The sequence below is a fragment of the Bos javanicus genome, chromosome 18, assembly GCF_032452875.1.
Source record: "Bos javanicus breed banteng chromosome 18, ARS-OSU_banteng_1.0, whole genome shotgun sequence".
Lineage (NCBI taxonomy): Eukaryota > Metazoa > Chordata > Mammalia > Artiodactyla > Bovidae > Bos > Bos javanicus.
In genome coordinates, this window is record NC_083885.1 from 11,085,409 (window position 1) to 11,195,486 (window position 110,078).

The window sequence follows — 110,078 nt, forward strand, 5'->3', positions numbered from 1 at the left end:
TCCCTAGCTTTTTAAAGTTTTTTTTTTTTAATTTTTTTGCCAGTGTGTTCACACTCATTTAATTTGCTCCTTACATAAATCTTATGAGTTAAGAAATTTAATTAACCTCATTCACGGGTGACGAACCCAAAGACTCAGCTGGAGGGGCCGAAGCAGGTGGTACCCTGCATGGTCAGGTGGGGCTCACTGTTTCTGGAACCAATGACCCGAAAACTGGTCTGTCTGCACACATGCATGTAGGTGTGTGATAGGTAACACTGGATGCTTATCATTTGCCAGGCCCCAATCCTAAACGCTTTACGGGTGCGTTTTTATTTTTTTTAAAATATTCTCCGATGCCTAGTTAAAGGCGTGGCACAGTGCAGGCGCTCAGTGTGTTTGTGGAATGAATGAAAAGTGAACAAATATGAATGGGTGGATGCGACCTCCATAAACGCAACTGCTCTGAGATCTTCAGCTCGCACTTCGGAGACCCCGGCCCAAGGGTTCGGCGGACCGGGCCGACCTCAGGCCGCAGCTCCCGGCCCGGACTTCCCGAGTCCCGCCAAGCACCGCCCAGGTGGCCTCCGGGGTGGTGAGAAGCTCGGGCAGACCAGGCGCTCCGGCGTTATCACCTCCGTCCCCCGCGCTTTCCCTCCGGGCCCGGCAGCTCGGGTCTGCAGAGGGCGGGGCCGTATCCGCCTAGGGGCGCGGGCTCAGGGTCCACCCCAGGCCGGCTCCCGCCGCGCACGCCCACCTGTCGGCTGCGCATGCGCAGCGCAGGCCCGGCGCGCCCGGCCTCCCCACGCCCCGCGGCGCGCGGCCAGTGCGCAGGCGCGGCGGCCGATGCGAGTGTGTATGTGCGGGCGAGAAGATGGCGGCGGCGGGGGAAGCAGCGTGAGGAGCCGGACGAGCGCCGAGGCTCATTGAAACGGGCCGCCATGGCCCTCCGCAGCCCGCAGGTAGCCGCCAGCCGGCGCCCTCGGCGGGAAGGGATCCCAGGCCGCGGGCGGGCGGGCGCCGGGGCGGACGGGCGGGCGGGCGCACCCCGGCTCTGAGCGAGCGTGTGGGAGTGGGGGAGGGCGCCGGGACACGCTCCCCGGGACTAGGCCCCGAGCCTCCCGCTGCCTCCGCGTCTCGGCCGCCCTCAGCCCGGCCAGGCCCGTGCCCGAGCCCGCCGGGCCCCACCTCGTGGGGGCGGCAGAGAGGGGGAGCCCGGGCCGGCCTGGAGAGGGTATGGGGGGGGGGTGCGAAGGGGTTAACCTCAGGGCTGGACTGCGGGGCGAGCCGGCGGTAAGGATGGGGCCCTGGCCGTCCCGGGAGGCGGCCGAGGGGCTTCGGGAGGCCCGGGAGCGGCAGAGCCTTCCACGCCCTCCGGTTGCCTCTGCCCGCAGCGAACCACCAAGATTTGGGGGTGCACCGTTTTCCCCGTGGCACTAAAGGTTGCTTTCGCAGTTTGATTGACCCCGTTGCGGGGGTTGGGGTGGAGTGGGGTGGGGTGGGGGTGAGTGAGATTGCTGGTTTTCTGGCTTTTAGATTCAAGTGACTGAGGAGCAGCTTAAGGTTACTGTTGCAAAGGGGACTCGAAATAACTCGCCAGGACTATACTTTTATTAATACCTGCCTTTGAGTGACATGCTTTGCATGAATCCGTTTCAGCCCGTCTGACACTATACTAACGCACACTGTCAGAGCGGTCTCTCAGGCTTAGGGGCCATTTAAGATAATCCCGTAGTGGAAAGAAAGAGGAACGAGCACGCTTTTAGGGAGATAGTTTAGAGTTGAACTCAGTGCTCCCTACTCTCCCAAATACAGTTGCTCTGTTTGAAAATCAGCATGTGGTCTTATTTGTCGAGCTTGCTGTGTAGACCACTGATTTGTCGACTTCCAGTCCCTGGAAGTTGTTGCACTTTTTTGTATCAACTCCGTGTGCTGTAGTATTAACTTTGTATTAAATATAGGGAAATGGAACGGAGTAGCTATTGGAAAACTGGTGGCCGGTAAATCATAACTCTCTCTAAGCAGTTGGTTTTTGTTGCCCTTTTGGGAATGGAGTAGGTTTTAATAACTTGTAATTAACGCGTGTCGCGGAATTTAAGACGCGATAATTTAAAAAAAAAAATGAGATCTTAACAGGAAGCTGCAATTTTGTTAAATTTTTGGCGCTTCAGTTTGCTCTACAACTTTCCGCCTTTAACTTTTTGTTCACTAGTACGTCTGCTTTTGAAAGTAACTCAGTAAAGTTCTATGCACAAAAAAAGGCTTAGTGGTTGAATAAGTTTTACGTGTGTAATTCAAAGATTTCTTTTCTTAAGAAATTTAGTATTTGCCTTTTTCTCAACTTAAATATTAAGATAAATAGCTACAAAATAGGTACAAGGTTCATTGTGAACGAATGGGTCATAGTCTTAGTGATTTTGAAATGAAAGAAGCATGTTTAGGCATAATTCACTTCATTATCATAAGCACCCGTCGCAGGGCAAAATTGAAATGTTAATGAGCAGTGACAATATGTAAACGTGATTGTAATTTCGTTTGCTTTCCTTGTCCTAGTGTTTGTTTTATACAGCATTATTGCCTGCATGTTGTACATCTTTGGAAAATTAAGGTGGCAACAGTTAGCTGAACATAAATGTTAGCAACACTTTGGGCTTATTCTTTTAAAGCATGATTGAAATGCTTTTAAGTTCTAGCATAGAGAAGGTAGGAAAGGAAATGGTATGATTTCTCATACTTTTCGTAATTTTCTTTTTAGAAGAGTAGTAATGAAAACAGGTAATGAAATCATGTATGTGACAGGATTTAATGGTTGGATCCTGCATAAGTCAGGCTGAGCGTTTTAATAATTCAGTTTTATTCAGTTACCTCCTGTCCTAAGGGTACTGCCTTGGTCATTGCCATTCATACAAATACCGATGGAGCGATCACCCTGTGCTAAGCACGATGATGCATGTTACGTGTTTACTGTGGGGGTTAACAACCACAGATTAGCAGTCGGGGCTCTATTTCATTTTATTTTTTTCTTAGGTTTTTTTAAGGGTCCTATTTTAAAATTGGATTTTTAAGGTTACAGTTGATAAAAAGAAAAAAAATATTTATTTGACCCAAAATATAAAAAATATTATAATTTATATATATATATATACATACACTTCATAAAAAAAAAAAGAAAGAAAAAAAAAAATAAAACATTTATAGACTATATCCTATTTCCATAGTATTGATTGAACCCTTTTCCCTGGATTGACGTGAAACTGAAAAACTTGGAAACATTTCTAATGCGGATAGCTTTCAACACATTTTAACAAACCCAAATAATGAACTTTGACAATTGAGGTGAAAGTACATCTCTAATTAATATTTGTTGTCACGAGGGAACTGATGAAATGATTTGGGATAATTAATTTGAACTGACCAGTGCTGTCTTAAACTGGAAGAAGCGTTTGTGATCGTTGCAGCTGTTCTTAGTGAAATCTCTACAGTAACGCTTCTTACACCCTATTTGAATATCATGTGGCTGCTCCTGTCCTGGTCCTCTGCAGCGGGCTCACCTCAATCTTTTCCTTACCTAGATTAAAATAATGTGGCCCCTTATTTTACACTGTGGGATTTCTTGGATCCAACTTTGAGCATATGGTAGAGTGTTACTGAAGCATTGAATATCTTTGTAACTGACAGCTGTGTTAGTAGTTCTCCAAAGAGAAGCATTTTTATTGGCGTTTCATAGTGAGCAGCTGAAGTAAATAAAATTATTTGAAGTATAGGATATTTGGAGATACCAGTGTTCATTTGTAGAGTGACAGCAAAATCTTGAAACAGGTCCTTGCACTAGATATGCTATTTAAAGTTTGAGTTGATGATCTCCTCCGTGGTTCCTGCAGACCAGCAATGGAGGTGAGAGCCCCATCCAGGGCCTCCCCTCACGCTCTGGAGCCCATCTTGTGGGGACCAAGTGATGAAGTGATGGCAAGTAATAAGTGGACCCGCCTCACTCTAAATTCCTCTCCAGAGCAAAAGTTAGGACGTTTATTTCAGATTTTTTTGAATGTAGAACTAACATGACTTGAATAGTGGGTCACATAGGAAAACTAAAGGAAGAAAAAAAATTCCGAAGCTTAATGATTATTTAATGTCAGGCCTAGTGGCACATTTACTTTGTGCTGTGCTCAGACTATAATTTTCAAGTAATTGAGAAAAGTTGTATCATTTCAACCTGAAGTAGTTACATCAAGATTATTTGTTTGTTTGTTTGTGCTTTTACAAATGTCAGACATGCAAGTGCTTGCTGTTAAGAGGTCTGGCTTTTCAAGTGGCACATTGAAGGTGGTTGCTGAGGACACTTCTTCCTGACAATACACTAAGTATGAAAACCAGTGGGAAGCTTGCTTTTGAATTTGTAATTACGCTGTCACAGTTCTCTTTACTGCCACACAGGCAAGAATCACTGTGGCACAAAACAGATAAATCTGTTTGCAGTGGAATTTCCTGGCCTTGGGCCATGGGATTACTGTCATTTGTCACTTTAGTGCTACTTCAGCAGTGTAGATGTTCAATTCCAAAGACTTGCATGTGCTTGGACTGCAGTTTTCCTGTTTTTTGACGTGATCTCCCAATAGGTCTTTCTGTGATCTTTTCTGTCAGTGCAGGCTGGAGGAAGAACTGAGTGTAGGCAAAATAAAGATAGCCCTTGGGGTAGGTTTATAGTACTATTTGTTTCAAGGATCAGGCACTGTAGGATCTGTCGTAAGCCTCAAGGTGGAGTCTTCAGAGCGTAGACTTTGCATGAGTGGGCCACTTTCTGACTATTTGAAAGCTCCTCAGTCATGACCCCATTTTCAGCAGAGGACCCGAGAAACCAATAGCTCCATGCTGCTCCCTGTCTGGAAAGACCCTGTGCTCGGGTTGCCCTCTCCCGGGAGTAGGCTTGCTGAGGTGTAGAGGTGGAAGTGTGGTTTGGGGTGGGCAGGACACAGCCAGTCTTCCTGGACATGCCCTCTCTGGCTGCCTTGAGAGCTGAGAGATGACGAGGTGCTCGGACCACGTGCTAGCCCAGGGCTGCTCCTCTGCTCTCCCTCTTCAGGCCTCTCCCTCCTGGGCTTTGTCTGCAGCTTTTTTTGGTTGTCATTCTTCAGGTCAGTTCTCACTTTATTTTTCTGATTATCAGCTCAAGGACCATCTCACCATCTCATAAGCCTACACTCTCTGATTTAAGAGTCTCACAAGTAGTGCATTGAAAATAAAAATACCTCCTAGTAGAAAGACTGGTGCCCCACTCTTGTGCCTTTGGTATCCAAGTTTTACACCTAGCTGCCTGCCTTTCTCTCTCTGATGGTAGTACAGTTTTGTTTCCCCACTTGTACTTGTTTTATGGAGAAATGCTGCTTTTTATCTGTGTGTATTACATGCACACAGTTGGCATACCAGTGCTCTTTTCTAGCAAAGTAGTCTTTAAAGTGTCAAAAGATCAGCGTGATAGTTGCAAACTTATATTGTCATTGGAGCTACTGTGGAAAAAAAATTAAATGTAACTTGAATAATATTAGAGATTTCAAGCATGCCTTGCTGTAAGACACTGAATGTAGGGAAAAAAAAAACCTTGCATTTAAGACTGAACAAAATAGAGGGCTTCATGTTACAGACCTGTTATTGTGGACGAGCTGGCTGGGGAGGGAAGGGAGGAGTCCTATGAATAGCCCCCTCACCCCCCCATCCTCACCCCTCTCCCGAGCTGTAGTTCCATGAGAGCCATTGGATGCACTGGAAGTGGTGGGGATGGTTTTTTGGACCATTTTCTTAATTTACTTTCCTCACTGTTCAGGAAAATAGACGTTTATCATTATTGTGAGTACAAGTCAAAAGTATTCTTTGTTTTAAAATATGTTGACTAAAGCTAGATCTCTGTATAAATTGTCTGCTGCAAGCCATGGGCCTTGTGAACTACATCCAGAACCACCCAAGAACATTTAATACATGGCTGTGTGTGGAGAGTTTTGATTCGGCTTCTGGAGAAGGAAATGGCAGCCCACTCCAGAATTCTTGCCTGGAGAATCCCAGGGACGGTGGAGCCTGGTAGGCTGCCGTCTATGGGGTCGCACAGAGTCGGACACGATTGAAGTGACTTAGCAGCAGCAGCAGCTGGGCTATGAGTTAGTCTACATTGTTTAATTATTCTCACATAAAGATAGTATCCTTTTCTCTGGATATAAGTGATGCATTTTAAATTTTATTACACTCATTTAAATTTAGTTAGGGCCAACTTGTGAATTCATTTGGTATTCTGGTAACCGTCAAGAGCATTTCTAGTTTTCCTCCTCTTATGTGTCTCTCCTATTTTAGACAGTTTATAACTCCAGAGGAGTGAAGCAATGCCTCTTGAGAGACTTTCATCATTAAAGTATGTACTCTCTATTTTTTCCTGAAAATATCAGTCTTTTTACTTTTAACAGCACTTGGGAGGATATAAAAGAGAATTTGAAAATGACGTTTAATTCTTGAGTTTTTGGAGATTCCTGCCTGATGTTGTAGAAAACTTCTGTCTCTTAATATTTAAATGGTAATTCTCCTTGGATGGTTACCAAGATGTGTGTGTTTATTTGAGACCTGGAGAGTAGGCCTTTGGGGTAGATCTGGTGATTGGACAAGGAGGAGCATATTTATTATGAAATGAAACATTACAGCGATCAGCATGTGGAGTGGTTGTGTAGTTTATAAACTGCATGGTTTGTGAAGTGCTGTGGCTGGCATGATCCTTAAGCAACCCTGTAATGTATTCCTATTATCACCATTTTACAGATGGGTAAAGTGAGACTCAGGAGGTTGTGATTGAAGTCACGTGGCCGTGAAAGGCGCTATCGGGGACTTAAGAGCAGGTTTTGGACTTCTAGCCTCTGTCGTTTATACTTGGCCAGACTGATAAAGGCCTGCCGTTTCACAGTGCAATTTCCATATGATAGTTCTCAGAGAAGGTTTATGGAATGACCGAATGAATGAAATAAAGGTTTACATGTTTAAGTAATTATTTAGAGCTGGAAAAGGAAATGGCAACCCACTCCAGTATTCTTGCTTGGAAAACCCCGTGGACAGAAGAGCCTGGCAACCTACAGTCCACGGGGTCGCAAAGAGTTGGGCACAACTTAGCAACTAAACAGCAACAACCAGTCTGTTACTAATTATTAATTGCTAGATTCTGTGTAGAGTGCATTTTGGTAAATCTTGTTCATTGATTTTAAAATACAAAATAAAGACTTGAATTTCTTTTTTTTTTTAAGACTTGAGTTTCTGAAACAGACACATTTAAAGTAAAAAGTCACTGCTCCCCTCCCTGATCTTGGTCCCATTGGTCTGTCTGGTGTGCCTTTCCTATTCTGACACTGTTTTTGTTCCCTTGTCTCATAATGCAGTCTTCTAACCAGATGGTTGGGCTTCCCTTGTGGCTCAGCTGGTAAAGAATCCACCTGCACTGCGGGAGACCTGGGTTTGACCCCTAGGTTGGGAAGGTCCCCTGGAGAAGGAACAGCTGCCCACTCCAGGATTCTGGCCTGGAGAAGTCCATGGACTGGATATGGGTAGCCCATGAGGTCTCAAAGAGTCGGACCCTGAGCGACACCGAGTGACTTTCGCATGCACGCAACTGTATAGTCAGTGGGCTGGACTTTTTGGAGCACCTCTTGTTTCTAAAATTATTGAAGCTGTGTATTCAGGTAGAATAGACTTTTTCTTATTTTTATTGGCTTTTGCCAGGGGATGGAGCGGATGTTCTGGAGGTTAAAGTGGTTCTCTGTGACCCAGTATACTGAGAACTGTGGAAGTGCTGTAGAAATCTATGACTGTTAAAATGCCTGAACAAATTTTTTTTTTTAAGAAATGGTATTTTGAACACATTCAACCCCATAATTATAGCAGTCATGGTGTCCAATTTCTATATTGTAAAAAAAAAAAAGGTCTGATTCAGATTCACATTCTAATCTGTTGGTCAACTCTGCATTAGAGAAGACCCCTGAGAGGACAAACCTTTGGTTAGTTTGAGAGGTTAGTAGGTCATCAGCCTTGGTGACTAGTGGGGAATTGGGTAATGAACCTGGACTTTCTCCTGTCTTATCCAAAATCAGACTTTCCTCACTTCCCCACTTTCTTTCTTTCTTTCTTTCTTTTTCGCCACACTGCGATCTTAGTTCCCTGACCAGGGAGTAAACCTGTGCCCCCTGCAGTGACCTATGGAGTCCTAACCACTGGACCACCAGGAAATTCTCTAAAAGATGAAAATCTTTAATTCATTAGTTATTTGGAGGCAGAGTGGGAGATACATTTTGCTTAGTAACATTAAGAAAATAATTAGTGGTAAATTAAAACATGAAGTATTTTTATGTTAAAAAACTTAAAACTACATATTAATTTGATCAAAAAGCAAGTTAGACTGTGAAATATTTGAAAAAGATTGAGAAAGATTTTTTCATAAAATATCTGTCAATAAGGTGATTCATGTTTGGTCTGTCCCCTTTGTATTTATTGAAATACTGCAGTGGCAAGAAAAGAAAAACAAATCCTAAAGAACTGGCCCACTCCTCATGTCTGCTTCCTCTCCCCAGAAATCATATTCCACCACTTCTAATGCAAAGTCAGGTCTTCCAAGGGTAGTATTCTGTGTCTTTGGAATTAATTTGTAATATACCAGGCACTTTTATTCAGAACTGCATATAAAGGACTTTATATCTTTTGTGATTGCTCAAACAAAGAATTTTGGTGGCCAGGCGTTAGCAGGATAGAGCTGAAAAGAGATCTGTGCTTTGGGAGTTGACAGCGTAGTAGGAGAGGGAAACAGGCTAATTGGTGAATCCCCTTTTTAGGGTGGTAATTCCTGTAACAGAAGTGTGAACAATATAGTCAGAAACTTTCATTCATTCGTTCAGCAAGTCATTGAGTGGCTGCTGTGTACCATGCACTGAGGATGGAGTGATAAGCAGAGATGGGCATTGTCCGTCTTACCAGGGAGCTTACTGTGGAGAGAGACACCCACACTAATCAGATAGTTGCAGGAATGCAGAGGGCCATTCCACACTGAAGACCGAGTCTGGAGGAAGGGCAGGGGAGGCAGGAGACCGGCTCCCAGAAGCAGGGCCTGGGTGATACCCAGTCTGAGATGGCTCTGTGGCTGCAGGGCCTGGGGAGCCCCTGAGAACTCAGAACTGGGTGCCAAGGCGGTGGCGGTGGTGAGGCGGCCAGTCTTACCCCGGCGAGAGCGTGGAAGAGGGTGACGCATTCATGCTGCCTGCCCTGCAGAACCATCCTGCAGGCTCATGGTGGCCACAAACGAGCTTGGGGAGGGTGCGGAGGAGGTGGGGGGAGTGGCAGTGCTATGTGGGTTGGAAAGGGGAGCGTCAGGGGAAGCTGAGAAGAAGCGTCAGGAGAAGCTAGTCGACTCTCGTAGAAAGGCGACATTTGGGCAGAGAAGCTCAGGGATGGGGTTTTGTGGGGAGCACATGCAGAAGAGCAGAGTGTTTAGGCCTGCGGCCTGTTTGGGAGACAGACCTGTGCTCGGTGGGTGACTGCCTGGTGTGTAGGGTGGGATGCTGGGACGGTGTGGGGGGGTTGGGGGACGAAGGACTTTGGTAGTTCAGCCTTGGTGGTGGTGGGTGTCTGAAAGCACAGGCTCTGTGAGGGTTGCTGGCGGAGGTGGTGGTTCTAGGCCCGGTTGGGGTCCTCCCCAGGGTGGCAAAGGTGTCCTCTGCTGGCTCTCCTCTAGATCTCAGAATGTTCTTTCTGCTCACTTCAGCACCTTAAACCCTAAAACTTTGAGCAGGGAAAATGTAGGATGTTTGGGGATATCTGAGGCAGATTAGTGCAAGGCAAATAGCCCTTGAGTGTCCTCAGTGATAATTGGATAGAGTTGTTAGGGAAGTCATATGGGGACATCAGTTAGTTCAGTTCAGTTGCTCAGTCGTGTCCGACTCTTTGCGACCCCAAGGACTGCAGCACCCCAGGCTTTCCTGTTCATCACCACCTCCCAGAGCTTGCTCAGACTCATGTCCATTGAGTCGGTGATGCCATCCAACCATCTCATTCTCTGTCATCCTCTTCTCCTCCTGCCTTCAGTCTTTCCCAGCATCAGAGTCTTTTCCAGTGAGTCCGTTCTTTGCATCAGGTGACCAAAGTATTGGGGTTTCAGCTTCAGCATCAGCCCTTCCAATGAATTTTCAGGACTGATTTCCTTTAGAATGGACTGGTTGGATCTCCTTGCAGTCCAAGGGACTCTCAAGAGTCTTCTCCAACACCACCGTTCGAAAGCATCAATTCTTCGGCCCTCAGCTTTCTTTATAGTGCAACTCTCACATCCATACATGACTACTGGAAAAACCAAAGCTTTGACTAGACGGACCTTTGTTGGCAAAATAATGTCTCTGCTTTTTAATATGCTATCTAGGTTGGTCATAGCTTTTCTTCCAAGGAGCAAGCGTCTTTTAATTTCATGGCTGCAGTCACCATCTGCAGTGATTTTGGAACCCAAGAAAATAATGTCTCTCACTGTTTCCATTGTTTTTCCATCTGTTTGCCATGGAGTGATGGGACTGGATGCCATGGTCTTAGTTTTTTGAATGTTGAGTTTTAAGCCAACTTTTTCACTCTTTTCTTTCACCTTCATCAAGAGGCTCTTTAGTTTCTCTTCACTTTCTGCCCATATTCTCTTTAATTTTTTTGGGAGGGGGGCAACTTTAAAAACCAGCATTTATTCCTTGATTGTAAAGAAAATATATCACCCATATATCATGACTCTGAGATGACTTCTGTTAATATTTTTAAATGCTTCCCTTTAAATTTTAGACATTTGGGCTCATTTTACACAATGTGCTGTGCTGTGCTTTGCTTAGTCACTCAGTTGTGTCCGACTCTTTGTGACCCCATGGACTACACAGTCCATGGAATTCTCCAGGCCAGGATTCTTTACCAGCTGAGCCACAAGGGAAGCCCAAGAATGCTGGAGTCGGTAGCCTATCCCTTCTCCAGCGGATCTTCCCCACCCAGGAATCAAACCAGGGTCTCCTGCATTGCATGCGGATCTTTACCAGCTGATCTATCAGGGAAGCCCCATTTTATATAGTAGTATTTCTAGTAGTATTTCTTAAGTCATGATCCTTGGTCGTGGTCTTCTCAGTTGAACCACCTGGCATCCTGGTGGCCATCCAGACCCACTGACTAGGGACCCCTGATTAGGCCCCCAGCTGTGTCCCCTCAGCCCCCAGGGCCTCAGCCTGACACAGGTGTCAGAGCCTCTGCATGCTTTTGTTTGCCGCCTTTCCCCTTAAGCTGCAGAGCCCTTTCCCATGAATAGAATTAACTGAGTAATATTTTGGACATTTAAAAACATTTTCAGTCTAGGTTAGGTATGAACAACAACAAAAGACGCCAGTTTGTGGCCCTCTGCAAGGTAATGTTAGTAATTTTAGTCCTGAATCGAGTGACTTGTGGAAACAGAACCGACTGAGGAGCCTGACACGTTGCCACTTTGAAGACGTGCCACCCTGGGTCTTGAGCCTGAGAGTTCAGTTTTGTTGGAAGTTCAGTAGCTAAACTGATGGACAAATTCCTCTCCACAAACATTTATCCAACTCTTGCTCTAAATTGTATTATATTCCCCAAAGCCATTAGAAACTGCTGGGTGCCATGTGGTGAGATAGGACTCTCAGTGTGGGGGCAGCTCGGGCTTCGCCCCAACTCCGTTTAACTGTGACTGTCTGCCGTCTTTGAGAATTGGGGCATAGCATTAAGCCAATTTGCCATTGGAAATTCTTACAGCCTTTTTTTGTTGTTGTTGCTGGTCATGGATTTGTCAGCTTTGAAGTTCTTGTCTCCAGTTTTTCACAAATTGGTGCTAAAGTAACACTCTTGGTTCCATCTTGGTTCTTACTGAATTCTTGGCTTTTCCATGCCACACTACACAGTGTGAGTTAAGTGCCAGGAGCACAAACTTTCTTTCCCATGTGTGACTGGAGTTCTATTCCATGAAAATGAGATAAGAGATTGCTTTGAAAAAAAAAAATCTTGAGCAGTCTCTTTAGTTTTGGCTGGAAGCTTCTCTGGCTGTAACTTGAACTTCACTCACAATGACTCTGTAGCAATATCCTAGCCATGACTGGTCTTGGACACAGAGTTGCCACAGCTCAGTTTGGAAAGACTTGGCCTCTCACCCCCTGACACATGTTGAACAAATGAGTTTCTTTTCTTTTTAAAATGGACAGAAGGTAAAATATGTTGCCACTTTGTTTCTTTGCCATTGATTTCTTTTTGGTTGAAAGCATAGATCTGAGTTAGCTTCCTCCCTTCCCTGTGAAGAAGGGAAGGACTCCCAAGCCTGTCCTGCACAGGAGCCTGGAGGGCCCTGTGGACTTTGGTGCTGGGGATGCCTTGTTCTTCCTCCCAGTCAGTCAGCTCTTCCTGGAGGCCTGCAGGCTGCTGGCCCTGGATGGGCCGAGTGCCCGAGCGGTGGAAGGAACGCATGGCCCTGCCTGGCGGAGGAGGGCACAGCACACAGATGTTGTCTGGCAGAACATACTTCTAGTCCTGGGAGTGAAGGTCAGGACCACAGGGTGCAGGAACCACAAGGCACAGATTTGCCCTCCCTAGACATACCTTTATAGTAACGAGAGCTGCTGCAAAAGAGGTGGGCTGCTCCTGAGGTTTTGAGATGGATTGCAGTTCTTGCGTTAAGAATTCAGGTGACCTCTAGGCTTTCTTGAAGGGTTTCGTGACTCTCCTTATTCGTGTTGTATAGTTTGTTGAATCCAGGCGACTCATCTGTATATCAGCTAATCTGTTTTGTTTCATTCTTTGGGCTGTTTCTCAACAGGTTTAGCTGAGATCAGAGGACCGTTACTGATGCAACAAATACCTTCATGGTAGCCTTCCCCGTAGTGGTCCAGAGCATTGATCCTTGGTTGACTTGGTCTGAGCAAATGCCTTTATCTCCAAATTCCAGAGCCACAGAGCTGTCCACCTTCCCAGGTGGAGAGCCTGAGTATGTCATTGGTGAGTGTGGAAAGAGAGCTTTTCCATTGACTTACTGGCTCAGTTATGTTTTGTGTTTCCTACCTTTGTCATCTTAGGTATCTCAGCCAGTGTCATCGTTCGCCCACTGGTTATTTTTTTTTTTTTCCCCCCACTGGTTATTTTTTTAACTCAGCTGTGTGCCAACAAAAATGAGCACAGATAAGTTGTCTCTGCTGCAGCACGCTACCCCCTCTGTCCACGCGCTTGCTCCCTGGCCCCAGGCCACTTGGAGTGGGTGAGTCTTCTCAGGCAGGCCTGCCTCCGTGCCCTCTTTATTTATTTTAGTTTTTCAAAGTGGACAGCTTGGTTTATTTTGCATTTTTCCTAGGACCAGACCTTATAGATGGCATTGTTGTTGTTTACTTGCTAAGTTGTGTCTGACTCTTTTGTGACCCCTGGACTGATGGGCTACAAATGGTAATATTTTCAAGTTATTGTCTCTTTTGTATTGTGTATTATTTTTCATTTGGCAGGATCATAATTGAAACTGAGAGTATGCTCTAAAATACCATACTTTGAAGTAATCTTAAAGTTGTTGTTCATTCACTAAATCATGTTCGACTTTTTTCCGACCCCATGGACTGAAGCACACCAGGCTCCCCCTGTCTTTCACTGTCTCCAGGAGTTGGCTAGAATTCATGTCCACTGAGTCAGTGAAGTTAAAATTGTTTTATGTCTGGCAATAGCAGATGACGTTCCACCATTTACTTCTGTTTATGTTCAGGGAAAAAGACTTTCTGACCTAATTGGAGATTTCCAGCTCTAATGCCTCTGTGAGTTAAGCTTCAGCTAATATAGTGAAAGAATGAAATGTTAGCTTCATTTTTGAATTTCTTTTCTGCCCTTTTTAAAATCGCAGCCTGCTGCACCCCCGCCACCTTCTTGCCTTGCTTTCTCTTCAGAGCACTTAACACCTGATCCCCTTCATCTGATATCCTAGCAGCTATTTGGTTCATTTTCTCTCTCCCTTTACTAGAGTGGAAGATGAGTGAGGGGAAGGCGTTCTCTTGTTCACTGTTACATTCCCTGAGCCTGGAATGTAATAAGTGCGCAAAATATTGATGAATAATTTATGAAAGACATAACACAGTCTATACATTTAGGTAATCCCTGGTTGACTGTGGGAATGAGGCTAATCACCTGTTAAAATCCAGAATAACTCAGGTTTGTTAGGAAAGTAATTTGCAAAGAGGAGACTCGAACTGAGTTCTGCAGTGTGAGAAGTCAGCTGGGCCAGCTATGTTAGCTGCTGCTTGTAGCTGCACAGGAAGATACCTAAAGTGTTCTCACCCTGTGTAGGAGCAGGCGACTCAGCAGGTGACTAGGCATAGGAAACAATTGGGGCAGGTTCTGAGATGTGCAGTGTGTTGAACTCTGCAGTGCACATGGCAGGTTCTGCAGGGGGAATTCAGGAGTGAAGGAGGTGGGTAACGAGTGGCCTTGAGAATGAATGGGATTTGGGCACATAGAGAGAAAGGAGGAGGGCATTTGATGTGGGCCGGTGCCCCCAGCTTGGGTGGTAAACGGTCACCCAGCCTGAGAGAGGAGTTGGGAGCCCTGCAGTAGTGTCCAGGATACAAGGCTCAGCTTGCCGTAAGGAGGACCCTGGGATGCTGTGCTGCATCCCCTGCTTCTCAGGCTGACGCTACGTTAAAAGTCAATGGGGGGTCCTGTTAATGGCATGTTTGGCTTCTGTAGGTCTGGGCTGGGGTCTGAGAGCAGCATAAACTCCCAGGTGTGTCTGCTGCTGGGCTGGGACCCACACTGAGTAGCAGGGTCGTATAGGACACAGGGAGCGTGAGAGCGTCTGCAAGTCCTGGAGTCGTGTGCCGAAATGTGTGCGTGTGCATCCTTGAGGTGGTGGGCCTTGTTTGCTTACATCTCCTCCTCACCACCGCCAAAAAGGCTAGGGGAATCACTGTCTCATAGAAGTAATGTGCCGATTAAACAGGGTCCTAGCTCCCTGACCGGCATCACTTAATTGGGATGCTTCTTTTAATTCATGCAGTTGCTGCTGTTTTTACCAAATGAAATCTTTTGAGCATTTTGATGTTTTGATGAGATTGTCCCAGGAACTGGGTTATGTATATATAATTCAAGATAATCTTCCAAGTTTCTCATCCAAGAGTTTGGAAAAACAATGAAGTTTGCTATTGGCATAAGTGCAAAACCTGGTTTTGAGGAAATAGTAGGCCTTTTGATTTTAAGGTTAAGTCAGAAAATAACAGTGAATGAATCTAGGGGTTGGCAGCTTGAAATATGGAATGGAGTATAACTGAGCAGTCCAAGTTGAAAGTGTGAGTTCAGAATTCATCTGCCTAGTTGAAGCTGTGAGAGTAGGTGGAAGAATGAGTGGGAAGAATGCTTAATGGGAGAATGAACATCCAGGTGTCAGCCCAGAGGAGAGAGAATGGTTAAGAGCCAGAACCAAGTCCTGAAGAAGGTAGAGTGCCCTCCAGTAAAGATTATTATGAAAAGTGTGTGTGAGTGAGATCTTATTATTAATCAAGTGCTTGATAGGTTGATGAGCTTAAGGATGTAAACTGATTTGGTTTGAATTGGGTTATTTTTGGAAAACCAGAATGTTGGAGGCGAAAGATTTCATTGAGTCAAAAGAGCAATGGAAAATGAGTTCCGTTACAAAGCAGTGTCTCTGTGGAAAAGACATTTCTGAAAAGTTGCATTGGAGTGGAATGTTTCTATCAAATTATTTCTAGTTTAGTTGTGTTATAGTTTTTCTTCTGATTATTGGGCTTTAACTTGTTAATGACCAATAAACCCTTTAAAAGCACTAAAAGAGTTCCCATTTTACAAACATCTGCTTTGTAGAAAGAAAAAAGCGCCTTCTCTGGATGTGCATCGAGCAGTAGGTGCTCTGAGGCCGTGAACAGTCGCCTCAGATTGTCTCGTGTTTTCTCGAGTGTGGTTTAGAGCCCTCACCGAGTATGGGAGCAGTTGTGCTGCCCCCACCCCAGTTGTCTGCTTAGTTTCTTCCACTCCTGCATTGCTGGGTCCTGGCAGTGCCCCTGTGTTCAGTGATTCTCAACCCTGACTGCACATCAGATTCACACAGGAAGCATTTGAAATGCTAAGTGAAGCCTTGCTTCCCACCGTGGAAACCCAGAATTGTGGCCTGAGGATGCTCAATTGGTCCTCAGGTGTTAGTCAGGGCTGAGAAGCACTGCCTGATGCCTTTGTCCTGTACAGCTGACCCTGTTCCCTGGCTTGGTGACCTTCACCTTTGTAGGAAAACAGTATTGTGAGCTGACTGGGGTAAAATTTCTTTGCCAGATTTCTGAGCTCCATATGTTTACCATACAAGAGACTTTCTGAAGTCTTGAGTTTTATTTTTCTAATAAAATACTTTTAATCGTAACAGAATCTACATATGTAATTCAAGAATGGAGTTCAATCTATTGTTTTGGCTGGTCAGGTGAACTATACCTCCATAATTAGAATCTTAGGAGGCTGTTTTTCAGCAGGTCGTTAGGTGAAGGTTAAATTGAGAAGGTAAACAGTGGACCAACTCTTCTAACTTTGGTCTTCATTAGCAACCAAAGCAATTCATGAAAGGGAACATTCTATATTCTTTCTCCTTAAAATTGGAAGGAGAGGGGTGTGTGTACCAGCTAAGATGAGTCCTGTTTCTTACGCACCTCTCTGTTTTTCAGGGTGTTTGACGAGACCATTGGCAGTGACCAACAGAGGAAAATATGTAGTCACACCTCTTTTGTTCCAAAATGTCTTTTAACATGGAGCTCTGATTCAGTGATGCACTTTCCTTCCTGGCAGGTGGCCTTCAGTAGTCAAGCTTTTGTTGGTTTGATTCCAGCATATTTCATTAAGTGAAAAATCCTGTAGAACAGATGGATTTACAAGTTTCTGCTCATGTAGCATTTTGTTTAACGCAGCCCTAGTTTTGATTCAGCATTGTTGGCACTGATTGTCTCTGTGTAGTGTAGGGTTTGGGTATGTCAGGGGATCTAGGCAGTTGTAAAGGCCAAGCCAGGCATGAACAGTCTGAGGTTGGAGGCTTAGAGAGGCTGGTCATAGTGATAACAGGCAGCGGAATACAGATGCGTGCACTGTAGTTTAGGTCGTGTTGTGTACCACTAGTTAGGGTCTCTGAGCTATGGAACATGAAATCTTAAAGAGCCCTTGTGTGTGAGTATTTATAGAGTGCTTAAGAATTCTGCTCGTGTAAAAGAAAAATGAGTATCGTGGTCCTTGATCTTAAAGAGCTGTTTTTATAAAACAACTGCCTCATCGATTTATTGATAGATGTGTGTCTAGTTAAAAATGTCAACCATATTGAGGTATAATTTAGTACAATAAATGTGCCAATTTTAAGCTAGCGCTTTGAGTTTTGACAAATGTATATAGGAGGGTAACTGCCCCCACAATCAGGATAGAGAACATTTTCATTGCCTGTAAGTTTCCCTTAGGACCCTTCACCATGAATCCTCATCCCTCTCCCAGGCAATGACTGAGCTGCTTTTTCTGTCACTATTATAGGCTGAGTTCCCATTTGGTAGAATTTTCGTTATGTGGAGTTTTATAGAGTGCTCTGTGTGTTGCCTCCTCTCACTTAGCATAGCATTTTTGGCATTTGCCTATGTGGTGTAGGAATCCTTCCTTTTCAGTGCTGGGTAATAGTCCATTGTAGGGATGGGCCACAGGTTCTCTCTTCACCTCTTGATGGGCATTTGTTGTTCCAGCATTTGGCTGTTATGAATGAAGCTGTTGACCACATTCACGTGCAGGTCTTTGTGTGAACATACATTTTCATTTCTCATGGATAAAATACCTAGAAGTAGAATTTTTCTGTGTCATATGGTGGATGTATGTTTGATTTTTGTAAGAGGCTGCTAAGTTTTTAGAAAGCGGCGGTCACCTTTCACCTCTGCAGCAGCAGTGCCTGTCCCCCTTCTGTGTCCTCACCCACACTTGACAGCATTCCCAGGAACACGAGCCACATCTGTGACAGAAAAGTGAAAACTCCTGCCTGCAAGCAGGGAGTTCTTAAGGAAATAGGCTTTAGTAAAGAAGTTTAAGTAGAAGCGAGTGGGGGCAAGAAAAACTGGGCAAATGCCTCCAACATGCTAGACACAGGGGACTTATATGGTGGTCAGCGATGTTGTGGGGGGAGAAAAAAATGTACTTTTACTAGGTTGATCTGACCTGATGCACATCCATGGTTTGTTTTGCCAGTGCCTCCCATTTTTCCCCTTTAAGGTGTAACATTTTGGAAGTTGATTTTTCTCCAGTTTGGGAGACCATGTGATTATTGTGAATGATTTTCCTTTAGGTCAGAATAGGTATTCTCTTATTAAAGTTTTCAATAAAGCTTTAATTCACTTTTCTTGATTATGGTTAAATGTTATACTTAAAAATTGCATGTTATATCTTGACTATGTTAAAAGTTTATATTTAGAAATGAAAATTGTGCCCCTGCTCGCCCACTTCTGCTGATAGTAAAAACGGGAGCATAAGAAACAATGAGAGCAGTTGAGTTTGAGTTCTTCAGCCTGCTGACTCTGGAGTTGGAACTGTTGCTGTAGAGAGGGCGTCGGTCCTCAGCCCTGGAACTTGTATAGGTTGTGGGCTTTGCTTTTCTTCCTCCTCTTCCTGAACTCATTTGTTGAGCAGAGCTCTTGAGCACCTGCTGTATGCCAAGTACTGATCCAGGCAGTGGAAAAAATGAGTTGACTTGGTGTCTGTTCCTTTTCAAAGAACAACTTTATGGAGGTATGATATACATGCAGTGAATTTAATTCATTTAGTGTATATAGTCTGATGAATTTTGACAGAAATGGTTCTTTTTCATTGGTGTTGCACTTTCCCCTTCCCATCCCTTCCCTTTCCTTCCTAGATTAGCACCAAGGTGATCGAAATGAAAACAGGTGGAATTTTGAACTTTTTTCTACTAGGGGTATCCCAGATAACAAGTACCAAATTGACTCCCTAATTTATCAGCTCTTTTCCATGTGATAAGTCTATATAGCAAGTTATTGTATAATGAGGGTTGTTTAGTAACAGTTTAGAGCAAAGCAAGTTAAAATTTAACTGACATTGTGTAATGTACAATAGGCCTGGAAAGTTGGTAAAAGTGGATTTGTGTTAACTGAATCATGTTTTCTGATTTGGAGAGTGCAGTCTGTGGAAACAAGTTTCAGCTTAGACTCCCCATGAAAGCACTTAAATAAATCCAGTCTATTAAAAATCTTGGAAAAGTGAAAAGATAACTTTTTAAAAATTACTATTTTTTTGCCATGCCATGTGGGATCTTAGTTTTTGGCCACACCGTGCAGCACTTGAGATCTAGTTCCCTGACTCGGGATCAGCCCCATGCCTCCTGCATTGGGAGTGAGGAGTCCTGACCACTGGACTACCAGGGAAATTGTTGAGAGGGTAGCTTTTGATAGGACTTCAGTAGTCAGAATAAAATACACAAACCACATGAAACCAACACTTGACATTTGAATCTTCAGGAGGGCGTGGCTTTGGCACACTTTTTGGTCCATTTTTCCCCTTCTCGGGGCTCCTCAGCCACAAGAAAGTGAGGAGCATCCTGCTGTAGCCCTGGGTAGTCAGTCGAGGCATAAGCCTTCCTCTGCCCCCTCTTCCTCTGTCTGCTTCTGCCGTTTGTAGTGCTGTAAGCAATGCGCAGTTCACGCACATGGTGACAAATTTATAAATATCGTGGTGTCCCAAACTTCATCTTGTTCAGAATTTGTTCTCATAATCACAGTTCAGCGTGGATAGTTGATGCTCAATACATGCTGTTAAATCAATGAAATTCCTGCTGTGCATTGAACATTGTCGCCTCCAGGTGTCCCCTAGGCCACCCACACCAATTGCCAAAGTTAAGACTGAGCAGTAACTGTTCAGTAGATGTCACCATCCATCGGGTACTGGGTCCTGATGAAAAAAAAGTAAAGAAATTTGAATGGTTCTTTTTATGCAAGTACTGATCTGATTTTTTTTTTTAAACTTCATTTGTTAATAGTTCCCATTTAAATAGCTGTACATTTTGGTGGTTTTTAGTATATTCACAGAGTTGTACAGCTGCCCCCACAGTCCATTTTAGAACACCTCATCATTCCAGAAAGAGGCTCCATACCCATAATGGTGACTCCCTGTGCCCTCCCCACCCAGCCTCTGGCAGCCACCCTCTCTCCTTTCTGTTTCTGGGGATTTGCCTCTCCTGGATATCACCCAGTGCATGTGGATGGACTCTTGCGATGCGTGGCTCTTGAGTCTGGCCTCTTTCACTCAGTGCGATGTGTTCAGGTGCCAGCCACCTGGTAGCCGTGTGAGTCTGAGAACATTCCCAAAGCTGTGTTTCTCCGGGTTAGATCCAGGAGATCCTTTTGGAGCTGGGAAGAACTGTGGAGATGGATTTAGTCTGGCATACTCTGGTTTTAGAGATGAAGTTAAAGCGTTTATCACTCGGAGCAGTGTTCTTTAGTCATTAAGTCTTGCCAGACTGTTTCAACCCCACGGACTGTGGCCCACCAGGCTCCTCTGTCCGTGGGATTCTCCAGGCAAGAATACTGGAGTGGGTAGCCATTCCTTTCTCCAGAGGATCTTCTTGACCCAGGGATCGAACCTGCATCTCCTGTGTTGCAGGATTCTTTACTGCTGAGCCACCAGTGTATTAGTCCTTAACGTTTCCTCCTACCTCCCAAATTCACTTTTGTGTTGGAAAAGAGGGAGGCGGGAGGAGAAGACTCTACTTCCTGTGCTTGGTTCTGGCATTTGACCCTGCAGGCTGGGCTTTGAGTGTTCTTGGGACACAGTACCTGGGTCTGGCTCGCAGATGCCTGACTGCCGCAGAATCTGTGAAGTACAATGCGCACGCAGCAGTGTTTGTTGATCATGCCTTTGTAGCCTAAGTTTTTACCTCAGAGGCTGACCTCCCATTTCCCTGAGTCCTTTTGAAGGCAGAGGACATGGATTTGGTGGCAGCCTGCACAATGACTTGTGTTTCTGGATCTCAAACCTTGGAAGCTGTGTTCCAGCGCCCCCTAGTGCCTGCTCTGGGGGTCGTCCTCCGGGTCCCTGCTTCCTGCAGAAGGTGCTGTTTTCCATGGCTGCATCGGATCCCTGGAGAGCCAGCAGTGGGCCACGCAGGCGACTGGCAAACGCCTTTCCTTCTCCTCACCTCTCCTGGGCTGAGGCTGTGTCTTTGCTTTTCCTTTAGCAGGAACACTGGTATTTCCAGTTCGGCCTGTGCCTTTCGCAGGCTGTACAGCCCTAGGCCCTAGAGGGCCTTCTGGAGTCTGCTCTGGCAACTCAGAGTGCCGCGCCCTGGCGCTGGGCTGCAGTGAAGTGTCTTGCATCCACCCTGGCTGTGCTGAGCGCTTGCCCCTTTTCCTGATGTGTTTCTTGTGCATATATTTTTCATGTCCTCTCTAGAAAGGATCACAAAATCAGACGGGAACAGTAGGAGTTCTGAAGGCCTGAGCTGGGGTCAGTGGAAGGGAGGTGAAGTGGAGCTTTATTCTGATTGAGAGGACCCCTCCACCCCCAAGCCCCTTACCAGAGAGGGGACGGGGCAGCCCAGCACCCTGTGCTGTGTCCCGACCCCCGTGGCCTTCCTGCCCCCCCCCCCCCCCCCAGCTGGGAGCAGAGCATCTGTGGTTGCTCTCTTGTTCCTCCTCTTGACTCCAGTATTCATTCAACTCTGGTGGGCCTGGCTTAAACCTCAGGGATCTGCCTCACTTGATGACGATGCCAACATTTCTGTAGTGCTCTGTGGTCCACGGAGGGCTCGCAGTGCCTGTTGCCTGGGTGCCTAGGTGTGCCGGCCCCTGCAGGCTTGGCAGGGACGGGGAAAGTGGGGTTGCACTTCCTCCCCTTGCCAGCCTCACAGTTGTGAGTTTCAGCTGTGAGTTTCAGTTCTCCCTGCTCCCGCAAGACAAACAAATGCATGTGGCCAGTGCCATTTTCTTCCTAGATTGTAAATCCTGTGAAATCAGGCACTGACTCATTCTTATCTTGTTTTTTTTAAACCAAAACTTACCGTATTTTTCTTTAAAAACAGACTTTAAAATATATTTATTAATTCTTCAGAGGAAGGAAAATGTTTCACACAAATATAAGAAGAGGGTAGGTAAAAATTTTCCTCACAGCTGAGTGTTTTCAGTTTTAGTTTAAAAACAACCCCAGCAAGCTCTTTATTTGGGAATAATTTTAAATTTATAAAAATTGCAGAAGTACAAAGAGCCCCCATATGATTTTTTATTCATATTGACTGGTTAGGGTTGAACCTCACTTAATCATTGGGGTGTGTTTAAGTTCTCTCCCTCTTTATACAGATACCTGTACAAACTCACAAACACACGAAAATACAGACACATTTTCTCTTACCCTTTGAGGTTTGAGGGTGAGTTACATGGACTGGGACCCTTTAGCCTTCTTGTCTGCTTGAATGTATATTTCCCATGAATATTCTCTTAAAGTAACCGCAGTTGGATAGCTATCACTTCCATATGTTGACATGGACGCAGTGTCTTTTTCTAATCCACTGTTTGTATTCTGGACTTGTCAGTTGACCCTATGCTCTCCTTTTATAGCATTTCCTCTCCAGGGAAGGATCCAGGATAGGGTCAGATGTTGCATTTAGTTGTACTGTCTCTTTAGCTTCCTGCCATCTTGAACTTTTCCATAGCCTTTTGTGACATTGAGTTTTTGGAAGAGCACAATCCTGCCCCTGCTTTTTGGTAACATTCTTCATTTTGCCAGACATCTAAAACAGTTTGTGATTGAAAATTAGGAAGACTTTTGGGGATGGTGAGACTGGAACATTTTAATGGAAGCTGGCTGCCCTGAATTTCTGGGATAAACTCTTTGATGTCACAAGACTTGAGATGCTTCAGTCAGATATATAAAACTTTAGTCAGATATAGTTTTAGTTAAACAGTTGTCACTAAAATTCAGGGCAGTGTAATTTATGCAGTCACTGGGGTTTGCAGTTGAATAAATACTTGGGTTTTTCTATGTTTTTGTAGTTTTAACTTCATAATTTAACTTTTCTTCCTAATTTATTTAAGCTAAATTCTGCTTTACAACAATACTTCTATTTGCCTTTTTGGAACAGTGTGGATAAAAAACACTTCTTCATAGTGGTGCTTCCTGTGATTATTTGTAACTGATGTAGATGATTTTGAAAAGCACTCAAATGATAGCCTCCAAATTTATGTGGGGTATTATATTTTATTATATCACTTCCCTTCAGTGTTTTTGAGTGGTTACAAAAGAGACATTAGTTTCTCTGCCCATGAAAGAAATACTTACTGTTTTTTCACATGTATTGTGATGGCAGGAAATTGTCTTTTATTCTGATGTCTCCCTTACTTGAGACTTGAGTGACTTTGTGCAACTCAGATTGGGACTTGGCGCTAGCCTCTTAGCAGCCCCTTCTGTAAGCTCAGTCACAAAACTGTTCTTTAGATTGTTGCCAGTGTTAACTACTTACTTTCAAAAACTCCTGCATTTTAAGGATTGAAAATAGATCTGATTAGGGCAGAGAATGTGATTCATGTGTATTTTTATGGAGTTGTTTATTGATATATGTGAGCTGGTGTTAAGGGGATTATGTTAAAGTTCAGAGCAGCTCTGGCTAGCCATTTGTCAGGTGTTAAATGATACCTCAGCATTGCATAGTTGATAGTTAGCAGTTGCTTATGGTGTCATTTTTGGATTAAATGTTTTCATCAAGTCCTGATCTGTTTTCAAGGAGATCATGAAACATAGGTGCAAACACAGCTTCTGGAAAATGGGTATATGAATAGTTGTACAGTGATTTGATAACACTGACTTTACAGTTAATCTTTTGAGTAAAGTATTTTTGCATGGTTCAGAACTAAGAACTCTGAAAAGATATATCCTTCTCTGTTCCACGACCTCCACTGACTGTCCCTCCTTCCAATATCTATTGCTTTTTAAAAATCAGTTTTTGCCTATGCTGGGTCTTTGTTGCTGTGTGCGGACTTTTCTCTAGTTGCAGTGAGCAGGCTCTAGAGTGCTGGCTCAGTAGTTGTGATGTCTGAGCTTAGTTGCTTCTTGGCATGTGGAATCTTCCTGGGCTGCGGATTGAACTTGTGTCGCCTGCGTTGGTGGGCGGACTTCTCACCACCAAGCTACCAGGTTAGTCCTGTTATTGATCTGTCTTTGGTTGGTGGTTTAGTCGTGAAGTCATATCTGACTCTTTGTGACCCCATGGATTGTAGCCTGCCAGGCTCCTCTGTCCATGGAATTTTCCTGACAAGAACATTTACTTCTCCAAGGGATCTTCCTGATCCGGGGATTGAACCTGAGTCTCCTGCATTGCTGACGAATTCTTTACCACCGAGCCACCAGGGAAGCCCCTGTCTTTATGCAAATACAAATCAGTATTTCTATTTTCCTGCCTCCCACCCCCCCTTTTTTTTTAACCCAAAGAATGTTTTCTTGTAACTGTGTTGGAGATTCCTCGCTGTACATGCTCCTTCCATCTGGAAGGCTGCACCAGCAGCTCTTAGTCCCCAGTGGAGGGGCAGAGTTGTAACCCAGGACCGCCGGGGAATCTTCTGCCCTTCCTGTTGCCCTCACCAGTGAGTTTTGTAATCAGGTTAAAGGTGTGGATCTGTGGAGAAATTATTGACATGAAGTTGTAATGAGAAAGCACACTTAAAATCTGTAGCAGATTTTTCCAAATAATCCTTTAAAAACAAAGATTTGAGTAAAATCGAAAATAATAGGAGAAAAAGTCTTTCCCTGGAGTCTAAGCACTTACTCGCCTTCTGCAGTGGCCCACACTCTGTCTGTGGAGTGTGCTTCTCTCTGGATCTGAATAAATCCACTTCTTACCTATCACTTTGTCTCTCACTGAATTCTTTCTGTGATGAGACATCAAGAACGCGAGCTTCACTAGATCCTGAAACCAGCTAAACCATCCCCAGCTTGTCATCAACACTGTTGCAGACGTCTTCGTGCTGTTTCTTTGAGACAACTTTTGGGCATTAACAGCTGGTTGGGAAACTCCCTTGGGAGGAACAGCATCTAAAATCAAGGACGTGTGCTCATCTTTTCCTACGAGAACTCCAAAATTACAACTTGCTGCTGAACAACCATCAACAGGAGAATATTGGATCCCACCAAAAAAGATAACCCACATCCAAGGGCAAAGGAGAAGCCCTGGCAAGACGGTAGGAAGGGCGAAATGGTGTTCAGAATCAAACTCCACACCTGCAGAGACGCTCGGAGGGTCGAACAAAACCTGGTGCGCTCCAGAAGACCCCACAGAGACTGAGCCAGACCGGCCTTGAGTGTTTGGGTGTCTCTTGTGGAGGTATGGGTCATCAGTGGCCTGCCGCAGGGGCAGGGGCTCTGGGTGCAGCAGTCCTGGGTGTGGCAGAACGGCAACCTCCCTACAAGAGGGTGCCATTAACCCTGCCTTAGAGCTGTTGAGCACACGACCCACAAACTGCAGAACAATTATACCAAATAAATTCTCGTACTGTTAAGAAGTTCTGGGACCCACAACAGATTTCTTAACCTGGGGATTTGGCAAAGGGATTGAGAATCCCCAGGGAATTTCACTTTGGAGGCCAGTGGGATTTGACTACAGAACTTAAACAGGACTAGGGAAAAAGACTCTTGGAGGGCAAGATAAAACCTTGTGTGCAACAGGACCCAGGAGAAAGGAGCAGTGACCCCATAAGAGACTGACCCAGCCTTGCCTGTGAGTATCCAGGAGTCTCCAGAGGTGAGGTGTTGGTTGGGGGCAAACAACAGGGAGGGAACACAGCCCCACCCATCAACAGAAAAATGGATTAAAGATTTACTGAGCATGCATCGGAACAAGACCCAATTTCCCCCACAGTCAGTCTCTCCCATCAGGAAGTTTCCATAAGCCTCTTATCCTTATCCCTCAGAGGGCAGACAGAATGAAAGCCACAATCACAGAAAACTAACCAAACTGATCACATGGACCACAGCATTGTCTAACTCTACGAAACTATGAGCCGAGCCGTGTAGGGCCACCCAAGACAGATGGATCATGGTGGAGAGTTCTGATAAAATGTGGTCCACTGGAGAAGGGAATGGCAAACCACTTCAGTATTCTTGCCTTGAGAACCCCATGAACAGTATGAAAAGGCAAAAAGGTACAACACTGAAAGATGTCTCCAGATCGGTAGATGCCCAATATGCTACTAGAAAAGAGTGGAGAAATAACACCAGAAAGAATGAAGAGGCAGAGCCAAAATGAAAACAGCGCCATATTGTGGATGTGACTGGTGATGGAAGTGAAGTCCGATGGTGTAAACAACAGTGTTGCATAGGAACCTGGAATGTTAGGTCCATGAATCAAGGTAAATTGAAAGTGGTCAAACAGGAGATGGCAAGAGTGAACATTGACATTTTAGGAATCAGAAAACGAAAATGGACTGGAATGGGTGAATTTAACTCTGATGACCATAATCTACTACTGTGCGCAGGAATCCCTTAGAAGAAATGGAGTAGCCATTATAGTCAACAAGAGGGTCTGAAATGCAGTCAGTACTTGGGTACAATCTCAAAAATGACAGAATGATCTCTGTTTCTAAGGCAAGCCATTCAATATCACAGTAATCCAAGTAATCCCCACTAATGCTGAAGAAGCTGAAGTTGAATGGTTCTATGAAGACCTACAAGACCTTCTAGAACTAACACCCAAAAAAGATGTCCTTTTCATTATAGGGGACTGGAATGCCAAAGTAGGAAGTGAAGAGATACCTGGAGTAACAGGCAAATTTGACCTTGGAGTACAAAATGAAACTGGGCAAAGTTTTGCCAAGAGAATGCACTGGTCATAGCAAACACCCTCTTCCCAACAATTCAAGAGAAGACTACACATGGACATCACCAGATGGTCAACACTGAAATCAGATTGATTATATTCTTTGCAGCCAGAGATGTAGACACTATACAGTCAGCAAAAACAAAACCAGGAGCTGACCGTGGCTCAGATCATGAACTCCTTATTGCCAAATTCAGACTTAAATTGAAGAAAGTAGGGAAAACCAGTAGACCATTCAGGTATGACCTAAGTCAAATCCCTTACCATTATACAGGAAGTGACAGATAGATTCAAGGGATTAGATCTGATAGACAGAGTGCCTGAAGAACTGTGGACAGTTTATGACACTGTACAGGAGGCAGTGATCAAGACTATCCCCAAGAAAAAGAAATGCAAAAAGGCAAAATGGTTGAGGAGGCCTTACAAATAGCTGAGAAAAGAGACCCGAAAGGCAAAGGAGAAAAGGAAACATATACCCATTTGAATGCAGAGTTCTTCAAGAATAGCAAGGAGAGATAAGAAACCCTTACTCAGTGATCAGTGCAAAGAAATAGAGGAAAAAAATAGAATGGGAAACACTAGAGATCTCTTTAAGAAAATTAGAGATACCAAGGGAACATTTCATGCACAGATGGGCACAATAAAGGACAGAAATGGTATGGACCTAACAGAAGCAGAAGGTGTTAAGAGGAGGTGGCAAGAACACACAGAACTACTATACAGAAAAGATCTTCATGACCCAGATAATCATGATGGTGTGATCACTCACCTAGAGCCAGACATCCTGGAATGTGATGTCAAGTGGGCCTTAGGAAGCATCACTACAAACAAAGCTTGTGGAGATTGTAATGGGAATTCCAATTGAGCTATTTCAAATCCTAAAAGATGATGCTGTGAAAGTGCCGCACTCAATATGCCAACAAATTTGGAAAACTCATCAATGGCTATAGGACTGGAAAAGGTCAATTTTCATTCCAATCCCAAAGAAAGGCAACCCCAAAGAATGCTCAAACTACCGCACAGTTGCATTCATCTCACGCGCTAGCAAACTAATGCTCAAAATTCTCCAAGCCAGGTTTCAACAGTATGTGAACCATGAACTTCCAGATGTTCAAGCTGGTTTTAGAAAAGGCAGAGGAACCAGAGATCAAATTGCCAACATCTGCTGGATTGTCAAAAAAGCAAGAGAGTTCCAGAAAAACATCTACCTCTGCTTTATTGACTATGCCAAAGCCTTTGACTGTGTGGATCACAACAAACTGTGGAAAATTCTTAAAGAGATGGGAATACCAGACCACCTTAACTGTCTCCTGAGAAATATGTATGCAGGTCAAGAAGCAACAGTTAGAACTGGACATGGAACAACAGACTGGTTCCAAATAGGAAAAGGAGTACGTCAAGGTTGTATATTGTTACCCTGCTTATTTAACTGACATGTAGAGTACATCATGAAATGCCAGGCTGGATGAAGCACAAGCTGGAATCAAGATTGCCAGGAGAAATATCAGTAACCTCAGATATGCAGATAACACCACCCTTATGGCAGAAAGCGAAGAAAAACTAAAGAGCCTCTTGAGGGTGAAAAAGTTGGCTTAAAGCTCAACATTCAGAAAACTAAGATCATGGCATCTGGTCCCATCACTTCATGGCAAATAGATGGGAAAACAGTGGAAACAGAGAGACGTTATTTTCTTGGGCTCCAAAATCACTGCAGATGGTGATTACAGCCGTGAAATTAAAAGACGCTTGCTCCTAGGAAGAAAAGTTATGATCAACCTAGATAGCATATTCGGAGAAGGCAATGGCAACCCACTCCAGTACTCTTACCTGGAAAATCCCATGGACGGAGGAGCCTGGTAGGCTGCAGTCCATGGGGTCGCTAAGAGTCAGACACGACTGAGCAACTGAACTGGAGCGTTCTCATAATTGACCATGAGGTTTGTTCCAGCAGACTGGTAGAAGGCTTGCTGGATCACGGTTCCTTCCCTTCCTCTTCACTGACAAGATTTTGTTGAATCATTTGAAATTTTAGTTCTCTTACTGGATTGACCAGTTTCTGTTTTTTTTAAATACTTGTAGAAAGTGTACATAGAAGTGTGATTTCAAAGAGTATTTCATTTATTTTTATCTTTCCAAGAGAAATCCAGCCTGAAGAGAAAAACTTAGCAATCCTATAAGAACGTTCACTTCTTATCCTAATGTGTCTTCCCCACATCGTGAATTAAAGTAGCGGCTTAGAAGGTAGAGTGGTTCTCTTCTATGTGGACAGCATTCCCGTTGTTGGTATTAGATAAAGCAACATGAGTCTTCATGTTTGCGTCGGGCTTCACGTCTGCAGTATCGATCATCTTTTGGATCCTACTTGTTTGTTACTGCTGTTGTATCCCTTGAATGCATTTTCTGGAATTCTTAAGCAGCCCACCTCCACTCATCCCAAGTGTGTATGAGAGTCAAGAATTATTTTGCCTTTTGCACTTGAGTAGTAAACTATAGAATAGAATTCTATGAAAACAAAAAGAGACGCTTTTTTTCTTGGAACTTTCAAAGCATTGCTGTCTTGCTGTATTGATTTTGGTTCTTTAAGATCTTCTGTTGAGTTTGTAAATTTAGTAATTTAAATTTAATAATCCTTTGATTTCTTTGAATACTTCCTTGTTCTCTCCTTTTTTTTTCTTGACATTCTGCTTATTTTACCTGCTAGAATTTCAGGATACAGATTAGAATTTTAACTTCTTTTCTGTATCCTGTGTTTTGTTTACACAGATTCATTTTCCCCTGTTTTAATAGTAACCCTCTTTATTGCTGTTTATTTTTTGCCTCTCATGTCCTTTGATTTTTTTGTTGTCCATTCATATTCAAGAACTGAAATCATTAATATTTTGGTGGATGTCCTTATAGCTTGTGGCCTTGTAAGTCTGATGCTTCACTTAGGGTGATGCTTTAGAGAGTCATTGATTAGTAGATCATCATGTTCATGTATCATGTCCACCTGTTGATACACATTTGGATTCTTTTCAGTTTCTGGTGGTTATGAATGAGTACAGATGCTGTAAACTTCAGCATACAGGTTTTTTTTGTTGTTGTTTTTGTGGACATTGTTCTTCATTTCTCTTTGGTAAGTGCTTAGGAGTAGGCTTGCTGGGTTGTGTGGTAAGTAAACTTTATAAGGAACTGCCGAACTCTTTTTTTTTTTTTTGAGTTGCTGTGCCTTTCTGCATCTCTAGTTGCTTCACATCCTTGCTGGCAGTTGGTATTGCCGGGAACGTTTTCTCCCATCATAAGGTCCATCATTTTGATTTTCTTCCGTAAAACCCTAAGGTTTTATCTAGACTTACAGACCTCTCTGCAGTGGGGCTGTGAAGGAGCTCCAGACAGCACTGTCTGTTTCCTGGAGAGGGTCTTGGGGGGTCCTGGCGGATTCTTTATAGGGTCCATGTAACACTGTTTTCTGAAACTGTGTGATTTGTGTATTTTATGTGATCTGTGATTCTTTTTTTTTTCCCAGTATATTTTTGGAGATTTTAGCCCTGATGAATTCAATCAGTTCTTTGTGACTCCTCGTGCTTCAGTTGAGGTAAGACAATTTTGTTTTATTGAGTGCATGCATAAATTTAATTGATGGTTATGTTTTAGATCGGGTTTTTTTTTATGCCTTTTAATTAGGAATTCCAATGTACAGAAAAGTGAGGAGCCTAACATGAAAAAATGACTGGACCCACCCATTGGATTTGATTACTGTTAACATTTTGCTATACTTGTAAATAGCAAAACGTTACAGAGACAGTTGAAGCTTCCGTTGTATCCTCGCATTCGCCCTATTCCCCAGAAATACTGAAACTCTGCCAAAAATGCACAGTACGTTTTGTTTCCTGGCTGTGATTTTCACCTCTTACTGTGCATGTATATATTGTTTGTTGTTTTGTGCGGTTAGAAATGTCTCATCAGGGGCTTCCCCAGGAGCTCAGTAGTAAAGAATCTACCTGCAATGCAGGAGATGTGGGTTTGATCCCTGGGTCAGGAAGATTCCCCTGGAGAAGGAAATGGCAACCCACTCTAGTATTCTTGCCTGAGAAATCCCATGGACAGAGGAGCCTGGTGGGCCATGGTTCATGGGGTCGCAGAAGAGACCTGCCTTGTGACTAAAGAACAAAAACAAAGTCGTTTCATGCTGTATTCATCATTTTGCAGTTTGTTTATTTTAAGCTAAATATTCTTTAGATTTATTTGGATATTTTGTTCTTCTTTGATTTTAATTGTTAAATCTTATTTTTTTGGCTGTGTCCTATGGATCTTAGTTCCCTGAGCAGGGAATTCCCTGCCAGGAAATTCCCCATTCATTGTGAAATATTGGACTTAGCTGTTTCCATGCTGAGGGGGCTGTCTAGGTCTTCAGCTTTTCCATTAGTACAGAAGTGTGGCAGTGATCATATTTTGTCATGTCTCCTCATGCTCCTCTGTGGATTTCTCCAAGAAGTATTCCTAGGAATGGAATTTTGGCGCCCTGCAAGGAATAAGCATCTTTAGTGCATCTGCTTTCTAAGTGGTTTTAACAGTCTGCGTTCCTGTCACTAGTGCATGAGAGTTTTTGTTGTTGTTGTTCAGTCACGTCATACTGTTTGCGACCCCACGGACTGCAGCACACCAGGCTTCCCTGTCCCTTACCATCTCCTGAAGTTTGCCCAAGTTCATGTCCATTGCATTGGTGATGCCATCCAGCCACTCACCCTCTGATGCCTTCTTCTCCTTCTGCCCTTGATCTTTCCCAGCATCAGGGACTTTTCTACTTTTCTATTGAATCAGCTGTTTTCATCAGATGACCAAAATACTGGAGCTTCAACTTCAGCATCAGTCCTTCCAACCAGTATTCAGGGTTGATTTTCCTTAAGATTGAGCGGTTTGATCTCCTTGCTGTCCAAGGGACTTTTAGGATCTTCTCTTCTCCAGCACCACAGTTTGAAGGCATCAGTTCTTTGGTGTTCTGCCTGCTTTATGGTCCAGCTCTCACAACTCTACATGACCGCTGGGAAGACCATAGCCATAACTATATGGATCTTTTAGATCCCATTAAAAAGAAAAATTTTTGATAATTCCCAGTATGCTGTGCTCAGATGTTCCAATTGTGTCCAGCTTTTTTTGACCCCAAGGACTGTAGCCTGCTAGGCTCCTCTGTCCATGAGATCTCCCAGGCAAGAATACTGGAGTGGGCTGCCATTTCCTTCTCCAGAGAATCTTCTCAACCCAGGGATCAAACCTGCGTCTCTTGTATTGACACTTGGATTCTTTACCACTAGTGTCTCCTGGAAAGCCCCATTCTCAGTATGCTGCTAAGTCGCTTCAGTCGTGTCCGACTCTGTGCGACCCCATAGAAGGCAGCCCACCAGGCTCCCCCGTCCCTGGGATTCTCCAGGCAAGAATACTGGAGTGGGTTGCCATTTCATTCTCCAATGCATGAAAGTAAAAAGTGTCCGACTCTTAGCGACCCTAGGACTGCAGCCTACTAGGCTCCTCCATCCATGGGATTTTCCAGGCAAGAGTACTGGAGTGGGGTGCCATTGCCTTCTCTGGTTCTTCTTCTTCTCAGTATAGACATACTTAAAATTTTTGCTAATCTAATGGAGTAAGTGGATTTTTGTCGTTTTAATTTACATCTCCCAGATTACAAACATTTGAGCACCATTACGTTACTTTCATATGTCCATTGGCAGTGTAGATTTCTGTTTCTGTTAATTACCTGTTCTATATCTTTTGTCCATATTTTTACCAAATGGCTTGTCTTTTTCTTATTGATTTATAGGGTTAATAATCTTTTGGAGTACATTTTAAAGTTTTAGTGTCTTGTATTTTTTTTCCTCATAGTTTGTGGATTTTTTAAATATTTTTTAAGAAATTTTTTCCTTCCCTGAGGTCATAAAGACATTTAAAAAGTTTTTAAAGTTTTTGTTTTCACTTTGGTATGTAATAAAACTTGAGATTGTGGTGTTGAGTGTGTGTGTGTATGGGTGGGGATCTAACCCCTTACCCCATAGCAGTAGCAAAAAAGATTTAAAAATACTACCTTCTTATTATTGAAGGTCCTGAGTATTGACCTCACAATATGGTAGCACTGTTTCCAGAGTAAGTTGTTTTGATTTTGTATCTAATACAAATAAATTTTAGCTTTTTCTGTTGCTCAGTTTCCTTTTGTGTGTGAGATTATATATTTTTGCTTAAAAAATTCTTTGTTCTTATAAGTAACTATATAGTTAAAGAGAGAACTTTGAACAGTTCTTGCAGTTTTATTCTGCTGCATTTTTATTATACCCAGTTCCCACAAAGGGGTTTCTTAGAGGTGGTGGAGGTTTGCTGTGTAACAGCACCATATGCAGTGTATAGAGTGAAAAAAAATACACACGTTTTCTGTGCCTGAACTCATTCTGGCATTCTAGTAATTCCCAGTTATGCTCTTACCAGGTTAGTAAACCAAAGTAAGTGTTTTAAACACACTTAACAGAAAACAGCAGTATTGCCCTGGGGCATGCCAGGGGCTCTGTTTTCAGATCCTGGCTCTCCTACTCCCTAGATTCTAAGTACAGTGTGATTTCAAAAAACAAGACTTTGAGTGCCTTACAAGTTAGATTTTATCACCAGGGGGCACCCGAGTGTCATCAGTGGAATAAAGGCTGTGTGAGGGAGTTTGCTGTCTTCTGTGACTGCAGAGGGATGTCATCCTGATTTGTGGCTTCCCCAGACACACTGTTTTGCTCCGTGTGTCCACGCCAGTGATAAAGGCTGGGGCACTGGATGGGAGCGTTGGAGTCGTGTGTGGAATGGTCTTGCACTTCAGGCTCAAGTGCAGCCCACCTGGGCACACAGTGCTCTGCCGTGATGAATGCTGGAGTGCCCCTGTCTGGTGTAAGTATGCACTGCTAAGTCCAGAAAGTGGTCAGTTCCTTTTGTTTTCTTGGGCTTCTCCGGTGGCTCAGACCGTGAAGAATCTGCTGGCAGTGCAGGAGACCGTGGTTCAATCCCTTGGTCGGGAAGATCCTCTGGAGAAGGAAATGGTTACCCACTCCAGTATTCTTTCCTGGAGAATCCCCATGGACAGAGGAGCCTAGCAGGCTACCGTCCATGGGGTCACTAAGAGTGAGACACGACTGAGCGACTAACAGTTTTGTTTTCTTAGCTTCTTATTTGTCATTAATTCTCTCAGGAGAGTACTTGGAGTGATAAGCTTTTATATCTGAGACTGTTGCATTGACTCACTAAGAGTTAATAGGAAATCAGCTGAAGTAGTAGTTCTGAGACAGTTGTGGGCGTGAGAGTCTCCTGGGTGCCTCTGAACATGCCAAGCCCGGGACCCCATCCAGGCACCCAGGGTGTTGTGCTGTTTCTGCTGTAGTATGCAGGCTTTGAGAGTGCTGTGGTAGAAGCCGTGCTAGGCTGCAATTCTTTTGTTCTTTGCTTCCTGCTTCAGATAGCAATTATCTGTCCACTTACCTTACCCCTTTCCATTCTAAACTTTCTCATTTCAAACACAGCCATTTGAAACATTCCAGCTCATAAGTATTATGGAATAGCTAGGAGGGAAAAAAATTGGCATATTCATGATACCTTCCTGCATTTTGCAGAGAGCCCAGGCACTGACCATTTTGCTGTCTCTCTTCCAAACAAGGAATGTGGTTGCCAGCTGTTAATCCAGTTGTTTAAGGCACCCTGTTAAAAGAGAGCTGTGATTCTCAGGCTTTTCTTTCCCAGCTGCTTTGTTCACTGTCCCCAGGCTTGGTTCCTGCCTATGGCTGAGTGGACTTGTAGTGATGGTGAGCAACGTGTGCAGATGGTCACGAAGACTCTGTACTGGTCAATGGACAGAGACAAGCGTTTATAGTATTTGATGTGTACTCTGCAACTCCCGTGAAACAGAGGGTGTGTCGTGAGCCTTTTGTAGCTGATTGACATGTCCGTTGGAGCCCATTTTTTATTTTTTACCTCATTTTTGGATCTATTTAATAACAATCAGTGTTGGAAAGCTTTCTGATGGTGTTTTAATATGAAGATGTTTAATCTTACTCTTTCCCCATCTGTGTTATTTTGTTAAAAATAGTGTTATGAAAAGTTGCATGGATAAATAGCCTTTTAATGAGGGTTGCTTTAATGAAATAGCATGTGTTGAACTTTAACAGTTTGTTGAGTTAAACTCTGTTTTCCACTTCCCTGGGCAGCTTCCTCCATACGGCGGGACAGTTCTGTGTGGCGCACAGGCTGCTGATGACCTCCCCGACGGTAAGCACGCGCCGTGGGTGCAGTCTTCCTTCCTTTCCCTTTCAGCTTGATGTTTTTGCTGTAAACTCGAGTAGCTTTAATCACCAAACCACTTTGGCTAATGAATTAAAGTTTATTCTGTGCTTCAGAGTATCAGACCTCCAAGGTGAGTTTTGGAAATAATTGCTCATTTCTGTTTGTTTCGTAAGGATCCTCTGGCACAGGTGTCCCCTTCACAGCCAAGGCTGTCTGTGCGGTTTCCGGAGTGGGCTGTCTGTTGAGTGCACCGGCTATTGGGCCCAGAACTGGCACGTCTCTGAGTACGTGCTTTCCACCCGGCTCAGTGGCAGCTCGTTTCTCTTGTCCTGAGTTTGCGGTTATGTCCACGCCTGTTATCAGGGCTCTTGGGAATTCAGGTGATCTCTTCACCTCCTGTCCTCACTGAGTAGCTGGCTGTCTGTGTCCCAGACACTGAGCTGATCACTGGAGGTGATGCTTACTGAGTTGCAGCCCTCTCATATATGTTACAGTGTCACTAACAGTAGGGTCCTCTCATCTTGCTGGCTGCCATTGCATGTGTCAAACCTGTCTAGACTGCTTTTCAGTTTGCATCATGCTCAAGGTCCTCATTGGCCTTGGAGAAGCTGGAAGCTGAACCTTTTCTTTGAGAGCAGTGATTTGGTTCCCTGTTTCTATAGCATTGTCAGAAAGGGTTTTATTATAATTTAGATTTAAATATAAACCTTGCAGAGACCATGTAAACTTTTCATCTGCAGACAAATGAGAAAATGATTTTATCTAAAATTATTAGCAGCTTTATAAGAAACATAAGGTAGAGAACTTATGATGACTTAGGATGAGGATAAAATAAGAGATGCCAGAGGGACCCAGACACCCTTGCCAGGCCTCCCAGCCTCTGGAGCCCCCTTGTCGTCTGTGGGTTGAGGTGCTTCCTGACTTCCAGTACTTGGCACATAGCCGCTGTGCCACTGGTGTTTGCTCGGGCTCCAGATGTCTCGCTGTCTTACCTGTTGTCAGAGCCCTGGTCCAAGTCGGGCCTTACCATCCTTCCAGGGGCTTCGGCTGCAGATGAAGGCTCCGCCTCCCTCTCAGACCCCCAGTGTCGCAGCGCCTCTCCCCTCTGCTCCACTCCCTCCTCCTCACTCTCACCATGTCCCCCACCCCCTCCAGGCGTGCATCCCTGCTCAGTTACGCGTCTTGGCTCTTTTTCTCCATTCTTTCCCCTCTCCTCTCAAGTCCATCTTTTAATCTGCCAAAAACACAGCTGCTCACACTGAAAGAGGCCAGCTCAAAGGCCCCTGTTCCCCAAGGCCTCTTCTGTCCTGTTCTGTTGTTTTTATTTCTCCTACAGTGCCAGCTCACTGTCCAGTAGTCAGTGAATCTGCCTCCCTGTTTAGGCTGAGTTCAGCTGTGGGCGCTCATCCGTTTCTGTGTGCAGCAGCTGCACAGTACAGTGTCTGCAGTGTTGTAAACCCTCAGGATGGTTTTGGATGAGCGCTTTAGAGTGATTTGTTCCGGCACTTCCCACCACAGCCGGCTCCTCACACTCTAGGTGGGGGCTCCTAATGTGGCCTTTTTAAGTTAGTCCCCAAAGCTGGAAGCAGCCTTGCCCCTCCTTCCCTCCCATCCCCTCCCCCATCCAGTTATCCTGCCAGCTCCTCTGACCTCTCTGTAGTTTCTGATCCAGATAGATCTCTTTGTGTGTGTGTTGAGGAGCATTCTATTTTTAAATTTTATTCATTTTTTAAAAAATTCATTCTTATTTGAAGGATAATTACAATATTGGGTTGGTTTCTGCCATATATCAACACGAACCTCCTTCACACCTCTCATCCCATCCCACCCCTCTAGGTTGTCACAGGGCCCCGGTTTGAGCTCCCTGAGTCATACAACAAATTCTTGGAAAGCTGTAGAGGCTTTATCTCACCCACCCTCTGCTTCCATCATTCCCGTCTTTGATGTCTGTCTTCCTATAGATGTAATCCCCTGAGGCAGGGACCTTGCCTTACTAATCTCTGTACCCCTCCCCCTTGATAATAAACACTTTGCACATGGCTGAGAGCTCCATGATTATTGACTTGACTCACTATGAACTGATTGGAGAAGTCAGCTGAGGAAGCCACTTAAGCAGTGGTTCTCAAATGGACGTGGCCATGAGCATCTCCTGGGTGCCTCTGAGCATCTCAGACTTCAGGACCCCATCCGGGCACCCCAGGCTACTGCACTGTGAGTGCTGCAGTGCACGGGCTTTGAGAGTGCTGTGTTAGGGTGTGATTGTTGGTTTGAGCTAATTTTCCTTCCCCTAACAAATCCCCTGCCTGATGATCCAAGTGCTCATGAGCTTGCAGGCCTTCCATCACTTTTCCAGCCCGACAGGTTGGGCCTTGTCCTGACTTCTCTGCCCTGGAGTGCAGTGCATGGTGTGTCCACAACCCGTGTTCCTGCATAAGAAAAGGAACCGAACTGTTCTGGGTAGGACTCAGCCTTCCAGGGATGTGGTCAGACTGTCCACAGTCTGGTAAATGTTTTGGTAACAACTGTAGCATATCAGAATGGTTCCATTAATGTCACATCACATTCTGGAGTGTTGTATGTTACGATAAGATTAATGATTAAGATGTGGAACGCACTATGTTTGTTGGGAATAACCAAACTCTGCACAGGCTGCATGGTACAGCACATACTAACTTCAGTGTGACTCCCGATGCACATTCCAGTCTCTGAACGGTGGCCTCCCTGCTTCAGCTACATCCGTCTTGGTCCACAGAGCAGCTCTGCATCCTTGCAGCCTCACTGGATGGAGCTCCCTGGAAGCAAACTGGACAGTTCACTTTTAGGGATAATGGAGAAATATATTTCCTTTGGTGATTGTTTTCAAAATAAGGAAACCACGAAGCAGTGCTCAGGGGCCAGAGAATTGAAATTGTTCTCTCGGTATCTCTGTAGATGGTTAGCTGTAACCATCATCATGTTCTCTTTTCAGGAATGTTTTGCTGTTGGGCTGGTGTATTCTCCCCACTCCCAGGGTGTGTGATATCAAACCAAATGGAGAATTAGAAAACTATTCAGGGCACTGGCCCCTCTGTGGGCTGTTTTTTCTCCTCTAAAAATACTTCGAAAGTAAAATATATTCAGTTTTCTGAGTAGAATATGATTATTTTGGTACTGTGATTTTTTTTTTTTTAAATAAACGCCTTGAGAAAAAGTGGGCCTCTTGTACTAGACTTGAGAAATCTTCAGTAATGCATGAAAAATAAATAAAAAAATACATATCCTTTCCTAACTTCAAAATGTGTAACTATTTCGTCACATATAAGATGACATTGGTGTTTAGTTTCTATTGAGAAACTCAGTTGATTCTGAAACTCAGCCTAATTTTTGAGATGTGATCTGTGAAAAAAATGTCCATCTTAAATGGATAGAATATGTGGATTGTTGTCAGTGGGGAAGTGGGGAAGAAGTATTAAAGGATTTCAAGGAGATTTTTAAAGGTTTGCAGTCCTAACTTTATCTTGGAAGCACCTTCCTTACCCATGGGGTTAATCCAATATGAATTAATTTAGGAGAAGTCACAGGCACTCATGCAAGGCCATTTTGGGGCTTCAGTTAAGGTTGTTAATAGAAGAGTCTGGGAAATGGATAATTTGAAAGAGTGCTTTTGTATAATTCATACTTTTTGAATTATTAAATTGGACAAATTAGAGAAACCATATATACATAATATATATACAGAGAGAGAGCACAAGCAAGCAGTGGTTTTCAAGTCCCCAAGTTGGTCGTGTTGATTTTTAAAAATTAAGTTTTCCAAAATATATATACCCTAGTCTTAGGTATAAAATAAACTAATAAAATCAGATTGCATTGAGGGACATGTTCAGACAGGCAGAATAGCATTTGTTTCCTATTCAAAGTTTCATTTTAATTTCTACCTTAACTACCATGAGTGGAAAATGGATACCAGCTTCTGTGTTTCATATCTCCAAATTAAATATAATTTTGTGGTTATTATTTATTTCAGCAAATTACTTACTTAACACAGAAATTAAATGTTTTAGCTTTGTTAATTACTGCAAGACTTTAAGGTTTTAGTTTCAAAAAGAAATAATTACTGAGACTTTTATAAGTTGTATAGCTGTGTTCTTAACTAGTGGCATATTTACTGATCATTTTCTTTCTAAACAGGACACGACTATCAGAGAATTGAATTTGGTGTTAATGAAGTAATTGAACCCAGTGACACTCTGCCGAGAACTCCCAACTACAGTATTTCAAGCACATTGAACCCTCAGGCCCCTGAATTTATCCTTAGCTGCACAACTTCGAAAAAGCTCCCCGATGACATTGATAAAGAAGTGAACTATAGCTCCGCCAATTGCCAGTACCCGGGCCCTGCCCTTGCCCTGGATGGCGGCTCTCCTGCCGAGGCGGAAGCTTTAGAGAATGATGGTGTTTCGGGTGGTCTTGGACAAAGGGAACGTAAAAAGAAGAAAAAACGTCCCCCTGGATATTACAGTTACTTGAAAGACGGTGGCGAGGGTGGACCTTCGGCGGAAGCCCTGGTCAACGGCCACGCCGGCCCAGCAGTCTCCAACAGCGTAGGCGCCGAGGACACGGACTTGATGGGGGATGTACCCACGGCAGGGACCCCCCGGACTTGGGGCAGCCCTCAGGACGCCACGGACTTTGTCAGCGACGCCGGGCCTGCTGGGGCTTTCCCTGGAGCCCTGGACGGCGGGGCCAGGACTGCAGGGCAGCTTGAGGGCTGCCCCGGGGCTGACTCGGAGGCCTCCTGCCTCCCTGCCGAGGCCGGCAGGGACACCTTGTTGAGGACAGCTGTGGCTCAGCCCTCCGTGGGGACTGATACTACTGAGAACCTTGGAGTCACTAACGGACAAATACTTGAATCCTTGGGTGAGGGCACAGCTGCCAACGGGGTGGAGTTGCACACCGTGGAGAGCTCGGACTCGGACCCCGCCAAGGCCGAGAGCGCCCCACCACCTGCGGATGCCCCGGCCTCCGCAGCGGGCACTGTGCCTGCCAGTCAGCCTGCCAAGTCGTGGGCTAGTCTTTTTCATGATTCTAAGCCTTCTTCCTCTTCCTTGCCTGTGGTTTCTGTGGAAACTAAGTATTCCCCTCCCGCCACGTCTCCCCTGGTCTCTGAAAAGCAGGCGGAAGTCAAGGAAGGGCTGGTTCCAGTTTCAGAGGATCCTGTAGCCATAAAGATTGCAGGTATAATTCAAAAGATACAGGTCTGAGGCCAAGATGGGAGCAGACAGTCTGCACTGTTATCCAGAGCGATAGCGGATTACCTATGTGTTCAGATGAATTTCTGAACAATACCTGTGCCTTATGTGTCACTAAAAGTAAAATGACATATGAGCAGAGTCGGGTGGGGAGGGATATCTATCTTACTTTTACGTTAAGTGGAAAACCCATGTCCGTTACCAGTCATTTGACAGATTACATTTCCACGTCTTGCCTTCTGACTAATTGTGCTCCCTTGTGTGACTAATGGGTAGTCCTGCCTGTGTTCCAGTTATTACGACCTCACGGTCGTAATCCCTGAGGATTCCACTCACTTAGGAGTTATTTCTTAGGATATAAGAAAGTACTTTTTTTTTTTTTCTTTTTAATGCCTATTTTGGATTGAGTAAATGGATTTTATTCAGTTTTAGCACACCAAGGCCAATTCTTGACTGGAAAAGAAAAACTGCAACAGTTTGGCCTGAAGTTAATATTTCATTTGATATGCTAAGGCTCACAAAGTAGGGCCAGTTCACAATAAAACTGTAAAGCCTCATGGCTTATGTTTCTAAAGTTAAGGTGGGAAGTCAGAAGCAGGAACGTGTGTGTTTTTACACATGCCTAAGAAACTGGGGCTGTTCTTCAGGATTCATTATCCAAGGAGTTTACCAGTAGCCAGTACTTCAGGTTCTTACCCCATTGGCCCAGTTAAAATGAACTGTCTTTTTTTTTTTTAAGTGTATTGGCCGCACGGGTGTTAGTTGCTGCCTGAGACTTTTCTAGTTGCGGCGAGCAGGGGCTGCTCCCTAAATGTGGTGACTGTGCTGCTTATTTTGGTGGCTTCTCGTTGTGGAGCACAGGTTCTGTAGTGAGGGCCTGGTGGCTCAGACGGTGAAGCATGTGCCTGCAGTGAGGGAGAGCCAGGTTCGATCCCTGGTTTGCGGCGATCCCCTGGAGAAGGAAATGGCAACCTGCTCCAGTACTCTTGCCTGGAAAATTCCATGGATGAGGAGCCTGGTAGGCTACAGTCCCTGGGCTCACACAGTTGGACACGACTGAGCGACTTCACTTCCTTCCTTCCTTCCTTCCTTCCTTCCTTCCTTTCTTTTAGTAGTTGTGATGTATGAACTTAGCTGCCTCGAGGCTTGTGGAACCTTCCTGGATCGGGTATCAAACCCGTGTCCCCTGCGTTGGCAGGCAGATTCTTAACCACTAGATCACCAGGGAAGTTCTGAATTGTCTTTGTTTAGGCTTTAATGTTTGCTGGTTTAACATTTTGGCATACCTGACAGCATTTGGCACCAAACGATGAGGGTGAAGGCAGTAACGAGATGCAAAGTGTGCGCTCTCTTACGAATGGCCAGGATTGCAGCAAAGACAAAGCGCATCCTTCTGCTGAGAGTAAGATGACACCAAGCAATACTAGAAAAAGTTTTTAAATAAGCATTTTATTACTTATACAAAATACAATATTTTGAGTAATCTAGGTGTTGGATTTCTCTTTAAATGAGAAGTTAATTGATAGATGTACCAGCATTTTGGACTTTTAAAACGAATAACTTTTAGGTTATTTGGGTGAATTTTTTACTGTAACTTTTTAAAACGTGTTCATTGCAAGGGAAAGCTGTAAGAGTCAGGGGAGAATAGGAACAGCCTTTGTGTAGATAATTAAACGTCATTCTTAACTTGTAGTGGGAGATGCATGGTCTGGTGCTTTTAAAAGCGGACATGCTGTTTAAACTCAGAGTGAAAGTGAAAGTCGCTCAGTCGTGTCCGACTCTTTGTGACCCCATTGACTATATATATAGTCCATGGAATTCTCCAGGCCAGAATACTGGAGTGGGTAGTCGTTCCCTTCTCCAGGGGATCTTCCCAACCCGTGGATTGAACCCACGTCTCCCACACTGCAGGCGGATTCTTTACCAGCTAAGCCACAAGGGAAGCCCTTAAAGTGAGAAGGCATTGTCATGTTTGTATTCCTAAAATGGCTTCACAAAGGGTGGTGGTGGTTTAGTTACTAAGTTGTGTCTGACTCTTTTGTGACCCCATGGACTGTAGCCTGCTAGGCTCTTCTGTATATGGGATTTCCCAGACAAGAATACTGAAATTGTTTGCTATTTCCTCCAGCGGACCTTCCCAACCCAGGGATCGAATGAGGGAGTCCTGCATTGTAGGTGGTCTCCTGCATTGCAGGCAGATGCTTTATTTTTCAGCCACCGGGAAGCCCACTTCACAAGGAAAACCTCCATTCCTGGGAAATTTCCTCAATCTATTTAAAAGAAGAAAGAAAATATTCATTTTAAATGTTTTAAAGCGTTGTAGTCAAATAACTTTATTTTTTTTAAATTTTTTATTTTTTATTTTTTGTCAAATAACTTTAAATGTGGTTTGATACATAGTTTGCTGTGTATGTTAAAATCTAGTTGACTTGCTAAAATCTGACGGTAAACTGCCCTCTAGAACACTGTGAGGAAATTCCCTGGCGGTCTGGTGGCTAGCACTTGCACTGGGCCAGGGCCTAGTTTCAAGTCCTGGTTGGAAAACTTAAGATCCTGCAAGTGATGCGGCTCCTCCAAAAGAGAACTGGAACAGAGCGACACTGGGGGCTCTAAGTTATTTGTATTGGTGCAGAGCATTGCTACAGTCTAATCACTTTTGAATCGATGGTCCCCCATTACCTCCCCCCAAGATTTATGTTTTTAACCGTTTTTGATTAAGTCAGTTATGAAAATGTTTTCATTATCTGAGCAGAAGTGTGGTTCCTTTCAAAACGTTTCATTCTTTTGAGCCTGATTATTGAACCTTAGAGGGCTTCCCTGGTGGCTCAGATGGTAAAGCGACTGCCTGCGATGCAGGAGACCCGGGTTCAATCCCTGGGTCGGGAAGATCCTCTGGAGAAGGAAATGGCAATCCACTCCAGTATTCTTGCCTGGAAAATCCCATGGGTGGAGCCTGGTAGGCTACAGTCCATGGGGTTGCAAAGAGTCGAATACGACCGAGGGACTTCACTTCTTCATTGAACCTTAGAAATACAGAATGTAGTTGCTGAAAGTTTTCAGTATTTCTTGAAAAATAATGCAGTGATAGTCACACTGAGTAACTGTTGGAATCACACTGAGCTTAGGTAAAGTATAGATTGTTTAGAATTTTTTTCCCCCTTTGTCATATTCCCCTCCTGAGAGGTTTACCTTGTAAAAATGAAAAGGTATATTGAAGTGGTTGTAGGTCAGATCACTGCTACAGACGTAGCTTTAATGGTAGGCCCGCTTATTTTATTTTATTTTATTTTATTTTTTCCTTTAAGCAGCATTTAACTGTGTGAAATTCTAGCTCCATTAAAAGATCTGTTGATGTTGGCTGTCGTAGAATTTGACTTGCATTAACGTCTCAGTGGTTCTGCTGAGAGAGTAATTTTTATGTGTATCATTTTATTTATTAAATTTGGGAAAGAAACAGGAGGGAACGGCAGTTTGAATAAGTTTATTCTCTTTTGAGTTCTTAGAAGGATATCAGTATCCACAGGCCAATTTTTGACCCCAGGGTCATTTATTTTGGGTGTCCGCATTTCTGGATCATCTGTCTGCCCTGTCATTATGTCTGTGCTTAATGAGTGCCAGGTAGTTTTGTATAACCACAAATGAAATGGAACTCAGATCAACTGTAAACAGAAAATAATAGTCATACACAGCATTTTGGAGTGAAATATAGCCAGATTTCAGTTACTCACAGTCTGTTTATCCATTACTGCATTGCATTCTGCTTTTACGTTCTTTGGTGGCAAGGCCATCTTCATGGTGTCATTTGTCAACATTTTGTTCCTTTCGCCGTTTTTCTTAAGTGTAAACTCTGATTTAAGCAGGAAACGGAAGGGAAAAGCACTTCCCCAACCTGGTGGGAAGCATGGACCTGCACAGGAGGCCTGTAGAGGCTTGGGGAGGCTTCCGTGTTTCAGGAAGTGGTTTATGTCAGTCTGATAGGGAGTATATGCCATTTTTCAGTAGGAATAACTGAGTCAGGAGATGAGCAAAAGGAACCTGAAAATCTTAATTCTTATAGCTTGTATTGAAACTAAGTGCAAAACCTGAGGCACACACCCATGTTGAGAGTAAGTGTGACAGAAAAAAGCAGAGGGGACAGCCTCAGCTGGTGGTCCCTCCAGAGCCTGGAATGGAGCATACCCTGCTGAGTGATGAACGTTAAAATCTTCCTGGGCTTTTACTGGGGGTCACTTGTACTCTCCCAAACCTGAATTATATCAAATGCTTTCAGGTCACACACAGAGTTATTTTGTTCTTTATGTTTTGCTTTCAAAACTATGCACCAGTGTATTCTGTTTTAAAGGTGTGTAAATAATGGTGGCAAGGAGCGAGACCAGGCCAAATGCCCAAATAGGAGCAAGAATTCTAGTCTCAGAGAACTATGTAAAGTGAGGTCTTAGACCGCTGAAAAACATTCTGTTCTGCGGGGTATTGAGGCTCTAGTCATGCCATTTATTATGAATTTTGGTAAAACACACTTAATAGATGATTTTACACTGTTTTGGACCTAAAAAACTGTCGCTGGAGAGAGCAATAAAATCACTACAAATTGGATCTGCTCAGAAAAATGAATTCCTGGATCTGTATTTATTTTAAGCAATATACCCCAATTGAGCTTTGCTTTGGTGGTTTATAAATCATATCTATATTTCTCCTGTCCTTGGGAAATACTTTCTCCCATGTTTTTCATTCTCTTCACATTCTCCCAAGTAGTCCAGGCAGTGACCATGCAGCAGGCCCTGAGTGGAGGAGGTCTACCACCTGTGTGCAGACTCACGTGGGTTGAGAGTTCAGTTCACGTCTGACTTGACAGGTGTATGTCCTTGCAGGTATTTCTGTTCTGTATCCTTTATAGACCTCCCTAAATGGGACTCCCTTTCCCACCATGAGAAAATGTAAGTTGATTTGTCGCCAGTGGGTAGTGGCACATTCTGATCACTTCACTGTCCTCCACCTAATTAGATAACCAGGATAGTGTGTGTTCTTCCACAGTGATGTAATGAGGAAGAAAACACTTGGAGAATGTTTTAAACAGTTAGGAAGATGACAGAAAGGCAGGTCAACAGCAGCAGAATGTCAACGACAAGCCAACTGTTGAGCCTTCAGAATCAGTGAAAGTTCTGTGCCTTGCATTTTCATGGATTTTAAATGGTAATATGACCTTTAGGTGCTGACTTTAGGAAAACAAAATTTGATGCATAAAATATGTAAGAATACTCATGGCTTGTGAACTTACACATTTGACAGTGTTAGTATTACCATTTGAGTTTATAAATCATTTCACTTGAGTGATTTGTGGTAAGGTATGTGGTTTACTATATATGTCTTGAATTGTAAGAAAGGCTCTTAACCATTCAGTGTTTTTGCCTGTCAGCAGATTTCATAAAGTTGAACTTTAATTCAGGCATTTAATGTTTGAGCTATTACAGAGGTGGAAATAACGGTTTCAGTTTTGTATCTTCTGTGTGGTATGGAGTCAGTGCTGGCATTTTATGCCATTCCTGTAACACCATTCCTCCGCAGACCTGCCAACTCCTGTGGAAAAGATGGCTTGAAGAGAGCACCCTCCTAAAGTTACTGTCTAAACAGATCCAAGTAGTAAATTATACCAACAACAATGGATTGAAGAGAAGGCTTTTCAGGGGGAAACTTGTTACTGTAGTCAACTTCTGATAATTTGCCCTGAAAGAAGGTAAAATAGATCACCAACGGTGATGACTTGGGACCATAAGTCAGATTTAAAGTTTCAACCCCAGGAAATACCCTGCTCTCTCTCTCTGGCTGCCCTTCCTTGTTTTGATTTTTTTGACCTCCAAATTACAGTGCTTATTGGACTTTAGCAAAATAGTAAACGGAAACGGTGATGTTCTTATAAAAGGAACTTAATTAAATAGTGGTTATACCAAAAAATTGAAAGCGATATTCATACTGGCTTGTCTGTAAGTCGTGAATATTGACTTCTGGATTAGAGCAGTAACGGTCATTCATTTTAGGAGGATTCACTCAACAGGACTGGGACTGTTAGGATTATCCTTGTCTTTGCGCCTGTGCTGTTTGGGCCGAGGAGAGGAGCAGCACGCGGCGGGCTCTGTCGGGTGTTAGCCTCTGGATCAGTGTGTGGCCATTGAAGTTGTTCTGGGGGAGAAACGCTCAATGCACAGTGTGTTATAAAACTGAACATTAAGAGGAAAATCTTAGACAGTAAGATATTTAATCTTAATTTTTTCTACAACCTTTCTTTCCTTTCAAAATGTGACTTTGTTAATGCACACACTCACAAAATAGTCAAAACTTAACTTTAAGGAATCGAAGTAAACATTTCCATTTGAAGAACTGAAAAGTGTTGGTCCTCCCAGACTTCATCCTTTAGTCCCCTTCCTTCTCTCTCACTTGTTTGAGCTCTTTATTTTCTGAGCAGGATTAGGACCCTCTATGAGGAGCTGACCGAGTGAGACATTATCCAGACCCTCCCCATTTCCCTGCAGGGGCCGTGCTGTCTGCCCCAGGTTACAGGGTAAATGAAGTGGTGGAATCGGGGGGCAGACCCTTGTTTCTGCTTGTCTTCCTGGATTCTTGCCCTTAGTCCACTTCTCTGTTGGAATTCCCACTCCTGCAGAGTTTCAAGGCTTCCCAGGTAGCTCAATGGTAAAGAATCTACCTGCAGTTGCAGGAGCCACAGGAGACATGGGTTTGATCCCTGGATTGGGAAGATTCCCTGGAGGAGGAAACGGCAACCCACTCCACCATTTTTACCTGGAAAACGGTCAGAAGAGTCTGGTGGGCTACAGTCCAGGGGGTCACAAAGAGTCAGGCGTGACTGAGTGACTAACACTTTTCACTTCAACTCCACAGGTCGTTCCACACAAACTTGTGTGGAGTCATTTGCCATAATCCATAGCTATTAGTCTCCAGCTTACTTCATCCCATGTGGCTGGTGAACACTGTGTGCTATCCATGGTCTAGGTCAGCGAGTCACGATTGGCCTTGCCTTGAGGACTCGCCAAGGAACAGGATAGGAGAGGAACAGCTGGAGGCTCTTAGCAGAGAGAGCAGCAGGGGGAAGGAGGCGAGGAGACCTGATGGAGCCAATATGTGTCTGCTTGGAAGTTCTGTTAGTCAAGTAGTTGGGTCTGCCTGCGACCCCTTAGTTCTATTAACCTGCAGTTGCTGAACAAACCACTAGGTGGTGCTAAGAGACTTAGCATTGGGGAAGAAAGAGTGAACCTTTTTTTTCTCTTTTCTTTTCTTTTTTTTAACCTGCCTGCTCCTTAAAGTAAGCAACCCTGGGATTGGTTCAGGGGAAGGGTTGATGTAGAACTAAAGGTTCTGTCCAATCAGCACATGCCATTGTCCAGACAAATGTTGGAAAGGAATCAGCTAGTAGTCAATTTTAAATTGGCTGTGTTCACAGATTCCATAGGGCTGGGATGTTTCCACCTGCAGGTGTTCAGATTATTCTGGGCATGTAGCTCAGTGAGAAACATGAGAGGAGAGGCGTTTTCCAGCCTAGAGCAGTTAGTTCCTGACACTTTTTGCACCTGCTTCCCCTTTGAGAGTGGACTTGGCCTTGTCATAAATGATTATTTTTTAACCTGACAAAATACACATCCAAAGCACTTTTGACCATCTGTAAATGTATTTTTGAGGCCTGTAAAACAGTTGTGTGGAAGAGAAGTTTCAGATAAGGTCTTGCATTTATGTCCCCAGTCATTTGCTTTCTGTTTCCTTCAGTGTCTGTATGGAATGGGAGTTGATGCTGTCAGGCCTGTCCCCCTCATAGCCCACCCCCACCTTGGGACACTTTGCTTCCAGCATCATCAGGGAAGTTGATACTGCTCTTTCATGTCCCCTCCCTACCGCTCCCGTAAAAGTCTGCCCTTCCCCTCCCTCCTGCCATCCCGGGATCTCCTGAGCCCCTGCTGTCCCTGTGTGTGTTTCCTCTCGGTGGAGGGCACCACACTCCGCTGGAGGGATTTCTTCTGGTGCCATTTGCTGTCACACGCCTCTTGTCTCCCTCCTCAGCCAGGCTTCCTGCCCCCAGTGCCCTCCACTCTCGCTTTCCCCTCCTGAGGCCCTCCAACTTCCGTCTGCCTCCACTGCTGAGTCCAGCTGCCCTGTCTTCCTCGATCACCGTGACGGTTTCTCCTCAGCCTGTCACTTGGGACGGGGGTGGTCCAGGGGCTCCATTCCCCACCCATTGCTCTCAGGATGTACAGCCCTGAGCTGCAGGGTCCCGTGTGTGAGTGAGTGGAGATGTGTCACTGGCTGGTCTGTGAGGGTCAGCGTACTGTTCAGTGGTGTCGTCCGGGCACCCTTATTTGAGCCTCTGAAACTCTCAAACTGAGCCCCTCATCTCGTCATGGTCCCCCAGAGCCAGCAAAGAACCTGCTTGTCTCCGCGCACATCTCTGGGTGCAAGGCAGCCCGCTTAACTAGAGACATTTTCGAATTTCTGGTGCTGTTTGCTGTCGCACGCCCCGGCCACCCCTGGTTTCTCCAGTCCGTGGATCGGGTGGCACGTCCCCTCCCCTGCCCACCCTCACCCCCCCGCAGAGCCCGTACTGTGTCGTCCCTCCCCGCCTGGTCTGCAGGCTCTGACACGGCAGGGCCACCCCTCGGTTGTCTCTGGGCCTGCAGGTCCTGGTTCCCAGGCAAGGCTTAACCAGCAGCAGCATGGCATTTATCAGAGGTCCTTGTGTTCAGAAGTTGGTTTTGAGTTTTATGACTGTGCCCCATATGGAGAGCAGGGGTGAGGGGAGAGGACCTTGGCAAACTTAGTCTTAACAGATTCCATGGCCTCTCTTCTGAGTTGGTCATGTTTCACTTTTTAATAAATGGGAAAATTATTCTCTATGCTTCCTCAATTAGAGGACAGAGGGCATTTTATCCTCACAGGAGAGAGGGAGGAAGTGGGTGTGTTTGACATTAGAACCTTGCGAATTAATTTCTTCTTTTAATGCTTAAGTCTGGGACCTGCCAGTACAGCTGTGTGTTTAGAAAAGAAAGGCTTCTTTTGTTTTGAGTGTTGCCTTGGGGTGGGTGCCGATATCAAATTCGTGCTCCCTTGTTACTGTTACAAGTCACTGGAGGCAGTGTGGCTGCAGGTTATGAATTTTGGGTACTGACTGCACCTCCTGGCTCCTGTGAGGTCACAGCCAGGCGGGTTAATCTGGAGCCTCGGTTTCCTTTTGTTGAAAGGGGATGGTAGTGCTACCCTGGGATCTCTGAGGATTAAGCACAGTGAGTTAACACTGTGAGCTGGAACGCACTTCCCGAGAATAACTGTGGCTGTCACTGTTAAAGGATTTGTAATGGGACATGGGAGACCTTGTTATAAAGCATCTCTATTAAAAGCATAAAACATTCTTTTATTGCTATTTTAAGACTGGGGAAAAGTGATGTCAAAGATGAGTCTGAGGATAACAAAGCTTGCTCCAAGTCTCTTCCCTAATACTGTTAATACTGTTTTTTAAGCCTTTTCTGTTTCTCATTAAAACAGTTCTTGTGCTTCCTAGTTGATAAATGTCAGTGTTCAGGGAGGGGGGGCCAAATACCTTTGAAAATTCTAATCATTCAATAATTACATGATGAAGAGCTGAACCAAGCTTTGATGGAGCCTGCCTTCCCTGTGGGTGTGACTGCTCTGGAGTAGGCAGTCAGCTTCCAGAGCAGAGCAGGTGAATTGCTCCTGAGACGCTGTTAACACTTTGACTGTGCTCCCATCTTTCAGAGTTACTGGAGAATGTCACCCTGATTCACAAACCGGTGTCATTGCAACCCCGCGGGCTGATCAACAAAGGAAACTGGTGCTACATCAACGCTGTATCCTCCTCAGATGCTGTCCCCAAGGCTGGTTTCTGCAGCATCCTCTTGCCAGGGCACGCTTGACTTAGTTCAGCTTCTGTGGGGCGTCCACCCCATGTTTTGAATCCAAAACTTTGGTTCCTTATTGCTTATTAACTGGGTTATTTCTGACCGCCCCCACACCCCCCCCCCAAAAAAAAAAAGATGATGACTGTCAAAATCAAGCAAGTTTAGTTCTCTAAAATGGTCCTGAAAAAAAAAAGGGGGGGGTGTTCCTGAATAGTAGGGTAGAGTGACCACTTAAACTGGAAATGTGCTAATTGACTTAATCTAGGTTAAGTCAAGATCTTGTTTATAAATTCCTTGGATTTCACAAGGCAGTTATCTCGGGGATTATTTGGTTTGGTTCCTTTTGTGTTTATATATTTCAGTTGTTCAGTGTTCTTGGCTTATTTAGTTTTATATGCTCTTTCCACACTCTGGAGCATCAGTTTAGTTTCCTTTACGCTTCCTCACTGCTGTTGTGTAGACACTGCAAGCCTTGGTGGCTTGCCCGCCGATGTATCACCTGATGAAGCTCATTCCTCTGTATTCGAAAGTGCAAAGGCCTTGTACGTCCACACCCATGATAGACAGCTTGTAAGTAAGCCGCTGAGAGCGGGTCAAGGAGTGGGCTCCCCACTCTGAGAATTAGATTCAGATAGCAAAGTTTTGGATTTCCTATAAACCAATCCTGTTCTTTTTTTTTTTTCTTAATTTACTGTTCATGATTTTGTATGGAAGTTAACCAGAAATGCAACTGTAGCATTGTTTTATCTGTGTTCTTTAGTGTCAGTTGAATAAATTTTAATGTTTAGTAATTTGTATCACTTAAAAAAGATTTAAGAACTCACTAGCCTTTGTAGCATTGGTTAACTAAAGTTTGCTATCTTCATACAAGCTAATACTCTACTTAGCCATCAGGTCTCTTTAGTGATAGTATGTCTTTTTTGAAAAATGTGCTGACTAAATTCATTCATGTCTTCTATTTTTGCTTTATATATCTAAACTGTCATTATTTACACAATATAAATTATGACATTGATGTTGACGTTGAAAAAAAGTGTACTAAACATTTTCTCCCCCATGTTTAGTGTTCGGCTAATGAATGAGTTTACTAATATGCCAGTACCTCCAAAACCCAGACAAGGTGAGTGGAAACAAGGGCTTCTTATACCATTACCTATGGGGAACTATGAAGTCAGATGACTGAGACTGGGAAATTCAGTCTTGCTGGGAAAACAATGTCTTTTTACACGCAGGTTGGTACACCTAAGCTCTTCTTAAGTTTGGGTGGCAGTGGGGGGAATTTTGGTGATCATGCTTTTTGTCATTTCAAGACTTTGTTGGGTTGTGAAAATCTGTGTCCTGTTTCTGTTGCAGCTCTTGGGGATAAAATCGTGAGGGATATCCGCCCCGGAGCTGCCTTTGAACCCACGTATATTTATAGACTCCTGACAGTGATCAAGTCGAGCCTGTCTGAGAAGGTGGGAACTGACGTTCCATAGCGGGCGTGACGCTCGTGCCACACCAGTTGTGTGTTCGCTGCTTGCCCTCTGCTTTCAAGTGTGTGATGAAGCGGGGTTCCGTGGATCTGGGCTTGCTCTGGAGGCAGTTGCTAGGATGGGTTAGAATATGGAATGACAGTCATGGGGGTCAGACAACTCGTGTATCGTTTACTGTGACCACTACTGCTGTGTGTTCGTTCTATAGATTAACTTACTTCCCCCTGTGAAGGTAGGTAGTGTGATAATTGTTTGCTTGTTACATTTGAGGAAAGTGAAGTCACTGTCCAGGGTCCCAGCTAGGAAGTGGTGGAGCCTGGCAGCCAAGCCAGCTCCTTGCCCTCTGAGGGACTGCCCTGCTGCTGCGGGGCTGGGGGCCCTGAGCCACGCCAGCATTCGGGAGGGCTTGCCATCTTCCTCATGCTCCTGCTGCAGCAGCTCCTGGGCCTGTGACTTTCTGACAACCTACAATTTTAATCATACACTGTACTGCTGAAGGCATGGGGCTCAAGGCCCTGGAGGTCTTGTCCAGGGCCCTGACATGTGGCTTTGAAAGGAAATCGGAGCACCCATAGCACAGTGAACTGGAGCATTTCTTTCCTCCCTGATAGAGTTTGTGATAAGTCAAGATGAGCAATGAAATGATGGTCAGGGAAATGCTTTAGGAAACAATGCAGGAAATTCTGTTAAGACTGAGTGAAATAATATTGTTTGAAACCCTGTGGTTTGTAACAAGAGTAGATACTCCGGGCAGTCCAGCAGGATACTACCAGGGGCTCTTCTGTGCTCTCAGTGGAGCCTTGAATGTTAGTTCGGAATTTAGGGATGTTTCTGTGTTGGAAATGTACACATGGAGTCAGTGTGCCCTCTGCTCTCAAGGAGCTCATCCTCCGGTAAGGGAGTTAGATCGATAATTTAAGAAAATAGGCAAGACAAGCTCTGAGGTAGATGCGTGTCCAGATGCTTTAAAAGCCATAGGATGCCAGGGGGGCAGAGGTAAAGCCGGGGGCTTCCCGTCGATGAGCAGCGCTGCCATCCTGTGGCTGTTACATCACTGTTGGCTTGTTGGGGTCCCTGTGAGACCCCAACCTCAGGGTTGGTGCTTAGCTGGAAGATCTCACAGGACTCTGGAGCTGGTCCTTTAGTGGGTTCAGCAGAGCCTGAGGACTCGGGCAGTGTCTGCAGGAACTCCTGAGAGTCCCGTTCGGGTGTAGCCACACAGTCCTCACTCAGGTCCTCCCACGCCACACTGGGACAGCGTGTGGGGTGTGGTCCACCCTGGACGCCCCTTGGAGTCTCAGTGTTCAGGGATTGTGTTAGGGGCCAGTCACATAGGCACTGGCTGCCTTGCACAGACCGAAATTCCAGGCTCCCAGAAGGAAAGCCAGCACTCAGGAGAAACCACGCTGTGCACGATTTGGGCACGTTCCCTTCCTAGTTCCTGGAATGGTGGGAGCCCTCCCGAAACCCAAGTTCCCAGATGCCAGCTGAGGCCCAGCCCAGCGAGCAGCCCTTTCCCAGCACTGTTAGCTCTTCTCTGTGTCTTGGGCTGTGCCAGCCTCTGCCGTTTCCCACAGACACACACCAGAAGCCCCCGTCCACAGCTCCAGTTACATGAGAGTAAGCAGATCTGCTCAGAGACCACAAGCAGAAGAGCTTGCAGATCCCTGAAACACGCACATGGTTATGCACCAAAGAGTGAAGTGTGAAGCGATCATGATAAATTACATGATCAGATGAAACCATGTGAGATGATACCTCATCTCATGTCTCTGTATGACGGTCTTGTGTGATTCATCTACCACTGATATACTGATGTGTGAAACAGGCAGCTGAGTCTTTAAATGAGTAGTTTTTCACATATAACATCTTTTCTACCTTGGTTGCCCATTGTCAAAAATGGAAGGAGACATACAGGGGCTGTTAATTTTACAGCTTACAGTTACAGTGTGCATGGTGACCCCTGGGGTTGTACAGTGGGGTGGCCTAGACATTGAGTTCATGTTTTTATTTCATTTTAATAAAAAAGAAACTTTTAAAATAACTTATCATGAAGGTAGTATCTATTTATTTTAGGAAATTTCAGAAATAGAGAAAAGCAAAAATGAAAAAAACAAAACACCCTTTTTATTGCTTAGAGATAAATGTTTAATCTCCCTCCCTCTCCTCTTCTTCACCATCTTAATTGTCAAGAAAAAATCCATATGGTTTTGGGGAAACTCTTTATGTTAAATCTTATTGAACATTTCAGGAGAAGGCTAGTTTGTATATGCAGATAATATACTCTGTGCAGGCCTTGGAGAGTAATCTGTTAAAATTAACATGATCCTATTTGACCTTCTCAGGGTCGACAAGAAGATGCCGAAGAGTACTTAGGCTTCATTCTAAATGGACTCCATGAGGAAATGCTGAACCTAAAGAAGCTTCTCTCACCAAATAATGATAGTAGGTTTCAGTGTGTTTACTACAGAAGTGTGTAGAACATTTTTTTAAGAATCTTTCTTAAACAGATGCTATGTATAATCTTCATATAATAAGTTGCCTTCTGCACAACAGTCACCCACCCTTCAAGAATCACTTGTTTGCTCGTTAAGGAAGGTAACTGATTACTTTTACATTGCTTATTATGTACCACTGAGAATGTTGTATTTTGTATATTCAAGAATTTGTCCAGAACCTTTGCTTTTTCCCCTACAACTTGTAATTGAGAAAATGGTTAAACATGGAGAAAAGCTGAAAGAATAGTTTGGTGATCACCTGTATGACTGGTGGAGTCTGCAGTGGTTACCACACTGTCCTTACTAATCTGTGTCTATCCCCATTGCCCCACCAGAGGAGTTTTTCCCCTGAAAGTGATTCAAAATCAAGTTACAGATGGTGGTTTAGTTCACTTCTGGTAAAGCACGCATCCCCTGAGGTAGGGGTGACTTTCCTGGTACCCTGAGTCCCCTCGCAAGTGAAGGAGCCTGACTGCGATAACGCGGCAGAGTGTGCTTCCCCATCCACGTGCGTGCCCTGGGTGTCCCCTGGTGTCATCCATCCCTGGCCAGACCAGCGGCACACGGGGGCATCATACCATTGCATTTGTCCCCAGTGTACCACCCTGAGTTCACTCTGACGCTGCAGTTGACAGATCTGTGTAGGTGGCTCATGTAAAACCTTCTTTTATTTTTGTTCTTTGTGTAAATGTGTATAGTAGCCTAAGCAGATGGTCTGCTTTTCAGAACTTACTATTTCCAATGGACCCAAAAGCCACTCAGTGAATGAAGATGAGCAGGAAGAACCAGGAGAAGGAAGTGAGGACGAATGGGAGCAAGTGGGTCCCCGAAACAAGACCTCAGTCACTCGCCAGGCGGACTTTGTTCAGACCCCCATCACTGGCATTTTTGGTGGACACATCAGGTTTTACGCTTTTCTTTTTCAAAAGTACTTATTTATTTGGCTGAGCTGGGTCTTATTTGTGGCATGTAGGAACTTCCATCTTCAGTAGCAGCATGTGGGATCTAGTCCCTGACCAAGGACCAAACCCAGGCTCCCCGCATTGGGAGTGTGGAGTTTTAGCCACTGGACCGCTGCAGAAATCCCGGTTTTATGCTTTTTCTGGAATAATTTAGCGTTTGCATTTTTTTAGGGTTTTGCCATTTTGCTGGAGGGGGTGGTGTAAGATTTGTCCTAAGAAACTTTGGACGGGATGCTTTGCCTCTGCACTGTGTGCCTGCTCTGTTCTTGGGCCTCCTGACACCTTGCTGGCCCCACAGGACCCATGGTGGCACTCCTGCGGAAGGCACTACCCCACCGGTCTGCCAGTGGCTCCTGGCCCCCAGCCCCCTCAACCCTGAACACACTTGACATTCCCTCTGTTAGCTGCTCACAGCCTGGAAGGAAGAGAAAGACAAGTTAATGGAAATACATGTTTTGTTAAGACATTCATGTATCTGATTGGAGGGGTTTTAGGCCCTGGAGCCAGCTGAGCTGGTAAGTTGAGGGAGAAGCTTTTTACATTGAGGAAGACGGGTGGCACCTCCTTGCCACAGCGCCCTCAGGCCAGCTGCCCTTTGCTCATTCACGAAGTCCTAGAAGGAAAGTTTTTGCTTATTCAGTTATGTTGGAGCTGTTCAGTACCACGTGATGTGGAGTTCAGTAGAACTTGCGCTGACTCCAAGGATCTCCTTGCTCCTCCAGAGTCCTCAGGGACCTCATTACAGTTCAGTCGTCTTCTGAAGGCCCTAGCTTCGCCTTCAGGAGTGTGTTTTTTTTTTTTTTTTTTAAAGTAAGGCTCTTAGCTTTCCGTTGTCCTAAATCAAGAAGTAATGCCCTTATCAAGGCATTGGGGAAGTTCGGTCCCTCTGCTAAAACAGCTTAGGTCGAGTGCCTTTTAGCAGGCTGATGAGAACCTCATCAGCTGATGATCAGGCCTCCCGGACTGGTCTCTCGACCTTGAACGTGTGGTTCCTGTGCCCTCACTGTGGACTGGACTCTGCAGGCCCCTTCCTATTTTGGAGTCTGTTGTGTCAGTCTCCAACTGAAAGGTTTTCTCCTAAAATCCACCCCCTTCTGGGAGCTTTTCAGTTTCCCAAGGAGACCAACACCTTTCTCCACCTTTCCCACCCTCTTGATAGAGTCCAGGCCTGTTACGCTTTGGGACCAAGGGAACAGCCGCTGCTCTCCGGGCTGCCTCCTCACGGGGGCCTGGAGGTGCTGCCGTGCTGTGTGTCGGGGAAGCAGCGAGAGAGAAGAAAACCGTGGCAGGAAGCTGCTGACTTGCCCTTCACAGCAGTTCCTCATGAAGTCTAACCACCGTCCACCCCTTAATTTCTGTGTAAACTAGGGAACTTGTGCTGCAGAGTCAGAGTTCCGTGTTGAGCTCCTTGCTGAGGCTCGATGAGACATGGGCCCAGCACACACTTTTACTCAAAAAAACTTAGACAAAGGAAAATGAAATGGAAAACCAGCTAAGGAAGCAAGGCTGAGCTGTGGCCGCCTCCCTGTCACACACATCTTGCTCTCCTTCCTTTGTGGAGTCATTTTCAGGGGCGAATGCTACCCAAGACATTCTGTGTACCTTGGAGTTCACTCTTATTAAAACAGCCTGCAGGGACTTGCCTGCTGGTGCAGTGGATAAGAATCCGCCTGCCAATGCAGGGGACACCAGTTCAATCCATAATCTGGGAAGATTCCACATGTCCCAGAGCAACTAAGCCCAAGCGCCACGCCTCTGAGCCTACGCTCTAGAGCTCGTGCTCAGCAAAGAAGAGTAGCCCCTGCTTGCTACAACTAGAGAAAGCCCGCGCAGAGCAGCAAAGACCCAGCACAGCCAAAAATAATAAAAATTTAAAAATCAATCAATCAATCAATAAAACAGCCTGCGAGACTTTGAGAGGATACAAAAAGAGCCAGCGTTTTGACTGTGGCAAGATCGTCACCTTTGCTAACTGGTGCATTAAATAAAGTGGAGAAGGCCTTTGGAAGCCTTCCAAATTTCCACCTGGTGGATTGAGTTGCTAGAAATTCTTTCGAGGTGGTATTGAGCAGAGTTATATTAAAATTCAGCATAGTTTTGGCATTTCTGTCCTCTCCTGTCACCTGACAGAGATGCTGGAAAATCTTGCTTGTGGCACCATAATCTCGTTTGTTTTTCCTGTCCTGCTGCATAACCTTGGGGAGCGGGAAGGCGGGCTCTTAGGTGCGCTGTGCTCTCCACCCCCAGGTCTGTGGTTTACCAGCAGAGTTCAAAAGAGTCTGCCACCCTGCAGCCGTTCTTCACCCTGCAGCTGGACATCCAGTCCGACAAGATACGCACCGTGCAGGACGCACTGGAGAGCCTGGTGGCCAGAGAGTCTGTCCAGGGTTACACCACCAAAACCAGACAAGAGGTGTGATCGCTGTCTGTCTGGGACATTTGTCCTGGGGCTCTCCGTGGGGCGATGGGGGGAGCACGGATCTGGAATGAGGAAAAGTGGGTTTCAGCTCTGCTCCTCAGATCAGTTGTTGAACATGTTTTGCACTGAAAGCTTCTACGTGTGAGAATGAAATGGCTGAAACATCATGGTCTCTGGTGCTGACTGTGGAACTGTGGTCAGGTTTTTATTCATTCACCATTCGTATAGTGTGTGAGACACTCGACTCTAGATGCTCCATGGGAATCTAGAGATGGCAGGGCCATTTCCACCCTTGGGATCTCTGTCTGAATGGAAGGACAGGCAAGAAGGCATCTGGAAACCAAAAAAAGCCGGGGCGGTGGCCACTAGGCTTGCTTCCCCAAAGCCTGACCCCCGTCATACACCTTCAGCCAGACAGGCGGGCACTTCTCCGGAGGTTTGCTGGGTGTTTTTTCTGTGCTGCTGTCTTTTGGATTGTGACTTGAACAAGTAATTTCTACCGAAACTATTCTCCATAGAAACATAGGAAGCATCAACACGTTTGAAATTACAGAGAACAGTACATAAAGAGGTTAAATTTGCTTCTGAAGATCCATTTTAATAAGAAGCAGCATTCAGTAGACTTTTGAAAGTGCTTAAGGGGCATTTCCGGAGAAGGCAATGGCAACCCACTCCAGTACTCTTGCCTGGAAAATCCCATGGACGGAGGAGCCTGGTAGGCTGCAGTCCATGGGGTCGCTAGGAGTCGGACACGACTGAGCGACTTCACTTTCACTTTTCACTTTCATGCATTGGAGAAGGAAATGGCAACCCACTCCAGTATTCTTGCCTAGAGAATCCCAGAGATGGGGGAGCCTGGTGGACTGCCATCTATAGGGTCGCACAGAGTCGGACATGACTGAAGCGACTTAGCAACAGCAAGGGGCATTTCAAATGGATAAAACTGGAACTGTTATAAAACCAGTGGTTAGACCAAACAGCTTTAAGGTCATTTAAAGCATCTAATGCAAGAAACACATTGGGCTCAGCTTTCTCTGTATTTTGAGAATTACTAAAAAATGAGTCAATACGTATGTAATTTAAGGTATTACTAAGTTAGCCTTTGGATTTTTATGCCAGTTTAATGCCCTAGGACAAAAGTTCTTAACTTGGCCTAGGGCCCCGAGCTGCGTCTGTAGGGTTGTCAGCATGTACTGAAGGAGGTCGGTGGCGCTCAGAAAGAGCCCACTGGATTCTCTAAAGATGTGTGCCTCAGGAAGGTGTGAGATGCGCCGCCCCGGAACGCTGAGTTCTGGTGTGGGCGGTGGCCCCAGGTCTGCCTCTCGAAGTGAGACGGCGTGTCTGCTGTGCTCTGTCTCAGGTGGAGATCAGTCGGAGAGTGACTCTGGAAAAGCTCCCTCCTGTGCTCGTGCTGCACCTCAAACGGTTTGTCTATGAGAAGACCGGTGGCTGTCAGAAGCTCATCAAAAATATCGAATATCCTGTGGACTTGGAAATTAGTAAAGGTAACAGCTGTGTAAGGCAAAAGTGTTAATGGCGACGCTCTGGTGATGCTGGAAACTAGCCAGCTTCTTGAAGCTTAAGCTTTTCCATCCCCTGTCAGGATTCAGAAGGGCTCGCTCCTGATTTTTTTTGTTTTACATTACTTGACTCCTTAATAGAGTTTTAGGTTAAAATTCTCACAAAAATGGCTTTTTAAAGACAAAGTAAAAAAATGAATAAACCATATGAACATATTACTAGGTGAGAAAAATACTAAAATATATAAAAACTTTATGGATCAGTGGTAATAAATACTTCTCCTTACACCGAATATTAGTAACTGTGGGAGCAGCCTGCTTAATTGGGCTTTCTAGAGGATGGGGAACGTTGCCCTCTGGCACCAGTGGCCCTGCTCAGAGCTGCGGCCCAGCCCCAGGTCTCCGCCAGGTCACTGGGGCTCCAGCTTGGGCACTTGGTGGTCCAAGCACCCCATTGTCCTGCTAAGAGTGAGCTTGAAGGAAAACTTCCCTAGAAAACTTCAGAATTTAAGAGAGATGTTATGTGTGAAACTGCAGTTCCCTCAGGAGCATAACAAACTAGAGGTGATGCTCAGAGTGTCCAGGTGCCTGGAGACAGAGGACATGGGTGCAGTCCAGGGTGGGCTCCTGGAGGACCGGGCCTGCCGTCCTCCTCCCCTGCCTCCCCACACCACCCGGCCCTGCAACCTGCCAGGCAGCAGGACCTGCGGGCAGTGGGCCTCATGCTCCCTCTCGCTCCAGTGGGCTCTGCTCTCAGCCCTGTTCTCAGGAGTGGCCGTCTTCTGCCTGTAGGTGTGCTCCCAGTGCCAGTTCACAGGCTGCTTGAGGACCAGAGGGGGGAAGAAATGTCAACCGAAAATCATCTTACTGTTTGTTCGAATTTTGTGATCTGGGGCACGTGGATAATGTTTCCCATCTTAGGCTTTCCAGGGCTGCTTTGTTTTTATCTTTCTTTTCCACTTTTTAGAACCTCTGCTTGTAAGGAGTTTCTAGCATGAACTTGAGGCTCACTGCCCATCCCCTGATGGGTGGGTTCTGGTGACGTGATTACTGCCTCTCTGCTCAGTTGTCTGCAGACGAAGGGCTGGAGTGCTGGCGGGTCTCCCTGGTCCACAGGGTGGTGACTTGAATGGAGGCCGCCATCTGCCCCCTTTTTCTGAGACCCTGGTATGTCAGCCCTTTTATAGATTGAAATTGTTGATATTTTGTTTTTCAGAACTGCTCTCTCCAGGGGTTAAAAATAAGAACTTTAAATGCCACAGAACCTATAGGCTGTTTGCAGGTAAGTAAACTTTGTATGACATGATACTTCCCTATTAAAGCGATGATTAAAAGGTTTTATACACAGGCACAATTTTATATTGTTATAATACCGTGTAATGTAGAGAAAAATTGTTGGTATCCCTGTGGGCTTTATTAGTCTGTAAATCATTTGAAAATGTGTGTTTTACCTAAAATTTGGTGTGTTTGCAATTTGACAGAATGTCTTCCTGGCTCGCTCTAAAACTCAATCCAGTGTACGGCCTCATTTCACATGATGTTTCTGTCTTGGAGCCAGAGGAGTGAGGTTGTCAGGCTGGGAACCCTCCCTACTGGGGATGGGGTGCCCATGGCCAATTGTGTTGGGTTTTTTGGCCATTTTTATTAGACTTTTCTAGCTTCTCTCCCACCCCCCTTTTGTGTTGCCTTCTGTGAGCCTGTTTGTAATGACTGTTATTTATTGGCCCTCACCAGTTCATTGACCTTTCCACCAGATACTTCTTATGTAGAACCCCATTTAGTCCTTAACAGTTTCCTGAGAGGAACGCAGTGCTGTCCCCATTTTGTAGAAGAACACACTGAAGCTGTGGAGGAGCACTCACTGCTCCGTGCCCTTTCGTGGCAGAGTAGAGCTTCGCACTCTTGCCCTGGGTCCGCCCCCAGTGCTCGGAATGTGGGTGTGGGCGGTGGGTGGTTCAGGGGCCCTGTGAGAACATGTTGGGCCCAGTCAGCCTTTTCTTCCCAGTGGGTCCTGCTCCCTCTGACTTGTTCTTCTCCCCAAGGTGGCTCATCACAGCCTGGCCCCAGCCTGCTGGGAGCTGGTGGGCACTGCCTTCCCCTGGCCTGCTGTGGGCTGGACGCTTGGCCTCTCTGCGGCCTGCCTGTGAGACCAGAGGCCCCCAGGGTGCAGCCTGGCCTCTGAGGTTTGTCACTGAGGTCCCAGGGCACGAACATGTTTCTCTAAGTCCCCCTGTAGCTCTCCCTTGGAGTCCTTGCAGAGTGGGTGATGTCACAGGCAGGATTAGGAGGTCTCGTCTCTTGGTCAAGGGGACCATGGTGAGAGCATGGACTCCACCTGCCTGCACCCCTGAGTCCCCATCGTGAGCCTTCTGACCTCAGAAGTAAGGTCACTGGATGGGTTGCAATTCTCTGTACAATGTGAGTAAAGAGGTACTTATTTAAAGATGGTTTTGACTGTGGGACAAAGAAAACGAGTTAGTACAGTGCATAAGCTTTTGAAAATCTCTGGTTCTCGGCTCTGCTTCTATGACAGTGAGCTTGCTGGGTATCCATGATACGTCACCACGTTAGCTATGGGGTTACTGTTTAAGAAGTCCGAATACAGGTAGAGGCTTCTCTTCTGAATATTTAGAATGAAGTGTCTCAAAGGAAATGCAAATCAGTTAAATCCACAGGTCCTTTCAGTCCCAGTGACCTGGTCACTAAAAAAAAAAAGGCCCATAACTCTTTCCCAAGTCAGGTAGGCCTTAGAGGTAAAGTGTGGCAACCTCTCCGTTGGGAGCCTGCAGGACAGGATGAAGCCGCCTCCTGGTGTTGGTCCCTTGGCTGGTTTCCCACCTGATGGCCCTACAGTCTTGCTCTCCTCGTGTGACCAGTCACGTTCGTCACTGGTGGGCCAGTGCCCCGTGCCCTCTGAGCCCCAGCAGAGCCCAGCTCTGACCAGCCCAGGTCCCTGGCTCAGGGTGGGTTCGAGTCTCCTTATGAGGGGAGAGTGCACTGACATTCAGGTGTATTTATTGCTGAATCTCATGCCAGATTGTGCCTCTCTGCCTGAGAGACTGTCCTTCATGCCACTCACGGTAGCACATAGCTCCCCCTGGCCGCACTGCCGTCCCCTTCTCAGAATGTCACCAGAGGCTGCTTCCTTCACGCAGGCTGGGTCTGCTGCTGGGCAGGACATTCCTGGGCCCTCCTTTTCATGGAAGTGGGCAGTGCCTTTCCGAAGAAAAATAGCAGTGGCCAGTGTGCTGTGTCTGCCGGGTGGCTCCACAGGTGCCCACTCAGCCTAGCTAACTGCCCAGGCAACCCTCCTGGGGCAGTGCTGTCCTTGTCATGGGTGACAGTCCTCAGCAAATCTCAGATTCTTGGTTTTTTCACGTAGTATAAGCCTATTTCTAAACCACCAAACAGTCCTAATCTGTCCTATGAAAAAATTCATCTTGTTGGTAATGTACTTGGCATTCCTCCTAGTGGGTTCGGCTTTTCCATGTTTCCACGCTGTCCAGGATTCAGACACTCTGCTGAGAACAGTCTGGAGGTGGGGTTGGCTGGATCAGGGCCTGGGGTTTGGGTCTCAGTGTGCGGTCCCCCAGGGCGCTGGGCTGACGGCTCTGCAGACCGTGTCTCCTGTGTGTCCTGCTTCCCAGGGGACCGTCCCCAGGCCCAAGTCTTCACAGGGCTCACAGATGGGACGACCCCATTATAAATTGGCATTCCTTTCATGGTTTGGGAGGTTTGAACATGTTATCACAGTATAGATGTGTGACTCTGTGTTGTAACTTGTTGAGGGTTTGAGTTTAGACGGCCTTGCTGTGTGTGTCATGTTTCTCTGTCCCACCTGGCTTGGTGTGGGGTTTCGTGAGACTGGGGGGTACCGTAGGCACTGCTGTGTGAAGCCGCTCTCACGGCGCCCGGCCCTCTTTTGCAGTGGTCTACCACCACGGCAGCAGCGCCACGGGCGGCCACTACACCACGGACGTCTTCCAGATCGGGCTCAACGGCTGGCTGCGCATCGACGACCAGACGGTCAAGGTGGTCAGCCAGCAGCAGGTGGTGAGGCCCGCCGCCGAGCGCACAGCCTACCTCCTGTACTACCGCCGCGTGGACCTGCTATAGCCGAGCCCACGCCGCGCGCAGACTCGGCACTCACCGCCTCCCCTCTTCTCTTTAGTGGCTCTTTAGAGAGAAGCTCTTTCTCCCTGTCGCAAAAATGGGCTAGAGTGAAAGGAGACGCCTTGGGTTTTGTGCACAACATAGCTTCTGTTGACTTCTGACTTCCAAATCAAAATCATCTGGTGAAAGACTGTCTCTTGATTCAAGAAAATACATGAGAAACACATTTCTGAAATAATGCTGATTCCTGAGTAAGAAGGGGAACTTGCGTTTGATTCCCGGTCTAATTGCATAGTAGAGTAAGTCCTGCACCAGCAACAACACTTGTAAATTTGTGAAAATGAATTTTATCTTTCCTTAAAAAGGATAAATTTTTTAATCCATCACACTTTCACCCCTCACCCTTTAGTTTTTGATAAAGGATAAAAATGAGCCAGTTACCAGAGAAGAAATAGTTCTTCAAAAGATAAACACACACACAAAAAGTTGCTGGTTCCTAACAGGAAAAATACATTTTAATAATTGTGCGATGAGAAGCTGCTTACGTACACATTGCAGATCAAATATCTGGAGTTACGATGCCAGTCACATAGAAGGGTAATTGTAACTTTATTGCCATTAAAAGATTTCAGAACGCATTCATGCTTCTGTGTACACATAATGAAAAAGGAGCAAAATAGCGAAGATTGGTATTTCCCTCCGTCTGCTGTCTAATTCTGCTGTCTGCTCTTCTACGATGCCGCGTCTCTAATTGTACACAGTTAGTGATAGCTAGGAGTATACAGTTGTCGCCCATCAATAAAAATCACAAAGTTGGTTTAAAGCTGCATGTGTGGTGTTTCTTTGACAGCGAGTGCCTTTTCCAGTAACTGGAGTTCAAGCAGGCAGGACTGCGCTGCCAGAATTAGAGTAAGCCCTTGGTGCAGCCTGCCGTGTTTGCGAACGCCGACCCAGCCCTCAGATGGTCGTTGTTCACTGTTCCCAGAGTTGCTGATGCTAGTGATTTGGATAGGTGGATTTTTTAAGATCTTCAAATAGCAGAAATGGGGGTTGGTGAGTGCTCTCCCCGTTGTGTTGTCCCCTGCGTTGCTCAGTTCACAGAGGTGGGGAGTGTGGGTCTTGCCCAAGCATCCCTGTCATTGCCCGCCACCAAGCCTCCTGACTGCGCCATGGACACCACCTCTGGATGTGGAAAGGAAGCCTTTCGAGATGGAAGAGATGGAGAGACGTCATGCATGTCAGGCATTCCCTGGCCCACGGCGCCATGGTTCTGGAAGGCCCTGCACAGGCCCCTCACAGCAGTGAGCTGGGGTCCCCAGAGATGCGGATTACGTGGTCCAAGCTCTTCCTTTTAGCATCCGCTGCTCATAGCCATGTGTCACTGTGAGCTTACTTTTAGAACTACAGTGCTGTTAGAGCACGGGTAGCCGTACCCAGTATTGTGTACAGGACAGGAGTGTGTACATGTATGTAACTGAGTCACCATGCTGTACACCGGAAATGCAACATTGTAAATCAGCTGTACTTCAATAAAATATATGCACATTAAAAAACTGTAGCACTAACGTTGTCCCCTGGGCCTGCTTGCTGTGTCGTTGCTCTGCTCCGATTTGCTTAGCTTCTTTATGAGTCGTAATCAGCCTCTCATTAAAATTGTGTGTGATTGTTATGGAACACATGGGGTCCAGAGTAAGTTTGGGGAAAGCAGCCTGCACAGCAGTAGCCCCACCACACGGTAGGAGCCTCTTCCAGAGCCTGGTGCTGTTTGTTCTACACTGTGATCTGCGAACTGGGGCAGGGCATCCTGTGTGAGCGGCTTGCCTGTCCTGAGGTTTAGCCTCTATAACTGGTGTTGGTTACAGTGTCCCCGTGAGTCAGCAAGCGTCCTGTCCAGAACAAGGCCTCCCAGTTGGGAGGCGCCGTTCCCAGGAATCTGAAACGGGCCAGGACAGAACGCTGCTGTTGTTGGTACACTGCCTACTTCCAGATCTTTGCACCCACCCTGTGTATTTCAGTATTTTCTCTCGGATGTCATTCAGGGATCTCTTCATGGTCTTTAAATTGCTAAGTCACCTATTTTGTCAAGCTCAAAGTATGTTGGAAATGACTGAAATATTAGGAAGCTTCAGAAGATCTTGTCTCTCAGAAGTGGTTGGAGATGAATTCAGTCCAGCGGGCCTTTGGGTATCTTGGTCACCCTGTCCCGTGTGGCGGTGCTGCATTCACTCTTGAGCGCTGCTGTCCCTTCTGGCACGTCAGACTCGTAGATTCTGTGTCTGGCAGCCAGCAAAGGGCTCCTCTGTTATCCTGTATACAAGTGTGTTGTCTGAAAGACCACTCATGGCCCCCTACTCCCTGACAGCTCTGGTCATGTTTATGACAGATACACAACTTTCCAGTTTTCTTGTGCTTACACAGGATCAGCGTGCCCGGCTGCAGACGAGCAAAGCTCAGGAAGGGGCCGACTGTATAGTGAGGAGATGCCAGCCTGGAATTCACAACTCTCTGCCTTTGGTTCCCTGGAGGGACTGATTGACCCTTGGGAAATTGAGATCATTCTAGCAAGTCCAATGCTTTCTAGGGTCCCACGTGAACTGTGGGTCTCTCCATGTCCTTGAGATTTTGGACTCAATGTTCAGTATTCTGTGCTGCAGATTTTAGTATATCTTAGAAGTCTCATAGACTTGTTTCCTTGGCTTTAAGGCATTTACATTCGGACCTTGGCCCATGAACCTTGTTGTTGGGGTTGCAAATTGAGTGATTTGACCTGTGTTTGTCACTGGCTTTTAAAGCACTGTGAATGCTAGGCTGACGTTAGAAGCGTTTCACTGGGGGTTTTTTCCTTACTGTTTAAATGAGGTGAACAAGACCTGGAAGTCTTCCAGGAAGAATAAAACTGGGTGTATCTGGTTGGTGTGTTGTGTGTCCAAAGCCAGGAAAGTGCATGTGCTGCTTATCCTGGTGGAAAACGTGTTCCATTCCTCGTGGAACAATGGTAGTTCTTCCTTTCTCCTGTTTGTACAGCCACGTTCAGCTGCCTGGCCCCGTGGCTCAGAGCAGCCATCTCTTAAGTTCTCAGGTAGTCAGTCAGTAGTCATGGTCTACTGTGTGTAGTCAGGTAGTCACAAGCAGTAAATTTGTAGTCAGCAGATGCATCATTGTCTGTCTTTTCCTCTGTGGAAATTTCTGGGGATGGCTGTCATAGGCTGCTTGTACTCGACTGGGCCAACTAGTGAGAAAGCCAAGATCACAGGCGGAGTCCGTTGCTTTGAGTTAACCAAGTAACCAGTGACCTTGGTGCTGCCCAGCTCTCAGCTCACCTGCAGGAGTCGGTGCCTTGCCAGTGTGGCTGCTTCAGTCTCATGGTCTGTGACGCTTCCCTTGGGAAGCGCTTCCTGCATCAGGAGAGACCGAAGACTTTTCTGTACTTCTCTGTCTCAGGAAGGAAAGATACCTTGTTGACTGGCCCCAGCGAAGGCAATACCTTCGAAGGTAACAACCACAATTTCCTGAGGGTCATTGGCTTCAAAAACATTTTGAGAAAAGTCTTAGTGTTCATAAAAAATCATCCACATCTAGTAAGGCCATGTGTGAACAGCCTTTCTGTACACAAGACGCTGTGTTGTTTCTTTCAGTCATAGCAGATTGCCAAGCAGGCATGCTTTTTCCTCATTAAACTTTTGCTCTTGCTTCCTAGCATTTTTTAAAAATCTGTTTTTATTCATCTTTTGAACTGACCGTTGCCATCTTATTTATATACGTTTTGGAGATGAATGTATTTCAAGGTGAATGCTTGAAAAATGAGATTTACTTCATAGCTTGACTTCACCCTGTGGTGATGTTTGTTTTATTCAGGGATAAGCAAATGAACCATTGAACAATTGCTTGGTCCCCGAACCACTTTGCTGTACACCTGAGACTGATACAACATTGTAAATCAGCTATACTGCAATATAAAATAAAAATTAAAAACAAACTCTGAGTTTTGGTTTCTTTCTCCTTAAAGGGAACGTACCTAGCTGCTGTGTGATTCAGGAAGTGTTGTTTTGACTCTCGGACTTCACATGCATCAAGTGATATTGTTCAAGATGTTTTCATCTTTCATGAACTCCGTTTCCTCCTGGATTCCATTTCTGTGTCTGCTTTAATCTGACATATGTTGAATGTATTCACTGTTGGTTTCCTAGCAAGTCAGTACGAGGGTAGCTTTGTTTATTCTGTGGCATCAAAGCACTCAGGCCTGAGTGTGTTTGAAGCACTCCTGGAGCCCTTCCTGGGAAACCCCGTGGCCGTGTCAGCACAGTTGGAAATCAGGTGGACCTCGGCCCCGAGGTGTGTCTTGTCCTGTTTTGAAATCGTAGCTGGCTTCTGTTTCTTTAGATACCTTAACGAATGCAGAGTGTTTCTGGTTTCAGCTGTCAGGCCCTCCTTGAGGCTTCACCGAGCTCAGGGTGGCTCTGGGACTCTGGGGTGGGGTCAGGTGAGCCTGACCTTGAGCTCTCACCTGTCCTCCAAAGAAAGTCAACCTCCTCACGGATTTGCTGAGCATTGGAGATTCTGTACATGACTGAAGAAAACATTTTGCAGGTCTTTTACATGAGCATGGATTTCCTGACCAATCTGAGAACGGACTCACTCCCTGTGGCCAGCAGCGGGCCCGGCTCTGGGCTCTGATGCCTGGCGGGTGGATTGCTTTCTGCTCATCTTATCACCCGGAGAAGGCAATGGCACCCCACTCCAGTACTCTTGCCTTGAAAATACCATGGACGGAGGAGCCTGGTGGGCTGCAGTCCGTGGGATCACTAAGAGTCGGACATGACCGAGCGACTTCTCTTTCACTTTTCACTTTCATGCGTTGGAGAAGGAAATGGCAACCCACTCCAGTGTTCTTGCCTGGAGAATCCCAGGGACGGGGGAGCCTGGTGGGCTGTCGTCTGTGGGGTCGCACAGAGTTGGACTGAAGCGACTTAGCAGCAGCAGCATCTTACCCCTGCAGCTGAAAGCAGTGTCCTCCTGTGCTGGGCGGAGAGTTCGGTCGGTCAGCTCTGCCTTGTGGCTTCACCCTCCTGACTTTGCAGCTAACATCCACCCTTCACATCCCAGGCCAGCGAGGGGGTCCTCCTGGGGGGCATGCAGTGACATGAAATCTCACTGTGTCTTCACTGAAATCTGTTCTGTTTTTGTCAAGGTGTGAATTAACTTTGCAGTAGTAACACTCCCTTTCTAGGGTGCTCTCTTCTGTTTCTTAGGGCTTCAGACCCTCCAGGTGCACTGAGACCACGCCTCCCGGTGTCAAACGGCCAACTCCGAGGAGCTGTCCCTTGGGGCTCATGACCTGGAGCAGGTCCGGGGTGTTGGGACCTGTGGTCGCTCCTGGGGCGCTCCTGTTTGCTGCCCCCCTCCCCCCATTTCCCCTCTCTGGGCAGCCTTTCTCCTTTGGCACCTTTTCTTGGGATGCTCACAGTAGCTGAGAGGACATGGGGTTTCCTAGGGGCCAGGCCCAGCCATGGGGGCTTCCGGGCACTTGGCCCTCTGACGTCTGGCAGGATTTCGTGCCTGTGCTGTGCAGCTGGGGAGTCGGCACCAGCCTGAGTCTGCTTGGACCCCTGTGCTGTGCCGTGTGCTGGCGCCCACCCCTCCATCCTCAAGGCTTGCCCAGCTCAGTCCTGTCACTCGGGAGTGAACTGGAGTGGCCACCGGAGCCTGGTGATACAGCAGAGAGGCAGAAGGGCAATCTGGAGGAATGCTCCATGCTTATGGTACTAAAAGGAATGAAGGGATTAGAAATTGGGGTGCAGAAGCACCCAGCCTGTGCCCCGAATTCCCCCTGCACTAACCAGCTATGACCTTGGGGAGGTGGCCTGGTGTCTGAAGTGCCCGGTGGGGGCACTGCCACATGGGGCCAGGGACAGGGTTAGGCCAGGTAACAGGTGACATCTGTAAGCAGAGCCTTGGAGCTCAGCAAGCCTTGGTCACCTGAGTCCCTTCTGGTGTCATCACAGGGTCAGGTCTCGTTCTTCATAACTCACCTTTCAGACTTTGTGCTTTCTCCCTGCCTCGACCTTTGATTCTGCTTGCCTGTCCCCTCAATTGAATTCTGCTGTCCTGTCAGTTCGGGATGCTTCTCTTTAAGCCAGGCTTCAATTTTTTGTTCAATTCACCACCACACAGAAAAAGGAAACCAAAAACCGGTCCCATGTAAGATTTGCATCTAACCTAAGTATTTTGTTCCTGTTAGTCCTAATGGTGACAGTATGTAATGTGATTCAAAAGTCAGAAAACTAAAATTGAAGTTCACTGCAAAAAACAGTACGCGAACAGCGGCAGCCCCAGCAGGATGGCCTCGCAGGGTCCGTCCGAGGTCCACCCTGCAGCCCCTCCTTGCCGTGGGCGGGACCTGTGACCTCACGGCTCATCCCAGCCCTGGGATCTGACCCCTTGGCCCACTGAGCAGCTGACTCACTGGGTCTTTGCAGGCCCCCGGTGCTAACACCCCAGGCAGGTTTGTGGCTTATGGAGCAGGAAGGGCTGGGCCGAATCCTGCCCCCTTTTCAGGGAAATGACAATAAAACCTGGAGCGGGGCGGGGATGAGAGGGTGGTGGGGAGGGAGACGTTTGTTCTCTGCTGGCGTCAGTGGTGGTGGTTTGGAAAATCTTGTGAAAGGGAACCAAGTGGCTACCATGAGTCTGCATTTTCATATGGTTTGTGTTTGACTTGGAACGCCTGCAACCAAACCCTTTAATTTCACTCGAGTAAAAGTGATGCATTGACTAAACCATCCTGTCCTACTGAAGTTGGTGCTAAGGGGAGGGTGGTGGTGTCACATGGGGGTGGCAGGGCTGGGTTGGAGGTGTGACTTGCACACAGCTTAGGGCACATAGCATATTCACACTCCTGTGCAAATGTGTTGAGCGTTTCCAGCACCTGGGACCTCCACCAGTGGAGGTCTCACCACTGGTCTCACCTGTCTCACCAGTGCCCGACGTCGGTCATACATCACTTCTCACCCTTGGCGCCGTGGCTATCTGTGTGTGGGTGGCTGCCCTGTGCATGGTGGGGTGTTAGCAGCCTCCTGGCCCCACAGTGGGTACCATCTGCACTCCTCCTCCAGTTGTGACAACCAGAAACCTCACCATACATGGCTGAATGTCCCCTGGGGGCCCACATCACTCCTGGGTGGGAACCACTGCCGTAGGGAGTTTGTTTAGGATTTCATAGAAACAACATCACACAGCCTGTACCCTGTGCCTGCTTTTACCCAAGGTTATCTGCAGTTGTAATCACCCCAGTGTGGCGGGGTCAACACAGTCTCTTGGTGTTGAAATCTCCAGGGGGGTGTGAGGAGGGCTTAAGCTCACAGAAACCTTGTATGCAGAACGTGCCAGTTTTAGTAACAGGGTGACCACTGATAAATGATTCTCAAAATGATAAACTCTTCATAGTCCAGATAGAAAACCCTTTTCGTCCCAGTTACCCCTGATTGAATGCTCACCTGATGGCAGATGCCAGGCTAACCAGGTGCCATGGATTCTTTGCACAATATCTTCCTTATTTTCACCAAAATCTCAAGAAGGGAGCCAGACCAGTCTGTTGATAAACGAGGGAGCAAGTTTAACTGGTTGGTGGTTTGCAGAGTCCCCTCGTTTCATCCACCATGGGTGTCCCCTCCCACTTACCCTCGGAGAGGGGCAGAAACTGGCTTCCCTGTTTTTTTGGAGGAAGTTTGTGTGAGTGACAGATGGAGCCAGTGTCTGGATCCTGCTTCCCGGTCCCAGGCAAGCTCCCCCTGCTGCCCAAGGAGGACAACCAGGGCCTATGGCTGGTTAATCACACAGTTCTGCCCCTTTCATCTCAGCCTTGAAAGCCAGCTCCCACAGCCCAGTGCCATGCCAACACAGAACAACTCCCCCCCCAAAAAGACTGAAAGCAGACACCCTCATCCAGACATCCCAGTGCTTGTCTCTGTATGTTCTCCCCCACCCCTGCAGTGTAGTTGTGTATTCCAGTTTCTCTACAGTGGGTATTTTTTCTTTGTAAGTTTTAGAAATATTTTTTTCTCTGTGTCCCCAAGCCAGCCCAGGTAGCTGCTGGAGGTGCCTCTCCCATCCCCCACCGCTCTAAGGGTTCTAAGGTCTGAAGTTTGGCCATGTTGCAACCCCAGAGGCTTATCTGGATGCCAGCCATTGGGGAAGCATGTGTGTCCAGTCCATACCCTCTTGGAATTCAAGCACTGGTTTGAGAATTCACGTGAAGCTCAATTGTGTGCTCTGGAATGCAAGCATCTAACTCCACGTTTAAATAAATACAGAGAGCACAGGCCATCTGGGCACCGTGGACCGTTCCACTGGGATGAGCTCAGTACAAACACTCTCAACCTAAGGGTTAAACTCTTACTTAAATACTTAAGGGTTTCCAACTTCTGGGGAAATATTCCTGGGAAGAATGTCTTTGGGGTTTCATCAAACACTTGGAAAATAATCTGAAAACATTTTTCCAAACCCTAGATGGTTCCAGCCCTAATTGATCCTTAATAACTATGTCTACACAGGCTTCCTCCATTCTTGTCTGCATTCTTAACACTGTAAATGCCAAGGAGACCTCTGTGCTGAGTATGGGACTGGTGCCAGTAGGCTCTGCAGATCATGGTGCTCTGGTCGGTCTCTCCAGCATCACAAAGGAGCCTTCCCCATCCCAGAAACAGCCAAGCATGCTGTGAACTTATGAAAATCAGAGCTTGGGGCAATTTCAAGTGAATTTAATTCACCCATCAGACCTTTACTGGGTACTGACTTGATCCGACATTTTTCTTGTAGATGCAGGGAGATAAAAAATGAAAGGAGGTCGGAAGTTTGACAACTCCCATCTTGACGGGCTCACAGTCGGAGGGAGAAAGTGGGACCCAGGCTCTGGGGAGGATGAAGTGATAAGTGTTAGTCACAGAAAAGGAGTCGGGCCTGGGAGAGCCCAGATGAGGGGCTGTCTGGGCAAGTTGAATTCAATTCTCAGTTCAGTTCAGTTCTGTCTCAGTCGTGTCCGACTCTTTGTGACCCCATGAATCACAGCACGCCAGGCCTCCCTGTCCATCACCAACTCCCGGAGTTCACTCACAGTCACATCCATCGAGTCAGTGATGCCATCCAGCCATCTCATCCTCTGTCATCGCCTTCTCCTCCTGCCCCCAATCCCTCCCAGCATCAGGGTCTTTTCCAGTGAGTCAGTTCTTCGCATGAGGTGGCCAAAGTATTGGAGTTTCGGCTTCAGCATCAGTCCCTCCAATGAACACCCAGGACTGATCTCCTTTAAAATGGACTGGTTGGATCTTGCAGTCCAAGGGACTCTGAAGAGCCTTCTCCAACACCACAGTTCAAAAGCATCAATTCTGTGACGCTCAGCTTTCTTCACAGTCCCAACTCTCACATCCATACATGACCACTGGAAAAACCATAACCTTGACTAGACGGACCTTTGTTGGCAAAGTAATCTCTCTGCTTTTTAATATGCTATCTAGGTTGGTCATAACTTTCCTTCCAAGGAGCAGGCATCTTTTAATTTCATGGCTGCATTCACCATCTGCAGTGATTTTGGAGCCCCAAAAAATAAAGTCTGACACTGTTTCCAGTGTTTCCCCATCTATTTCCCATGAAGTGATAGGACCAGCTGCCATGATCTTAGTTTTCTGAATGTTGAGCTTTAGGCCAACTTTTTCATTCTCCTCTTTCACTTTTGTCAAGAGGCGAAAGTTCCTCTTTACTTTCTGCCATAAGGGTGGTGTCATCTGCATATCTGAGGTTATTGGTATTTCTCCCGGCAATCTTGATTCCAGCTTGTGCTTCTTCCAGTCCAGCATTTCTCATGATGTATTCTGTGTATAAGTTAAATAAGCAGAGTGACAATATACAGCCTTGATGTACTCCTTTTCCTATTTGGAACCAGTCTGTTCCATGTCCAGTTCTAACTGTTGCTTCCTGACCTGCCTACCAGTTTCTCAAGAGTCAGGTCAGGTGGTCTGGGATTCCCATTTCTTTAAGAATTTTCCACAGTTTATTGTGATCCGCACAGTCAAAGGCTTTAGCATAGTCAATAAAGCAGAAATAGATGCTTTTCTGGAACTCTCTTGCTTTTTCAATGATCCAGCGGATGTTGGCAATTTGATCTCTGGTTCTTCTGCCTTTTCTAAAACCAGCTTGAACATGTGGAAGTTCATGGTTGACATAATGTTGAAGCCTGGCTTGGAGAATTTTGAGCATTACTTTACTAGTGTGTGAGATGAGTGCAATTGCGTGGTAGTTTGAGCGTTCTTTGGCATTGCCTTTCTTTGGGATTGGAATGAAAACTGACCTTTTCCAGTCCTGTGGCCACTGCTGAGTTTTCCAAATTTGCTGGCATATTGAGTGCAGCACTTTAACAGCATCATCTTTCAGGATTTGAAATAGCTCAACTGGAATTCTTTCACCTCCACTAGCTTTGTTCATAGGGATGCTTTCTAAGGCCCACTTGACTTCACATTCCAGGATGTCTAGCTCTAGGTGAGTGATCACACCATTGTGATTATTTGGGTCGTGAAGCTCTTTTTTGTACAGTTCTTCTGTGTATTCTTGCCACCTCTTCTTAATATCTTCTGCTTCTGTTAGGTCCATACCATTTCTGTCCTTTATTGTGCCTGTATCTGCATGAAATGTCCCCTTGGTATCTCTGATTTTCTTGAAGAGATCTCTAGTCTTTCCCGTGCAGGGGGCCTGGTTTTCCAGTTGGTATGTCGTTTCCATAGATACTGGGCATAGAGCTCAAAGTCCACCGTCCGGCCCAAGGTGGAGTCCTGCTTTCAAGATGGAGCCTGTTCTGTCTGTTTCCTCCTTCATTCCCCGCTCTTGATGCTCTTAACTCATAGTATGAGCACCATTCATAGATAGGGATATATTGCACCCTGACTCTCCGACCTCTAATTTGGGAGAACGTCATTAACCTTTGGGTTACAAAGTTCATAATGCATTGTAAAATAAAGGGTCCACAAAGCAGAACTATCAAGGCAACTATAACAATGGTAAATACAGTTTTCCACCAATCACCCTTCACCCAAGATAGGACTGAAGTCCAACAAGGAAGATTATCATCAGACATAAATTTTACCTGACCTTTTGTGACAGCTAGGGTGGCTGATATATAGCCAGATAAATCAGGAATATAGACACAACATTCAACTTTAATCATAGCACAGGTCCCTGTTTGTACTGAAACTCTGGTTAGTCTCAAGATGATACCAGCAAGTCCTTGTAGCAGCAATTGATTGCAGAGCTTCCCCTCTGTTTCTTCTTTAAGATGATCTTGGTTTCACGGGGCTCAGTGGGGGCCTGTTGTGTAGTCCACTCGATGTCCTCCGGGTCTGCGTGGTATGCTCTCCTCACCGTCATGTGGTGGATCCACACCTGCAACTTTAACTGCAGTAGGGCTGGTCAGAACAACAGTATATGGACCCTTCCAATGTGGGGCCAAGGAGTCGTGTTTCCAGGCTTTGACCACACCTGATCCCTGGGCACAAATTTGTGAATCTGTTCCCCAAGGGGGGATGGCGCCCTTTCTTGTACAAACTTAGTTACCTGATTTATCACCTGGTAAGGTGTTCCTTACCCAGTTGTTCCATCTGCTGTGAAATCTCATCTCCCCTTACCTGAGGCAAATTTGTTGGCACCTGTTTTATTATGGGAGGGGGCCTCCCATACACAATTTTGTATGGAGAAGAGCCTTGGGACTGTGGCGTCATCCTGAGTCTGAGCAGAGCTGTTGGAAACAAGTCCACCCAGGAAGAGTCAGTCTCTTAAGATCTACTTGGAGACTGTCTCTTTAAGTGTCCAGTTGTTTCCTTCCACCATCCCAGGACTCTGGGACCTATGTGTTGCATGTAATTTCTACTTGATGTTTAAAGTGCTGCTTACTTGCTATACTAAATCAGTTATGAAAGCCGGGCCATTGTCCGACCCAGTGCTGGTAGGAAATCCAAATCTGGGAACTATCTCCCTAAGCAGGCACCAGGCTACTTCTGATGCTCTTTCAGTCCGGGTAGGAAAAGCTGCTACCCATCCCGAGAAAGTACATATTATGACCAGCAGGTAATGGTAGTGTCGGTGAGGTTTCATTTCAGTGAAGTCCACTTCCAGGTGTTCAAAGGGCAGCGTGCCTTTTACCTGAGTCCCTGGAGGTTTCTGTCTGTGCCGAGAGGCAGCATTGACCTGTGAGCAGGCAGTGCAGTTCTGAGATTTTGTCTTGCATAGGGAAGAGAGGCGGGGAACCAAGAAATATTTTCAAATTAGCTCTTCCAGTTTATTATGGCCTAGATGGGTCACTTGGTATGTTTGGCTTACCAGAGTGGGTGCCAGCTCCTCCGGTACCAATAATTTGCCACTTGGCAATTCCCGCCATCTCTTTCCAGTCTTGATGGCCCCTTCTGCCTTGGCTAGTTGGTTTTGAGCTTCACTGTATTTTGGAGAGTCTAGCGTTAGCTCAGGTAGCTCCACCAATATGAGAGCTTTAATCGGGGCTTCACTTGTCACCCCCAAGCCCTCGGCTGCCTTGTTTAGCGGTCTTATCTGTCAGTCTGTTCCCTGAGCTCGGTGGGTATCCTCTTTTTGATGTCTCAGCAGTGTATGACTGCAGCCCTTTCTGGCTCCCAGGCAGTATCTAATAGGGTCTTAATTTCTTTCTTATTTTTAATATCTTTTTTACTAGCTGTCAAAGGCTTCTCTCCTTATACAGAGCCATGTAGTGTGGCAAAAGCATAGCTGGAGTCTGTGTAAATGTTTGTCGTCTTACCTTTTGACAGCTGGAGGGCCTGGATTAGAGCATATATTTCCTCCCATTGAGTGGACCAGTGTGATGGCAGAGACCTAGCCTCAACGATGGTTTCTTCCATGACAACCGCATATCCCAACAGTCACTGTCCTTGTTTCACCAGGCTGGTGCCCTTGGTGTACAGGACGCAATTTGTGTGCGGGATTGGCTGGTCTCTCAAGTCAGGGCTGCTGGCGTATTTCCTTGCAATCATGTGAGGGCCCACCTTCTCCCACAAGAGAGAGTGTGGCCAGATTCAGGGCCTGACAAGGCTCAGTAGTAACATGGGGGTTCTCACATAACAGTCCCTGGTACTGAGGAATCCGGGATGTTGACAGCCATTTATGGGGGTCCCCTCACAGGAGAGTGTTGACCTCATGTGGGACTTTTACGAACAAATTTTGGCCCAAAGTCAGCTTGGTTGCCTCCCAGACCAGTAAGGCAGTTGGAACAACTGCCCGTAAGCATCCCAGCCACCCAGTGGCAACATTGTCCAGCTGATTAGAGATAAGTCACTGGTCTGTCCCATGTCCCCATAGCCTGGGACAACACTCCCATAGCCACCTTGTCCTTTTCAGTCACGTGAAGAGTAAACGGCTTAGCGAGGTCTGGCAGGCCCAAGGCAGGTGCTGATGTCGTTGTACAGGTTTGAGTTCTATTACCAGTGGGACTTGTTTTGCAACCCTGGGCTGGGTTGTCTTCCACCCAGACCTCAGGGAATTGTTGAGTTGATTCTCTCTCTCGGCTGTTTAGCCTGTCCAGTTTCCCTTCCAGGAGATCATGCAACCTCCATTCATCTTGAGAGGTTACTGAGAGGAAGAGTAAGTAGGTGGTTGAGCCCACTTGAACAGTGGGTCTTCTGTGGGGGGAAAAGGTCACTTGTGTCCCCAGTTTAGACAACAAGTCTCTTCCTAACAAAGGTACTGGCCATTCAGGGATGTATAAAAATTCGTGAGTCACTTGGTATCCCCCATCTGACATTTTCAGGGTAGGCTTGAGACACAAAGGCTGCATTTATCACCATCTGAGACCCAGCAGCCTCTGGCTGGGTCTATTGGCGTCTAAAATCTATAGGCCTCGGACAGTCTTTCACGGAACTCAGAGGGTGATTCGTTTTCCCTTTGAATCACTTCAGAGGGTTTTGCGATATTCATTGCTTTTCGGGCCCCCGTCTTGAGACCTTGTAAAATAGTTACCCCATATCCCTCCAGGTGGGCCCTCCCGTCCTCTGCGTTACAGTCCCAGCTGGGCCTCTCATCGGGGTGGCTAGTTCTGCCCACCGCTGCGGGTTTGCAGTACCCTCAGGTGCCATTGCTCTTAACCATTTTCTGGCCTCAGTTAGGATCCTGTGTCTCTCCTCAGTGCTGAAAAGGGAGACTAGTAGTTGGATTATGTCATCCTATGCAGGGCGGTGGGTTTGAAAAATAGTCTCCATTAGCCTAATCGTGGCTTGTGGCTCCCCCGAGTACGGTGGAGCATGTCTCTGCCAGTTTAATATATCCGTAGAGGGAAATGGCTGGTAATAACAGGCTACAGGGGGCTTATGGTAGTGCCCCAAGCGTCCTGAACTGAAGACTGTTGTAGCTCTCTGAGGGGCATGTGTAGTGGGGTTCTTTCCCCCTGTTCCTTGGCGGAGCGCAGCCTCTGTCTAATTGCTGCGTTTTCTTCCCCCTTCCCATCCGTACTCACTGGGAGAGGTGGATACAATTTAGGAGGTCCAGCTGAGGTGGAATTCTGGGTGCACTGACCAGAGGTCTCCACTGCTGGGATTGGAGCCTGCCGAAATGGCGGCTCTATGATCTCTGGGAGAGCTGGTGGAGGAGCAGTGGCTGCTGCAGGAACTTCACCTGGCCCTGGATTGGGCAGTAAGGTGGCCTCCGGTCCTGGTGGAGCACTGGGAGGCAGGCACGTCATTAGCCAGTATGGGAGAGAGGTCAGGTCAGTTCAATTCAGTCACTCAGTCATGTCCAACTCTTTGCAACCCCATGAACTGCAGCATGCCAGGCCTCCCTGTCCATCACCAACTCCCGGAGTTCACTCAAACTCATGTCCATCGAGTCAGTGATGCCATCCAGCCATCTCATCCTCTGTCGTCCCCTTCTTCTCCTGCCCCCAATCCCTCCCAGCATCAGAGTCTTTTCCAATGAGTCAGCTCTTCGCACGAGGTGGCCAAAGTATTGGAGTTTCAGCTTCAGCATCAGTCCTTCCAAAGAACACCCAGGACTGATCTCCTTTAAAATGGACTGGTTGGATCTCCTTGCAGTCCAAGGGACCCTCAAGAGTCTTCTCCAACACCACAGTTCAAAAGCATCAATTCTTCGGCGCTCAGCTTTTTTCACAGTCCAACTCTCACATCCATACATGACCACTGGAAAAACCATAGCCTTGACTAGACAGACCTTTGTTGGCAAAGTAATGTCTTTGCTTTTGAATATGCTATCTAGGTTGGTCATAACTTTCCTTCCAAGGAGTAAGCGTCTTTTAATTTCATGGCTGCAATCACCATCTGCAGTGATTTTGGAGCCCCTAAAAATAAAGTCTAACACTGTTTCCATGGTTTCCCCATATATTTCCTATGAAGTGATGGGACCAGATGCCATGATCTTAGTTTTCTGAATGTTGAGCTTTAGGCCAACTGTTTTACTCTCCTCTTTTATTTTATCAAGAGGCTTTTTAGTTCCTCTTCACTTTCTGCCATAAGGGTGGTGTCATCTGCATATCTGAGGTTATTGATATTTCTCCTGGCAATCTTGATTCCGGCTTGTGCATCTTCCAGCCCAGCGTTTCTCATGATGTAATCTGCATATAAGTTAAATAAGTAGGGTGATAATATACAGCCTTGATGTACTCCTTTTCCTATTTGGAACCAGTCTGTTGTTCCATGTTCAGTTCTATCTGTTGCTTCCTGACCTGCATATAGGTTTCTCAAGAGGCAGGTCAGGTGGTCTGGGATTCCCGTCTCTTGAAGAATTTTCCACAGTTTATTGTGATCCACACAGTCAAAGGCTTTGGCATAGTCAATAAAGCAGAAATAGATGCTTTTCTGAAACTCTCTGATCCAGCGGATGTTGGCAATTTGATCTCTGGTTCCTCTGCCTTTTCTAAAACCAGCTTGAACATCTGGAAGTTCACGGTTCACATATTGCTGAAGCCTGGCCTGGAGAATTTTGAGCATTACTTTACTAGCGTGTGAGATGAGTGCAATTGTGCGTTAGTTTGAGCATTCTTTGGCATTGCCTTTCTTTTGAAAGGATTGGAATGAAAACTGACCTTTTCCAGTCCTGTGGCCGCTGCTGAGTTTTCCAAATTTGCTGGCATATTGAGTACAGCACTTTCACAGCATCATCTTTCAGGATTTGAAATAGCTCAACTGGAACTCCATCACCTCCACTAGCTTTGTTCGTAGTGATGCTTTCTAAGGCCCACTTGACTTCAGATTCCAGAATGTCTGGCTCTAGGTCAGTGATCACACCATCGTGATTATCTGGGTCGTGAAGATCTTTTTTGTACAGTTCTTCTGTGTATTCTTGCCACCTCTTCTTAATATCTTCTGCTTCTGTTAGGTCCATACCATTTCTGTCCTTTATTGTGCCTATATCTGCATGAAATGTCCCCTTGGTATCTCTGATTTTCTTGAAGAGATCTCTAGTCTTTCCCATTCTGTTGTTTTCCTCTATTTCTTTGCATTGATCGCTGAGGAAGGCTTTCTTATCTCTCCTTGGTGTTCTTTGGAACTCTGCATTCAGATGCTTATATCTTTCCTTTGCTCCTTTGCTTTTCACTTCTCTTCTTTTCACAGTTATTTGTAAGTCCTCCTCAGACAGCCATTTTGCTTTTTTGCATTTCTTTTCCATGGGGATGGTCTTGCTTCCTGTCTCCTGTACAGTGTCGTGAACCTCTGTCCATGGTTCATCAGGCCCTCTGTCTATCAGATCTAGGTCCTTAAATCTATTTCTCACTTCCACTGTATAATCATAAGGGATTTGATTTAGGTCATACCTGAATGGTCTAGTGGTTTTCCCTACTTTCTTCAATTTCATTGGCAATAAGGAGTTCATGATCTGAGCCACAGTCAGCTCCCGGCATTGTTTTTGCTGACTGTATAGAGCTTCTCCATCTTTGGCTGCAAAGAATATAACCAATCTGATTTCGGCGTTGAGCATCTGGTGATGTCCATGTGTAGAGTCTTCTCTTGTGTTGTTGGAAGAGGGTGTTTGCTATGACTACTGCGTTCTCTTGGCAAAACTCTATTATTAACCTTTGCCCTGCTTCATTCTGTATTCCAAGGCCAAATTTGCCTGTTACTCCAGGTGTTTCTTGACTTCCTACTTTTGCATTCCAGTCCCCTGTAATGAAAAGGACATCTTTTTTGGGTGTTAATTCTATAAAGGTCTTGTAGGTCTTCATAGAACCATTCAACTTCAGCTTCTTCAGCGTTACTGGTTGGGGCATAGGCTTGGATTACCGTGATATTGAATGGCTTGTCTTGGAAATGAACAGAGATCATTCTGTCATTTTTGAGATTGCATCCAAATACTGCATTTCAGACTCTTTTGTTGAGTATGATGGCTACTCCATTTCTTCTAAGGGATTCCTGCCCACAGTAGTAGATATAATGATCAGCTGAGTTAAATTCATGCATTCCAGTCCATTTTAGTTCGCTGATTCCTAGAATGTGTTCATTCACTCTTGCCATCTCCTATTTGACCACTTCCAATTTGCCTTGATTCATGGACCTAACATTCCAGGTTCCTAGGCAATATTGCTCTTTATAGCATCGGACCTTGCTTCTATCACCAGTCACATCCACAACTGGGTATTGTTTTTGCTTTGGGTCCATCTCTTCATTCTTTTTGGAGGTATTTCTCCACTGATCTCCAGTAGCATATTGGGCACTTACCAACCTGGGGAGTTCCTCTTTCAGTATCCTATCATTTTGCCTTTTCATATTGTTCATGGGGTTCTTAAGGGGTCAGGTCATCCCCATCCAAATCCTGTAGAATTTCCTTTTTTATCATCAGTCAATTTTTGTGCCATTAATATTTTTCCCTTTCCCTTCCTGATACAGATGCTTGTCCAAGTAGGAGGGTCTTGGCTAGCCCTAGCCATGAGTCAATATATGGATATTGATGCAGGTGTCCTGGCTCTCCTGTGACTACTGTATAGACTGCTTCCACTATTTGTAAGTTCATGGTGTTCTCTGGTGGCCATCCTACTCCCTTAGGGGGCCATTCGACCTCACAGAGTAGGTGGAGGTGGTTAGGCTTCATCTTCACCCCAGAGTCTCCTCCATCCCTTCTTTAAATTTTTGATCATGCACTCCAATACAGTTGCCTTAGATTCACTTCTCCCCATCTTGTTTACCTTCTCGGACCTTCTACTTTTTGTTCTGTCTATGAAGTTCTCAGTACCCTATGTACTTCTGATATTTTCACTCAGTGACACTTAAATTGCCGTTTTGCCTCCGTCTTAATTGGGGTGAGAAGAGCCTTACCTGCCAGATCCCAGAGGGAGAAGGGGGATCAGCGTGTCTTCACCTGCCAGTCAGCACAGCCGAACAAGAACACCACATGGTCCAAGACTGTTTCTCCCTTAACTTTTAAAGTCCATTCTGTCTTGGTGGGCTTGATCAGGTGCAGATGAAAATACAGATGGGTTAAATATCCCACGTCCCAGGCCGACTCTGGAAAAGCCAATTCGTACTCACTTATGTATCCCCCTGCTTCTAACCTGACAATTCCAAGGGCGTCAAGAATTTCATAACAGATGGGACACCTCCTTGGGGAGGGCAGAATACAAGCACACAAAAACCAAGTTTCTTCTCCTAAAAGTTCCCTGGCAATTGCTTGGTAATAATTTTCCCCAAGATGGTGTGGACACCACCTCCTAAGTGACCTTCACAAATTTCCTTTCTAAGCCCTAACATACTCGTCAACTTGTGTACCAAGCAATCGTTGCCAACTGCCTATTCCAGGCTCCTGTGGGTCTGCGCCCCTTCTAATCCCTCCCAGGGGGGTGATCAGGCCCCCTCTTCCACCCTACCCGGTGGGTTGGTTCCTCCTCGCCTGAGTGCTCAGTTCCCCTGCTGCCGTCTACTACCTGCTAATGTGAAAGGTATGGGCATTGAGAACCAGAATCCTTCCAGAAGGGTGAGGCACCTTCCCCCATCTAGAAGATTCGAGCCACAAGGCTTCGGAGTAGTCCCAAATGGGACTTGTCTCCTCAAAGTGAGGAGTTCCCTGGCCCATGCACCCAATGTTGTAGCCATGTGTTCTGGGAAACAAACTCACTCAGAAGGACAATGCAGATAGTGGAGTGCAGTTTATTACATAGGTGGCCCAAGGCAGAGTCTCCTCTTAGCCAAGGACCCTGACCAGTTTTTTTGAAAACCTTATATACCCTAAGGGTATGTTGCAAACCCAGCTCCCCACATTCCCTGAAACTAGTCTAAACAATGGAAAAGAAAGATACAATCAAAGTTAACCTGTGATTCATATGCCTTAAGCCTAGGTAGTTAACAGGGGACAATTATCAGTAGGCTGGTGGTCATACCCCAATAAGCATAATAGAATTTATGATTCTCTTCGGTTACACAGATAATTACGGTATTCTTTTAGGCAACAGAGAGTCTAGTTACGAGCCCTGGGGCTCTTCCATCCTGGGGGCCTAGTTTTCCAGTTGGTATGTCGTTTCCATAGATACTGGGCATAGAGCTCAAAGTCCACCGTCCGGCCCAAGGTGGAGTCCTGCTTTCAAGATGGAGCCTGTTCTGTCTGTTTCCTCCTTCATTCCCCGCTCTTGATGCTCTTAACTCATAGTATGAGCATCATTCATAGAGATATATTGCACCCTGACTCTCCAACCTCTAATTTGGGAGAACGTCATCAACCTTTGGGTTACAAAGTTCATAATGCATTGTAAAATAAAGGGTCCACAAAGCAGAACTATCAAGGCAGCTATAACAATGGTAAATACAGTTTTCCACCAATCACCCTTCACCCAAGATAGGACTGAAGTCCAACAAGGAAGATTATCATCAGACATAAATTTTACCTGACCTTTTGTGACAGCTAGGGTGGCTGATATATAGCCAGATAAATCAGGAATACAGACACAACATTCAACTTTAATCATAGCACAGGTCCCTGTTTGTACTGAAACTCTGGTTAGTCTCAAGATGATACCAGCAAGTCCTTGTAGCAGCAGTTGATTGTAGAGCTTCCTCTCTTTTTCTTCTTTAAGATGATCTTAGTTTCACAGGGCTCAGTGGGGGCCTGTTGTGTAGTCCACTCAGCGTCCTCCGGGTCTGTGTGGTATGCTCTCCTCACTGTCATGTGGTGGATCCACACCTGCACCTTTAACTCCAAAAGGGCTGGTCAGAACAACAGTATATGCACCCTTCCAGTGTGAGGCCAAGGAGTCGTGTTTCCAGGCTTTGACCACACCTGATCCCTGGGCACAAATTTGTGAATCTGTTCCCCAAGGGGGGATGGCACCCTTTCTTGTACAAACTTCAGTTCAGTTCAGTCGCTCAGTCGTGTCTGACCCTTTGCAACCCCATGAATCGCAGCACACCAGGCCTCCCTGTCCATCACCAACTCCCAGAATTCACTCAAACTCACGTCCATCGAGTTGGTGATGCCATGCAGCCATCTCATCCTCTGTCGTCCCCTTTTCCTCCTGACCCCAATCCCTCCCAGCATCAGAGTCTTTTCCAGTGAGTCAACTCTTCGCATGAGGTGGCCAAAATATTGGAGTTTCAGCTTTAGCATCATTCCTTCCAAAGAACACCCAGGGCTGATATCCTTTAGAATGGACTGGTTGGATCTCCTTGCAGTCCAAGGGACTCTCAAGAGTCTTCTCCAACACCACAGTTCAAAAGCATCAATTCTTCGGTGCTCAGCTTTCTTCACAGTCCAACTCTCACATCCATACATGACCACTGGAAAAACCATAGCCTTGACTAGACGGACCTTTGTTGGCAAAGTTATGTCTCTGCTTTTGAATATGCTATCTAGGTTGGTCATAACTTTCCTTCCAAGGAGTAAGCGTCTTTTAATTTCATGGCTGCATTCACCATCTGCAGTGATTTTGGAGCCCCTAAAAATAAAGTCTGACACTGTTTCCACTGTTTCCCCATCTATTTCCCATGAAGTGATGGGACCAGCTGCCATGGTCTTAGTTTTCTGAATATTGAGCTTTAGGCCAACTTTTTCACTCTCCTCTTTCACTTTCATCAAGAGGCTTTTTAGTTCCTCTTCACTTTCTGCCATAAGGGTGGTGTCATCTTCATATCTGAGGTTATTGATATTTCTCCCGGCAGTCTTGATTCCGGCTTGTGCTTCTTCCAGCCCAGCGTTTCTCATGATGTAATCTGCATATAAGTTAAATAAGCAGAGTGACAATATACAGCCTTGATGTACTCCTTTTCCTATTTGGAACCAGTCTGTTGTTCCATGTCCAGTTCTAACTGTTGCTTCCTGACCTGCATATAGGTTTCTCAAGAGGCAGGTCAGGTGGTCTGGGATTCCCATCTCTTGAAGAATTTTCCACAGTTTATTGTGATCCACACAGTCAAAGGCTTTGGCATAGTTAATAAAGCAGAAACAGATGTTTTTCTGGAATTCCCTTCCTTTTTCCATGATCCAGCGGATGTTGGCAATTTGATCTCTGGTTTCTCTGCCTTTTCTAAAACCAGCTTGAACATCTGGAAGTTCACGGTTCACATATTGCTGAAGCCTGGCTTGGAGAATTTTGAGCATTACTTTACTAGCGTGTGAGATGAGTGCAATTGTGCATTAGTTTGAGCATTCTTTGGCATTGCCTTTCTTTTGGATTGGAATGATAACTGACCTTTTCCAGTCCTGTGGCCACTGCTGAGTTTTCCAAATTTGCTGGCATATTGAGTACAGCACTTTCACAGCATCATCTTTCAGGATTTGAAATAGCTCAGCTGGAGTTCAGTTCTAGTCTTTATTCTATGTCCTTTGCCTTCCTACATTGATTTTTAGCATCTGCTTGTCTCCCTCTACAAAAACTTATGCTGGAATTTTGATTGGAAATACCTTAAGCCCTAGAGATGCATTTGGGGAGAATTTACAACTGAATTATGTCTTGTCTTCCAACCCCCAAACACGGTATGTCTCTCCATTTATTTAGGTCTTGTCTGATTTCCTTTTTAAGGATTTCTTTGATTTCTTTCATCAACATTTAGATGAAACATACAAATCACAGACAGATTTTGTTAGACTTAACACTTAATTATTTCATTCTGGGGGAGCAATTGTAAATGCTATTATTTTTAAAGTTTTCAGTTACCATTTGTTTATTGGTGGTGAATGAAAATAGGGTTGATTTTTGTATGTTGACCTTGTATCCTGAGATCTTGCTAAACTCACAGAAGCTTTTTCTCATGCTCTAAAATTTTCTTCATAGACAAAGATATGCGCCTGTGGGGACGGTTCTGTTTCTTTGATTCCAGTCTGTATGCCTACGATTTCTTTTTTCTTGCCAGGTTTAATTGCCTGGACCTTCCAGTAAATGAGGTCTAAGAGTGTTAAGAATATACATGCTTGTCTTATTTCTGGTCCTTAGAGAAGGCGGTTCTTTCCCCATTAAATATGCTAGCTATGGGATTATTGTAGATGTATCTTTTACTGCATTAAGGAAGTTACTTTCTACTCTCTGTTTTTCAAGAGAGAGATAGATATATATATATCACGAATGGATGTTGAATTTTGTCAAATGTTTTTCTTTCATGCATGAATTAATATGATACTGTTTTTTCTTCTTTAGTCTATTAATGTGATGGACTGTGTTGATTGTTTCTTTTTTTTTTTTTTTAATACTCTATAGCCTGCATTCCTGAGATAAGCACCATTTGATCATAGGGTAGTATATCTTTCACAGGTTGCTGGATTCTATTTGCTAATACTCATCAAACATTTTTGGGCCCGCACCCATGATCCGTGCGGTCCGCACACATTTCTTGCATTGTCTTTGTGTAGTTTGGGTGTCAGAATAACCCTCGCCTCTTGGCTGTTCCTGGTGGTCCAGGGGTTTCGCGTCCACTGCGGGCTTTGCAGGTTCATTCCCCGGTTGGTGAAGTTCCACATGCGTCATAGTGCAGAGAAAACAAAAGCAAAATGACAAGAAGAGCAACAAAGCAAAAACTGGTGTCTAAAACTGAATTGGTAAGTCTGGTAAGTATTCCTTACTTGTGTGGGACTCGTGTTACTTTGACTGTAAACATTTGGTAGTTTTCGCTAGTAACACCATCTGGGCCTAAAGATTGTTTTTGAAAAGTTTTAGACAAGTTTAATTAATAGATATAGGAATCCTGGGTAATAATCTATTTCATCTTGGGTGAGCTTTGGTCATCTGTTTAGAAATTGTTCGAATTCATCTCAGTTATTCAGTTCAAGTGCAAAGAGATGCTCAAGGTATTCTCCCATGGTCGTCCTAGTGTCTCTGGGGTCTGTGGCGTTAACTCCTTTTTATCCCACATGTTGGCTGTTTGTGTCTGTCTCTACCTGTTGTCAGCCTTGTTTGAGATTTGTCAAATTTTATTGGCCTTTTTAAAGTACCAGCTTTTGATTTCATTGATTTTTCTCTCTTGGTTTTCTGTCACTGATTTCAGTGTCATTGACTTTTGCTTTTCATCTTGATTCCTTTCTTTTGCTTGCTTTGAGTTTATTTTACTTTTGTTTTCCTGGTTTCTTAGTGTAGAAGCTTAAATTATGGGTTTGAGATCTTTATTATTTTTTTCTAACATTTTCTAATGCTATAAATTTCCCTCTAAAGATAGCTTTGGCTGCATCCAACCAAATTGGATACTTTGCATTTTCGTTTTCAATTCAAAACATTTTCTACTGTCTCTTGAGACTTTGATGCATGTGTGGCCCAGAGGTGAGCCCAGGAGTTCCTCTCCCATTGCATGGGGTCGCTTTCTTGGGTTCCCTCCTCTTTCCTTCTCCCCTTACCGAGGTCTCCCTTCCCCCTCCCACGGCCAGAGAACCTGAACCTTAGTTCCCGGCTCTGCCGTGCTCTTCCCGCCCTTCCTGCCTCTAGGACCAAGTGGCAAAAGGTCAGAGTGAGGGAGAAGCTAGTGGGGAGGGGGCTTGGGACTTCCCTGGTTGGTTCAGTGGTTAAGAATCCTCCCTCCAATGGATGGGGACATAGGTTTGATCCCTGGTCTGGGGAAATTCCACATGCCACAGGGCAACTGAGCCCATGCGCCACAACTGCTGAGCCCTTGTGCCACAACCACTGAAGCCCACGCACCCTTAGAGCCCATGCTCTGCAGCAGGAGAAGCCTCCCTAATGAGAAGCCCAAGCTCCCCAACTAAAAGTAGCCCCTTCTTGCCGCAACTAGAGAAACCTTGTGCACAGCAGGGAAGACCCAGCCAGAAATAAATGTAAAAAAAATAGGGTTGACCCCACGTTGTTGGGACCACAGCTTTTCTGATGAGACACTTTTCAGACTTGGAGGTTCTAGGTGCCTGCCCGACCACATCCCCGCTGCAGACTCCCTGGGGGCTGGGATAAACAATAGGAAAAGCAGAATAGAGGGAAAACAACTTGGGGCGTGCCCCCACATTCTCTGACTCTTCCGAGACTCCCTTTGGTGTTGCTCAGTCCAGAAATGGGTTCTCTCTGCTCTGTCTCTGCCCTACCTGGTACATGGTTCCCTTTCTGCTGCCTGTGAGCTCAGGCCAGGAGGTTCCAGGAGAAGGGTGTCAGCTCACCACCACCCCAGGATGCTTTGCGTTCTGGCTCCTTCCCCAGTCTGTCTGCCTCCATCTACTTCTGAGTCGATCCCAGTGAGAGAGCCAGCAAGGACAGTGCTGGTCCATCTTGATGGAATCAAACCACCTTGATTTTATTTTTAATAACAGTAATCACTGTGGGAGCCCATGACAGCTGAGTGTGTCGAGGAACTCGGTGCGTCCTGGCATCGCAGGGACCGACCCAGGAAGTCATTTGGGTTTAAGCTTAAAAGCTGTTTTCCTCTACAATAGCATGAGGCCCAGCCTGAACTCAGCTTTCCTGGGCGTGTGTGTCCACCTCCATCCTAGTTGTGTGTGCTGAGCTGGTTTTCACTGGAAAACTGGAGAAAGTCAGAGTGGACATGGTCCTGAGGGAGCTGGCCAAGCCCATCATGTCACAGAGGAAGAAACTGAGGCAGGAAGAGGGCCAACGTGAGGGGTCCACCAGGGCCCGGCTGTAATGCCGCTGGAGGGTGCTCAGGGTCTCCGCTAACAGAGCATAAGTTGTCTCTGGAGTGAAAGCGCTTGGGTCAAGTCTACATCTTAAGTACTAATCATAAGCACTGCTAGTTACTAAGTCCTTCGCGCATCCTGACCATTACTCATTTATAATCCTGTCATTCACCTCCACAGCAGCCCCAGGAGGTGGATTGTGCTTAGGACCCTCATTTACAGTGGGGCCTGAAGCCCAGAGAAGGCAACTGGCTTTCCCAAGGGCACACAGCAAGGGAGAGCTATGGCAGGGATTCAAACCCAGGCCCATTTGGATGGTGCCTCTTAATCGGGATAAACTGAAAAATCAAATCCTGAAGACACGTCCTCCCAGTGAACACTGGGGGCTGGCCGACTTATCTATCAAGGATGGACTTTTGGAATTTCAGTGTTATTTCTGCCGATCAAAGCCTTTCTGGTGCATAACCAGGGAGTCAGCCCATGTCTCAGAGACATCGTAAAGCGGCTAGGTCGTTAACCTCTCAGATGACTTCCATTTACTGGCAGGAAATTTTAGTAAAAGAAGAGTTACCCTTGAAACGTTTGTTCGCTGATGGTGTTTTGTTTTGATTAAGAATTCTGGGAAGCCTGAGAGGCCTTCCTGCGCGCAGAGCCGCTGTTTCCCCGCCAGGGTTGGCGCCTTCCGCAGATGGAGCAAGACCCCGTCACTCACGGGAACTTTAGAACCTTCCCTTCGGCTGACCCGTCCCTGTCCCGGTCAGCAAGACTGACTCAGAATGGGCCAGACCCCCGCCCTCCCCTAGGGTTTTTCAGGAGGTGGGACCAGCAATTTCCCCCAACTCCCGATCATTTCAATCAATCTCAGAGACAGACCACGAGGGCAGGGGGACGGCCCCTGGATCCCATCCAGGCACCAGAAGTGCTTCACGGAGGCAGGATGTGGATTTGGTTGCTGTCCTCAGTTAATAGAAAGTTAGACCGTGCCTCCAGCTGCCCTCGGTCCATAGTGAGTGCTGACAGGGCGGCTCCAGTGTGGACTGCTTCACAGGCACACACCTGCTGCAGGTCTAGGATGCCCCGCTCCACAGGTGCCTGGCAGGTCGTGTTCCCACATGTGACGGTGCAGTGGAGGGGGGGGGCCCTGCTCCATCTCTCCTCCAGGATTCCCTGCAGAATTGTCCTTTTGCTGCCTCTGTTGCCCCCTGTCTCCCTTCTTGTTTCGTTTTGTTTTTTTTTTCCCTTTCTCTTCCTTCCTCCTCGTATTTCTTTCATCATCCTATTTTGCATATTCCCCCTAAGGTAATACATGCTCACTGGAAATGTCTTTGTTAGACTTTCAGCAGTAAGGAAGTAAACCCAGACCTCTATAATCTCATTGCATAATTCCCTTTGGGCTTTCTATATTCATATATATGTGTGTATGTATATCAATATAGCTTGTACCCTTGACACAATGCTCTTTTCCTCTCTTTTGCTTAATATGTTTTAGAAGCATTCCCCCACACCATTTTTAACGTTATTCTAGGGATTTCAGTGTGCATCTTTGACCACAGCTTAACTTGAGTTAATATTGAATTACTCCAGGAGAATACAGGACTCTTCTTCAGACAGTACATTTTCATGTACCCTCCCCATACTAAATGCTTTTATAACCACATTATCATTTCTATACACATTATAAACCAACAGCTCAGGGTCATAACATTTGCTTTAAACAATCCCATTTACTAACTTGTTCTTTTACAGGGTGTGCTTTCGATATTGTATCTTGAGAAATCAGTGCCTAGCTGAGAGTTTCTCCTATCTTTTCTTCTGGGAGTTTTATGATTTTAGGTTCTGCATGTAGGTCTATTATCACTGTAGTAGGTCCTCTTTATCCCTGGAAATATTCCTTGTTCTGAAGTCCACTGTGCTGCAGTATCAGCCCTGCAGCTTTCCTTTCATGAGCATAAGCATGTTGATTGGTGTACATTTCTCCCTCTCCTTGTTTTTAACCTCTCTGTATGTCCATACATAAAGTTAGTTTCTTATAGACAGCATATAATTGTGTCTTTTTTGTACAGTCTGACAATCTCTGCATTTTCATTGGAGTGTTGAGATCATTTACATTTTATATAAATGTAAATGTATAATTTACATTTAATATTAATTTACATTTAATATAAGTTTACATTTAATATAAATAACATTGTTGAGTTAAAACCTGCCATCTTGCTGTTGGTTTTCCATTTGTTTTACCTCCTCTTTGTTACTTTTTTCTCACTTTTTCTTCTCTTTCAGATTAGTTGCATAGCTTGTCTGATTCTAATTCATCTCTCATTGTAGATAATTTAAAAGTTGAAGTTTTATTAGAGATGTATAGAAAGTAGCGACTTTTTTAGTTAGGAATACCTACTTTAATCAGTTTTTACAATAAAAAAGTCTTCTTTTGAAAAAAAAAGAGTTATGACACACACACACAAAGAGAGTAGCCGTTTTCCCTAAAATAATGAGCCCAATCATGAGATAATTGGTTAAGGAATAGGTCAATAATAATAATAATGCATATTTGGATTTGCCTCTGGTTACCAGTTAGGAAACAGAATAATCCCACACTGGAAGCCCAGAGCATTTTATTCCCTCAGCTCACGAGTGTGGTGTCTATGGTTCTAATTCTCAGAGGGGCAGGATGGAGAGTTCTGGAAATTTGGCAGAAATAAGTTGACTGCTGAAAGCCCAGTCCCCGGGAACGACGAGCTCCCCTTGGCTCACCTTCCCCCCACCATGCGTCTCCTCCCTCCCCTCATGCTAAGCTTCTCTCCAGAGCTGTGTGTCCCATGCTCCAAAACTTCCTCAGCCAAAGCACATTTCTAACTAGTATTTTCAAGTTCTTATCATTCTTAAGTCCACCTCTTGGGTTAGCTGACGTCTCTCCAGTGTACAAATTTTAGAGCATAGGCTTTACCTGCATTGGTTCATCTGCTCTTTCCAGATGAGGAGGTCCCCTGTGAAGTCCCCGCTGTTATCAGCCCAACTTTGTGGCTAGTGAACTGAGGCTCCAGCCCTTCCAGCAGTGGTGGAAACATTCTACTTGTGATTGTAGTTGGAACCTGGTCAGCTGTGTGCTTTATCAGATTTGAAGTTGATCTCCAATAGGGTTGATTTCAAAACGCCTCTGCAGCCCCCTACTGGTGAGGTTGGGTAAGTGCAGGCCCTGCTAGTAGTGGAAGGGGATCAAATGAGAACTTGGGGATGAACCTTCCTCTTTTGTGTTTCAGGGTGCCTGACGCTTCCCTTTCTCAGCTGAGGCTCCTGTCTGCCTCTGGGGGACCAGGAATGCTTCAGGAGCTCAGCAGGAGAGAGGAGTCTGAGTCTTGCCTGGAATCAGATATCAGAGGCCTGAAAGTGGACTCGGATAAAGACAAAGGGTCTTCTAATTCCCTTTAGCTCCCATTTATGCATTAAGAGCCAGTTATCACCAGAAAGTTTACACACAGTGAATGCTGAAGATGGTGTGGCAATGTGGAGAGAAGGGAACCCTCCTCCACTGTTGGCGGGAATGTCAGCTGGTGCAGCCACTATGGAGACCAGTCAGGAGGTCCCTTAAAAACAGAAAAACAGAACTGCCCTATGACCCTGCAATTCCACTCCTGAAGATGATACACAAGAAGGGCCTAGTATATAGTACAAGAAACTATTAAGTTCAGCTCATTCGTGTCCAACTCTTTGCGACCCCATGGACTGCAGCACACCAGGCCTCCCTGTCCATCACCAACTCCCAGAGTTTACTCACACTTATGTCCGTTGAGTAGGTGATGCCATCCAGCCACCTCATCTGTTGTCCCCTTCTCCTCCCACCTTCAATCTTTCCCAGCATCAGGGTCTTTTCCAAGGAGTCAGCTCTTCGCATCAGGTGGCCAAAGTATTGGAGTTTCAGCTTCAGCATCAGTCCTTCCAATGAATATTCGGGACTGATTTCCTTTAGGATGGACTGGTTGGATCTCCTTGCAGTCCAAGGGACTCTCAAGAGTCATCTCCAACACCACAATTCAAAAGCATCAATTCTTTGGCATTCAGCTTTCTTTATAGTCCAACTCTCACATCCATACATGACTACTGGAAAAACCATAGTCTTGACTAGACGGACCTTTGTTGGCAAAGTAACGTCTCTGTTTTTTAATATGCTGTCTAGGTTACTATGCTGTTTAACTTTTCTTCCAAAGAACAAGTGTCTTTTAATTTCATGGCTGCAGTCACCATCTGCAGTGATTTTGGAGCCCCCCAAAATAAAATCTGACACTGTTTCCACTGTTTTCCCATCTATTTCCCATGAAGTGATGGACCCAGATGCCATGATCTTTGTTTTCTGAATGTTGAGTTTTAAGCCAACTTTTTCACTCTCCACTTTCACTTTTGTCAAGAGGCTCTTTAGTTCTTCTTTGCTTTCTGCCATAAGGGTGGTATCATCTGCATAGCTGAGGTTATTGATATTTCTCCCGGCAATCTTGATTCCGGCTTGTGCTTCTTCCAGCCCAGCATTTCTCATGATGTACTCTGCGTATAAGTTAAATAAGCAGAGTGACAATATACAGCCTTGACGTACTCCTTTTTCTATTTGGAACCAGTGTGTTGTTCCATGTCCAGTTCTAACTGTTGCTTCCTGACCTACATACAGATTTCTCAAGAGGCAGGTCAGGTGGTCTGGTATTCCCATCTCTTTCAGAATTTTCCACAGTTAGTGGTGATCCTCACAGTCAAAGGCTTTGGCATGGTCAATAAAGCAGAAATAGATGGTTTTCTGGAACTCTCTTGCTTTTTCAAAGATCCAGTGGATGTTGGCAATTTGATCTCTGGTTCTTCTGCCTTTTCTAAAACCAGCTTGAACATCTGTAAGTTTACGGTTCATGTATTGTTGAAGCCTGGTGTGGAGAATTTTGAGCATTACTTTACTAGCGTGTGAGATGAGTGCACTTGTGCGTTAGTTTGAGCATTCTTTGGCATTGCCTTTCTTTTGAAAGGATTGGAATGAAAACTGACCTTTTCCAGTCCTGTGGCCACTGCTGAGTTTTCCAAATTTGCTGGCATATTGAGTGCAGCACTTTCACAGCGTCATCTTTCAGGATTTGAAATAGCTCAACTGGAATTCCATCACCTCCACTAGCTTTGTTCGTAGTGATGCTTTCTAAGGTCCACTTGACTTCACATTCCAGGATGTCTGGCTCTAGGTGAGTGATCACACCATCGTTGTTACCTGAGTCAGGATCTTTTTTGTACAGTTCTTCTGTGTATTCTTACCACCTCTTCTTAAAATCTTCTGCTTCTGTTAGGTCCATACCATTTCTGTCCTTTATTGAGAAACTGTACTCAGTATTTTTTAAGAATCTATAATGGAGAAGACTCTGAAAAGCAGTATATCCATATGTATAGCCGAAGCACTTGCTGTGCACCTGCAACTAACACAGTGTTGCAAATCAGCCGTGCTTCAGTTAACAACAACGACGACGACACCAAAGAGGCCCGTTGGACTTGACCTTCAAGAGGGGAATAAAATTCAGGGTCCGCCAAAGGGGCATCCTTGCTTCCCAGCTTCAGCTGGGTGAGGGGAGGGATGAGAAAGAAGTGCGGGGGCATGTCCTGAGCTGCCCCCTTGGGTCCCCCCAAAGTTGATGGAGGAAGGTAGATTAAGGGGGAGGCAGAAAACAGAAGGACTCGGAGCTACCCCCAGTGCCACATGGAAGGGAGACTACCATGTTGCAGGATGGGGGACCCCTTTTTGAGCACTTGTCTGACACTAGGAAATGAACTGTCAGAGGAGACATGTGTGCTGACAAAGCAAGAGAATTTATTGGGAAGGGGCACCCGGGCAGAGAGCAGGAGGGAAAGGGACCCCGGAGAACTGCTCTGCCACGTGGCTCAGTCTTGGGTTTCATAGTGATGGGATTAGTTTCCAGGTTGTCTCTGGCCGGTCATTCTGGCTGGGTCCTTCCTGGTGGCGCACGCATTGCTCAGCCAAGAAGGATGCCAGCAAGGATTCTGAAAGGTGGTAGGATACGTGGCGTTTCCTTGTGACCTTTCCCAAACTCTTTCCATTGGTAGTGGCTTGTTAGTTCCACGTTCCTTACCAGGATCTCCTGTCGTAAAAATCTCGTGCAGATGCTTACTACAGTGCATGGCCTGTGGGTGGGCTCAGTCAGTGTGCTTCCCCTAACAACCATGTGCAGGCCCAGCTCCAACATGGGGCAGCGCTGTGTGTCCAGGCTGCTGTGGGGCGGCCTGGTTAGGAGGGCGTAGACAGAGCTGAGCCCGAGTAGTGTTGCTGTAGTGTTGATGGGGGGCTGGTAAAAAGCTGTGTCCACGCGCCCACCCCGAGACTGGCAAATGTGAGCTTGTTTGGAAAAAGAGTCTGTAGATGTGATCAAGTGGCCCATCTCAAGAGGAGATCACCCAGGTGGGCTCTACGTGCAGTGACCAGTGTTCCTCTGAGAAGAGGAGGGGCCAGGTGAGGACGGAGGCAGAGGCTGGGGAGAAGCGGCCACAGGAACACCTGAGCCACCAGAGACTGTAAAGGACAGGAGAGGTTTCTCCAGAACCTTAGGAGGGAGACATACCTCATCCAAACCTTGTTTTCAGACTCCTGGCCACCAGAACTGCGAGAACATGAATTCCTGTTGTCTTAAGCATCCCCTTCGCACCCCCTCCAGTCTGTGGTCATTTGTTCTGGCAGCCACAGGACCCTAATCTTGGCTCCAGTGTCTTGTAAAAGGATCTGGGGGTTGAGTGGATTACCCGTGCCCCAGCAAAACAACAAAGACCCGAAACAGCTCCTGCTCCATGAAGCATCATCGTAGGAAGGAGAGAGTCGAGGAAGATGCACCCGTGAAAAGCTCCGGATGACACATCTCAGACAAGTGACCTGAGACTCTGCAAATGAGCAGAGATGCTGTCAAGGGACAGAGACTGGGGCACTGCTTATTGTCAAGTTTAAACTAGTTACCACTCTCCACACCACCCCACCCGCCCTGTTCTAGAAGATAAGCACACACCTCTGAGTGGAAGTGAAGTGAGCAGAAGTGGAGTGAGCATAGCTGCCTATCCCACAGGGATGAGAAGCATGTGGAGGAGGAGGACAGCATGAAGATGCCTTGGCCATGGTCACATCCAGTCTGGTCCCAGCTTCTGCAGGCTGTCCAGGGCTTCCCCGATGGTGGAAGGCGGCTGCTGCCCACCAGGACAAAGCCTAAGGCTGGCCCCCACCCAATTCCTGCATCTGGAACATGTTACATGATTGCTAGAAAAATAACCAGACGAACCCAGGACATTTCTGGTAAAGAGGCTCTGAGGAAGCAGCTCTTGGAGCAGATGACTCAGGCTGTGCTGAGGGCTGTGTGGTCTGCGAGCCACACTGCCTGGAAGCCATTCCCTGCGCCCTGGTTGATTCACCCTGCAAGGGGCATCGCAGAAGGCTGTGGCCTAGCTCCATGGCCGCCCCGATACCCTTTTGCAATCACAGTAAATCATGGGATCTGCATTAGTGTTCTATGGCTGCTGTAGTAAGTGACCCTAACCTTAGAGACTTAAAACAGCATGTGAAATGAAATGTGCATGTTCAGTCATGTCCAACTCTTGTGACTCCGTGGACTCCAGGCTGCTCTGTCCATGATATTCTCCAGGCAAGGGTGCTGGAGTGGGTCACCTTACCTTCCTCCAGCGGATCTTCCTGACCCAGGGATCAAGCCCACATCTGTTGCATCTCCTGCATCGGCAGGCAGGTTCTTTACCACTCAGCCACATAAATCAGCATAAACCTACTGTCCTGCTGGGCTGGAGGTCAGAAGCCTGAAAGGGTCTCACTGGACTAGTCAGGGTTCCTTCTGGAGACTCCAGGAGAGAATCTGTTTCCTGAATCCCTTGGCTCATGGCCCCCTCCTCCATCCTCAGAGTACGTCCCTCTGATTCTGCCTCACACCTCCTTCTCCTCTGACTCTGCCCCTGCCTCCCTGCCTCTCAAAAGGACCCTTGTGATCATACTTCACCCACAGGATAATTCATTCCCAGATCCTAATCACCTTAATAAAGCCCCTCCTACAAAGTGTGGTGACTGGACTAGTGTTCCCCCAAATTTCATCTGCACTCAGCCCTCAGAACGTGACCTTATTTGGAAATGGGGTCTTTGTAGATGTAATCAAGTCGGGGTCCTACCTGAGTGGGGTAGCTTCCATCCAATCACTGGTATCTTGTAAAAAGAGGGAAATTGGACAGAGACACCCAGGGAAGACAGCCTTGTGACTTTGGAGTCAGGGATGGGAGGGATGTAGAACCCAGGAAGCCCGAGGATCGTCAAGACTGGTGGAAGCTGAGGAGGCATGGAATTCATCCTCCCTGAGGGTTTTGGAGCAAGCATGGCCCTGCCGATGCCTGGATTTTGAACTTCTAGCCTCTGGAGCTTTGAGAGCACGAGTTTCTGTTGTTTCACGCCCCACCCCCATTTTGGTCGTTTGTAGCAGCCCTAGGAGACTGATGCGTCAGTGGTTTTTCGCTCAGTTGTGTCCAGCTCTTTGCGACCCCATTTACTGCAGCACGCCAGGCTTCCCTGTCCTTCACCATCTCCCAGAGTTTGCTCAGACTCAAGCGCATCAAGTCGGCGATGCCACCCACCCGTCTCATCGATGCATTCCAGGCTTCAGTGATCAAGCTGGGCTCCTCTTGGGGGTGTTACTCAGCTCATCACAGAGCCTTCGAGGGGAAGGGAACGTCCATGCCAGGAAGGAGCCAGAGACGGCAGTCAAGCCAGATGTGAAGTCTAGGTTTGGGACTTCCCTGGTGGTCCAGTGGTTAAGAATCTGCTTTCCCGTGCAGGGGACGCGGGTTGGATCCCGGTCTGGAAGGTCCCACGTGCTGCGAGACAACTAAGCCTGTGCACCACAGCTACTAAGCCCATACTCTGGAGCCTTGCTCCACAGCAGGAGAAGCGCAGGCATTGTGACGTGGTGCCCCCACACACCGCAGCTAGAGAAAAGTCTGCGCGTCACAGCAGACACCCAGCGCAGCCCGAGCTCAACACGGAAGACGAAGTCTAGGTTTGCTGCCACAGGCTTCAGCACAGGCGACACCACTTTGGGCCTGTGGTTTTCTTTTCAACCGATTTCAAGGTTCGCGTTCTGGGAGAGGACCCTGTTCAGCCCATAAGAGAAGTACAAAATACTCCCTGGGATTTCCACCAGACAGCTGGCTGGTGGGAGGGGAATGTGGCTTCCCGTTCGCTCTCTCCTGGACCAGGTTTGTCACCACATGGTGTGCTCTGCTTCGGTCAGTCTTTGCCGTGTAACAGAGCATCCCAGTTTGTCGGGACCTCGAACAACGCAGTGCATTCTCATGCTCTGTGGGGCGGTCCTTTTGTGCTCTCACTGCAGACGACTGACAACTTGGCTAGGGATAGGGGTCCAAGGCCGCTTGCCCAGGTGCCTGGCAGTGGGGTTTGGCTGGCAGCTCAGGCACAGTCTGGGGTCCTTGGCCACCTCCACCCCATCCTCTCGTCCTCCTGGGGGCTAGACTGGGCTTCCCCATAGCATACTTGTCTCGGGTCTGAGAGACCAAGAGCAGAAACTGCAGGCCCCGTGGGTCCCAGGCTTGGAGCGGGTGCCCCATCCCTTCCCCTACAGTCTATTGTCCAGAGTAAGACCACATGGCCAGGCCAGGCCCAAGGGAGAAGCATTAAACTCCGCCTGGTGATGATCTGAGGGCTGGAGATACAGGGGGCGAGGATGCGGGGTCCCCGAGCGCCACCACCATAATGACTGAGCACGTGGCCATAACTCCCCGGAGGAGATCTCTCCAGCTTTGGCTTGAGTGGAAAGCAGGTCCCAGTCAGCAACAGACCTGAGTCATCCAGCTGACGACACCGACCTGGAACACGTGTGTGCAGGGTGAGGCCGTCCTCGCAGTCTTCCCTGGGTCAGAGACCTGCCGGGACTTACGCATCTGCAGGTCTCGCTGACTCACCAGCCAGAGCCTGCCAGGGGCTCCGGAAGTCTGTCTTCCATGAGGGCCATTATTTAACAGGAACACGAAAGCCACCCCATCATTTGGAAATAATCTCAATTTGTCTTGGTTTAGGCAAGAAGGAGCACAGAACCTGGGCATGTTTTGTGTAATAATAGATCACAGGGTATGAATGCCTCCAGTTGTTGCCATCGTTGAGTAGTTTCTTGGGAGTCAGAGATGATTGTATTTCAGTCCCTGAACATTTGGTGCGTGCCCACTGTGTGCCCAGCCCCACGCTGTAACAGGAAGGAGTGGATCACCCCTCCTTGTTCCTGTCACCTATTGCAGAACAAGAAAGCACCTCCTAAACTTAATGACTCAGAGCATCACCAGTCAGTCATTTTGCTGGGTCTGAAGGACCCACATTCATGACTGCACGTTGGTGCTGCCTGCCAGCTCCCCTCCCTGGGGGCAGCTTGGGCTTCCTCCTGGCATGGTGGTGGGCTCCCAAGAACAAGTGTCCCACAAGGAAGAAGTGGAAGCTGCTGGATCCTTAAGGCCTGGCCCAGCATCCTTCTGCCATATTCTTGGTCTCACAGTTTAGAGTCAAAGGAACAGCATCCATCCAAGACTTATGGGAAAAAGGGATTTGTAGACGTAATAAGGTGAAGTTCTTACTGGATCATTGTGGCCCTAATGCACTGTGACTTGGTGTCTGTGTGCAGAGAGCAGGGGACACAGTGGGCAGATGAGAAGCTGGAGGGGAAGAGCAAGGATCCTCCCCTCGGGGCTCAGAGGGAGTCCGGCCCTGCCGACCCCTTGATTTCAGACTCTGGCCTCGGATACTGTGAGAGAACACATTTCTGTTATTTTGAGGTACCCAGTTTGTGGTCATTTGTTCTGGCACACCCCAGGATGCAGATACACTGATTTACCCTGCTTTTCCAACTTTGACCAGAAACTCCACTTATTTGACTATTTCCTAGGGCGGGGGCAGAGAAGGCAATGGTACCCCACTTCAGCACTCTTGTCTGGAAAATCCCATGGATGGAGGAGCCTGGTAGGCTGCAGTCCATGGGGTTGCTAAGAGTCAGACACGGCTGAGCAACTTCACTTTGACTTTTCACTTTCGTGCATTGGAAAAGGAAATGGCAACCCACTCCAGTGTTCTTGCCTGGAGAATCCCAGGGTTGGGGGAGCCTGGTGGGCTGCCATCTATGGGGTCACACAGAGTCGGACAGGACTGAAGCGACTTAGCAGCAGCAGTAGCAGTAGGGTGTGGGAGATTAAGGGAGGCGTCCCACAGGCAGTAGTGCTCAACTGGGACGATATTTATAAAAATAGTGGTGTTGACAACTCAGAGGACACGGAGGAAAGGGGTGATGCCAACAGTTAACTCATTTATTGCAGCCGCTCTGGGGAATTCCCTGGCGGTCCAGTGGTTAAGGCTCCAAGCTTTCATTGCAGGGGATGTTGGTTCAGTCCCTGATCGGGAAACTATGATCCTGCGTCCTGAGCTGTGCAGCCAAAAAAAGAAAAAAACCACACTACAATGGCTTTGTCAAGAGGGTCTGTTACTACTCTCATCTCACAGATGGAGAGACAAGGGATGGGGAAATCAAGGCACTGGCCCAGAGTCTCAGGACAGGAAGGACAGAGCTTGGCTTCAGTGTCCAGTAGGAGATCTGGAGGCTCAGGCCCTCCCCAGCAGGAGGGGTTCCCTTGCTGGGGTCTGGAGGGGAGACAGGTTTCCATTCTTTTCACCCCTCAGTCCCCCGGGCTGGCATGGAGGGTATAGCAAACACACCAGGGGATGCTGTTCATGAGCAAATAGGCAGTGTCGGGATGCTTGGCTCCATCTGCAGGCTGACAGGAAGATTTAGAATCTTCTGGAAATGCCACACCCTGGATGTGATACCAGGGCCCAGCCTGCTCTGGAAAAGCCTGATTGTCACCGGAGAGAAAGCAATCACCAATGCAGCAGTCGCCAGAAGAGCTGTGCTTCCGAGGCATTCTCAGCCACGGTCATAGGGGTTCCCTGGCTCTGCTCCTGGAATATTGGAGAGGAGAGAAGCAGGCAGGAACCTTGGTGACGGTGGCAGCCTAGGCGTATTTCGGATATGGGTTTGGCCTGTTCCAGGTTAATGATTTCAAAAACAGCATGAGCAACGAGTCTCACAAAATTGTGAAACATAGTCTCCCCCTTTTTGTAAAGATATTAGCATACTTCCATTTTGTTGTTTGCCTCCAAGCATGAAGAGGTTCCAGATGGATAATCCCAAAGAGCAAAAACAAAGAAAGAATAACAAAAAATAAACTCCCCTGTTCGAACATTAGATCTGTTATCAGGTTTAAACTAAAGATGTTACCCAAAGTAAGTACTGGGGAGGAATAAAAATCCTACCCCTCCTCCTCACCTAAATCAGGATAAAAACTTATCTTTTTATGTAAAAGTAATCTGAGGTAGGTAGTGGGACTGATATAGACACCTATGTTAGTCATAGGTGGCCAAGTTTTAAGGCTTCTGTTCCCACCATACCTCGTGGTCTAAAGTGGTTGCTGCACTCCAGCCATCATATGCATATTCCAGGCAGGAAGGAAGAAGAACAGTGGAGTTTCCCTTGAGGGAGACTTCCTTGAAGCCACACTTAGATGTAGTTCTACAGACAAGAGAAGGTGTGAGGTTGGCTGGGAAGTATCATCCTTTAGCTAAGTGACAATAAAAAAATCTTCCTATTTTTAAGGAAGAAGAGAGATGAGCTTTCTGGAGGCAACTTGAGCATTCTGTTGCTACTAGGGAATTTTGTGGTTCAAGGGATCTAGCATTGAGACTGAGCCTTGGGAAGCTGGCATTATGGCCCCAGGATGGCCACACACTGTGTCGTCTGAGCGGTGATGGTTTGGCAACCTTATCACTTCTTATAAACTTTTCCTTGGCTGAGGAGGAAGGGTTCATGAGCGTTCCAGGGTAGTTGTTTATACTTCAAGACCATGAAAGCATTTCCATCCCAAATCCTGTAACAAAAAGCTCCCTGAAGGGTCCGGCACTTTTTAACCAAAGGATTTCATGGGCTACTCTTGTCCATCCTAGAGGAAATCAGTCCTCAATATTCATTGGAAGGACTGATGCTGAAGCTGAAACTCAATACTCTGGCCACCTGATGCGAAGAACTGACTCATTGGAAAAGACCCTGAGGTGGGGAAAGACTGAAGGTGGGAGGAGAAGGGGACGACAGAGGATGAGATGGTTAGATGGCATCACCAACTCAGTGGACTTGAGTTTGAGTAAACTCCGGGAGTTGGTGATGGACAGGGAGGCCTGGCGTGCTGCAGTCCATGGGGTTGCAAAGAGTCGGACGTGACTGAACTGACTAAACTGACTCTTGTCTGACTACCTCCTTGCTTCAGGAGGTATCCCTTGCTAGCAGGAAGCTCACAGTTGGGACTTAGGACCTGAATAGATTCAGGAAGAGACAGAAAGGGAGGGAGGGAAGGGGAGAGAGATGCTGCATTGGACCTATTGATGATGAATTACCACATCACTGATTTGTTAAAAGGTCAGGTTTTGGAATCCACTGGCTCCCAGCCTCTGTATCTCTTACTGTGTTATCCTGGGCCACTTATTTATGTGTGTGACTCTCAGTTTTCCTCTCACTTGACGGAGATGCCCCAGGTCCCACCTCAGAGCACCGGCATGAGGGATGGGAGACGGGACTCATGGAGAGCACTCAATAGACAACGAGCTTGGGTACCTAGTTCTCTCCTGTGAGCTCAGGGCTCACCCAGCACCCCGGCACCCAGAGTGGAAGGGAGCTGTGGGGGGCTGTGGCCCACCATCCTCTTTGGTGCCAGGAGTTTCCCAAAAACCTCCATCCCAGCTCTCCTGGCCCCAGGCTGTCTCCCCAAGGATGCCCCAGGATCTGTCCCAAATGCGAGTCTTGCCTTTTGGGGGCTCCTCATTCTCTCCCCCTAGGTTGAAGTCTACACTGCTCAGAAGGCTGACTCAGATCCCCACCCCACAGCCTCGCCTCTCCACCATGGTCCCTTGTCTCCTGTTCATCCTTCCAGACCTGTCTGTCTTGGCCATCTCTCTGCCCATCTCTCTTGCCCATCTGTCTGCTTCCTTGGGGCAGCTGTTCCTCCCCTGCTCGGATCACTGACTCTGGCTGCCCTGGCCACTGGGTGAACACCACGTACCAGGTCCTGTCCCTTGGTCACAGGGTTGCGGTAATGTCTGGGTGTCCTGGTTTGCATTCCCCCTAAACAGACTCCAAAACAGGATGTGAGTGCAAGTAGTTTATTGAGGAGATGATCCCAGGAAATACCAGGAGGAGGGAGAGGAGGGAAAGGGCCAACAGAGGGTGGGCATCACACCAGCTACCATCTCAGCACCTGGAGTGTAGCCCCGGGGGTCTCTGGGAGCCAGTGTCATCCCCCTGAGGGGTGCAGGAGCTGGGTGTTTACACTCTAGTTCTTATTAAGTTATTGGTGTGATTCCATGTGATATTGTGCCATGCCCAGGGCAAAGGAGTGTCTATGCCAGCAGCTGACAGGACAGGGCATGGCAGCATCTGCCAAGGTGGACATGTGGCCTGAGCCCAGCTAATCATGTCCTTCCCTGGGATTTTGCTTCTCAATTTGAAGCCAGGCGGGAAATGTGACCTGTTGAATCATAGCTACCACTGGCCACCTACTCTGCCTCATGGACTGACCAGAGGTGCCAGGCAGAGCCCAGAGAGGAGGGGGAGGTCAGGGGAGCGGAGGGGAGGGGTGGTGACCGTCTCCTCTGAGGTCCTGGTCCCAGGTGTATCTGAACCGGTCTCTTCCTGGGCCTTACACTCATAGGAGCTGACACATCACCTATTTTTCTTCCTCAGTCTGTCCTAATTACCTTTCCATAACCTGCAGCTGGCCCTGCATCACGTCTGTTTGTGAAGCCTCCGTTCACTCCTCCGTCCAGACACCCGCCCCCTCTGGGCTCCTTGGAAGCCTCTAGATCCCTGTTACTGCCCTCAGCACAGAGGACGCATTGACCATCCACCCGGGGTCCCTCCGTCAAACGGCTTGTCTCATGTCTGCTTTATTCATCTCTTTTTTTTTTTTTTTCCAGAATGCCTGGTCCAAAGAAAGTCCTCAGTAAATGTCATCAAATAGAATGAAAAATGAACTCCGGCATTCATTTATTTTTAAAAATCTATTTACATTTTCTGCTTGTATTACTTCTTGTGGGGTAACTCAAGGTGGATAAATTTGCTCTTCACTGTTGGCTAAAGAATTCCTTTCATTTGCTCAAAACTGCCTCTCTCAAACTTTAAGGGGGTGCCCATCATATTCTGGGACTTGGTGTTCACTTTTCCGACGTGAGTCATCGTTTTTATGTAGTTAAATAATGCCACAGCTCAGCCTTTGGCTTCCCAATTTCTTCTTGTAAAAAGCCCTCCTCTCTTTATATGGCTAGACTTTCTCGACTCTTTCCTGGTCTTCTCCTATACTGGCCCACATGTTGGCACGCAGTAGGTGCTCAACTAATACTCAGTGGCTAGAAGAATGAATGCACAGATATCCTCAGCAAACAGATTCCTGGGCTCGCCTTCCTAAACTTCAGGTCCTTGTCGTAGTTAGGGTTTCCAGAAGCAGATGCTGAGCTGAAGATTTGAGGGCAGGCGCTTATTTGAGATGTAGAAGGAACACAGGAGCTTCCCAGGTGGCTCAATTGGTAAAGGATCCGCCTGCCAGTGCAGGAAAACCTGGGTTCGATCCCTGGGTCAGGAAGATCCCCTGGAGGAGCAAATGGCTAACCCACTCCATTATTCTTGCCTGAAAATCCCACAGACAGAGGAGCCTGGAGTCCTGCAGTCCGTGGGATCTCAAGGAGTCAGACAGGACTGAATGCGTGCACTCACAAGGAATACAAGAAGGAGATAAGTCTAGTGATGCAGGAAGGGCAGGAATGTAATGTATATAGCATTAAGCTGATGACTACTGTGTGACCAGCTAGAGAATCTGGGAAACATCCACCTCTGAGTCATCCCAGCCAAGAGCACAGGGTCTGGGGTATTTACACCCCCAGCCCTGTTAGCCACGGTTGGCCAATGTCTCAGGGGCATTAAATCCCAGGCACTTCGGGGCCTTGACTGTGGAGTGACATCTCCTCCCAACAGGGCCAGTCAGATTCTCTCTCTAGGAAGTTGGAACTGGGAGACAACTGGGTACACCCTGAGCTGGTCCCTGGAACAAGGGAGATGTGAGCTCCCATGCTGGTGGGATGGCCATGTCCACAGGCGATGAGCAGGGCCAGGCTGCAGAGGGAGAAGGAAGGGACCCCTACTGTGAGAGGTGAGAAAGTACACACAGAAAGTACTGACAGCACGCTTGACGTGCTTCCAGGACTAATTCTCGTTCTTTGAGGGTCTTGGCTGTCCTTGAATTCTACAGTAACCCAGTATCCTGCCAAGAAACCCCCTTCTGTGTTTAAGCTACCTCAAGTGGGTTTCTGTTACATGCCGTTTCAATTGATCAAGATCTTCCCCTAGATTTACATCCCCCACCAAGAGTCACCTGCCAATATAAGATGTGGAAATCACCCTTGGGCCTTCCTCTTCAACAAGTCAAGCAAACCCATCCCACCGAGATCCCAGAGGACCACACAGTTGGCACTTGTCAACACAGAGGGGTCACCATCTTTCCCACTTTTTTGGTTCTTCTTTCTAAGCTAATACCCATCACAAAATGGTACCCCCTTGTCTCCTTGACTCAACTTGTTAGAGGTCTTTGATGCTGAATTGAGGCTCAGTGGCTTTGTGCAGCTGCTAAATGGGTGTGGCAGGAACAAACGAGAAGCTGGAACTCCCCGACCCTGGCGCTTGGTGTCCAGCTCAAGGAGACTCCAGTGAAAACAGCTGGTAAGAAGACATTGGTGTGAGTTCTAGACCCATCAGTTCTATGGCAGCCACCTCGAGAGACAGGAAGGAGAGACTTTGATCTTTGCTGTGGATGATTGAACTTTCATGGCCATCTGAAGACCCCTGTATTCTGCAGACGTGTGTGGTCCTCGCATTAGCCCACCTTGGTTCTGAGAGAGCAAGCAGACAAGATGATGGAACCTCTCCAGGCCCAAGCGTTCTTTTTCCAACCTGGGCTTCATTATGACCAGACGGCCTTTTCCTTGGTCTCAAAGTCTCCATGACTTAACTGCTGCCTGGGTGGCACATAGGCTCCTTTGCTGGGATCCCCATGGATGTATGTAGCCAGTCCCTTCCCAAGAGGACCTTTGGGTGCCTCTCAGTTCTTTCCCATCCAGGACCTCCCAGGAGTCCACATTGCCCATGACACACCGTTTTATTCAAATTGAAATGCAGTTTTTTGGAAACCAAAGTCTAAGATTGCACAATGATGGAAAAGTCGATGGAAATCAAACCTCTCCCTTTGTACTCTGTTGGCCCTAATAACAGTAATATTAACTAATACTTGCTAAGCGCCAGACCCTGTCTGACTAGTTTCCTTATATTAACCATTTAATGCTCATGGCAGCCATGGGAGAGAAAGATGCTGTTATGATCACCTCATTTTACACACGGGAAGCTGAACAAAGGCCAGGCCTGGAGGTGGAGGAGCCAGGATTTGAACTCAGCCCTGCTGGTTCCGGAAAGCTACAGACCTGGGCTCAAACTGACCCTTGGGTTAGCCAGCCTGGGAGGCGATTGCAGCTCAGAGAGGTCAGGTGACTTGAACAAAGACACAGAGCTGGTGGAACCAGGATTCAAAGTCATTCATGTAGACCCTCCTTCCCCTAAGAAGGATCGGTTATCTTTCACTGAATGTCTGCTTGGTGCCAGGCACTGTTTATGTGTTTTCACATATTGTGTCTGTTCTTCTAATTAATTGATTTGGCCATACCGCATGGCTTTCGGGATCTTGGTTCCCCAACCAGGGATCAAACTGGGGCCTAACGTAGTGAGAGCACAGAGTCTTAATCCCTGGACCACCAGGGAGTTCCCTGTTGTATCTGTTTTAAAACTTGGGGAGGATTTAAAACAAGCCTGCAGATTCTCTGATCTGTACCTGTTGAAAAGTGTGGTCTGTGCCCTCTCTCCTGTGCTTTGACCAAGGGTGTGGGAGCAGTGATGTTCTTCCACCGCCAGGCCATCAAAGGTCCTGCATCTTTTGCCTGGTTCTCTTGGGAGGCTTGCTCTGGGGGAAGTAAAAAGTCTGACTGCCTGGAAAGGCCGCATGGAGCTCCTACCACGAGAATGACAGCTTGGGTATCCGGCCAGGGGGGACCTTCCAATGTCTGCAGCCTAGCCAGCATCTGACTGCAGGCACTCGATGAGGCAAGGAAGAACCATCCAGCAGAGCCCATCCCACATTCCTGACCTGTAAAACCGTGAACAGAGTGATGTTTCTTTCTTTTTTCTTTAGGTTAAACTTTTTTTTTTTAACTTCTGTATTGGAGCATAGCTGATTAACAAACGATGCTGTGATAGTTTCAGGTGAACAGTGAAGGGACTCAGGCATGCACGTCCAGGTATACATTTTCCTCCAAGCTCCCCTCCCATTCAGACTGCCATATAATATTAGGCAGAGTTCCGTGTGCTGTATTAGGTCTTTGTTGGTTATCCATTTTAAATATAGCAGTGTGTACATGTCAGCCATAAACTCCCTAAGTATCCCTTCTCTCTGTCCTTCCCCCTGGCAATCATAAGCTTGTTCTCTTAAGTCTGTGAGTCTGTTTTTGTTTTGTAAGTAAGTTCATTTGTATCAAGGAAAATGGTTGTTTTAAGCCACTACCTTTTGGGATGGTTTGTTACAGAGCAGCAGTGACCCTAACATCCTGTTTGAGAAATATTAACCCCATTGAGATGTTAAAGAGAAATGAGGTTGCTGAGAAATGTCTAGTGGGTTCACACTGTGGCACATCCAGCTCCCTGTTCCCCTCAGGCCACTTGGTTTAGGGGCCAAGGTCTCAGACGTGAGTGCTTGCCGGAAGTCAGCAGGCAGCTCTGGACAGACAAGAAGCAGCTGCACAAATGCAGAGGAGCCCACAGAGAGAGAGGAAAGGAGAAGCAGGGAGTGGAGGAGGTGGGGTGTTGGCAGTTCCTTGGTGCAGGGGGCGGGGCAGCGGCAGCCAGTCTGGATAGGAGTTGGCACGTCGGCTTGGGGTGACATTATAGAGAGGTGCCCTCAGGTTGCAGCTCTGCCAGTGGCGCCCCTGCAACACCTGAACTGGGGATTGTGTCCCCAGAGCCATCCAGAACTAGCGAGGAGCCCACAGGGCGGCTGCCAAAGGAGGGGAGGCCCAACTCAGCCAAACTGGAGATGTTTCGTTGTTGACCACCCCCATCCGCACCCCCCCTGCATGCTGGGCCCATGAGAAATCAGTCTGAGTTGCTTCTCTTCCCCTCTGCGGGGGCAGGAGCCGCTTCGTCCCACCCCCCCCCGAGCCCCAGGGTTAATGGTGCACGAGGCGGCAGCAGATGAGTGGTGCGAGCCTGAGTTGGAATCCCAGTTCCTTGTGGTAGGTGGGAGCGTGCCTGCGAGCAGGGAACCAGCGAGGGAAGGGGAGAAGTGAGGCCTTCAGAAAGCCGCCCTGTGTTCCCGAGGCTCAGATGCAGTGTCGCCGTTCAACCAAAGTTTAATTGAAATTGTAAATGTAAAATAAAATTTCTCCTCTAGTGAAAAAACAAACGAACAAATCCCAGTACCTCCACTGGGGAGCTGTTCAACCTTGGGAAAGCTACTTACATTCTCTGTACTCAGTTTCTTGATGGTGGTAGCACCAGCTTCGGAGGGCTGTTGGGAGCAGGGGGGTTTGCCAGGATGACAGGTATGAGGCTGGGTACCTGAGAGGCATCTGTCAGGAATACAGCTCACTCCTCCCCTTGGATCTGCCCTTTGTCACACCGAGGACGCTGGTTATGAAGCAGTCTGTTTTGCTTACCACTAAATGCCCAGTGCTTGGGACAGAGCTTGACACATAGTGGGAGCTTAATAAGTACTGAATGAATAAGTGTTGAGCTGAGAACGATGCTTCAAAAACTGAGAAGAGGAAGAAAAGTAAAAGATGAAAATAAAATGAGTTAAAAAGATAACTTTTTTTAAAAAAATTGCATTTGAGCTGCACCTAAATCTTCAAGAGTTTCCAGTTTTCTGAATCCTAGTCACACATGCCTGGCCAGTCACTGAGGTTCTTCCCTTATATTTACCCCATCCTCCCTGACCACCCCCCTCCCCCGACCAGCCAAGTGCTCTGAACCATTGACACTCCAGACTCAGATTCCAGGCCCAGAGGGGCATGTCTGTGCCTGCTCACTGCTGTACAGCGCAGGGGCCAGTGCAGAGTGACTGGATGGGGCTGTTGGGGAAAAGCTGATACTGAGTGATTCGGTGTCTTCAGTCAGGAATAAGCAGCGTGGTGAGGACAGGCTCCCTCGGGCACCAGCACTGCCCGCATACAGTTCAGTTCAGTTAGTTCAGTCGCTCAGTCGTGTCCGACTCTTTGCGACCCCATGAACTGCAGCACGCCAGGCCTCCCTGTCCATCACCAAGTCATGAGTTCACCCAAATTCATGTCCATCAAGTCGGTGATGCCATCCAGCCATCTCATCCTCTTTTGTCCCCTTCTCCTCCTGCCCCAGTCCCTCCCAGCATCAGGGTCTTTTCCAATGAGTCAACTCTTCACATGAGGTGGCCAAAGTATTGGAGTTTCAGCTTCAGCATCATTCCTTCCAAAGAACACCCAGGACTGATCTCCTTTAGAATGGACTGGTTGGATCTCCTTGCAGTCCAAGGGACTCTCAAGAGTCTTCTCCAACACCACAGTTCAAAAGCATCAATTCTTCGGCACTCAGCTTTCTTCACAGTCCAACTCTCACATCCATACATGACTACTGGAAAAACCATGACCTTGACTAGACGGACCTTTGTTGGCAAAGTAATGTCTCTGCTTTTGAATATGCTATCTAGGTTGATCATAACTTTCCTTCCAAGGAGGAAGCGTCTTTTAATTTCATGGCTGCAATCACCATCTGCAGTGATTTTGGAGCCCCCCAAAATAAAGTCTGACACTGTTTCCATCTATTTCCCATGAAGTGATGGGACCGGATGCCATGATCTTAGTTTTCTGAATGTTGAGCTTTAAGCCAACTTTTTCACTCTCCTCTTTCACTTTGATCAAGAGGCTTTTTAGTTCCTCTTCACTTTCTGCCATAAGGGTGGTGTCATCTGCATATCTGAGGTTATTGATCTTTCTCCCAGCAGTCTTGATTCCAGCTTGTGCTTCTTCCAGCCCGCATACAGTAGGTCCACATTAAGAGTGGGGAGCACCGGGGAGTCCTTTAGCTCCTGTGGCCTTGCTTTCTTCCTTTGCTGAGCAGGGCCTTGGCTACATCTCTCAAAGGTGATTTCTTCTGGCTCTAAATTCACTGAATTGTTTACCTGCACTGCCAGCTAGGGACTTGGGGCACTCTCTTCTCCAAGCCTCAGTTGCCTGATCTGTGAAATGGGATCATTTCCATCTCAATGGATTCCTGTGAACCTACACTGAAATAATGACGATTAAGGATTAGCCTGGGCCTCAGCTTTACTGCGTTCATCTAATAACATCTTCCTGTCTTCATTTGCACATTGGGAATGTGTGTGTCTATGTGTATATGTGTGTCTGGATGGCAAGAGTGAAGTTTTCTATCCAGATGTAGAGGATGGGGATAAATTTAGCAAGTGTATTCTACACCCTAGTTGATAGGGCCCACACCAGTCCCAAGGAGGTAGCTTCTCTTTTCCCATTTTCCAGTTACCAGTTGAGGCGCACAGAAGTGGAATTTGGTAAATTTG

General features: G+C 46.4%; 1 protein-coding gene and 1 non-coding gene across 2 annotated transcripts; both read left to right on the plus strand.

Annotated features, from left to right (window-relative positions):
* The first annotated feature begins 582 nt into the window (after positions 1 to 582).
* On the plus strand, positions 583 to 64,068 carry USP10 (ubiquitin specific peptidase 10). The gene is made up of 14 exons (XM_061386890.1): positions 583 to 941; positions 30,351 to 30,419; positions 35,044 to 35,104; positions 39,287 to 40,333; positions 50,116 to 50,207; positions 50,719 to 50,828; positions 51,323 to 51,378; positions 51,612 to 51,715; positions 54,079 to 54,178; positions 54,958 to 55,135; positions 57,441 to 57,606; positions 58,973 to 59,117; positions 60,349 to 60,414; positions 63,061 to 64,068. Exons 1-14 carry the CDS (start codon positions 750 to 752, stop codon positions 63,246 to 63,248), a joined length of 2,574 nt encoding a protein of 857 aa, XP_061242874.1. The 5' UTR covers positions 583 to 749; the 3' UTR covers positions 63,249 to 64,068.
* On the plus strand, positions 43,162 to 43,233 carry TRNAR-GCG (transfer RNA arginine (anticodon GCG)). Its single transcript has one exon. It is a non-coding gene; the product is annotated as a tRNA-Arg (tRNA).
* Positions 64,069 to 110,078: the final 46,010 nt, after the last annotated feature.

Coding starts and splice junctions, on each gene's coding strand:
- USP10 (XM_061386890.1), top strand. CDS start 750: ATGCGCAGCGCAGGCCCGGCGCGCCCGGCCTCCCCACGCCCCGCGGCG. Junction 942..30,350: donor TGGCCCTCCGCAGCCCGCAG/GTAGCCGCCAGC, acceptor TTTTTTTCCCAG/TATATTTTTGGAGATTTTAG. Junction 35,105..39,286: donor TGCTGATGACCTCCCCGACG/GTAAGCACGCGC, acceptor CTTTCTAAACAG/GACACGACTATCAGAGAATT.